At 32.2% G+C, this 109,881-nt stretch overlaps 2 protein-coding genes across 2 annotated transcripts; both read right to left on the bottom strand.

Moving 5' to 3' along the window:
* Window positions 1–6,077: 6,077 nt before the first annotated feature.
* On the bottom strand, window positions 6,078–43,883 carry LOC139488715 (antiviral innate immune response receptor RIG-I-like). The gene is made up of 13 exons (XM_071274535.1): window positions 42,998–43,883; window positions 42,588–42,623; window positions 41,097–41,372; window positions 37,277–37,435; window positions 36,423–36,511; window positions 32,546–32,809; window positions 31,919–32,081; window positions 27,636–27,731; window positions 25,603–25,793; window positions 24,627–24,771; window positions 19,245–19,469; window positions 7,948–8,115; window positions 6,078–6,789 (listed from the first exon to the last, which is right to left on the bottom strand). Exons 1-13 carry the CDS (start codon window positions 43,626–43,628, stop codon window positions 6,188–6,190), a joined length of 3,045 nt encoding a protein of 1,014 aa, XP_071130636.1. The 5' UTR covers window positions 43,629–43,883; the 3' UTR covers window positions 6,078–6,187.
* Window positions 43,884–62,994: 19,111 nt separating this feature from the next.
* LOC139488713 (uncharacterized) lies at window positions 62,995–107,515 on the bottom strand. Its single transcript, XM_071274533.1, has 9 exons — window positions 107,372–107,515; window positions 106,545–106,705; window positions 106,058–106,190; window positions 105,409–105,537; window positions 102,515–102,682; window positions 101,794–101,907; window positions 66,718–66,846; window positions 65,045–65,117; window positions 62,995–63,212 (listed from the first exon to the last, which is right to left on the bottom strand). Exons 4-9 carry the CDS (start codon window positions 105,533–105,535, stop codon window positions 63,050–63,052), a joined length of 774 nt encoding a protein of 257 aa, XP_071130634.1. The 5' UTR covers window positions 105,536–105,537; window positions 106,058–106,190; window positions 106,545–106,705; window positions 107,372–107,515; the 3' UTR covers window positions 62,995–63,049.
* Window positions 107,516–109,881: the final 2,366 nt, after the last annotated feature.

Below are 109,881 nucleotides of genomic sequence, written 5' to 3'. Positions count from 1 at the left end.
AAAACAAACACACATAATACTATTAGGTATACATTTATAAAAAAAAATCTATAGAGTTACATTCTTCCTCCTCTGACAGATTAAATACAATTTTTGATAGGATTTCTTTTTTAAATCTAGCGTAAAAATTTCCTTCTGTTGTTTATGGAACAGTATTGTTGTATTTGTGTTGGTGGTTTTGATATATAAAAATTTTAAAAGATGTTGTATGATTGCCAATAGGACAACTCTCCACAAGGGTTCAAATGATGTAAGCAAATATTGAACAGACCAATAAGCAACTGTTCGGCCTTCAACAATGAGAAAATCCCAAACCATATAGTTGGCTATAAAAGGCCTCAATATAATGGTAACAATGTACTGTAACCCTGTGCAATAACCATACAGTGCACGAATAAAGTTTAAATACAAGCTTTATATTACGTACATGTTGTATGCATATAAATATCATATACTTTTAATGACCTGCAAGGTATTCTTTTTATGTGTTATTTAATCATATTAATAATGCATACCTTTAAAAGTAAGCCATTTCAAATGTATGGAAACGTAAACAATATAAGTACTCATTTTCAGTACATGTACTTATCAGTCGTTCCACTATCTATATAACTCTGCTGAGCTCACTCGAAAAATACCTTAATATTGTGACTAGCAACTTGTATTTTACGATATCAGTTTCAGTATGTAGACAACCTGGTGAACCGTACATATACCACTATTACGTCTTTTAAAATCCGCTAAATTATCATTCTCAAACATGATTTTTGATTGTCCTTTCGGAATCGTTTGCTTCATTTTGTAAATCATAATACTAGTAATCAATGTGAACCAAGGCTCCGTGTTGAAGGCCGTACTTTGAGCTATAATTATTTTAATTACTTTAATACATTGTGACTTGGATTGAGAGTTGTCTTATTGGCACTCACACCACATCTTCTTATGTATTAATATCTTAGTCACTCGTTGGTTCTGTAAGACTTAAAGATAGAGAAACTATAGCCAATAATTGTTAAAAATATGTTTCACGTGAAATCGAATTCGATAGAAGTCATAAAATCTGAAGATATAGAGTGGTTGGGTTGTTTGTCCTTTTATTAGCCTCGGATGTGGTATTAATCTCTTTTTGTCGTTTTATGCATCTGTTCCCCTAAGATACCGGTGTGACTCAAGGGAGATAACTATCAAATATAGGCTGGACATTAGAAATTCGTTCAATATTACCGCTTAAATCAAATTGATGAACGCACCAACAGGACTACCTATGTATTCGCATCAAATACAGACAGGAAACCCTTTTTTTATTTTTTTTAAAACTTTCCACTAGAATGAACTTGATCAGGGCGTAACACTCTAGTTAAAAAAGGAATGGTTTAATTCAAAGTTTCAAATATTTCAACCATACTATTTTATTATTTGCGATAAAATAGATATATCACCAGTAAGGAATTTATAAATACCAAATTTGACATTTTTGAAGTTTCTAGCATTAATCAGAATGCCAGCACATACATGTACATAAAGACATTGTATGGAAACTGCATGCTATAATTATAATAGCGGTTGTGGTTTTAGATTTTTATAATGTTTTGTATTTTTCCCAAATATGCTTTCTGTAAATAAGTTGTCTTGTATTTTTTCCAAATATGCTTTCTGTAAATAAGTTGTCTTGTTCGCTTTTGGATGCATAACATTTTGAATGTGTTTTTTTTCCCGTTTGTTTTGCAATCTGCATGATGCATACATGTCAACATGTCCTTAATCAGTAAGTATCTTTTATTTCCGTTGTCCTTAATTTTACTATCATTTGCGCAAAAAAATTAACGGTGGCCTCTGCTTGTATCCATAAACAGAATCTAAAATTGAAAGATCAGAAACCTGGGTAGATTTAAAGCGAGACAGAATTGAAAATGAATGTTTAGAACATAATAAAACTTTAAATTGAGCTACAATGTATTAATGTGACCAACTTTGAATGACTTTATGAAGCAGCGATGTCATCTGAGATGGATTTTTAATTCGAGTAGATATCTTTGACCTTTTCACACCATAAAATGAAACACATTTGATTCAATATAAAGGTTTAAATCCTTTTAACATGTTTAATATACCATAGACGTTGATCCAACATCTTCATTTATTCACATTAATGAGATAAATTACCGATAAAAAGAATGATTATAATCTACAACTGAACATAAAGATGGCGAGATAGCATACCTTTTGTATTGTAGTGTTGACTATAGTAAATAATTATGTACTTAATGGACACTGTTATGGGTACATGACTTTGTGATATTTCATTCGAGAGATCGACCATTTAACATAAAAAAAGGGGAAGGGGTTAAGGTTTTTTACATAAACAAAATATTCTGATTCCAAAATTGATGAAAAAAATGTTCTGTTCAAGCGGAAAACAAAAAAAAATGTTCTGAATCAAGGTTTTCCTCCATACCTTAAAGTGTTGAATTTTGCACACAATTATTTGATTGATAGCCTTGAAAAACTAAATAAAATTTTTCACGATTTGCGCGAAAAAAATGATTCTGACTACGACAAAAAACAATAACCCACCTTGAATTTAAATGGTTGCTCCATACGCACAATTCTGATTGAATTGTTTGGTAATATCTCACATGTAATATTCACTTCAAATATGATTTACTTTTGTAATTCCTTCCACATTCATATTTGAATATGTAAAATTTGCCAATCTTAATAACAAAATTATGAAATGGCATGAAGCTATCAAATCATCCTCTCTTTTGCCACGGATAGTCTATTTGCAAATTAACGATTTGATTCTCTTATTGCAAGTTTTTAACACAAAATTGTTTCCCTTTGCCATTTGAAAACTGATTTGTATGGACATATTAAGCCAATTTTGTCCAGTAGGATATAACACCAGCAAATCTTAATAAGTTGATAGTGATATATACTAGAAGTCGAGCGAGGACGCTATAGAAACATTTCAATCGAACAACGAGTATGTAAAATGTGCAATTCTGGATCTATTGAAGATAAGCAACACTTCATATTATACTGTGATCGTTACTCTGTTTTTAGAAATAAACTATTTACTGCAATATCACCAGATCCTGCTTATCCTCTACGCATAAAAGAAAATATTTACCTATGCATATACGTATTATCTATTTTAATGCTTATATTCCGCCATTATTTGATTATTGTTGCAATATATGGGGAAGCTGTTGTGAAAGTGGAATAAATAAACTTAATAAGTTATTAAAGAAATCTGCTAGGGTTATAGTAGAAGCTGACATAATGACATCATCCAGTTTATTGTTTAATAGTTTACACTGGTTAAATATGGAAAAACGCATTCAATACCAAAAGGCAATACTTGTATTTAAATCATTAAATGGTATGGTTCCTAACTATTTACAAGAACATTTTCATTTTACTGATAATCAAAATTATAACTTACGTTCAGCTGATGAAAAACTATTAAATCTTCCAAAACCAAAAACAATTTTTTTAAAGAAAACATTTACATATTCAGGTTCTCAAATATGGAACAGTTTACCAAATGAAATAAAAATGAGTAATACACTTGTATCTTTTAAAACAAAATGTTACAAATTTTTCATCAATTGTGCAAATTAATATGCTTTTTCATTATTATTTAAATACAATTAATTGTATATTGTGTATAATATAACTTTATAATACTCTATGTACTTATAAATATGTTATTATTATTTTGAGGACTCTCAGGAAGATTAGTTTTAACTAATGGGATCATCCTCTTGAAATAAAGATTATTTATTAATTTATTCCTCCAAATGCTGCCTTAAATGAACTGTTATCTAACAACAACAAAAGTATAGCGAACTTTATCTTGGACTGTGATCGTATCAGAAGATAAATTATTTCACTATTTTACTTGAACTGTTGAATTTTCGAATAATTTAGACATTCGTCAAAAACTATGTGTTATCTATTTTTCAAAATGTGTTTTTTTTAATTTGTCAGTGCATCGTAGTCTGGCTGGCTGTAATGTAATATTGTATTGATTTGTATCTATTGTATATATACAGGTTGCAATATAATAAATCATTCATTCATTCATTCATTCATTCATTCATTCATTCATTCATTCATTCATATATAAGTGTATCATATTATACTGTGTATTATTGTAAAGCATAGAAAAAACAGCTTATGATAAACAAAAGTCAGCCTATCATTGACCCCGCCTGATAAATGAAAAGTGAAAAAATTAACGTGGATATAGGAACACGACTATTAAAAATGAAAGCATAAAAACTGCCCCGCAATGACCAAGAGTCTTTTAACAGCTAGGACTGACTCATATACATGTATTGCTCCTGTCGAGATTACACACTGTGTTTTATACTTGAATAAACATTTTATACATTCAAATGTCATTCCAGGAAATACAGATTGTAATAAAACATTTTATTTCAAACTTTGCAATTCGTCGCAATATATGAAGTGCTTTTTAATGTTAGTACAATGTGTAAACCAAGATAGAGAATTTGTTTGAGACAACCTTCTTGACTATATAAACTAAGAAAGACTTCTCAGATAATATGTACATGTATTATCTTTTTAATTTTAAACAGATGAATTGTCATAGTATGTTAACTAATAAAGTTAATATCTCATAATAAAAAAAAAAATCCGACAAATGAAAAATAATTCTTAAGAAAATTACATGGAAACTCGCGCAAACGGAATTCATGTACAATGTACCTGTCAATTTCTAATTCGCGCATATGTAGGTCACCCCAAAGGGCATGGAGTAACATGGTGAATCACCCCAATAGGGAGAGAAAAGGGGGGGGGTATTATTTTTTCTTTGTTGAATTGACATGTCTTTAATTGATCTTTATGGCTTGATATTAATAGGTCAAATGCCAAACGTCTTACAAGCCAAAATTCATATTTAAATGTACAACATTTGTACCATATAATATCATAAGAACGAACGACGAATGCAGCCTGGTCACATTCCACTATAATCAGATATTTTCTAAAGTCTTCTGAAACGCGGTGTATATGTATATGTACTAGTGTAATTTTGAAAAGATGAATTTACGGTTTTTTTGTAAAGGGAAATAACCGATACTGCCATTTATGCTATGTATATGTTGATCTTAGGAAAATTAATGTTCAAATAATTTGTTAAAATGAAGAGACAATGCCTATGTATACAACACATTTGATGTATTATCTGCATCTTTTTATCATGTGCTATTAAATATTCAAATTACTTTGATATAGATATAAGAAGACTGATGAGGCATGAGTGACGTGTAAACTGCCAATTCTCATCCCACAAAAAATTCAATGTGAATTATTATTTTGATAGAAATATTTTTGTATCTAAGAGTTGTTGCAACAAGATTATTAACATCAACTACAAATCTCAATAAATATTTATAAACTAATGGACTAAAGGTACCATTGTAGCAAAAGTACAAATGTACGCTTTATAAGTGCAAGACAATGAAAGTTGAAACTTCGAAAGAGAAATCGCAAAGAAGATTTCCCCATTAAATCTAAAACCGGTTTTAATCTCAGATGCTCCGAAAGAGTAAGCAGACCTTGCTTCACATGCGACCCCCGTCTTGTTACTCATATAAAACATGCATCTGAATCATGTCGAATGATTGTTCATAGTCATATTTATTAGTCACTCACACAATAGCAGCTTCGGAATTAACTCTTACATGTCTAATTCGAATACAATCAGTTATTTCAGTTTATAGAAATAATCTCATGCAACGAATGATATTCAATGTCAACGCAAAAGTGCTAATGGCATGTACTAGGCTGACGATAGGCACGTTCACCCCAAGTGGCAAGTCATTTTTAACCATATGCATGTTATGGATGTCCTTAAGTTTCTTAATTGCTTAGAAGAACTCTACTTTAAACAAATATTCTAGATTTTCATTCCACGTATATTTTCCATATTCGCGTTAACCGATGACAATCATGATATCAAGTAGGACAATTCACGTAAAAAAAACTTTACGACAGAATTTCCTACAATGTGAAAAATATAAGATTTAATAAGTTAGTGGTTAAACTTATTCTAAATATTTATTTCCTCGAATAAAACAAAATGCTCATGAGATTCAAATTGAATTCATGAGACACTAGTATGAATTTCTGTTTTGCTTTTGATTAAAAATTACGATTTATATAATTCGATGTCTTCATCAGTCATCTCATCGATTGTAAACGGTAAGTCATTCCATTTCCGACAATCTATGAATTTATCATTTCCAATGTCAAACACCTTAGTGCCTGCTTGTGACAAGGCAAGGATTTCGCATTCTTTATAAATAAAAATGGATCCCCAGTCATGCCCGCACTCAAGACCAAATGCCTTAAAACGCTTATGAAAACCGTCGAATATCATTTTCCTTTGCTTCTTTGGCAATTCTCTCTGATCAACTCTTTGAAGTATTCCTTTATCACATACGACAAAAAACTTCTCATTGATGTGTCGCATAAAAGTATTTTGCGTTATTAATACTCCGCAATATCTACAATGGACTCTAAATAAAGCTTGTCGCCGTTGTTTTTTCTTCATAATTTTAGAGTTTCTCTCCATCTCTTCCATTTGATAAACATCTTTTTCGGCATTAGCTATATCAATATCAAGTTCACAGACATCTTTAATTGCTTTCATCATTAAGTACTGTCTCTTGATATTTTTCTCTTCCGTTTCAAATTCTCCAAACGTGCCAACATGGACTTCTTTTCCTTGTTGACTTCGACGAACTCTCCCTTTAACATTAAAAGTTTTCATTGTATTATGTTTATTTGTTCAAATAACTAAAAGATTATATATATGCTAATTTAAGGTAGCTGGGGCTAGCAAAATTTGGACGATTGATTTTTCTTAAACCCCTGTTAAATACTTCAAAGTCTAATGTATTTTCTTTCAAATTTCAATGAAATAAATTTGGATTCCGGACCATATTATTTACATTAAAATGACCCAAATATTTTTCATTGTTTAAATATGGGTTTATGCATAGGAGAGTCTTTACTTTTCTTTAATGAGGAAACATGAAAGATAATTGGCTTAAATTCGATGAGAAAATCGCTTTTCATTTAAACTTCAAAACTATGAAATAAAATAGGGACTAACGGACATTTGTTTTCTTAAAAAAATAGAAAGAAAAAAAGTATGTCATATCAGTTTAAATAATATTGTCTTTGATTTTAAAAGAACATTATTTTGAAAGGCTTTCTGCAACATGCTGAGAAGGAAAACGCAAAAAAAAGGACATACAAAAATGTAACATCTACCTTAAAAAGTTGTAATTACAAAAACAAATGTAGTACATCTTTACAAAATGATATGATGCTCTTACATCAACACATCTTATAAAGATTTTGAATATTAATAAGGCTTGTTATGATTGAATAATAAGTAATACCAATTTCTGTCGATGATTATTTGCTTTTGTCAACAGTTCCGTTATAACATAAATTGGAGTTATGCCATTATTTTTTTTTATATATAACTTCATAACATTTTTATACACTATTGTGCTTTATTGAATAGTTTACAAAACAACACGAATGCTTTGAATAGTTAACGAAGGTACTAGGATTATAATTTAGTACGCCAGACGCGCGTTTCGTCTACACAAGTCTCATCAATGACGCTCAGATCAAAATAGTTATAAAGCCAAGAACTCCGATGAAATATTGTCTCATAGGTCATCATATCGCAAGTCCTTATTTCACATAACAACATTGCAGACAATCACATTCAGTGTTTTCTCCATAGTATCCTATAGTCTGTATTAATTTGTGTCTGCCATCCATGCCGGCCTTGATATTTTTTTTATGTTTATTTTGTTTTTTCACTCGACAAAATTGCACCGTCAGTTTTTTTTTTTACCTCGTTCTGACTATAATATTCATATTCACCTCGCATTTGAAGGCTACTTATTTCATTAGCTCTAAATCTGTAACGTATCATCAAGTTACACAGTGGAATATCTAATCCCTCAGAAGCAACAGATGTTGCAACAACACATAGGTGGTCACCATTTCTGAAATTATCTAGCACAGCAATCTGCTCAGCAGCTGGAAGGCCTTAAAAAAGAGAGAACTATTTTATGTTATAGCTGTTATGAAAAAGGATTATATAAACATATAAAGAAGTACTAATGATATAATTGCGAAAAGTGGAGATATGATTTGAAATTATGTAAAGGTTAAAAGAAAATGTGTAGAATAATCTAAATAAAACTAAATAAAGGATGTCAGGTTCAAAACTTAATACACCTATGTCGGAAAAGAGGAACAAATAGTAGAAGTAACTTTTAAGTATAATTGTTTTTTTTTTATATTTTAGGGGTACTAATTTACAAATATAAAATAACAGCATTTAAATGAACCTGCGGATGGTCATAACTTATCTGTCCAGAGAAAACAATTCCAACACTATTTCTTTGATTCTTTTAGCTGTTTTCCAAAATATTCTTTAAAGAATGTTGTGTTAAAATCGTAAACAGTATTATTTTATAATCTGATTTACAAGCAACACAAATCTTTTTTGATAAATGATTGACGCTTATTTTTGTCCTCCAGATCGGTGACAAAAATGGGTTTTATGATAATGCATCAAATTTGTCATGGTTGTAGTTGTGCGCGTTTCATACAATTTTAGCTGTGAATTCAACATCTTTATAAGGGCTTTTTCCAAGATGGTCACCATATTATATCGAAATCAACATATATCACTAATATACGGTCAAATCAAATTTCGCATGGTATTATGATCCAACTTTCGAGCAACGTAAACCACTTGTTATTTGCATGTGGCTGTTTTTTGCCGTCTCGAAATTTTTTTTATCAACAAATATCAGACATTACTTTAAATTTGGCATGGTAGTAGTGTTGGTGTTTCAAACACTTCTTGCTATCACATGACTAGTCAATATAGCAGTTGTTTCCAGGATAGTCGCGCGGTCGCCTTAATATATCAAATTTAACAAATATCCCTCACATGGATATAGGAAGATGTGGTGTGAGTGCCAATGAGACAACTCTCCATACAAATAACAATTTAAAAAGTAAACCATTATAGGTTAAAGTACGGCCTTCAACACGGAGCCTTGGCTCACACCGAACAAGCTATAAAGGGCCCCAAAATTACTAGTGTAAAACCATTCAAACGGGAAAACCAACGGTCTAATCTATATAAACAAAACGAGAAACGAGAAACACGTATATATTACATAAACAAACGACAACTACTGTACATCAGATTCCTGACTTAGGACAGGTGCAAACATTTGCAGCGGGATTAAACGTTTTAATGGATCCAAACCTTCTCCCTTTTTCTGAAACAATAGCATAACATCACAACAAAGAAAAACATACGATAAAATATCAATTGGCAGACTTAACTCAATCAAAAAACGTATGATTAAACAATGAACGAATAAATTTGATCTGCGATATCTGAATACAAATGCACAGTTAATTAAATATTAGAGACAAACATTCATGACCAAAAAGCTAACAAACAAATTCAAACACAGGACATGACTGAGAAATATTTAACCAATCAATGTTTACTTTAGAAAAAAACCGGTTTTTTTATAATCTTGAAGTTTATACAAATGTTGTAAGAATTTAATAAGTGAAAAATTGAAGATATTACAAATAATCAAAGCTGGTGTACTGACAAGATCCATATAAATAAAAAATAACAAAAAAGCATTATAAACAGTATCAACAGGTCGAATTAACAAGAAAATACGATTTGAGAGTACTCGCAGTTACTGACAGCTAGTTAAAAGCCAAAACCAATTAATAATAAAAAATCATGCATCAGAGACTAAAATCGACTAAAACACATCACAGGGATTTAGTATTTTAACGTCATTAATAGTCAAAGAAGACATGACTTGTGCAATGCCAAAAATAAATGTATCGACAGGTAGTAGTATAGTGAAGAGCGACTTATATAGAAATAAAAGTTAACGTGTCTGTGTCTCTATACATCTCGCCTCAAAAGATAATGAAATTTAGTTATGTTTTAATTTGCTAATGACAATATCAATATTAGTGCCAATGTGAACTATATTCAGAGATCTTAGAATGAAATTCAAAACAGTGTAGCTGTGGCCATTGATTGACACATTAAAATCATCCATTGACTGGGACAATTTAGGTGAACGTTTGTATGTAACGACCAATGCTCACTATGTACTTTTTAAAGACACTTAAACTATGGGGTCACCAAAGGTTCTCAAAACCTAAATAAAGTAATTCGAAAAATTAATCAGAAATAACACGATATTTTGATTTATATCAATTATATAAATCAAAACACAAAGGTTATTCCTGATTAATTCTTCGAATTATTTTATAATTAAAGGCGTTAAGAAACCTTTGGTGACCCCACAGTTTTTAAAATGTCTCGTGAACAGTGGTCGTTACAGACAAACTGTAAATTGTCCCAGTCAATGGATGATTTTAATGTGTCAATCAATGAACACAGCTACACTGTTTTGAATTTCATTCTATTACAATATTGGTACGATAACCCTTACTTATAAGTTTGTTTAAAGGTTCGATGAGTTTACAAGGATCACATAGTGATTTCCTCGCTTTAAGTACAATATTACCATAGAATTTAGGATGTGAAATACCATTTTTTAATAAGCTTTCTACAGGTATAGCCAAATTTACTAATCAAATCTTTGTATCTATGAAAGAATTTAGTAAAAGTTTTAAGTAATTTATGGTATCGAAATCCCTGACACAACAATTTACCAGTGATGCATTGATTACGTTCGTTAAAATCTATGACATCAGAACACACACGGGCAAACCGAACGAGTTGCGATATATAAACACCGTATGATGGAGCCAAAGGCACATCGCCGTCTAAAAAAGGAAAATTAACAATAGGAAATCACGGTGGGTATGGTTGTCCTGCGAGAGAACGTACTGTGCTGGTGATTTGGTCCTGACGGGTGCTGGTGATCAATGAAAAAATGTAAACAAAGACGAAAATAATGATTTTTGACGTTTTCACTCATACAAAATGGAAGAAAACGGTTGAGATTTTTCAATTTTGTTTCTTATGGGTTCATATGTAAACCATTAAAAAGTTGACCCTCTAAACTTTTTCAGTAAGCGTAACACAGAAATGCTCATTTTCAGAAAATCTCGAACTGAAAAAATAAAACAAAAATGCTCATAGAGTCCGCTTTCTATACCGTAATCCACGCGACAAAACTATTTTGTGAAAAAACATTGCAATTTATTAACATTTAGCATTTTCTCAATTTATTCATGTCCTGATACTGTGCTGGTGGGTCCTGTCATTGTGCTGGTGGGTCCTGATACGGTGCTGGTGATTTTGGATAAGAAGTTGGTCATATTTGAAACAAATGTTACAAAATCAATAAAATTGGGCAGATAATTGTTGTCAATAGGATCTATGACTCCTATTTTAGCTCTTGTGCATCCATTTGGCTGTTTAATATGTGTTTTGAAATGATCGTAACTTGTATTAAATAATTACATAAAAGGGCAACATCTTTCGTCCAATATCAGATAACAATATATAGTATCTAAAATAAGAATAGTTTTATTAAGATATTTTAAATGCCCCTTACATTGATGCTTCAACAATGATCAAAGCCAATACCGCATAGACATGTTTGTTAGCGCTCCGCATACCCCTCCCCACTTCCACCCAACCAACCCTCCTCATTTCCTCCTTCATTGTTACAGTGGTGTACCAACACAACAATTTATTACATAAAATAATAACACAAAGACACACATTATTGAATAACGAATGCTTGCAGGTACTGAAAGCTAGTTCAAAGCCGCATTTTCAACTAATAGATAAACCGTGTTCTCATATACAAAAATCCCAATCGTGTAGATTAAAAAAGTCTCAAAACTTAAGTTCACATTTTAATGTTTGATGAAGCAGAACTTTAAAAGTGTGCAGTGAATCTTGTTCTCACAACAGTTATTGTCATAATTATGTTTACATAAGACTCATAAAGGAATTAAGAAGGTACCAAGCAATATTTTACAGTTCAATTTAATGATCATGAATGGAAGGAAATGGTACGTAAGTTTACATAGGACAAAAAGAAATTGATAGTATTTTTTGGCGAAAGACTTAAACGCTTCCTTGCATTATATAGTACAGCTCTTCTATAAAAGCATGCAAAAAAAAAACTTTGATTGACTTGCTTGCTATGTTTGCTTGGATGTTTTCAAACAATAGGTAGGCGGAGTTTCAATACATACTGGGATTTGATTGGACAAATACAAACTGACAGGAATTGAAGTTAATGTTTATTTTCCAAATAAATTGTAGTATATAGTAAACAGACTACTTACCTGTCGTTTACAAACATCCAAACAATCATAGCAAGCAATTTAATCAATCATGGTTTGCTTTGCATATATTTATAGAAGAGCTGTAAATTCTAAAAAAAAAAGAAATTTTGTTGTCGTAGATGGTTAAATCCTCAACAAAATCACAATATCTTTGTTGGAACGAATAAAGGTTTTAAACCAAATTTTCGTGGACTTTTAAGCTTCCACCCTGACGAGACATGTTAGCTGTTCGTATGCTGTTGCACCTGACGCACGGAAACTTTCACATTTCCATCTTCTTTTCTGAAATATTTTACCCAGCTCATACTTGACAGGACTGTTATCCTAGTAAAAGCTGTAACCAATGAATTGAACACAAGTTAAAAATTCCATAATACTATATAATTCATTTTATGTGTCAATTTGTTCGAAAAAAGTCGAAAAGAAGAGAGTTTTTTTAATGCCATGATTATCTGCCGCTTTCTAGATCTATGCTTAGCATTTATTTCAGATGACATGGACTCCTCACCCTGGTGACCCTGCTGCCTTTCATAACTTTGTCCGTATACATATATTAATAGATAAACAAAAGGCTGTAACTGGTATTTGATTCGTTGTAACGAGAATATTTGTGGTGAATGGAAACTGTGAGGGTCAAAATCTTAAATTGCTTATAAATGTTGCTGGACCCAGTTTCGTTATCTGATCTGAATTTTCTGAAATGTGCAAGGTGATAGACATTTTGATTTTTTTTACTCGGTAAGTTTTGCCCTAATTGCTTGAACATTTGCAATATTAAAGCCGATTTCAATGAGTGTGTAGACAAAGGGAATATCTTTGGTTATCTTGCTTGCTGAACAGAAAAGTCATTGTTAGGTTATGTAAACTACCCTACTTTAAGAGTAGACTAGTCCGACAAATGACACATCTTTCTGTCTGTAGGACCAGGCTAATTCGAAAGGAGGGTATAGACCTTACCTAACAATGACTTCACGGTTTAGCTAACAAGCAAGCTAACCAAAGATATAACATTTGCCTACATACTCAATGGAATCGGCTGTAACTAAAAACTCGAATTCATTTTAACAGACAGTGGTCTGGTTTGTTGATGAATATTGTTTTTCCTAGATTCACTCTTGAAAAAATCATTTGGTAACATTTGGTCATTGTATTACGGACACCAAGACAATAAATGAACCTCACACGATCCCTCGACACAGTTGAGCTTATATATGATCTTATAGCGATTCGGGTTGAAAATCAGTTGAAATTAAGCCAGTTATTTGTGTGTGTAGATTTGTATTGTTTTAAACTGTTATGACTTTTTAAAGTTAAATCTAGGTGTTTAATCTAAGAATTTCTTTTTTAAACTTATTTACTTGTTTTATACTCAATTGGTAGTATGAAGTTACGAGATATTTTAATTTTTGAAATTGAAGGCACAATTAACAAAGCAAACGTTATAATATAGTTTCAAATACTTTTAAATAGATTTTTAAGGATAATGTACCCTTGTGATGATCCCATGCTAAACATAACAAAAATTTCTGTACAAAGGTCTGTGAATTTTCTACAAAAATAGTGATTTTATTTTCACCAAATTCTTTTTTTCTACTAAATACAATAATGAACTATAAATAATAATGCTTTGCAAGAAGTTTCCCCTTGATACATGTATATGTACAAAATTATATCTCTATTATTCATTGTCTGTGCTGTTTTGATACTATTGCAGTTTGCACATTTTCGTAATTGACAGGCCACAGGAGGGGGTGATAAACCATACACGAAAATATAAAATATTGATCTAAGTACTTAATTTGAATCTCTGAACCCCCACCCCGGCTTGTTTTTTAGGAGGGTGTCTAAAAATGGTCGATTACAGACAGCCGAGTACGCATTTTACTTTCCAGGCGTGTTTACGTTGATTGTTAAAGTCCTGAAAACGGATAGATAGAAACAAAAATGTTTGATTTATCTGGCTTTAGATTCAGTTTTTTTAATTATAAATTAAGTCTACATTTTAATATAATAATACTAAGAATTCACAATATAAAAAAATGCAGAAAAAAAATGGAGATGTGAAATATCTTAATAAGGAGTCATTACTACAGAGATGGTGTGTTTGAAACACAAAACTTAAAAGCTTAGTGATATTACCAATATTAAAATAAAAATGTATTTTAGTTTGGTAGTTTTTCCATTTACTCATTTTCAATCATAATTAAGGCACATTTGATTTTTTATTCATAAAAATATTTAAAAATAGAAAAGTAGGACACATTGTTCACTTCCTCCCCTGTAATTCTTTATCAAAAATATTTATTTATTTTGGAATTTTGAAATGAAAAAGCTAAGAAATCTTAGTTTTGTTAATGTTCTCTAGGTTATCTCGTCTTCATTCTCTGACATATTCTCTGACATATTCTAGTCTGCCCTTTCATACAATAGTGATTTTTTTTTAGTGTTCTATCGAACTTTCGAAAAAAAATACCTGATAACCGTTCAGACAAAAAAAATATGTTGAAAAAATCTTACAGATACAGCAAGTGATTCTTAATAGATGTAAGATACATTTTTCTTTTAAAATACAACTTTAAAATCTTACGGGAAACTATTCCAAGCTTAACACTTTCACTGTAACCTCGCTCTAACTTATCCCCCTTCCCCCCAAAAAAAACCAAACAAACAAACCCGCAATACTATTGTCATTCTTATAGTCAGCACTCAATTTTTCACAAACAAATGTGTTTTAAGCTGCTAAAGACATATGATTCAAACGCTCACAAAGTCCTTTCTTCTATATTTTTGCTCTCCATTTTTATACAAAACCTTTTACATTTTTATTTTATGGGTTATTGTTGAAGGTCGTACAATGACGTATGGTTGTTAACACATACTTTCTTTGGTTTCTTATGGAAATTTGTCCATTGACAACAAACATACAACATCATCTACTTTATATAAGTATTGTATAAATTACAACGTATTTTGGCGATCTTGCAAAATGATCGTAATCCCGAAAATCGTAAACATATTTTCTTATCTTAAAAGGGGGCAAGAAGGGTTCCATTAACAGGCCAATAAATAAAATCACAGTTAATTATAAAAAGAATAAAAAATAGGTTTTTTTTTTCTCTCATAATAACAGTAAACAGATTCATAACAATGTCAATTTCAAGAAAGCAGACAACAGTTAATTACTAGTAGTCAATAACAGTACAGCATCAATGATCTTGACTGAATATTTACCACTTTTAACTAAAATATAAAGGCACAGAACCAGGACATAGGAGCACAGAACCAGGACCGTTTTTCTTATCACCAGCACATCGTCAGGACAATTCCGTTCAACGAACTTGCACGACTTTTGCATTTTATATTGTTGTAATATACTTTGCATGGTACTTATGACGCATCAGAGAAAAATTAAGCAACAAAACAGTCGTTTTATTGCCGTTCTGATACAATGTAAACAAACCCACCAGCACAGAATCAGGACCCACCAGCACAGAATCAGGACCCACCAGCACCCGTCAGGACCAAATCACCAGCACAGTACGTTCTCTCGCAGGACAACCATACCCACCGTGGGAAATGAAAAATCGTCTCTTTTGTCGTAAATTTTAGTGTGAAGTTTCCCCGTTTGAAATTGAAATGTCTAAATCTAGAAAAGGACAACTGCTGCTGTTTATGTTAGATTTAGTTAAAGTAAGTTCGTTTGGGTAAATTTCTGAAGTATATTTAGAAAACTCTGGATTATTCAACGAAAAAATATCATCCAGATAACGGTAGGTATTTTTGAATGTATCAACCAAATGTAACAATGATGGGTCTTTACTGAGTTTGGTCATAAACTGAGATTCATAGCAATATAGAAATAAATCTGCTATTAAAAGGGCACAGTTGGTGCCCATAGGAATACCTACCACCTGACGATACACTTTATCGCCGAAACGTACATAAATGTTATCAAGCAGAAAGTTTAAAGCTTCAATCATATCCTCACATTTCCAGTAAGTGTATCTAGCATACTTTCCTTTTTCGTTACAGAAAAAGGCCTTAAACTAGTTACAGCAAATAAAATTACAATGAGATTTTTCGAAAGACCATTTTATCAAATACAAAAACTTTTTCTTTATAAGATTGTGTGGAAGTGTAGTGTACAGAGTAGAAAAATCATAACTGTCAACAGAATTGTAAGGACCATTGAAAGCATGTATTTTATCTAAAACCTCTAAAGAATTTTTAACACTCCAAAAATAATTAATACCATTATTTTCATAAGCTTTATTACAAAAGTTAATAACCAGTTCTTTGATAGTAGTAAGGGAGGTGGTTAGAAGCACTGATAGATTAGTAGTAGAACACTTACTGGAAGCGGAGATGAAACGGAATTTAAATGGTTTTTTGTGTAATTTCGGTAACCAGTACATGGTAGGGACTTTCAAATGTTCGGAAGATGCTTTAAGCTGGGCAGTGGCAGTGGTATGCTTGTTAACGATTTGACTCTCTGTGGTGCGCACTGACCTGAATGTTGAGGAATTGATAATTTCGTTTTGAAGAACTTTCGTGTAGTATATGCGTCACACCACCACTACATTATTTGCTGCCTTGTCTGCCGGTACGAACACAAACCGCTCTGCGAGTATGGGTCTATTTCCCTAGTATGCCTCAAATTTAAGAACACAAAACTTGTGCACCAAGATCTCCGTGTGGAGATATATTGGGCAAAATTCAATTTTTAACAAGTGACTGAGCTAAATCATTTAGCTGATTCGGATAGCAGAGAACCAAATAATAAATGTGTAAAAACTGTGTTATTAAATTTATGCAAATAAAAGGTTTTCATTGAACTAAATGTTTGAAAAAAGGGATTTTTTGTCGATGAGCCGAATCATCAAAGGTTTTCGGGATGTGCTAATTTACGGGAAAATGAAACTGAAATCCTACCCAAATGTGTCGATATCTCAGCTTCAAAACGTGCCACCATATTATCCAAGTTAATGATATGAGCAGAGGAATTAAGAAAAATGATAAGCTACTATTACCGCCCACTGAATTGCGTATCTGTGCCAAATTATAAAGCTTTGTTTTCAGAAGTTGTCAGACTGATTATGGATGATTGCATTGTACATCAGAAGAAGAAAAAAAAGTGAACATGAAAATAAGTTGTCTTCTTAAAATGACTAGTAGTCACAGCTTGTTCGATTATAGATTAATATTATTTATAAAGATCAGCAACAATATTCATTTTTACAATGTATTACTTGCACCGGGATGAAGCAAATGATTGTCTCTCATATCTTTTTGAATGAAAGCACGAATCATTGCTGAACCAAATTCGTCTTCGCATTCCTCAAGAGCCAAGATCTTAATGTATGACATTAATCTACATGTGCAAGTGCATATGTACATACTGTTGATACGTTGTAATTCCTGGAATTTCGTACGTTGTTATAGAGAAGAACCATGTACAATGTACTATGTAAAAGTTAAGTGAAGTAAAGTTTATCTATAGAATTATATACAGAATCTTGCAAAACCATATAATCATATGTCCAAACAAATGTAAGTTTACCCCGATCCATAAAAATTGACCACAAAAAAAAAAAAAAATAACAAAAAGGCAGTTACTGGATGTCTAAACTGGTCATATATTAAGAGTTGGCAAACCCGTTGCAGAAAGTCTGCGCTAACATATATAGGATACCAGTATTAGTGGCTTTCATGGTGATTACGGAAATGCATCATCCGTATGTAATGTTTTTGACTGGAAAATTGATGTGTGTCCTATCACTCTTCAGTGATCTTGAACTGCTCTATTTTGATTTAATATCTGCCCACGTTATGAATTAGTGAACTAGTTATCGCTGCAATTTGGGGATAATTAATTTTGAAATTGCGTACTCCTAAGACGACCGATACTGTTATAACGTTACAATCTTGCATTATTGTTTTTGAAAATACTCCTTTTATAATCCATCAATACTAGCTGAAAAATACTCATTATTAAGTTATTATTAAGTATATCATGCTCATTAATTTGGTGTTAATCTGGTTATGAAAGGAAATCTTTATTACCTTGTAATCTTATACCAACCATAATACTGACAAATTTTATGAATTATTTAATTCTGACTCTTACAATGTTGTTATTAAAATTGCAAAATTTTGTAAAATTGTACTACCTGTTGTTAATTAAACTAATATTTTCAACCATTAATATGTCCATTTGAAGTTTACTGTCTTTCTTTAAATGCATTACTTTTTCAAATGTATATATGTTAATGAATGTTTATAATGTTCACTGCATTACTTTGATACTTTGTTATTTTGTTATATTATGAATACTTATGTAGTATTTGTTATTGTTCACATTCCCCTGTTAGGGTCTTTGAGAAATAAAAAACTTGAAAACTTAAAACTTGGTTTAAAAAAAAGATAATCCAACGGTACTTTTGCAGTGTACATTTTTAAAATTGCATTTGTCTACTTTGATAGCTTTCTTCACCAAACGTTTTTTTGGGGTGATTTTGGTTTAAATTATATTGTTATATTTTTGTCTACTCTATTGTATTTTTGACTGCAGTGAACCCTTGTACTGTTATTGCAAGCACATTTAAAAGCAGAACAAACAACACTCCCTACACCCATAATCGTGCTTGTATATATCATCAATATACTTACTGAACATAGTTATGCTTTAAAAATAACTATGCACATGCAAGCGGAAAACCCTCTATGTTAGGAATTTGAAAACCAAATGACGCCATAGCAGGTCAATACATGTATATTGCTTTAATAGAGCTAACCATTTTGTTCATTTATTGATTATAGAAACATAAAGTATATGTTACCGTCTTCATCTATACATTTGTGTGATCCAGTCAGGTAAGTACTTCTGAGATAATCCGGTAATTCATCTACGAGTGCCCTTGCTGTTGCTCTAGTTTTAACAAATATTAAGAATCTGGAGTCCTCTTTGCATTTTTGATATTCACTATCTAGTAATTCAATTACTGCTTTAACATCAGGATTTTTTTCAAGTTTTCTTCCAATCTCCCGTATATCAACAAACACCTCTGTCATTTAATAGAAACAAAGTATATTAAAATTAAGTAAACTGTCGACATAAAGGGACAACCCGTGGTAAAATCACGATATATTCAAGCCCCCATGAATTATTTTGATTCTAATAGGACAAATACGGTAATTCTTTTGGATCGAAGCACTCTAGGTAGAGGCAAATATTTGCCGTTCAAATAGATAAACGCACTATTTAATTGGCGTAAAAGAACGGAGCAAACTGAATTAGTGACATGCTTAAACTGTTTACAATAACGTATTTAGATAGTTTTGAATGAATTTAATTGATAAATTATTTAAACAGTGGAGATCACTTCTAACCTCTCATTAAATCTATCAGAATCTGTCAGGAGAACTGTTCTAGGACAGTACGTAGAACTGTCAGCCTGACACCTTTTAGTCAGTTCTAACCTATAACTGATTTGGTCAGTTCTACATAGAACTGATTTGGACAGTTCTACCTAGAACTGATCCTGACAGCTCTACCCTAGAACAGTTTTAGACAGTTCTAGCTAGAACTGACCAAATCTTTGGTCAGTTCTACTTCTAGAACAGTTCTACGGTTAGAATTGATTTCAAATTATACGGCTAGAATTGATTTATAAATTCTACGGCTAGAATTGATTTATAAGTTTCAAGAACTCTTTGTCTAAATATGAAGGCTTCAGCAAAATAGCGATTAATATTATATGAGAGTTTTGCTATTTTGCCGGTTTTATTTCAGATTTATAATTGGCAAGCTAGAGAACATCTTTAACCCCGCCATATTCTGCATGTATGTGCCTGTTCCAAGTCGGGACAGTGTTACATAAATTATTTGTTTTTCTTTCATTTTTTGTACATAAATTAGGCCGTTAGTAGTAAATTCAAATTAAAAAAATCACACCTGCTCTTTCTCAAAAAGATTTTTTACAGTGTAGTGTACTACCAGTGAGACAAATAATATCAGAATTATAGAAACTTCTACCAGCTCTAACTCAAAATATTGACAATTCTGTGTTAAGGGGGTGTAAAAGTCAGTTTGAAAGCTTAAGACGTGATAAAATTTGACCTTTTTGAACTGGACAAAATCACTACTTAACATAAAGATTCAGCACCCAAATTTTTTTAACATGTAATTACACCCCCTACTTAATATTTCATGCATTTAATATCAAGAAATAAATTGGGAAAGTGTATCAAATAAAATATGCAAGTTATACACTGTTTACACTAGGGACTATATTCGTAGACAACGAAAACCAAAGGATGTTAACTGTTTAGTCATGATAATACAAATGATAGAAATATTGGAACACAATGCTACCTTATTTCGTTTGCATCAATCATTTTTGTCAATTTAGAGTGCCAGGATGTACTTTTTTTATTCAAAATATTGCATCATAAACAAATATTAGTAGTTTTCATTCATCAGACTGACTGGTATAACAAAATTATTTGTCCGCATCAACCAAAACTGACCATATTTGCACTTTATTATGTACATGATCAGTCAGGGGCATTACTTAAACAAGTAACAATTAAAATTACCTATTCAAGTAATGTTGAAAACGAGGCTATTTTAAATATTACTTATATAAGTAACTTTTCTGAATAATATTTTTATAGGTGTCCAATAATACAGATTTTACTAGGTTTAACAATTTTTCACAGTCATCTGGTTATTTTTCCCCTGACATATTAAATCTAATCCTTCTGAAACACTAATTAACTTTCTGACGCACTTATCTTTCATACCGACGCTTCTTGGTCAAAGATTGGTATCTTGGGACAATTAAATTATCATTTTCCTCCAAAATCTTGAAGGTAGACTGATATGAATAGATAGATACTTGTGAATTTATTAAGACTTGAAGTTGTTTATAATTTGTAACCCAAACCAAGTACACATGTTCCTTAAATAAGTTTTAATACTAATTTTATTAAAAATGTATCAAATAACTTATTCGAGTAATATTTTTGTCAAAATTTTTAAAGTAACCCTTCATCTCTATAATCCTTTCAAATATAATAAATTCTTAACTTTATGATATGAAATTATGTAAAAATTAATCAAAACTACATTTAGTCTATGTTTTATTGAAATTTAAAATAACTCTATTAAGTAATTTTTTTATTTTCAAAAACAAAAATTACTTATATAGGTAACTTAAAAAAATTACTTGTTTAAGTAATGCCCCTGACTGATGATGTAAATCTTAATAGCCGCAAAGTAAATGACTTATATTTTTATATCAGGATGGATTGTTTAATATAAATGAAAGCAATATTGGAAAACAAAATTATGCTCGCATCAGTTTATAGTGCCAGCAGGTCCTCTTTTTAATTAAAATTTTGAATCGTAAACTAATCTCAGTAATTTTGATATCTCAGACTGACTCATATAACAAAATTATTTGTCCACATCAACCAAAACTGACCATATTTGACAGCATCAACCAAAACTGACCATATGTGACAGCATCAACCAAAACTGACCATATTTACACTTTATTATGTAAATCTTAATATATATATAGCCGCATAGTAAATTACTTATAGTTACATATCACGATGGATTGAATTGTATAATTCAAATGACAGCAATATTGGAACACATTGGTTACAAAAAAATTTCCACATCAATTTAGAGTACCAGTAAGTCCTCTTTTTATTCAAAATATTGAATTGTAAACAAATTTCAGTAGTTTCGATATATCAGACTGAGTCGTTTTAACAAAATTATTTGACCACATCAACCAAAACTGAACTTATTTACACTTTATCATGTAAACATATATGGCCTCATTGTAAACCAATATTTCTATGTCAGGACTGATCGTATGATAAAAATTACATCAACTTTGGAACCCAATACACCTTATCGCTAATCCTGGCTAACAGTGGTTGAATTATGGAAATCTTAATATATATATAGCCGCAATTATGTAAATCTTAATATATATATATAGCGTCATTTGAATTATACAATTCAATCCGGCCTCTTGAACTTTTGAAGCATACAACAATCACTTTTTCATTGTGGTGTCAGATATTTTGTATTATGACGTCAAAAATTTTACGGGAACCTGTGTGATATCTAGTAATGGCAGAAAAATAGCGATAAGGTGTATTTATACCATATCTAAAAATTTAGCGCGCTGTTATTTCCTCTCTGTATCCATAATAATGAACCGTCACTAATGTGAATTTTTAAGTCAGTAGTTTGTGATGTTTTTGTTTTTTTTAAATAAAACTATTTAACGGCATCATCCAACACTCACATGACTGATTCATATACTTTTAAAATAAAAAGTACATGTATGAGAAGTTCTCTTCTTGGAAAAGTATACTGTTCATATAATTTGAAGAAGGCAAAGAAAAATGCATGATTTTGTTAATATCCGAACGTCCAGGGGCAAATGTTGCATTCATGTTCAGATCGAGTATATTTTTCTGAGTTCCAGACTTCCAGATATCATTAATAATCGTTATATATTAGTCTGGCTAAATTGACAAGATGGTGCAAATGTATATAGTTTTTTTTACGTTATACAACACGTTTTTCATTAATATCCCATAATTCATTTACTGTACAATTTTTATTTGAACATTTGTCAAAACAGAATCTTAAATGAATGTAAATCCAAGGCAAACAAGGTAAATTACGATAAAATTCCATGAATTAAATGCAGTTATGTTTAGGAAGAGACTGTTAAAAAAGGGGAACGATGAAACGTAAAGAATGATGTTTCCGTATGCAATCTTATAAACATATTTCTCCGATGAGTTGGATAACCTTCTATCCACTTCGATATTTGTACATGTAACGTTTGATCAGTAAAAAATATAGAACATTTGCTATTACGTAGCAAAGTAATTGGAAGTGATTTTTTTCTTCTAAATTCTAAAGTGCCCTTACTGCAGTGACGTCATTTAGAACTGTTCTACAGTCCTGACTGGTTTAGTCAGTTCTGCTGACAGTTCTACGGTTAGAACTGATTTTGACAGTTCTACCTAGCACAGTTTTAGACAGTTCTACTCTAGAACTGATCCTGCCAGTTCTACCTAGAACTGATTCTGACAGTTCTACTTAGAACAGTTCAAGGATAGAACTGTTCTAGGAGAGGTTAGAACAGTTCTATGACAGATTATTCTGACAGTTCTAATGAGAGGTTAGAAGTGATCTCCACTGTATGTCTTATACGACTGTATAAAATAATATAGCTTATAACTCATTTTAGCATCGTTTGTTTACGTTTCCTTGTGATGATTTTTCGGTTTCACAAGCGTGCATTTTCCAATTAAATGTGTACATTCGTACGTCATCGCTTATGACGTCGGGTACCTCATTCATAAAAAAAAACATACGACGTGGGAGTACGATCGGAACAGCCTTAGGCAATATATTCATATTTTACCACGGGTGTGTACTCAAATCACTTAAAGGTCGTCATGCTAGAATGATACATAAACCATGGTGTACGTTTTTTTACTTTGTCGTTATTTTTCTCTAAGGATCGTTGTCTCAATAGCGGTCATACTCAATATCCAAACATATTTCTAAAATAACAAATTTTTTATGTATAATCAATGTATGCCCATGTCACTTATAAAAGTATTCTATAGCTAAAACAACTTAACTCTCAATTTTGTTTAAAACATATATTTAAAAGCTACAGTTTTAATATTAATAACAAAATCAAATCAAATACATTTTTTTCTACTATATTCGTTTTGTAATGCTTCAGTTGATGACTACAAGCAATAAACAGATGCTCATCAGAAATTTTGAAAGTCAGAAAACTGTAGTTTAGTTATTGTTAATGGTTGATGTCTGTAATAATTGGTTTAAAATTAGTAATTGTTTTGTTATAGATTAGACCGTTAGTTTTTTCAATTGAATTTTTAAATACCTTTTATGTCGGGGCCCTTTTATAGTCAGTATTCGGTATGGGTTTTTCCTCATTGTTGAAAGCTGTATGGTTTCCTTTAATTGCGTACATCAACTTGATTTAAACTTTTAGTTGGGCAAACATACCACATCTCAATTTTTTAATTTTCATTTATCTTTCAATTCAAATGTTATCTAAGATTTGTTTTTGAATCTAATGTTTGAATAGCAGTCGTTCTTCAGACTAGAGACAATTTTTACATTTCACGCCGTGTATTACCTTTTAATTTATTGACAATATCTGTCTCTTCGTCGGTTTTTGCATTTTGACTTGCAGCGGATTCATCTGCGTATCCCTGTGTAATAACATTACAAACTTGATCAACCTCCAGCAATGAATTTACTTCTAAACATTCAGCGTAAAGCTGGAAAAGATAACAAAGGTATCAAATGAATTGTAATAATCAAACACCCAAATTCCAGAATAAAATAGAAAATGTTTTAGCAAAATACAACGTAAGACAATCAATTGTAAAAAGGGCATTTCACGAATAAAATAAACAAAGTCCAACAGGAACCTTAAAAGACATTTGCATTTTAACTCGGTTTATATAAATGTATATATTTCGTATCTTTCATTTGTCTATCGAGAACACATCTTTTAGTTGATAAACCATTGGCATACGAACAGTTACATGTATTTTTCATTCACAATGAGACATGATTTTCAGATTAAATCAGATATCAGACTGTCACCAGGAGTTACAACGCAGGTTACATGTAAAAACATAAAAATATCTACTATAAACTTGAACAAAAGCAACACCCAGCAAATAGCAACAACATGAAGGGTACGTGTTTGTGTCTGAGGAAATAAAATATGTTGTCTTGGTAAATGGTGATGCTGAGATAGGGCATGTAGTTCTCTTAAAATCAATGGAACAATTATTTTTTTTTATTTTGTTGACGAGTAAATTTCAGTGATTTTTAAAAATTAGGGATAATGCAATTTTTATCATACAGCTGTACACCGAACAATTACACAAAAATATAAAAAACATTTTTTCAAAATTTTTACATATTGTGTTAATAAAACTCGCAAAGTTCAAATGTGTATGACAGTATCTCCTTCATAAACATTATCGAACTGCTATGAACAGTTATTACCCGACAATGATAGTAACCAGTTTTCGTTTATTATTAAGTCTTAATTATTTACATAAAATAATAACATGTCACTTAATGCTAGTCTGTACCTCTAAGTGTCTGAAACATGCATGCAGTAGCCGTGGTATTTTCGGGTCTTTGTGTAATACATGCTCAACTTTATCTTTAGTCTCTGCAATCCATTGTATATAACGGATTTCGGACCTTTGTTTTGGTGGTTTATTTAATGCATCATACAAGTCTTTACAATCATTCATATGCTGGATAAAAAAGCTTGAGACTAAAAATAAAAAAGAAAAACATTCTGTATTTAAACTAAACCAGTATTTCATAGAAGATTTTGTAAACACAATAATTGAATTTAGAGTTACATTAATACGTACGGGATAGGGATCTGATCAGAATTGTATTTAGGTACGAATACAAAATCAAAAAGGATGGTCTACATTTCAGTTTCATTTAAAATAGTGTCTAGAAAATTTTTACAAATGTTGAACATGTTGAATACAAAATTATGCCAAACCAAAATTTTGAAATTATAAGTATTTCCTTTTACTAAACACAAAACAAACGGTTTGTTTCGAAGTATTCACTTTCAAACAAGACGTAACGAAGATTGATTATATAACACCATGACGTGACAAATTAACAGACTCACCAGGCGCGTAGCTATGTTTACGCCAAAACACCCGGGTGCATGTACAATTAAATTTTGGTAAAACAATTATTTAAATCTCAATAAGTTAAAAAGATCTTGTTTGAAGTACATCATTCTTGTTAATCTTTTTAAATACATTGTAATTGCGACTAAAAATGACGAAATTTACTTTTGATCAAATGGTACCGTACTATATTTTTGTTCATTCTATGTCAGTCAAAGTCTGAATATATTGGGTCCAGGGAATTCTTTTTACTTTCCTTCTGTGTAAAACAATTTATAATCAGCTAAGATTTGATATATGCTTTGGATTTTAGCCGAGACTGCGACATTTATGACGAAAAAAGAAAGAAAAAGCGAACTTACATTTCTCTGGGCAGCGTCAACTTTTTGTTCAATATATGGTCAAGTATTTTTTGAATATCAATAATTTTGTCAAACCTTCGTGACATTTTACGAAATTGGACAGAAGCTGTTAATTCTCAGGAATATCCAGAGCCGAATGGGAACTTTATATTTTTAAATTTTCCCGTATTTTACTGGTAAAACTTTCTTTTTCGCAGCTAACAAGTAGATACAATCTGTGGTGATAGTTTGTTACACTTCAAACATTGTCAAACATTCATCGAACTTTATGAAACTTTGACAGAAGGTTTTTGTGATTAATGTCTGATGCAACATTTTGCAACAGTATATTGTTTTTTTTTCATTTTTCAAATGATATTCGGACTGATCTTTCAGAAACTAACAGACGGTCTGAGATAATTATTTTCACATGAAAAGTTTGAAAGCATTCAGATATTGTCATGAAACTCGGAAGTTAATATATTCCAGATCAAGTATAAAAAATATCTAAAGAAAATGCTTTATTATTTTGAATACTGTAATGGACTGATCAATTGATTCCATTTTCGCAGGGAAGCGGTAATCACAGCCTAGAACCATGGTTCAACAGAACCCTTTACGAAATTTAATAATGCACCAAAACATCTATGCAAATTAATCATTTCATATCCATTAACGACATTTGTAAGACAATGGTTTTAGTTGTGTATTTGCTTTACACCATGGTTCCTTTTCAACATATTTTAAAGTAACTGGTTGGGATATTTTCTCTAACACCAATGACAATTACATTCAAAATCAATACAATGAATTATACATTACCCATAAAAAAAAAGTGTCAACATGTATTGATTAGATTTTAATAACAAATTGGCCTTCTCCTCCTCGAACCTACTACTTACAGGTGTCATAACCTAGATCCGATTGTTACCCTCAAACCCCTCGTCGATGTTGGGGGCGTACACTTGAAAATAGCCTAGCTACGCCACTGCTCACAATGCAGCTAAAAATATCGGGATTTTTGCGGTCAAACCATTCTTACTTGTACTGATATCGATAACAAATATCGTATATGAAATTGCAAAATAGCTCATTATATATAAAAAAAAAGATATATACCTTTTCGACAATTGAACATGCTTTCCACATAGTCCATTGCAAGTATGATAATATTTTTCAACAGATCGTCTTGGCGTGGATTGGACCTTATAAATACTAAAAGAATTAAGTTAAAATAAGTACAAGATTTCATCAAATGTGTCATTTTGTATTCCAAATAAATAAATTATGAAAATGTAAAGCCCCAGTCCCACTAGACCACGATCGCACCAAGCTCACCGCGATCTAAAATTAATTCAGATCGTTGTGAGGTCGAAGTATGAGCGGCATGAAAATGTAAATTTTCGTTGCTTTCGGTGTTGACATGAATATCAATAATGTGGTCATTTTTATAAATTTCCTGCTTCCCAAACTTTAAATTTTTGAAAAAAAACTAAGGATTTTCTTATTCCAGGCATAGATTACCTTAGCCGTATATGGCACAACTTTTTGGAATTTTGGATCCTCAATGCTCTTCAACTTTGTACTTGTTTGGCTTTATAAATATTATGATATGAGCGTCACTGATGAGTCTTATGTAGACGAAACGCGCGTCTGGCGTACAAAATTATAATCCTGGTACCTTTGATAACTACTTTCACGATGCTTCTACGTCCTCACTAGACTTCTACAACGATCCCACTACGATTATACCACGTTCTCACTGAGCTTATTCTGCGAACTTACTACGCTTATCAAGATCTTTCTACGCTCATCACGTTCTCACTACGACCATACCACGAGTTATACGATTGCAACACGATCTTACCACGCTTCTACAACGATTATAGCACGTTCTTACCACGATTATACTACGTTCACTAGAACACGTTGGTGTGGGGGTTGTTGTAGAGGCAGAGGGAGCTCTGATAGTAACGAATCTTGATTAAGTAGACATTTCGGACCGACCAATCCAACCTAATTTACAACCTATTATCTATCAGGAGCCTGTAATTCTGTGGTTGCCGTTTTTTTTTATGTGTTACATATTTGTTTTTCGTTCATTTTTTTTTATAAATAGCCGTTAGTTTTCTCGTTTGAATTGTTTTACATTGTCTTAACTGGCCTTTCATAGCTGACTATGCGATATGGGCTTTGCTCATTGTTGAAGGCCATACGTTGACCTATAGTTCTTAATGTCTCTTGTGGACAGTTGTCTAATTGGCAATCATACCACATCTTCTTTTTTATAGACTATTACTGGTCCATAAAGCTGAAATGACGATATTTTAGTGAACTGTAGCAGAAATGACACAGATCTGTCAATAGATATAGGAAGATGTGTAATGTCCAATGAGACAACTCTCCATTCAAGTAATAACTTTTAAAAGTAAACCATTATAGGCCAAGGTACGGCCTTCATCACGAAGTATTGATTCACACCGAACAGCCAGGTAAAAGGGCCCCCAAAATTACTAGTGTAAAACCATTCAAACGGGAAAAAACCAACGGTCTAATATATATGAAAACGAGAAGCATGGTTGAGTCCTTAGAGAAAATGGACAGGAGGTCCCAATTACATAAAGACAAACAAAACCTGGAGAGATTTAATTGAAAATGACAATAAGAATATTGGTCGTAGTATGAACGTTCGTAGTCAGGTCGTAAGACGAGTGTGATGAGGACGACAAGGGCACGTAGAATCGTACTATGGTCGTGAACAGCGTGGTATAGTCGTAGTGGAAGCGTAGTTGGGTCGCGATAAGAACGTGATAGTCGTAGTGAGGTCGTAATAACGTCGCTATGAGATCGTAGCGCAGTTTCTCCGAATAGAATCACGCTTTCTCTACGCTCTCGATGGTACAGCGACCTTTGTGATCTTTCTTTGATCTTATTGCGCTCTCACAACGCTTCTTCTACGACCTGATTTCGCCACGACCGCACCACGATTGTTTTGAACATGTTCAAAGTTGCCCATGTTCATCACGATCTTGAAGACCTCACCACGACCGTGATACGACTTAACTGAGATCTACACGATCATACTACGATCATCAAAATTTGCAGTTTTTCAGATCGTAGTGCGATCGTGGCCTAGTGGGAATGCGGTATAAGATCAATTCTCGGAGAAGACAATCCTCAGTATTTCCAATATTTTGAACAAACGTAACTATACGTTCACTTTTGTCAAAAAACTTTTTTTTTTTAAATCGGGCCTTTAGTTTTTCACATGAATTGATTCAGATTTTTCATGTCGAGGCCTTGTATAGCCGGCTTTACGGATTTGATTATTTTGTTGAAGGCCACATGGTTGCTCATAATTGATAACATCCGCTTTACTTGAGCTTTGGTAAATAGTTTTCTCATTGGCAATCAAACCACATCTCCTTATGTTTATATACAAATTAGTATGCTACAAATATGATTGTCGAGAATCACACCAAAGTGTACGCAGTTTTTCTTTACATATTTAACACTAATAATCCGGTAGCACGCATTATAAAACAATATGATTGTTTAACACATTAAATACGTTGATATTCAAGGAAAAAAGAGTAAAGAAAGATACCAGAGAGACAGTCAAACACATAAATCGAAAATAAACTGACAACGCCATGGCTAAAATGAAAGAAGACACACATACAAACAATAGAACAAATGACACAACATAGAAAACTAGCGAATAAGCAACATGAACCCGGCCAAAAACTAGGGGTGATCTCTGGTGCTCCGGAAGGGTAAGCAGATTCTGCTCATCATGTGGCACCCGTCGTGTTGCTTATGTTATAACAATTCCGGTGAATAGTCAAATTCGGAATCAGGAATATCACAGTTCTCCATTCGTCCATGACAGTTGTCGTCCATCCGTTTGATGTGTTTTGTCATTTGATTTTGACATGTGTTTAGGGACTTTCCGATTGAATTTTCCTCGGAGTTCAGTATTTTTTTTCATTTTACTTTTTTCGGTCGGTAACATTCATGAAAGGGAAAGGGATTGTAGTTACTACGTAAGGAACATATTTGATATTTCATCTTTTAATATTTGTCGTTAAAACTGCTTAATTCGGTCAAATATTCAATATGTTATTTTAATAAATTACATATAAAATATGCTACAGATATTTTCTATTTTGACTGAAATAAGGAGGTTTTCGAAGGTTTGTTTTCACACGGGTAACAAGCAAATATAAAAAAGTTATAATAATACCAAAACTACCGAACTCCAAGGAATACTCAAAAAGTGTTAATCCACAAATAAAGGCAACAGAAGTATAGCGATGTTCGAAAGTCAGAAATCGATTGAGAGAAAACAATCCGGGTTACAAACTAAAACTGAGGGAAACACATCAAATATAAGAGGAAATCAAGGAAACAGCAGAAATACTAAAGTACAACAAAAAAACAAACGAAAATTCAACACAAACAGAAACGAAATATAAGATAATAATTGCTATTTTCCTTGGTCCAGAATATTTGAATAAACAAATTGTGGGTTGAACCTGGTTTTATGAACTGATAAAAAATCAAAATCAAATCATTAAACGGAACAAGTGGGAAAAAACAGTGTTTTTGACTTGGTTCAGGCATTCCTTAACACAAATTGTGGATCAAACCTGGTTTAATAGCAAGAGAAAAATCTCACACTTGATTGTATGATAGAAGTTGAGTTCCGTTTTTTACAGATTTGATAGACATGATAATAGGTCAATTTGGCAGTAATTTGGAACAAGCAGAATACATGGTGCAAATATAAAGTACAGACATACAACACAATATGCTAAAATTTCAAACACTCAAACAAATACATCTAAAAGAGACGCCATCAAATTTGACAATGACGTCAGCAAAACTTATTTTATGTCAAACGTGATGTTAAGTACATAGTACATAGTTTTTATTAAAAAGATCATAATGCTGATGTTAGACGAACTCATTAACTATTTTCTATTTTTACAGTATGTCCGATTTATCCATTTCAATTATAGTTCACACTGAATAGGCTTTCCAACATTGTTCAAATGGGCCTCGGTTGCGGAGTGGTGTAAGTAGTTTCTACTGTAATTACTAGCCAGGCAACACTGAGGTTGTTAGTTCTAACCCCGGTGGTGCAGTTGCAATTTAAATTGCCTAGGATTGTCAGTTTTTCTATCGAAAGTCGATGGTTTTGTCCGGGCAGTCCGGCTTCCTCGACCAATAAAAACTTGCCGCCACGTAATAACCTAAATGCGGTGCTTAGCAGGGGCGTTAAAACACTATAAAAAAATAAAAAAAATAAAACATCGTTCAATCAACATGCTATAAGTTCTAGCTGTAAAAATGCCAGGGTTGATCGCATACTATATATAAAGCTATGAATGTCTTACCTTTTTCAGGAATAGCGGTGTACTGTAGAAGTTCTTCTTCATTACGTTTTACAATAGACAGTTTTGAAACGGCTAAATTTGTCATCACAGTACGTAAATGATGTTTTGCAGAGTTTAAATCTTTTGCCTTCTTTGTGCCTGGTGATGCTGTCAAACCCAAAATCTTAAAAAAGAAATCAACTATACATAAATTATAGGTAGACTGGGTCTGAAATAAGAATAATTTAACTAGTCATTAATGTGTGTGATTATAACTTCAAATCCATCATTTTAAGCCATCATTTGTACTTTTTAGCAAGAACGAAACTTAACATTATTTAAAACGCAGAAGAAAACTCCCAAAAGCATAGAGTTTGAATAACTCAAATTTAAATGGAAAGTTGATTCAGTAGTCCGTTTGAAAATAAGGGATTACACATATGTAAATGCTACCATTGCATACCCTCAGATAACGTGGATTTTTTTCTTCAAAACATAAGATATTTGTTAATTTTAAACAGTAATAAACCAATCATTAAAAGCAATTGGTATCAATGAAGGTAACATTCTTAAACACGTTAAGTGGTTAATGGTAAGAACATTTTATCAGTTTTATTTTTCAAATGTTGTATTCTGATTCTAAATTACCTGAGGCAAAGATGACAGCTTTTTTCCGTATTTAGCCTTTCTATAATATGCCATCAATTCGTTATAATTACTGTTATCAATAGTGTGATGACATTCATCGAGTATGATCAATGTGAACTCAGATATTGAAATGGGTGTTTTTGCTTTTTCTGTGAGATGATTGCTCAATGATTGAGGGGTCAAAAACATCAGGCTTGAATTTTTGATCTTATGGATGAAGTATTCGTTGTCGTCTTCTTCTGCTTTCCATATATTGATCTTTCTCTAAAAAACAAGAGAAACCACCTATAAATTTGTAAAAAAAAATTCTTTGGTCATTCTGCAAGTTTGGAATAATAGGGTATTGAAAATGAATTCAATGCCTACATATTATTTTTATTTTCATTATTTAAAAAAAATATGGCACATTGTTTATGTGTTACTATATATATGTGTGTTACGTTTCGGTGTAGTGTCTCTGTTGTATCGTAGTTCTCTTATATTTGATACGTTATCCTCAGTTTTAGTTTGTAACCCGGATTTGTTTTTTTTCTCTCTATCGATTTATGAATTTTGAACAGCGGTATTCTACTGTTGCATTTATTTATGGTTGTAAATTAAGTACATGTGTAACCAGTACATAGACAACCAGTTCGAAAAACGCACTGTTTATGATTTCATTCTTAAGTTATTTCTTGACCTTTATATTTTGAAAATATGCTCAAGATGACATGGATTTATTAGTGTATATAGATTTGTTAGTAAATAAAGAAACTGTAATATAAATTTATTATTATTTTTTTTAATTTTAACATGGAAATGAAATAGTGATATTGTGCATGCGCAATGATGTCAATTATTACAAGTACAGTGCAGTTGAGCGTCACAAATAGCAAAATAGTTCAATACAACTAATTTACGGATGCATGCATTGAATGTATATTTCAAAGTCAATTAATAGAGCGCTTGCTGAAAGAAAGTAATCGCTGTAAACAATGGCGGTACAGGCCAAAAGTCAAATTACAAAAATTCTGAACTCCGACGAAAATTCAAAACGGAAAGTCCTTAATCTAATTGCAAAATCAAATAATAAAACACATCAAACTAATGGACAACATTTGTCACATTCCTGACTTGATAAAGGCATTTTTAGATGTAGAAAATGGTGGGTTTAGCTGATTTTATAGCGCTACACCTCTCGCTTGTATGACTGTCGCATCAAATTTCATTATATTTACAACAATGCATTGACGCAAATGAGGAAATATATGAAAATATTGATTTTTACGATATTGTTTGTCAGGATTAATCACATCTAAAACAATACTCATATATAGGTAAGACATATAGTTATCATACCTTGGGAAAACCTTTATTCTACTCCTAATGTATCACATGAGCTAAATTACTTATGCACTAACAAATAAATAGAATGACTTATTAAATTTTATTATACTTCACGTAAAAACTCCATCTTTTAATTTGCTGATACGAGGGTGAAAATTTACTCTTATGGCTGAGAGGTTGACCATTTCTTTTTAATGTTACCCTCTCGTCTAGACCAATCAAATCGATAGTTTAAAGGACAATGAATTGAAAGTACATCAAGTAGTTAAATACAGTGCTTAAGTTCTACGTTTTGGCTGAGCTAGATTTTATTATCTGACTGTGAAAATTAAAAAAATAAAACATCTTGCTTAACTTTTGTCTAATACCCTAAACGTTGTTATGTACGTGACGTCATAGAAAATACTAATCTGTAAAGGACTATATGATAGGACATTAAGTATAATAAATTAGATAACACATAGCTGAGAGGGTGATAGAGCAATTGGTACCCCACCAAAATGTTTTCTCGGGGTAACAATCTGCTCTATCACTCTCTCAGCTATGTGTTATTTATATAATGGCCATGTACAGCTGACTACTTGATAAGTTTGATTTTGCGCATTGGATGTCCATTGGTGTTTGTACATCTATTCATTTAAGGGTCGATTGTCTGATTGTTTGCATAATTTGCTTGACTTCAGAATTTTCGTTTATTCATGTTTTCGCTTATGCCCGCGTCACACTGTCCCGATTTTTATGCCGATGTCAACACGATTATTGAAATTTTCAAAATCGGGACTGATCGTATCCAGAACGGGCTATTCGTAGTGCCATCTTTAACCATCGTAGAACCATCGGCCACTTTTCTAGCCTTCGGGGATAACTTCGCGAAGGGTTCTAAATTTTTTAACATGTTAAAAAATCCCCGAAGGTGCGTCCGATGTTGAGGGTTCGTATTGAGTTCATATCACCATCCTCACCATCGTAATGTCACCGGGAATGCATCTTTGAACATCGTATTGCATTCGTGTTTCCATCGTTACCATCGGGCAGTTTTGACATTACGATGTCTACACGAATGAATCACGAAGCTACCCGAAGGTCTTACGATGGCAACACGACTTCGTGAAGACCTCGTAATCCCGTCGTGTTGCCATCGAATAAAAGTACGAAGGCGACAAGATGGAACTACGACGGCAGTAAATCCAGCTAAATGTAAGTTAATTTTCGCGCAAAAATACATTTAAAGTGCCATGCGCGATATGCACTGGTCAGTCTAATACGACAGTTGAGAAAGACGTTCACAAAACATGGAGCTCATATCATATGATTCTATGAGAACAAGATAGGCGAGAGCGTTGTTTCTATTAATTCAAATGGAACAAGAATAGCAGCTATTACAGGCTCAGGATTTACTTTTACAAGTAAAATGTTATTTTTTGTCAATTTTTCATACCAAGTAACATAATGAAAATCATAAACGCGCCTCGTAAACCAACACTGCAGGTACACGTATATAGGGAAACCAACTTTTTCTTCATTATTCTGATTTTTTATGTATCGTCTGAGTTGTTGTCATACGAATGTTTACTCCATAACCATTTTGTTTTCTATATGTCATATTTTGCCGCATTTGTTGCTTTCCCCACATCCTTCCTTTTGTTTATATTATTATGATATTCTCCTGGAAAGAGCTCTTTTTGAATAAAAGGGATCAAGGAACCCATTACCTTACCTTTAAGATAGATCAGTAAAAATGGGTATAATTATGGGTGATTATTCAGACTAGTGCACACGTTTTACAGTTCAAACAAGGCAAAGCCGAGCGTGGCATCCCCTCGTATGTAACATATTGGGGACAAATATGGACACTATATTTGTATATGACACATGCAGAAAATGGTAAATTGAATATGCATATTTGATACAAAAACTATTTTTTTAGGCGAGGGGATAATAAACTAAGTTTTATAAGAATTAGACAAAAAGATCCGTCTTATGTTTAAACCAGGAATTAGATGTACAATATAATATATATTCAATATTGATCAAACAATTTAAAACGCGTGATGCCTTCGGCATATAATTTAAATGCATCGTAAGCTGTACACGTTTTTTAGACATCGTATCTTCATCGCGCCATCATCGTAATCCATCGTAGCCTTCGTCATCCATCGTGTAGCCTTCGTGATCCATCGTGTAGGCTTCGGCTGAGATATGAAGCTTAAATACCCGTGTTCGGTTAACCTTCGTATGTCCATCTTTTGCTATCGTATATAATTTCGGCACCATCGTATAGACTTCGTTATTCATCGTACTTGCTTCGGTCACTTTTTGGTATGTTAACGAGATCGGGACCAACTTCGTACGAACTTACAATTTTCGCATTCGGGTGTCCATCGTATATAAAAATCGGGACAGTGTGACGCGGGCATTAAAGGTATTATACGTGAATACAAATAGTTATAATATAATAGTTTTTGCTAAATCTAGCATGTTTAGTATTGGAAAAAAGAACTGCTAAAGTGAAAAAAATAAGACTTAAATATGTAACATAAAATATATATACCTGATAGAACAGAGTTGAAAATACATCACATGCTCTTTCGTATTGTTGTCCCAAGAGAATATTGGTTCTGTTAATGAACGCAACCTTACCTTTAAAAGTACGTTTAACTTTATATTGAGATTTATTTGGAATAAAATGAAAACATAGTAACATTAGTGAAAATATATATGCATATTAACTGTTTTATCCAGAATTCTGATTCCTCAAATATATGAGAAATATCTACAATGCAGTTCTATTTCTACTTTCGAACTTGTATCAACTTTATCAATTCATTTTGTTTTTCAAAATTGTTTTGAAAGTTTAAGTGTGTTTTAAATATAAGAAATAAAGTAATTAACCCAATTTAAAAGAATCGACTAAAGATAGAAATCTGATCACTTTAATTTGAGTTCTGAGCACCAAACACGTAGCCAATGATTTTTTCTGTGTATGAAAAGTGGTTGTAAGTATTGCAAGGTTTGCAAAGAAAATTTTCGGGATCATTTTTTTCACTTCTTCATTTTAGTATTTTTATTTGTAACTAATAAAAAAAAATTGAAAAATGAAACGGGTAATGCGTCCAAGGGACAACAACCCGACCAAAGAGCAGAAAACAGCACTGGGCCACCAATTATTCTTTAGCATTGCGCGAAAATCCTGCACCCAGATTCGGGCTTAAGCTAGCCCCTTGAAAATGAACACTAGTTCATTGAAAACAATAACTGTTATTTCTATTTAAAACTTGAAAATAATTAATAAAAAATATTTGATTGTTTTTGAACATTCATGGATTCATTAGTCATTTTTTATATCGGTACATTTCGTTTTAATTTTTCCTGAGAGTTCTGTATTTTTGGGATTTTACTTCTTACCTTCAGGATGTTTTATAAGATGATCTTCTATTATGTGGAATGCTATATAAGTCTTTCCTGAATTCGTACCAGCGCATATGATAGTATTTTCACCAGTTAAAGCTATCTCGGCAAGTTCTTCTTGGTACTGCCGGAGATTTATTAATGTAGGTGTTCTTTCTGTGAATAAAAGCATAAATTGAAAAAAAGGTAAAGTTAACAAAAAGTACTGCATCTTTACATAAATAAAAATAGTGCATTTGAATAAAATTTTTCAGAATTCAGAGGAAAATATAACAGAAACATTATTAACTATATTAAAGAATAGACGACATATCGAAAATCGATGTTAAAAAATAAACATATTTATTTTGTTTTCTTAGGGGGAGGAGGGGTAGTTTAGAAACGGAAAAAAAACATTATCCTTCATCGCTTTTTCTATATATTTACAAAATAAATCATGACGTAATTACTAGGTTTGTTTGTATTGTAAATGAACTATAAAATCTGTAATCTTAATAGTGGTTTGAATGGTATTTCAGTGGATAGAAAAGTAAATGAATTTGGGAGAACATTCTCATAACATACTATTAGTAAGCTCATTGAAGATGCTTGGAACGTTGGTCTACAAAAATTCATCAGTGATGTTCAAATAAAAAAAATAAATAAAAAAGACGACTAAAATAAAATTCGAAGTTGAAGAACCTTGAGGAATCGACAGTTCCATCTTTTTTTTTCAAATATGTATGACTATATGACTTACCATTCATGTTGACACCAAAGTGGTGAATACTGGGCTCTCGAGGGAAATATCAACCAGCAGTTGCATCGAACATATTGTTAAGAATAAACTCTTTGCAGATATCATGAGTGAGGTTTTGTACGTCATACTCGCTTTCTGTATGCAAAGACTCATGAATTCAGGCGTATCGCGAGAATCATGAGAATAGAAAAGTAGAATTCCCCCCCAAAAAGAACACAGTTAAAGAGACTACAAGAAATTTCGAAATAGTTTACCTAGCTAAGGTTATATAAATTCCTTGGATAGGAAATTCGTTATGTTCTAAAAATCAAAAGTTTAAGGTTTGGCATGCCACAAAACCAGGTTCAACCAACCATTTTTTTTTGTAAATGTTCCGGACCAAGTCAGGAAAATGGCCATTGTTAAAATATAGTTCATTTCTGTGTGTGTTACATTTTAATGTTGTGTTTATGTTGTGTCGTAGTTCTCCTCTTATATTTGATATTCAGGCGTATCGCGAGAATCATGAGAATAGAAAAGTAGAATTCCCCCCCCCCCCCAAAAAAAAAAGAACACAGTTAAAGAGACTACATGAGTGAGGTTTTGTACGTCATACTCGCTTTCTGTATGCAAAGACTCATGAATTCAGGCGTATCGTGAGAATCATGAGAATAGAAAAGTAGAATTCCCCCAAAAAAAGAACACAGTTAAAGAGACTACATGAGTGAGGTTTTGTACGTCATACTCGCTTTCTGTATGCAAAGACTCATGAATTCAGGCGTATCGTGAGAATCATGAGAATAGAAAAGTAGAATTCCCCCAAAAAAAGAACACAGTTAAAGAGACTACAAGAAATTTCAAAATAGTTTACCTAGCTAAGGTTATATAAATTCCTTGGATAGGAAATTCGTTATGTTCTAAAAATCAAAAGTTTAAGGTTTGGCATGCCACAAAACCAGGTTCAACCAACCATTTTTTTTTTTGTAAATGTTCCGGACCAAGTCAGGAAAATGGCCATTGTTAAAATATAGTTCATTTCTGTGTGTGTTACATTTTAATGTTGTGTTTATGTTGTGTCGTAGTTCTCCTCTTATATTTGATATTCAGGCGTATCGCGAGAATCATGAGAATAGAAAAGTAGAATTCCCCCCCCCCCCCCAAAAAAAAAGAACACAGTTAAAGAGACTACATGAGTGAGGTTTTGTACGTCATACTCGCTTTCTGTATGCAAAGACTCATGAATTCAGGCGTATCGCGAGAATCATGAGAATAGAAAAGTAGAATTCCCCCCAAAAAAGAACACAGTTAAAGAGACTACAAGAAATTTCAAAATAGTTTACCTAGCTAAGGTTATATAAATTCCTTGGATAGGAAATTCGTTATGTTCTAAAAATCAAAAGTTTAAGGTTTGGCATGCCACAAAACCAGGTTCAACCAACCATTTTTTTTATAAATGTTCCGGACCAAGTCAGGAAAATGGCCATTGTTAAAATATAGTTCATTTCTGTGTGTGTTACATTTTAATGTTGTGTTTATGTTGTGTCGTAGTTCTCCTCTTATATTTGATATGTTTCCATCAGTTTAAGTTTGTAACCCGGATTTGTTTTTTCTCAAACGATTTATAAATTTCGAACAGCGGTATACTGCTGTTGCCTTCATTTGTCAACATTTATTTTAAATTGATGACCATATCATTCTAAGTCGTAGTTATTAGAAGATGTGGCATGAGTGCCAATGAGACAACTCTCCAAATACACAATTTGTAAATGTATACCATTATAGGTCAATGTACGATATTTAACATAGAGCCTTAACTCACGTAGAAGAGCAAGCTATAAACCGTCCAAAATATGACTAGTGTAAAACCATTAAAACAGAAAAATAATTCACTAATCATTGATTTCAGGATTTGCATATTGTACGCCAGACGCGCATATCTTCTAACAATCAAAGTCGTAATTAATAGATACTTATTTTTAGTTTTTGTACTTCAGATATGTGTTTTGATTACAAAAGAATCACTTGTGTAACCTGAATTAGAAAAAAAAAACCAACTAAAAAAGCCCTTTCAAGAAATATTTATTATTTGTCTTATGTTGTTTAATGTTATACCACTGTCCCGGTAAGGAGAGAAGATTTCACAATATGTACAATAACATTATCTTAACCCGCAATAGTGTGTGTGTGCCTGATCAGAGCCAGGACCTTGTACATGTAGTTCAGAGATAATCATTTGTGACTATCTATCATATTTTGTTTTTCGTTATTTACTTTTTACATAAATTTAGGCCGTTAGTTTGCTCGTTTTAATTGACTCACTACTTTTAGCTTTTTTAGTTTTTTTACTGACAATTCGGTAAAAGGTTTGCTTATTTCTGTAGGCCATATGATATCTTATAAGTGTATACTTCTATATCATTTCAGTGAAAGTTGTCTCCTTGGCAATCATGCTACATCTTTTTATTCTTACCGTCATGGTGTCCTTGATAATTTTTTGAACGCCAGAAGCACGTGTCGTCTTATAAATAAACTAATCGTAAATAGCAGGATAAAGAATTCGTACAACAGACTCACGTTTGTCTCTAAAAATTAAATTGTTGTCCAAGCTTAGATAGTCCTATTTCCTACTCAAATTATACCAATAGTCATTTCTATAGCTATAACTGTTATAACATAGATTTTATTGTAATTATATAAACTTTGTAAAGTATAACTTGAAGGTATTTAGCTAGTAAAAAAAATGAAAACAAATATATGTTAAAAAAATTGTTAAATAATATGTGATAAAGAACTTATAGCATCGATTTATTTTAGACAGTAACTACACCCGAGATAAACAAAATTACACAAAATTTGAATATTTTACTGCACTGATAAGCGATTTCTTCCATATGATTTTTGATAGATCATTCTAATTTCATGACGTTTCAATTATCAGTCCAAAATATAATCAACAAAAATGCAAAATAAAGAGTATGAAAATGAGAATGACTTATTAAATTTTATCATACTTCACGTAAAAATTCCATATTTTAATTTGCTGATACGAGGGTGTAAATTTACTCTCATGGCTGAGAGAGTGACCATTTTTTAAAATACCTGTTATATCAAGGAAACATTCACACCGTTGATCTCCAACCTGCAAAGTATATGTACCCCTCTCAGCCTGTTTTATCTTTGGAAAAATGAGTTTGTAAGCCTGAACATTGACATCCTTCTCCAGAAAACATAAATGTGCTCGAGTAACTTCTTTGTCAAATAAAATTTCTTTTCCGTCCTTAGACCATTTTGCTTGATGCTCAGGTCCGGTAAGTAAGCACTGTAAAGTCACGCTGACACCCTCGACACACTTTAAATCTTGAAGAGTTTCAATAACTGAAAAAATTCAAAATAAATAGATACTAGGTATTCAAAATAATTGTGCTAATAATCATGGAACCGTTATTTAAAGTGGTGCAATGCATTGATTGAAACCGTTCATATATTCAATTTAAGAATGTCAATCTTGACTTGTCAAAACGTATTGTAACTTTAAAGTTGTAACTTTAGACAGTTCCAAAAAATATGCAAATCTTCTGTTATTCCGATATTTGTATCAACGATGTACTATTTTAAAGGACATATTCTGAATATTACTTTGAATAATAGCGAGTAAAAGTTTGAAGCAGTTACATATTTTACGCACACTAAGTGTTCTCAATTCTGAATTGTAATTCAAAATTTTCAAGGGCTTTCATGTGTATATGGAGACTATAAGATACAATATGAATTATTGGTGTATATTTAATTTGGATTAAACGCTGTTTGCCAGTAGAACTGTTATAACACTTCACGTGTATATCTCCTAAATGGTATGATATTCCGCGGTGTGAAAAGTTTACGGCATCATGAGCGATTATGGCCTTTCACACATCAGCATTGTTAAGTTTTGCCGCTTGAAGCCAGAGTTATTTTTTATTCATCACTACTTGAATGATCATTGCGTAGTTTTAAGATTAGCATATATATAACGACGTGTGGCTTTTGTAAAGATTGAACTACTTACTTAACCCAAATACTTACGTGCTGATTTAGATTGTGATTATTAACATGTTATTCAATCACATAGTTTCATTTTCTATGTTTTAAAGCGTCTGTTCTCCTGCTTCTTTCATTCGACTAACACAAATTTGATGTGTAACAAATAGTACTTTACTAATAACAAACAGTTATAACAATTACACTTTTTACCTATTTTACTGCAACAGATGTTTTTTTCTTTAAAAATGCCTCTTCAATGATTCCTTAAGTAAAAAATATTTTAAGCCAAAAATTTATAAAAATGTTGAAGAAATGATTCGACACAAAAACGAAAAATGGAAAAAAGTAACTTCAAGAACAAATCGCATTGTAGCATATCATTTTATAAAATCATTCTATAGTTTGGGTGGTTTATTTAATATAGATTATTGACCTTTCAATTGCTGCCAGATTGTGGGCAAACATAAAAACTGGTCGCCATATTTGTCCTGTAACTTACTTTGACAGTCCTTATTTAGAACAATTTTGTAACCTACCTAATATCAGACAATATATGTATCTAATACCTACTTTCGACGTCTCCACTTGATCCTGTTATTCTTATAGCTGTAAAATATCAAATCAAAATAATGATTATTATAATATTGCATTCAAAATGAATTTAGACTGCTAATTATGTGTCTGTAATTTAATCAAATAGTTACACATACCAGCGAGTATGACAAATGGCACTAATTGTAAGTGCATACTAATAAGAAGTATTTTTTGCAAATTTAAATAGTCACTTTGAATCTATTGTTTTGTTACTGCATATGTGTGTTATTTCTAGTGTTAATATGTTGGAATGATGAGCATGTTTTGATTGATCGGTATGTAGTATTATCAAGAAATGGAAATACGTTTTCCGTGCTCTAGAGTAGAGTCATCTGATTAATGTTATAAGGATAAGCATATCAAAACCATAATATACATATGCATACCGCTAAGTTTGAGTTCCAGATCTGATATTTTTGACTCATTTTCTTTGTCTTTTTCTTGATAATCCGTAAGGTCATCTAAATACCTTAGTTCAGTAGCTTCGTCCATACTGCATGTTTTTAAGTGATCCACTTCCAAAACAAACTCATTATTATGTTTTCGACAAAACTTTTCCAATCTATCTGCAATGGTTCTGAATTCATAGAAATATTTGTTTAATTCCTGATCGTTAACTCTGGTATTTCCTCTGTGTATAATTTTATTTCTTATTCTACGACATCTTTCCATATCATCTCCAATTTCGATTTCATTAACCAATGGATCGATTGAATGTTCCCATCCCCTGGTTGGTCGAGCAGATGGCTCATGCAGATTTCGCAAAATAGAATATATTAGAGGAATATCAAAGTCAAAGTATTTTTTTTGTACAGCATGTTTAAGTCTTTCCCAATCTCCGGGTTTGAGTCGACGACTTAAAGATCTGTTTCGACTGCAATTGATATAAATCTGATTGGGATTTTCAAATTGCAGGAGAACCTCTTGTAGAAAGCTTGGTAATAAGTGCTGTGTAGCATGACCAAGGCGAGCATAATGTGTCTTATGTGATACGTACGTACCACCACCAGCAGACATTGTCTCAGTGAAAAGTCACCACACGTTCTGGGAATTATCAATATTTGATTTGATTATCAGTCTGGTAGTTTCAGTACATAACCTTTAAGAATATAACGATACTTATGTGTCAAATTTCGTTCAACATGTTCAAATCATTCTTCTCCTAGATAACAAATGTAATCTATTGCCTGCATTGTGAAGGTGATTCGCTTGTAAAATCATCTTTTAGTGATCATTACAGAATCACCTAGTGATGGTAAATAGAAAAGAAAAATGACTAGATTAAATATCACAATTATGAAAAGAAGTTATACTCGGGATGAAATTATGCATTCTTGAAAGATCAAAACTTAATAACTTTGTAACGAGGAAAATGCAAAAACAGAAAATTATTGGTGTAAAAGCTTTCTAATGAGCAGCAACCCTCTATCAAGGAAATCATGAAAGGAAATACAAACCGGGGTGTATTGTAACAATTGGGAGATAAATACTCCATATACAGGCGCTGATGGAATGATGCTACATAAAATGAAAAGGTCACCATTGGGAAGCTGAAATCATGATCTCTTTTGTCGTAATGGTTTGTTTTCCACCGACCCTGATTGTCAATTTCTTGATGTAAGTCAAGACATGAGGCAGACTTAACTGTATCGGTCGTATCTTTTTCTATTCAAAAAGGGAAGTTCCAAATCAAATGCCAAAATCAAAAGCTCAAACACATAAAACGAATTGAAAATAACTGACTTATTTTTGACTTGGTACAGGCAATTCCTTTGGTAAAAAAGTGAGGATTGAACCTGGTTTTATGGCTAGCATTACCTCTCACGTGTATCACAGTCGCATTGAATTCATTATATGGACAACGGTTTACACTTCGTTAGAAAATGTCGACGGAACTACGTTTGTAACATTCACTATGATATATTTAGAAACAATTTATGGAGTCCTAGTCTTCCAAGAAAATTGAGATAGAAAAACCAAATAGTACCTTTTATTTCTACTATAACATGTGTACAGTACAACTGTAAACACATTAAAACTTGCAAAACTATTGTGCGCTCTAAATATGCATAAAGTATTTGCAACTAGACAATACGTAATCAACATTCTAAAGTTTATTTATACACTACAAAATCAATTTGCATTTAAAACCGGCGTTGATCACATAACAGTAATATTCATAAAAACAAGAGGCTCTCAAGAGCCTGAATCGCTCACCTTAATTCTTTTGGTTAAATCTCTCATCAATGATTATTTTGGCTTTTCAATTTATTTAAATGTTTTTTGGATCGTCCTATTTTCTTCAAAAGCCAAAACAAAAAATCATTTTCTCCTATGTTCTATTTTAGCCATAGGAGCTATGTTTCTTGACATACAAGGAAATAAAATATAAAATTTATACTAGATACTCTGAAACTCATTTAGCCTAAGTTTGGCTGAAATTGATACAGCAGTTTCAAAGGAGAAGATTTTTTAAAGTAAGTCAACATGATGAACAAATTGTGAAAAAAGTCTTTAAAGGGCAATAACTCCTTAAGTGGTCAATTGACAATTTTGGTCATTTGACTTAATTGAAGATCTTACTTTGCTGAACATTATTGCTGTTTACAGTTTATTTCTATCTATAATTATATTCAAGATAATAAACAAAAACAGCAAAATTTCCTTAAAATTATCAATTCAGGGGCAGCAACCCAACAACAGGTTGTCTGATTCATCTGAAAATTTCAGGGCAGATAGATCTTGACCTGATAATATTACCCGACGTCAGATTTGCTCTAAATGCTTTGGTTTTTGAGTTATAAGCCAAAAACTGCATTGACCCTTATGTTCTATTTTTAGCAATGGCGACCATGTTTGTTGATAGATCATAACTTCGGATACAATTTACAAACAAGATACCCTAAGGAATATTCAGTTAAAGTTTGGAAGTATTTGGCCCAGTAGTTTCAGAGGAGAAGATTTTTGTAAAAGATTACCAAGATTTACGAAAAATGGTTAAAAATTGACTATAAAGGGCAATAACTCCTAAAGGGGTCAACTGACCATTTCCGTCATGTTGACTTATTTGTAAATCTTACTTTGCTGAACATTATTGCTGTTTACAGTTTATCTCTATCTATAATAATATTCAAGATAATAACCAAAAACAGCAAAATTTCTTTAAAATTACCAATTCAGGGGCAGTAACCCAACAACAGGTTGTCTGATTCATCTGAAAATTTCAGGGCAGATAGATCTTGACCTGATAAACAATATTATCCCATGTCAGATTTGCTCTGAATGCTTTGGTTTTTGAGTTATAAGCCAAAAACTGCATTTGACCCCTATGTTCTATTTTTAGCAATGGCGACCATGTTTGTTGATAGATCACAACTTCGGATACAATTTACAAACTAGATACCCTAAGGAACATTCAGTTAAAGTTTGGAAGTATTTGGCCCAGTAGTTTCAGAGGAGAAGATTTTTGTAAAAGATTACTAAGATTTACGAAAAATGGTTAAAAATTGACTATAAAGGGCAATAACTCCTAAAGGGGTCAACTGACCATTTCCGTCATGTTGACTTATTTGTAAATCTTACTTTGCTGAACATTATTCCTGTTTGCAGTTTATCTCTATCTATAATAATATTCAAGATAATAACCAAAAACAGCAAAATTTCCTTAAAATTACCAATTCAGGGGCAGCAACCCAACAACGGGTTGTCTGATTCATCTGAAAATTTAAGGGCAGATAGATCTTGACCTGATAAACAATATTACCCCATGTCAGATTTGCTCTAAATGCTTTGGTTTTTGAGTTATAAGCCAAAAACTGCATTTGACCCCTATGTTCTATTTTTAGCAATGGCGACCATGTTTGTTGATAGATCAAAACTTCGGATACAATTTATAAATTAGATACCCTAAGGAACATTCAGTTAAAGTTTGAAAGTATTTGGCCCAGTAGTTTCAGAGGAGAAGATTCTTGAAATAGTTTACGACGACGACAGACGACGACAGACGACGGACGACGACGGACGCCAAGTGATGGCATAAGCTCACTTGTCCCTTTGGGACAGGTGAGCTAAAAAAAGAATCTATAAAACTTATGCATGAAATATTTGGCACTGGACTTTATGTTTCTTATCGTGTGTCTTTAGTAATGGTGGAAACCTAAAATTTATTAAAAACCCGGATAACAAGTTTATAATTTGATGGGCTTTTGAAATACACACAAACTATTGACAAAAGTTAAAAAAAAAATACTGTTAAAACCCCGGCATGCAATATTCGGATAAATATAAAAGGCATCATCGGAGTTTATAAGTACAAAATAATTAACAAAGTTAACGATTAATTCAACTTCAGAACTATGTGTATGTTCGCTCTAAACGAATATGAAACACTTGCAACTTAAGAAATAATTCATGGAAGCCATAGATTTGTTGGAAATTTACACATGGCCTGGGCCGTGATATTCGAATTTCGTTAGCGAGGGATAAAATTAACGAATATCACGGCCCAGGCCATGTGTAAATTTACAACAAATCTATGGCTTCCATGAATTATTTCGATTCTAATAGGACAAATACGATCATTAAAAAACTGAAGCGATGATGGGTATACCGTGTGTGTGGCTGTTCTATTTTACCCACTGTTCGATAAATGTAAAACAAATCTAATAACCCTGCATGAATGATTTCTTAACTAACCGCTAGAAAAAAAAATGTGATTACTTTTGATACTTCTCTCTAAACCAAACATTTGCAATTTTAAATTTACATTTTTTATCGTAAGCTACCGTCAAATTCACTGTTGACATGTTGTAACCAAGGAGCCGCCATGTTGACTTGCTGAAATCAGTAAATGTGCGAATAATGCAATAGAACAGAAAACAAGCAACACCTACCTCAATAATTTATTTATGCAATTGTATCCGAGTTTAGAAGGTAAACGCAATAGAAAAAGATTCAGCTTTGACGTTTTCATTCGTATGACGTCATGTTTTGAAATGACGTTAATGCGCCAAAATCATTACTGGAATTTCGCGGAATTTTAATTTATTTTGTTTTTGTCCATTTTTCTGTTCTCTAATGTGTAAATTCTTTTTGTTATGCGTCAGAATCAGAATAAATGTTCTGTAGGGTTTTATTCAATTGTAATTGTTAACACAGCGAAATCCACAACCGTTTACACATAGGTTACGATACATGTGGATTTACGTGGGAGGCATATTTAAACAGCCATTTGTGTACATCTTGGAGTCTGCGCTAAGTATAGATATATCGAGAATTTTATCACGGTGTTGTTTACAAAGCGAAAGAAGCACGTCATATTAGAATGGACAATAAACAACTGCAGTCAAAGTTACTTAATAATAACAGATTAATTTTGCAATTATTATAATAATTAAAAACCTACATCGAACTAACTTAATCTGGTAAATGACATCTTCATCACGTGTGTCTCCCATCATAGAATTGCCGTAAACGTTATCAGCGATTTTATTTAAGAGATACATGTAAAAGCGCTAAAAGACGTGTAACGTTTTGGCGTTAAATATTGGACACGTTTTGGCGAATAACAATTATCGGACACGTTTGGGGGTTATGAAATCGGAGACGTTTGGGAAATATTGTACATTTCGGACACGTTTATGGAGAAAAGACACGTTTGGGAGAATCTGACACGTTGGGGGTGAAGGACACGTTTGGGAGTGTTACATATGTACCAAATCAAAGTGTAAAATACCTATAATGGCAGGTTTATGTACCTATAATCAAAGTGTAAAATACCTATAATGGCAAATTTATGTACCTAATCAAAGTGTAAAATACCTATAATGGCAAATTATGTACCTAATCAAAGTATAAAATACCTATAATGGCAAGTTTATGTACATAATCAAAGTGTAAAATACCTATAATGGCAAGTTTATGTACCTAATCAAAGTGAAACTCTAGTTTTCAACCTATGAAACAATTGAACTATAACCACCTTTTTTACATTTTTAGACTTCAAATGTCTCAAGAACTCTTTATTTGGTTCATTTATTTATTTCATTATTACTATTTTTTATTATTTTCCCAGAAAGATTGCTTATTATTATTTATTACTTTCTGATTTTTTGTTTTCATTCATTAAATTTTAGTGACGTAACGAACCTCGCATTAGCATTAAAAATATTTTTCCCTTCTCAACCAATTAGAGAGCTCGATTGAATTCCCGGGGAAAATTTAGCTCGTGCAGATATTGTCTGCTAGAAATCATTCTCAGTCCAGACTCAGTTTCGTTACAGTATTATACCTCTGTTCGAAAACTCTGTAGGAAAATATTCCGGGTTACGAACTGAGGGAAACGCATCAAATATAAGAGGAAAACTACGACACAACAGAAACACGATATTAAAATGTAACACACAGAGAAACGAACTATAATATATACAAAATATGAAATATATTATTAATAAATTCATTTGCAAAACGATGCTAACACAATTGATTGTTGTTTTTTTCACCTCAGTATTTTCCTATCTTATATGTTAGGTTTATCTTTAATTAACGAGTTCTGTATCATAGGGCCAATAAATTGGCCTAAGCAATATCTGAAAAATGCCAGAAGGCCAATATTTTGGCCCTTAATTGGTAAAAATATTTATCATATTTTTAGAACAAAGACGGCTTTTTGTCTTTTAAAAATGTTGAAAATAAGTGGTTTGATAACTACGACAGTTAAATTTAAAAAATTCAACGGTTTTATTATGTATATTGTAAACAATAGTTTGACGTTGACGTTTATTACGTCACTTTCGCAACAACAACCGGTACCCGCGTTGGAGCATCAAAACGTTAGGATACTATAGTCATATATATGAAAATTTAAATTTAAAAGACAAAAAGATTTTTTCGTATAGACTTGCATACACAGATTTTACTGTAAACCATGTTAGAAAATCCTTCATACTATCAAAATCTTCATACGTGTTCTGCTATCAAATAATTATCTATATGTTATAAAATCACGAAAACAAAAGTAGTGATTGTAGGGCTAAAATTGTAAAAAAAAAAACTCCGAGAGTAACGAACTGTAGTCACAGCACATTGCAAGTACAAGGACAAACGAATGTAAACAAACGTACACTGCAATCAAAATAATAATAACAGATTTTTTATGGAACAAAATAAAGACATCTGATCATTCAACAATATGTTAAAAGGAAAAGCGTTTGATTTAACACAAGAAAACGCATGAAAAATATAAAAAAACAAACTATAATGCTCTATCAATTCTTTTATTTTTCATATGCTACGCGTGCTATGTTTGATTGTTTATCAATGCCACAATCCGTTTAACTCCGGCAAAACACTCGAAAATTAATACGCCGTTGAATTCATCAACCATTGAATGAAATATTATTTGTCGATAATACGTTATAGATTCGTATTAAATTTTAACAACGTGCAAACATGTATTATTTCCGTATAAACATGTATGCATACATAAGTTCAATATTCTTTATGACCCTGTAGGGCAATAAACTCGTTCCATGCAAAATTCAATTTCAAGACTAAACATACACTGATGCGATTTATAGAACAAATGGTGTTTATTTTTACAATTGAAATGTTTATTGATAGTTGAAAAAATATCTGAACGGCATTTACAAGTTTTTCTATTAACATTTTCTTTGCATTTGAAAAATTGTCATTTTTCAAAATAGTATAGTGAGGAAAACTACGGGAATTTGCACGAATATGAAAGTCGTCTTAGAATATATGACGTCAACGGGAGCGTTGCGAAATATGGCAAATATGGTGAATATGGCAAATCCTTGGTTCCGTATTTTTCCGCCGGAAGAAATTGCTGAAGACCCCGAATTTATTGTAGGTGAAAGTGGTGTAAAGAATATGCCAAACAGAGGAGCTCCTGCAATAGCATATTTTATGCTCATGTTTACAACCAATCTTATGAAGAAGATAGTCCTTGAAACAAACAGGTAAAAAAGCTCGCTATTCAGTTTTCTGGCATTTCTGTCTTCATAAAAACCTGATACAATATTATTGATAGAGTATATATCTATTTTGTCATACTTTCACATGGAGGTAATTGAGTTGGTTCATAGCTTTGCTTTTCCTACAAAATGTATATGTATCAGTATAATTTACCAGTCAAAATTTTCGACTGCATGCGAATTTTCTAAACTCTTATCTAATGATTATTTTTGACCTCCCCCGAATCCATCCCCATTTAAAAAAAAAAGAAATATAAGCACAATTTCCCAATGTTTAAAATAATTACAAAAGAAGTGAAAAGTCAAGTAGAATTATCAAAGTGAATAGATCTACAACCAAAGGCATTATTGAAAATTGTTTCAATATGATAAGTTGAAGTAGTTTTTTTTGGGGGGTGTGCGTATCATGAATATAAACTGTATAATGATCGTGTGTTACTACTTTTTCCCGGTTTGTGAACGCAATGTAGGATTGTAGATGTCCAATTCTTATTTTGCCTTCGAAAATAAGGTACTACTTAAAAGACCTATAAACATTTAAATTAAAAAAATAATTTTGAATTAACGAAAATCATTTACTTCAATGCAAAAACGTATTCATGTTTCATTTCATTAATTAGATAAGTGAGAAACCCCTTTTTGTTTTAAAAACATTAAATATGTAATATTTATAGGCTTTATAAATACCCACGATCCACGCCCCAAGTAGAACAAAAACACCCCAAAAGAATCTTCATAGATCCTCGTTTTTAATGAATTTACAGTTAAAACTATTTTACATCATTTAGCGTTTACATTTTCTAATGTGATGACATTTATATTTCAGATATGCCTGATCATTTATCAAAACCAACATGCAAAGGATCAACAGATGTAGACATTCACGTGTTCACCAATGGATTAAGACTGGGCTGCTCACAATTAATGAATTCAAAGGGTTTCTTGCCGCTATTTACAATATGGGACTGAATAAGAGACCAACACTACAGTGCTACTGGAAGAAAGGGAAACAAGAATACAAGTGGTTTAGAAAGATGTTTCCAAGAAACAGGTTTCAACTAATTCTAAAATTTTTACATGTTGTTGATAATCGTAAAGTTTCAGGCAGAAATGATCCAACACATGACCCATCGGCCAAGTTTAAGCCGATTCTTGATTCATTGAACATGCGATCCAAATACCTGTATACACCTGAAAGAAACCTATCGATTGCAGTGAGTTCTTGAAATTGAGTAAATATCACGTAAACGATTTATTTCATTCCTTATCATTACTGATTAATGTGGTAAAAACGTTTGTAAAGCTACATGTATAGGCATTGCCTTTTGTCCAATCCTTTAGTTGAAATGTACATTTGATATTTGAATAATCAATATTTTCAATTGAATTGAATTTGTAACATAGTTTTTTGGATTGTGCGATAAGAGAGATCAGATGTAGACACGATATATTCCAACATCCTGCTTAACCGACACAGTTTCATGGTCCCAAATAAATAAAGGCAACAGTAGTATACCGCTGTTCAAAATATGCCTATCCTTACAGAAAAAAACCTGAGTATTCCGACACCCTGCTTTATCCGTTTTTGTTCTGGTCCTCCAGCTGTGTCGGATAACACAGACTACCCTTTAATACTTTCTTTTTAATGGATGCCGGTACACACCAAGGTCTTAAGCATATATGTTAGTTTTTGACAAGAGCGTGCGGCAACCGTATAACTACATGTATATGATAATTGCAAATATAATTATTCGTGTAATGTTCTTTCAAAAAGATAAGCCAGGGTAAATAAACTTAAAAATATTCTATCCTTTTTATACAATTCGTTGTTCATTGGAGAAGCAATTTTTACTTGTAAGCAGAGAATTCATCTTAATATAAGGAATAAATGCAACATTTTAAACGATTTACATTCAATTTCTGTTATCTTAATTAATTATCCAAATACCCTTTAAAACGTTAGTTTAACTGTATTTGTTCATTGTATATGTTTAACGAAAAGATGATGCCAATCTTCACTTATTCTATTTGTCATATATATATGACACATATATAACAGCAATCGAACATGACACTTATATATATTCTTTATTACAAAAGCAATACAGCTTATAGGTATCAAGCACAATTAATATTACATTAAACATAGTAAGCAACGTATAATTTTGTATGTTTGTACATATGAACTATGTAATTATTGTGTGTATCTCTATACCATTGTAATTTGGTTTGTTGAGAAATAAAGATATAGACAAATATTACAATTAGGTTATTCATTAATATGCAATTAATACAATTTAAAAAAATGCAGGCATGATATTAATTAGCATAATTTAACAATCTTAATTAAAGTATGATATATGTCACTGTTTAAAACTTACAAATCGATAGAAAAAAAACACTGACAAATCCGGGTTACGAACTAAAACTAAGGGAAACGCATTAAATATAAGATGAGAACAACGACACAACAGAAACACAACATTAAAATGTAACATACACAGGAACGAACTAAGCATTAGACAAAATCCGACGAGAATAACAAATATAACATCAAAACTAAATACATGAATTTGGGATAGAAAAGTACCGTGACACGTCTTATAGCAATGTCAATTCACACTCAAATATAAGAGGAAACAAACGACACAACAGAAACACAACTTTAAAATGTATTACACACAGAAACGAATTATAATGTAACAATGGCCATTTTCCTGACTTGGTACAGGACATTATTTCGAGAAAAAAATGGTGGGTTGATATGCACAATCAACGATTACGATTTTTTCCGGCAACACATTAATACTTCTCAAAATTATTAAGTTCTTTTATATTACGAACATATAACAATTGTATAAGTTTAAATACTGATGGATTTCTCCAACTAAAAGGTTTTATCGATACCCCCTGCCAAGCTAAAGTTTGGAATGCATTAATCATAGATAAAGCTCCATAAGGGGGTACTGGAGCCATGTTTCGTAAATCTGTCACGATTCTGTATTGAATGAATATTGACTTACCCATATCAATTTTTGGACCGTACACGTATCCCCTGACACTATTCCTTATGTATACAAAATTACAGAATTTTGAATCCATTTGGACACCGCCTTCTCCTTTTGATGGGTATTTCATACCTTTTTGAAAATGGAATTGTGCATACATGTAGGAATCGGAGAGGCGATGGGGACGCTGAAGAGCGATTGTCTACGCCGAAATGCGATGATTCTTTAGCTGATGTGCGATATAATATTTATGGATTTTTTCGTGTTATAAATTAAGTAATACATTGTAGCACGGTAATTTATCATACTTTTTATAATTTATTTCGAGAAAAAAAACCATAGTAAAATCCCTATTTTTGCCAAGTATTAGAAAATTATAATTGAGAACATATATACAGATGCTTCTCCTTAAGTATTATTTAAATAGAATTTTAACAAATTTATTACAGCTATGTCTAAGAGAACTTTGAAAATCAGTTTGGGATAAAGAAAACATTTAGGTGGGACACAAAAATAGTAGATGAAGGGCTGGAAAAAAGGAAGCGCAGTTAAGACTCAAAACATCTAAAACTTACATCAATAATATTTAAAAAGGAATCATGATTGTATTTTCATAATTTTAAAAAAAAAATCTCGACTTCCATTATTCTTCAATATAAGAAAAAAAAACTTGCGAAAATTAAGAGATTAACCACAGCACAAAACCAGCGACTTCATTACGTATTTTAAAACACCATTTGAATTGGCAGATGAATCAACCCTTTGACACTGAAAGGAGTACGACTCTTGGCCTATTTTTGGCCCTGGGGCACAAAGCTCTTTAAAATTAATAATAATTTTTCTCAAATGTCCATTTATTGTTTATACTTAATAATAATATATACATCTTGTAAATAAATTTTGAAAGCTATAAAATGAAATTATAGGCATTTGTAGATTTCGTGTTTTCTTCCGAATTATTTTCCAATTATAGGATGGTATTACGAAAATTTAGGAGGATGTGAATGATTACATGACTTTTCCCTTATTAAATGAAAGGTGTTGTATATAGCTGATCAATACGTTGAGTCAGCAAATTTTATTAAATGGACTCAAATGTCAGCGTGCATTTGGGTTCATTCTTTTTTTTTTTCTTTTTTTTTTAATATATCCCTCCCCCCCCCCCCCTTTTTTTCTCAGCAGATTAAAATGTCACATTAAGTTGTTTTGTTTTTGTGTAAACAATAATTTGTATTACATAACTAGAAATGAAGTTTATATCCAATATATATTTACTTGAAAAAGCCTGTTGATAGTCGTATTTTTAAACAAATTTCTGGAAAATTGATCAATCGAAAGTGAAACTAGAAAATCTAGAATGTAATTTACAATAAAAATCTGCTGATTTGATGTTTTAAAAACACGATTTTCATACGCCGATTTATATTGAAAAAAATAACATGTTTAAAGAAGCAATAATTATTATTATAGACAATTATATTACTAATTATATTATAATGTACATTCAAGCAGACTTTTAGAGGCGTGGCTTCACGATGGACTGTCTACATTTATAATTTATAATCGTAAAAGAATCGTAAAAAATCATCTTACCATTTGGTATCTCAAATCAAGTCCATCCGTCCTGATTCGAGTGCGTACGTGTTAGATTTATTCATTTGGTTGGTAACTAGCTAGACATGCACATTTATATTATGTGTCTAAATTTAGCTCTGCTTACGTAATATCCAACTTTGTAAACGGAAACTTAAAAATCAATATATATAACGTCGATATAGATCATATTGATATAAATTATAATATAAGGTTGATGATTTGGTTGCGAAATTGCATGAATGAATGATTTAAATTTTGAATGAATGAATGCAGTGGCGGATCCAGAGGGGGGGTTCCGGGGGTCCGCACCCCCCCTTTATTTTGGCCGATCAATGCATTTGAATCGGGACATATGTTTGCACCCCCCCTGCACCCCCCCTTTGCCCTGGGCTAGCACCCCCCCTTTCGAAAATACCTGCATCCGCCACTGGAATGAATGAATGAATGAATGATTTATTCTCATAAACTAGTACATATAGCTACGGAGAAAATAACAGTTCATATATAATACATATTGTGTTTCGCATGTGTGAAAATAAATAACATTATAATATTATTACAGTTTTTCTAACGAGGAGGACAGACTTTCAATGATGTGTATCTTATAAATCTACACAATCTTTCTAGTTCTACAACATTTTCAGATGAGAATACATAATAATTTAATGAGGGTCTAGAGGGTGAGGGCCCTCATGGGGTTTTTGATTATGTGATTACTTGGCCGTTTTTTTAATGATTATTTGATTATTAAGCCAAATATTTCATGATTATTTGATTACCAAGGACTGTATTTTTAGTTTATGATTATTTGATTACTAAAGATAAGCAAATATTTAATGATTATGTGATTATATTGGCAAAAAAATGGTGATTATGTGATTACTAGGACCCCCCCCCCCCCCATGAGGGGCCTCGAGGGTGAGGGGGGGTCCTCATTACTGTTTTCTGTACGTTTTATTTTTTTCTATTCAGTTACTTCATGCACCTTTTTTTTAAATTCAAAATCATTTGTTTTCCAATCAAATGGGGTGGGGTGCACAATTATAGTGTTCACAGTTTTACTACTCCCTAAATAACTGCCAGAAGCAATGGAAATTTTATATATATATATTAAATAAAAATAAAAGTGTCCGACTCAGCTGTACAGAAATGAAAAAAACAAAACATGAACAATTAAGAGAAACAATTGCATACAAAGGACAAATGAAAGCGTATAACTATAGAGAGCTCACTTACGAGACTGTTAATTATGCATTATACTATACGACCTCTACGAATACGAGAAACTAATTTGTACCAGCGTTTTAATGTTGTTACTATACTAGATATAAAAATATTAATTTTCGCGAACTTTTTGGTAAACTTTGGCTTATTAATGTTAAGGTTCTCGAGATGTGCTTCTCTAGACATGTTTGACGGTCAGTTTAATCCCAGTTATCTCAATATTATCCCCAATGACAGAAATATCAACCCGACCTATTCGTGTCAAAAGTGAAAATCTCGGCTTAAAAACATGAAATCGTGAGGTCCTGAATTTAAAAAATATCAAATCCTGACATCCTGAAATTCGAAAAAAAGTTATCCCTGACCCCGAAAGTGTCAATCCTGAAATCCCGAACTTAAAAACACCCGATCCCAAAGTCCCGAAAAAGGTCCTGCCCCCTCTCATTTAACTTGCGTCTAAAAAGATGACTCAACTTTAAAATTTCCCTCTAATTTGCTCCCCTTGAACTCTATTTAGCCCCTTCCCCATCATTTTCCTCTACATTTGTTTGATAGTCATATATACTCTAGTCCATTTATAGTAACAGCTGTTTTGTGATTTTGATTCGGTTTCCATGTATTTGTGTCTTATATGAAGGAGGTTTTAGGTCATGTTTTCCTAAACGTCTTATTGTCTGCCATGACTGGACATCACCCAGGTTCCTGTAAAATTTTGACTTCACAATACAAACTGATGCCACAATGGAAATGGGATTGTTGTATGACATCAATTATAGTTAAAGAGGGACAGATTATCTGGTCAGCCGACAATAGTAAGTGATATAAGGTGACTTGAATCTAATGGTCATTTGCTTAAATCAGTTCCAATAATGCATTGGACATACACAAAATGTAAGGTTTTTCTGTTGGTCAAGTGACAATTTTTATACGACAGCAAAACACTTTTTTGCGTCGTATAATGGTATGATGTTGTCGTCGTCTCTTCGTCCGAAGACGCATTTAGTTTCCAGACAATGACTTTAGTTTTAGTGAATGGATTTTTATAAATTCAAAACCACTAAAGGAAGGTTGGGATTGATTTTGGGGGCTGGGTCGTAATAGTTTAGGAATAACGGGTCAAAAAGGGCCTGAATAAGCATTTTTCTTAGTTTTCGCACAATTTCTTAAGTATAAGTGAATAGAAATCAATGAAATTTAAACACCACAATAGGAAGGTTAGGATTGATTTTGGAGTTTTGGTCCGAACAGTTAAGGAATTAAGGGCCCTAAAACTAATAGGGCCCAAATAAGCATTTTTCTTGGTTTTCGCACAATAACTTTACTATATAAGTGAATAGAAATCAATGACATTTAAACAAGGTTAATAACCTCAATAGGAAGGTTGAGATTGATTTTGGGAGTGGTCCCAACAGTTTAGGAAATAAGAGGCCAAAAGGGTTCAAAATTAAACTGTTTTTGATTTTATCAAAAACTGAATTATTGGAGTTCCTTGAAATGCTGAATCTATCCGTGTATTTAGAATCTTGATATATTTTTTTTTTAAATTGGTCTATGTCATTAAAGGGTTAAAAACTGAAGTTTATTAGATTTCTTCAAAATTTGAATTCTTGGGGTTCCCCAACTGTTCTGGGTTCGACCTCTGCGGTCGTATAAAGCTGCACCCTGCGCAGCATCTGTTTTATGTACATTGTACAACAATCAAACATCAACCCACACCAAACTGAATATAATTGTATACAGTCTCCAACAGAAGACAAAAAAAGAAAGATATAGCGAATTTGGGAGAACTTATATATTTACATGTACATGCATTTGAAATATTTAAGATATATTGTTTCAATTTTTTTAGTTTTAGGTTCCACCTAGCTACCATTTTAGAAAACTGGGATTTTAATGCTAGTCTATTAGAGGGATATTTGATTTTCATTGGTTGTACATGTAGATATGGTATCTTATTTTATCATGAAGTCAGTTGGGGAACGAAGTTGTCAGTAAAGACCGAATGTCAGTTTTAGTCTTAATATGTATTCTAAAATTTTAGTCTTGCATGTATATATTTATGTGTACATATATCACTGATTCAGTGGCAATGGTAAATAGACACTGACAAGTCTTAGATAACATTTTATAGTTTTGAATGTGTGTTCATCAGTTGACTAAAATTAGGTGGAGGTTTGTTCTTATTTCCAACAGAGGGGCACTCAACCTATATCAATATGTGCATGAAAAAAATTGATAGTTGCTTGATACTGAATTATTATACCACAATAAAGGTTTAACCTGTGCATATATACTTAAAATACGATAAAAAAATCATGTCTTTCAGGACTTCTGATCCAACCATGTAGTATGGCATGTTATTGAGATATGGTTTTGGTCGATGGATGTTCATGAAGGACCTGTAGTTCAAAGTATATCACTGGATTTAGCTCTTTGTCTAAGTGTATTATTAAAGTATTTTGCTTTGAGCTCAGTTCATGGTTATGCAATTCATTCTTTGTGAAATAAAGATTTGACAGACAACTCTCATGTACAAGGATTTGTCAAAGAAGCATCACCTCTATGTACAATGTAAGTAATAGGGACTTAAAAGCATTATGTTTCGATTTGAACCAAACATTATATGTCCATTGACCAAATTTTTAAAAAGACCAAATTTACCCGACAATGCTTCTCCCACTACTAGCAATATGATGCGAGGTTGTTTTAATACATCTGTACTGCCTACTGATGACTCGGTTCTGAGTGTAAATGGTCCTTCAATTATGTTTAAAAAAAATTATAAGGCCTATTTGGCCTTATCGATTTCTAAAACTATATTTCATTGTACATGTTCAACATTTTTCATTCATTTGTTTATTTCTTAATTTGTGTAAATTAACATTGTTGCAGTAAATGTTAATTACTACACTTTCATACCACAACAAATACTGTATTGGTACATGTATCACTTATATTTGTATCCATATAACAAACAAAAAATGAAAAGAGAATAATTTTGCATAACCTTTTTAATACTAATACTTTTTAGATATTTAGACATATTAAGACTAATTAAGTATCTGTTGATAATATCCACTTGACATGCTTGAAATTCTATCAGATTTCTCTTGGAGCAGTTATGAGTCTTTGAAGCATGCTCACAAAGGTTCTTTTGGTGAAATCATTGTCATATTGGTCAAAAATTTTCTTTGCTTCGACCAGATTTGGAGGAGATATTATCAAAGAATTGATAAAAATCAGCACAAAGGGTTACTTCCTAGGTCATCTAGCCCCAAGCATCATGTCAGGCATTGTCATTACTAAAAACCAATAAATGTATTCTAATCTGAGGAACATTTTAACAAATATTTTTACTAATGATACTGATGATCCAGCACAAAATAATATAAATAGAACCATACAAATAGTAAGCAAATACATATACAAAAATGTGGTATGATTGCCAATGAGACAATTCTCCACAAGAGACCAAAATGACACAGAAATTAACAACTGCAGGTCACCATATGGCCATCAACAATGAGCAAAGCCAATACCCTATTATTAGCTATAAAAGGCCCCGAAATGACAATGGAAAACAATTCAAACGAGAAAACTAACGGCCTTATTTATGTACAAAAAATAAACGAAAATCGAATCTGTAACACACAAACAAACGACAACCACTGCATTACAGGCTTCTTATATCATGTTATCAAATCTATATATCATCTCCCATTTAGAAAAAAAAACACATGAAAAAATGAACCTATTATGTGTTGCTCTCCTAGCTTCAAAATGTATATAAAATCAAAGATGTGGAACATATTCTATCATAATCATTTGGTAACTAATGTAATTACTGTCTTTTCCATGCCCGTCTTGAACATAAAAACTAAATATTAAATAAACAATACTACTAATGCTCTGGTTGGTTGTCATCGTGCAACACAGTTAATAACACCATATAGGAAAACATAAAACTCCCTTTTGTCATAAGATACTGTCAAACATCCAAACATACTATCCACACTCATCTGTGTCCACACTTGTTGCATATAACAACATAATATACCCCCGAACTATCGAGATATCATCCGTCATCAATCATCAGGCTTACAGTCATAATTAATAAATTGTCCTGTTCTAAAAAATTATAGATCTTATAAAGCCAACATATTAAAGAACATGGTCATTCTTTGTCTTTTAATGCCACAGTTTATTGAAAATTTTGCAGTTTTATTGTTGACTTTTTATTTATTGAAATTGAAGAATGAGGAATCGGCCGAGTAAAAGAGTAAAAGAGACAATTGTCTCTACAATTCCCTCCAACTTAAAGTGTTTCCTACCAGTCAGGCAAATTACAGTCGTTGTCCATTCGTTTGATGTGTTTGAGCATTTGATTTTGCCATTTGATTTTATTATACTTCATGTCAAAATGCCAGATTTTGATTGGCTAATACGAGGGTGTCAATTTACTGTGTTACCCTTCATGGAGACGCTTGATCAAGTGTGCGCTTTATTAAACACGACTCTATCCTATGACAAATACTCTATCACCCTTCACAGAGACGCTTGATCAAGTTTGCGCTTTATTAAATACGACTCTATCCTATGGCAAATACTCTATTACCCTTCACGGAGACCTTTGATCAAGTGTGCGCTTTATTAAATACGGATGGTTATGTACAAGATGTCATGGTTTATTACTTTGAATTTTAAATTTAATCGACAGTAATAACAGAACATTCAGTATAATAAATTAAATAACACATATCTGAGAGGGGGATAGAGCAGATTGTTACCCCTCGAAAAGACATTGTCAACCTCGGCTTCGCCTCAGTTGACAATGTTTTCTCGGGGTAACAATCTGCTCTATCACCCTCTCAGCTATGTGTTATTTATATAATGGACCTTCCGTTTTAAATTTTCCTTTGAGTTCAGTATTTTTGTGATTTTTTTTTACAAAGCAGAATGTATGCATACATGTATGCAAAGGTAAACAAAGCTACATACAATAATACCAGTACCGAAAACAATATATTGCTCGTTAATATGATGACGTACATAAAGAAAGACAGGAGGGACCTGTTTCATATTTGTTATATTACTAGTATAGGAAATGGTGGATTAACCCTGGTTTTATAGCTCGCATCTAAAGCCCTCACTTGAATAACAGTCGTATAATATCCCATTATATTGACAACAATGTGTGAACAGCAGTCTACATGCTGTTCAAATCTTTATCACAATAAAAAAAAATGTGTCAACAAAGAAAAACAAAATAGCATGTAGACAAAGCACATATTAATTGATAAAAAATGAAAAGACAAGAATACACAAAATGACGACAGTACAACAGATCAAAGGCTGGATACATAAGTATCGTGCCACGCCTAAAGAATATTACAAAAAATGGAATACTAAACATTAAACTTGACAGTAAACAATTAACAAAGACAGGCAAAGGAACACAATAACATGTAGTTAAGTCGATAAAAAAAAATGGCACTACCTAGAACAGATATGTAAATCGATATATTTGAATTATCACATTCGTAAGAACGTATGTAGTCAGATATCACGAATTCTAATCATCCGATATCGCAAAAAGTATGCACTTACAAAATATATATTCCCGATTCCCAAATATACTGTAAGAGGTTCTTAAATAGGAATTTATTTCAGTAAACTTCAATGCAATCTTCTCAAAAAGTTAAAACATATGATTTAAGGAATGAATAAAATTGACAAATAGGATACCTTGTTGAATGCATAACTATAGCAACACAAACATTGGATTTTTTTAACTATGCTGTTGAAGTACAATTGGAAAGACACATAAGTTAACCCTAAAAAAACATCCTGTCAAAATTTGAAGATTCTGAAACTCTATATTTTGATAAATTGTATACTTTTGATATATATTTTAGAATCCCCTACATACATGCGTATATAGATTTTTGTTTTACGAACTGTAAGAGGAATTAACTGAACGAGCCATGCATTCCGTATGTACACTGTCACTTAAATGACCATGTTTAGCCTTCTAATATTTCTGTAGAATTCTAAGAAAACAAAATCCTGCTTATATGCTTTGATTTTAGGTATGAACAAATATTTGCTCAGCATATTATAGACGTCCAAGCTTGAAAACTGTAGCAAGCTTGAAAACACAGTGTACCTCTCTTGTCTTATATTATAGAGAAACGCATTGTTCAACAACCTGTAAATTTTAAGTAAAGTAGGTCAAAATCTTTATAAAATCAAACATTTTGTATCTAACTTACATACTACCTGAACAAAAGTGCTACCTTTTCAACTTAAGGAGAAGTTTAGCTGAATAATTAGGTAACCCAAATGCTTAATAATGCAAAAATAAATGGCTTGAGTCAAAAACCTGTCATCTTTATGAGTAACTAAATTCTAATTTGCATGCACACACTCTGGGTTATCCTTTTCATGATTCTAACGTCATATTCTATATCTAACTTAACAATTATAAGTAAATTTGTCAAACAAGATTTACTTTTGTATTTATATGTGTGACGGAAGAAAAGAAACACAGACGGACGGACAGACAGAGAGGGTTCTTCTTTTAATAAGTTTATGCATAAATTTGGTTAACAACTATTTACATGTAACTCAAATCATTTATGACACTATAATGAACTCCAAAGGTTTCACTGCCGTCAAGGTCATCAACAGTTGAATCTGGTTGCTCTGTTGTTCTTTGATTCGGTGCAAGTTCCGTAGCATGGTCGTAGCATCTAACTCGGGATTTTAGATATGCCTTCCTAAAGAATTGAAATAACTGTAAATATATTAATTAGGAGGTACCGTTGCTCCACCATTGGCTATTTGCACAACTGTTAATTAATCAGTATTTTCGACCTTTACGAAGTTATTGAGTTCCCCCTGTTTCGTCGATTTTGTATTGATGAACAAAAACCAGTGTTCTGTGTTGAAGACTGGTCTAGTGATTGTCATTTTTTTGTCTGCATTTGTTTAACGATTTAACGAACTGTATATATTGATGTAGGCTTTTATATACACATGTACTACGTGGTTTTTTAATACTTCTTTAGCGTATTAAACAGGTATGATGTACATAACCATGACCATTTTAAATGTTTTTCAAAGAAATACATATTGACATCCAAGCAATACCATGTATGATTTTCATTTTGTTTGATAATAATTAGATATATGTATAAATGGTTTATCAGTAGAAGCGGACGGACGACACAAAGATCAGAAAACTAGAGCACTAATAGTAAAAGGACTCAAATACTGATCTAAATTGTAAGATTACTTTCAGATTCTTATTAAAAGCTAGTGTCAACCAATATTATTAATTCGTATATTTTAACAAATTTGATTCGTTTAGGGATAGTCACATGTTAAACTATATTTTCGAAGGTAGAGAGAAAACGGCGGATAGCAAAAAGCATATTGACCGGCAAAAAGCATATTGCACGGTTATTTTTAGAATATCTAAAAACCGATATACTTTGTGACGTCATGTAATGAATTTCAGGATATTGTTTAACGTTTTGAAACAAATGATATCTGTGATCGATTATTTGACGAAAAAAAATCTTCAAATACATAAGATGTCAACAAAAAAGTAAATGAAATAACAACTAATATGTTGTTATTGTCATGGAGACAATGTAATATCTATAAAGTTCCAACAAACCTAAATGACGATTTTGATACAAACATGGTCGGAAATTAATAATATAACAAATATAGCCTTTGTATGAGGTCAATACAGGATATATCGACCCAAAGAAGTATATCGACCTCGGACTTCGTCCTCAGTCAATATACTTCTTTCAGGTCAATATATCCTTGTATCGACCTCATACAAAGGCTATATTTGTATAATAACAACTTATTAAGACCCATTGGTGGCCTTCAGTTGTTGTCTGGTCTATGGTCGGGTTGTTGTCGCTTTGATACATTCTCCATTTCCTTTCTCAATTTTATTATTGATAAATCATGTTCCAACAAACTAAAAGTGTATGGCATATAAATCTATAAGTAGCTCAGTTAAAACATTTCTTGGAGAAATATATGCACGTGCGGTTTGCGTATGATATTCGAAGAATGTTATTACTTCTATAATGCGTTTTCATATCTACTTTTGACAAAATCCCCGTATGTGAAACCAAACGATGTAAAACACAAATCAAAACATAATTGATGGAGTGTCAGATGCACCTAATCTACATTGTATTGTCATAAAAAATTTGGAGACAACCCATCAAAGAACTATTTTCCAAGTGCCAAATAGTGTTACGTCCCCGTTAAAAAATGATGACTGTTCATTGAGTTATTATATACATATATTTTTGTATATATTTTGACCTCAAATACAATTCAACAAACATAACAAAACTAAACTAAACTAAAATAAACGTTCGATAACTCGATGTCGCTGATTATGTGAAAAAGCTCCTTCTGCATTATATTTATTAATGTTTGTAACTATCATATTCTATGTGTTGTTTTTTATACGATTAGTATAATCAATCAAACGAGTAAATTGACTTGCAGTATTGTATTAGCTATGTACATTATGTAGCAAATATATATTTTTGCGCAAGAAATTTAAACTTACCATAAAACTGCAATCAAAACGAGCAGAAGTCCCCCAAGAAGTAAGATATTTATTATATGAATTTCAGTTAAATCTGAAAAGGAATAATTGCTCGATTAGGTTCATGGCGTAATAATAGGCCCCGATATGACAATGTAAAACAATTCAAACGAGAAAACTAACGGGCTTATTTATATAAAAAAAAATGAACGAAAAACAACTATACATGTAGGTCACCGTACGGCTATACCGCATAGTCAGCTATAAAAGACCCCGATATGACACTGTAAAACAATAGACCACTTTCGAGTTCATCCGTCACCGGAAAAAAACTCGTCATTTATACGCGCTTTTATGATGGCATTTACCAGATAGAGGGGGTCGCCTGTATCCCTGCACTATTTACGTTCATCAAGCGTCTTAGTGATCGTCATTGTGCAGGATAAACTAGAAATAATGGTTGTTCTGTAGGTACTTAATGACAATTCCCTAATGACAGCAATGCTGATTGTCAATTTTCAGAATTCAATTTGCCGAATAATTCGTACAATATAGAATTATAGTTTTCCAACCACTCGCTCAACATCGGAATGGAAGTGACGACGCCCCTAAACGCACAAATGACGTTCACTAAAACCAGAGTTTTTGACGGAAATGCATCGCACTCGAAAGTTGTCTATTATTTTGGTTATGTTTGTTTATTTATATGTATTTTTGAAGAACACTGCAAACGACATTCGTTTCCTGGAATTTTACCACGACAGGCAACATTCAAATGGGTTTTGAATTTTCTTAAATTACAGGTCCATGAGGCTTATTGTATCATTCAAACAAAATTCCAACTTCTAAAATGGCTATCTATAATACAAGTTATGTTTTTTTTTTTCCTCAGCTTCCTCAGCCTAATTTTCAACCTGAAGTTTACTTTTACAGAGTTCAGGTATGTCTTGAACTATACAAATAGTCATGTATCATATTTGTACATGCTAATTTTCAATCAATGTTTAAAGTTTTGTCCCAAAAAAGTGATTGTTTGAAAAACAAAATAACCCCTGTATGTCTCAATGTTTTAATGCAAACTCATGGACAAGTAATTTTGAACCTTGAGTATAACTTCGTAGAGCCAGGTATATCCTAAATTGTACATGTCTCACCTTTCTACATGCCAATTTCTAACCAATGTTAAAGTCTTTAAACAAAAAGCGACCTTTCTAAAGAAAACTGCTGCTAAAAATAACCCCGGGGTTTCTGAAAATCTTAAATAATTACAATAAAAGATGTGATATGATTGCCAATGCGACAACTCTACACAAGAGAACAAATAATTATAGGTCATCGTTCGGCATTTGACAATGAGCAATTTGAGGACCCGAAATAGCACATATATTCTCAGTTTTTAATGCAAATTCATGAAAAGATAAATTTTAGCTCAAAATGGTGTAAGTATATTTCTCGTTCATCAAAATTTTCATTTCTGCAATTTGTTGATTTGTTTCACATGTTCAAGTAAATAATGATATCAATGTAAAATTAAAAATATGCAATTTGTCTTCTAAATGAGATAACAGGTAAGCAACATTTGGTTCATGAATATTCAGCATGTTCAGCTACAGGAATCAAATTATGATAAGAAATAAGCAGTTATGTCAGAATGCGTTCAGCATAGCAAATTTAGAAAAATCAAGTAATCTTACTTTGATGTTCAACAGCGCTATCTGTCTGTGTATAACTGATAGTCGATGATGATGTATTGTCAAAATCATTCTCATAGACTGTTACTGCATATGTATTTTCTTTTGTAGTGGATATTGCTTTAAATATATCTATATAATATTAAAAAACATCTATATCGATACAGTTAGATAATATAAATTATTATTAAAAGTCACGAAAATAATACAATTATCAAATTAATAGAAGAGTGGGGACAAACAGTCACAACAATACCTGTTTTTATTTCTTAAAAATTATGTTCCCATTAAAAAAAAACGCTGAAAAGAAGGTAACAAATTTCATCTTGCTAAGATTTTCATGGGAATTGTATGTGCGTTTGATTATCTCGGTAAAATATTGATAGGATTTGAACACAATCTCAGGTTATGATATTAGAATGAACAATATCATTGCAAATGTGAAATTTTTAGTTACCAGTGATGTAATACTAGTTCCTGCAGGATTAAAAAAACAACATTTGCAATATTTCAAGATTATAAAGCTGACAATAATATTCAATTTACGTTTAGACCAACCAATGTAAATTTAATTATTATTGGTGGTTCGATTCGTCGTTCATCTTAAGACCACGTTTCTCGAATAAAATACTCAACAATCGGGTTTATTTTTAATTTCACATGTAAATTCTGCTTGTACATATACATCAGAAAATAAAGTGAAAATAATTGGTAATAGTTTTGAATTTAGAGATACAAACTGTTGAAATAAACTACATTATAAGCCAACAACGTATACAGTATAATAGGGTTAATTAGGCAAATAGGTAGGAAGTTGTAAATTATAAAGATTTTCTAATCTATAAGTCCAAAGAAACTTAAACAAAAATGTCATATATACGATTCAACAATGAATACACAGTGATTTGTACAAAAGAAAAGAAAGTCCTTAGTAATATTAGTATTAGTTTTCAAGTCATTTTCTGTGAAAGTTTAATATTTAGCAACAAAACTATATATATGAAGCGACGTTATTGATGTATCCAATGAAGTCGCAACAACTTATAACTAAGCATGGAACAGTAACTGTAAAACACTGCTACGCCAAACCGTATAAAAAGCGTGAGTGTGTATAAAAAAATATTATTGCAATTTCATAGCGTATATTCCTTTGATAAGGAAACACACTGAATAATATCCAAGCATTTTCGATACTACTTCCCAAACATTGACGATATGCAAAATAAAAAGTACTGCAAACGAAACATTTGCGAAAGAAAGTTACTGTCAGCTTTAAGTAGTCAATTGCATGCATCCTTGATTTTGCTTCGATCGTTTATAAATTAAACAAGTGTCCGCACTTGTTTTGTAATACTCGTGATGTCTTGTTTTTTTAAAGAATCAAATATTAATAGTTAATGATCGTATTTGGCTTCATACCCACACATATGACAGAATAAGTAACACACATATTTAAATCAGTTATAATGTGGATCACATACAGAACTTTTCTATTCATTATAGATAGCATCATCGCCTACATCTTTACATCCTCGCCATTTTATTGGTATACTTTCATGGTAGTGTATGCAATGTAGTCTACATCCATGTGTTTAAACTGATTCTCACACATGCAAGTGTGTATAGTTGTATTTTTCATAGTTAACGTAAAGGCAACAGTAGTATTTTGCTGTTCAAAACTTCAACAGTCATAAATCAGGGGAAACACATCAACCATAAGATGAAAAAAACGAAACAACAGACCAGTGAAGTGCAACAAAAACCAAACAACAATGCAACAAACATAAAAACGAAAAGAGCCAGCGTTCTAGACATTTTGTGAAATAGAATCAGTACGTTTAGTCGCTTGCATGGATGTAAACTTGTAAAAATGTTTTGGAAGCAGACTTGATTGCACGTGATATATCGAATATATAGCCTCGGAAATTCGGAGGATAACAAGATGCAGAACGATGCTCTTGCTTTCATAAATAAAAAAATACGTACATTCATAAATAATAACAAATTTTCATGCAGAAATAAGATAATTAAGACAAATGTATATGTCTTCCTTATGGTATAACTGATAAAAAATTAAGGTTCATTTTCCTCCATCAGTAACTTTTTTCATTCAAATTGTAAAATCTTGACAATGGTACCAGGCTTATAGTTTAACACGCAAAACTCGGGTTTCGTCTATATATGACTCATCAGTGACGCTCAGATCAAAAGAGTGTCAAAGTCAAACAAGAGCAGAGTTGAAGAGCATTGATTACCCAATAGTACAATATGTTGTGCCAAATACGGCTCGGGTTATCTATGCTTGGGATGAGAAAATCCTTCGTATTTAGAATAATTCATACTTTTGCAAGTAGTTGATTTATAAGAATTACAATACAATTCATATTCATGTCAACACCGAAATGTTGACTACATAAGTATAAAACAAATGTTTCGTACAATTTTTTTAATTTATAACGAAAGACATTGTCATGATAATTGCAATTGATTAGGGGATTAATTATGATACCTTGCATTTTTTTTTTGGCTGACATAATTTATGAAAATTAGCCAAGTTAACTTCTTCACCATGGAATACGCTTTAGAATTTGCAATAATTAACAAAATGACAGATACATACTCACTGTAATAGTCGATATCAAATGGTGCAAGTTATGTAGACGTCAATGAGGACATCAATAACCTCGATAAATACTTTTCATCTGTTTTAAACATTGCTCTGAACTATTTTTTGCATCTTATTTTTTTCTTTTTCTTTGGACAAAAAAACAATGATCTTGATATAGTGAAAATACCTGTTGCTTGATTACAATTTTTCCAATTTTCGCATATCATAGTACTGTTAATTCAAACGTATTTGAAACCAAGAACAGTAAACCTAATTGTATTTAACCTCAGATGTACATGTATTTTTACTTTGCCCTAAACTAAGATTTTGATAAATCAATATCTAGTAAAATTTAACTAAACGGTATAACTTATATATTACCATCTGTATTTTCCGTTGCGCAGAGTGCGGCATAAGACTCAGAACAATATACCATCTTAATCAGGACTGTTTCTTTATGGCGAATAGCTACCAAACATCTTCTACTACCGTCATCTAGCATTATAGATTTAAAATATAGCGATTAACATAATTACATGGGTCAGCAGCTGGTTTCCTATGAATGAAGGATATGTGACGATTATTTCGGGGATACAGCAAACCGACGACACAACAATTTATCAATGACTTTAATTCCGGGTGGATTTCACAATTTTCAACGATTCCAAAAAGTATATTTGAACAGGATTACAATATAGACCAATATGTGACCTGTTTATACTTATATTTTATATAATTAAAAGTCAGTACCATTGGCAGTACACATACTTAATGTTTATACAAAGAAATTCAAATTGAGAAGGAAATAACATGTTGATGTATTGATCGTTTCAATGAAAATGTTGTAAGATATGCTACCACTACATAATTAATCCAGAGGCATTAAGCATTTAAGGCTCAACCACATTTTCTACATCAAGGGAAAAAAACAAAAAAGATAACCAAATAATACTCAAAGAGTCTCTATTGAAACAAAACTATATAAGGCTGTGCGAAATCATTGAACACTAATACTAGTATATGATAAAGTAGATTATAAGTTATCTACGTTCATATCCGTAGATATGAATATTTTAACACCCTAAAGTACCCCAGTACACCATGAGGCGTAGCCGAAGGGTGTACAGGGTACTGAAGGGTGTTAAAATATGGGTTTTGTAACGACGTGCGTTAACCAATCAAAATCCTAGATATATACTAAGCCGAGGATAAATAGTAATAGCATGCCGATCAAAATAAGATTTAATTCTGGCTGCCTGATTATAAAAGTAAATTACAGTAAATGACTTCATCCGACTTCAGTATTAATTGCATATTTCTAAAATATTGGAGCCATATTCCTTTTGGAAGGCTACTAGTTAGGTTTTGGCTGAATTGAATCAAAGTAGTAGCATGTGTAAAACATTCATGTGTAGAGTCATACCAAGTGCTGTTTGTTCCGTTATCTACAATATCAAAAAACATATTTCAGACAAAGAAAGTAAGTACAAGGATTTTTTGTTGAAGGTGTGTGTTACAAATCCCTATTTAACAAAATTGGACAACATACGGATTGAATTAGACGCAAGCCAGACATCAAAAAGACAACATCAAAATCAAAAGATCAAAAAAAATGTTCAACATAAAATCTTAAATCATAGACAGGTCTCATTTCTATATGTGCAACTGTAATTCGATACCATCTGTAACAGTGCTCATTGAACAAAAAAAATCTAATCAACGATTGCCGATGATCTCAGGTTATGATTTGACGAGTTTCCAGTTTTACATTTTATCAGCTACTGATGAATCAAAATGGGGTAGCAGGTGTTAATAAAATTGTGACGGAGGTACTCGAAGGGATTTTCGATTATAAAAAATGGAAATTGATTTGATATTCATTAAAGAAACAGATTTTGTAAATAGTTACTTGTGGATTATCGAGTTTATCCAATCTCATAAGTTGAATTATCAACTAAAAGACCTCGCCAAGGTTGGGGCTCAAAAATTCGACGATTCAACTACATGTACAAAGGTATCTCTATTGGATAAATTCCGATAATTCACTAATACCAATGTGAGAACTTATATGTAACAAAGATTTTCAAAGATCTGCCTTTACCACTAAATAAATAAATAACAAGAATCTCAAAAAGACATTAAAATATGGAAAAAAGAAAAATAACAATATCATACGGAAATAGCAAAATCAAAAGCTAAAACACAGCAAACTAATGGATAACGTCTGTCATATTCCTGACTTGGTAGTCATTTTCTTTTGTAAAAAATAGTGGATTAAATCGTGGTTTTATAGCTAGCTAAATCTCTCGCTTGTAAAACGACACTGAAAAGGATTAACTTATCTGATTCATCGTTGCATAAAACACAACGTGCAGTGTGAAATTGATATTGATACAGCATATAGTTCTACCTATATAAGCCACTATTGTAATTTAAATGAGAAATCTTCGAGCGGAGTTAGTCGGTGAGGAACAGACAAAAGATACAATTTATCAACACAAACTAGATTTATTTCAAGAAATGGATCATGACGATCTTAAATGGTGTCTGAGAAGCTGAAACTTCTTTGATTAGTGAATGGTATAACTGAATGCTGCTGATATAGTTGCGGTAAAGTTCAAACTGTATTTTGATATTAATGGAAAATTGCAAACTGTATTTTGATATTAATGGAAAATTGCAAACTATATTTTTAAATTAATGGAAAATTGCAAACTGTATTTTGATATCAATTAATGGAAAATTGCAAACTGCATATTTCTTTTATGAGTCATTCTCAGAATTGGTCAAAATGCAAAGATGACAAATAAAAAAAAACTGAATGCAAGGATAATGATTTTTTATTGATGAATGTAAATCTGTAACATTTGAACAGTACAAAAACACTAAAATGACATCTTAATCTCACATAATTATTCATGGAATCTCAAATATACCTTCGGCAATCATGAAAAATTTCCTTCCTGTAACACATTTTAAAATTCCAAAAAAAAATGAATTTTAATATTTTTAATTGGTTTTTTTTTAACCAGCCAAATAGTATCATTCAGAAAGTTAAGTTGTAAGCAAATGAAAAATTGTAAAGAGCAATGCAACAAATAATGTTTGTGTTACTCATTCGTGAGTTTCTTTCTGTCATAACTCATATACTTTTTTGGTATTCTTAACTTTTGGTTTTCGAGAAGCTACAGAACACGATCTATTCCAAACATACTGTAAAATGCAAGAAATCACTCAAGATGCTTTGAAAATGATAGTTATAAATTGCAAATTTAAAGAGATATATTTTATCTTTTGTAATGCTGAGATTTATGTTACTCCAATCACTGCAGTAATATATCTTAATCAACCTGATTCTTAAAATACTCACAACTTGAAGTATTACACACAAACTTCATCCTCTCATTGCAGCTGCGAATAGGTTGTTCACTGGTAGAATAGCACTGATGACCACTTGGAACACTTGTTCTTGATTCAAATGTATTAGGTTTTGCCATACCTAAGAAAAATATAAAAATAAGTGATAAAATTTATTTTCAATGACAAAACTGATTGGGATGATTTGATTTTTTGTCTTTTAAATCCACGTTTAAGCACCACATTCAGGCTATTTCGTGGCCGCCAGTTTTTGTTGATGGAGGAAGCCAGAGGGCCCGGAGAAAACCACCGACCTTCGATAGGAAAACTTACAATCATAGTAAATTAAGATTGGAGTCGAGTGCACCCTCACGAGCGGGATTCCACCCCCCCCCCCAACCTCAGTGTTGACTAGCTAGTGATTACAGTAGTAACTACTTAGACCACTTGGCCACCAAGGCCCATGGTTGGGGATAGAGATTTGAGGAATAGACTTTATTTTTTTCAAAATACTACTGATTTTCTGCAGCGGGAAAATATAACCGAGTCTATATTGGCAAAACCATTCGAATCTTCCGGACCTCAATGCTCTACGACATTATTTTGTCCTGAAACTTTGTTAAATCAAACTTCACTGATGAGTTGTTTGAAGACGAAATACGCGTCTGGCGTACAAAATAATAAGCATCGTATCTGTGGGGTGTGTATTATCAAATAAATAACAGAAATTATACTAAAAATAAAGACAACAGTAGTATACCGCTGTTTATAAGTAATAAATCGATTGAGAGAAAACAGATTAGGGTTACAAGCGAAAACCGAGGGAAACAAACAACAGCCGAGTGGTCTAAGTAGTTCCTACTTAACAGTCAACACTGAGGTTGTGAGTTCGAACCCCGCTCATGCGGGTGCACTCGACTCCAATCTTAATTGAATAAGATTGTCACTTTTCCTATCGAAGGTCGGTGGATTTCTCCGGGCCTTCTGGCTTGCTCCACCTATAAAAACTGGTCACCACGAAATAGCCTAAAAGCAGTGCTCAAAAGTGTCGTTAAAACACAAAAATCAATCAATCTGTAACTATGTACTTAATGTGGATGATTGTATTTTTGATGGTATTAATTACCAATCTTCGACTTTTTTTTTTATTTTTGGATCAAGTTGATTTATAACTGTAACTTGTTTTCGGCATACTTTCCGTCGACATTTAAAAATAAGAACAGCATCGTCAATATTTATGAATATTCACAGGCGTTAGTGTTTCGCATTTATAATTTCTTTTTTTTTCATAATATTATAATTATTATAATCTATAAAGGGTGATATACCGTAAAATAACACTAAAGTGAACGATAGGGCCTCATTAAAACGCCGAAATGTTTAGTCATCATATACATCTTTAAACACTACTGTAAACTGCTAAGTCAATTTAAACAACTAAGTGTCTCAATTAATACTGCAGTCCCACTAGGCCACGATTGAACTACGATCTGTGATCTTTTGACGATCGAAGTGCGATCGTGTAGATCGCAGTAAGGTGGTAACACGGGCATGACTGTATGTTTCCGAGAAATCTACGTATTAATCAGAAATAGAAGGAATGGAACAGTATTGATATGGAATACGATGTTGACGTTATTGCTGAGAAATTTGTGATGAGAACGTGGTATAATCGTAGAGGGATCGTTGTAGAAGCATAATGAGGACGTAGTATCATCGTTAAAACAACGAAAATTAACATTTGCATGACGATCATACCGCGACCTCACCACGATCTAAATTAATTTTAGATCTCGGTGAGAGTGGTGCGATCGTGGGCTAGGTGGACTGGGGCTTAACTTCCATGTGGAATGAATTGATAAGCTATATATTTTTTTGGTTATCACAGTAATGGTCTAATCTAAAAAGTCCTTTTATTACTATTTTCAGTTTTGGAATGATGTAAATAAAACGTTTTGTTTTCTATAAACAATTTTTTTTTTATGCATTATGTTTCTTTTTAAATATGAACATATTGTAAAATTCTTAAATACAGGAGATTTACAATAACGTTAAAGAACACATTTAACGATCAAGTGATAACATAGCTAATAATGCTTTCTTAATATTTCATAATAGCTTAAACCATATAATAAACAAAACCCATTATATGGTGTATTGAAGATTGTGACAGCACGCGTTTCGGTATTGCTATCATTACACACTTCCATTAATCATATACTCACAACATAGATGAAATATTGGTATTTATGTCGATTTGTACAAGCAAGGATACATTCAAAAATATTTTTTACGTTGTATGGATAATTGCTCTCTGGAAACCATCTTTGCAAACTTTTTTGAATGTCTGATATCATTTTTGAGTTTAAACTTTTAGGCACACAACCTACAAAATAAATCTAAGAACTAAGGTATTGATATAAATGTATGTTGTTTTTACCTAAGGTTTATATTTCTCTTTTTCCTTTTTAATCTTTGAATTTCTCTTGCTCTGCGTGTTCGTTTTCAAGACAATTTATTCAGAATATAAAAACTATTGAGTATTAATATGTGACCAACTTTCAGACTGAGAAGACTGCCCTTTTCTCGATCTTGATATCTATATCACTAATGGAAAGCTGAATACTAAAATTTATGATAAAAGGGATGATTTTTCATTTCCTATCGTTAATTATCCGTTTTTAGATGGTGACGTTCCCTTGTCACCATCTTACGGTGTTTATATATCGCAACTTGTACGATTCGCTCGTGTATGTAACAATGTTTTTGATATTAACGAAAGAAATTTATGTATTACTGAAAAATTATTACACCAGGGTTTTCGATATTACAAACTAGTCAAAACATTTACTAAATTTTATCATCGGTATAAAGACATCATTCGTAAATATAGCTCAACATGCAGACTTCTAATACGTTCAGGTATTTCACATCCAATTTTTTATGGAAATATTCTTTATAAAGCAGAAAGGTGTCAGTATTCACCTTAGAAACTTACAAAACCTTTGAATAGACTTATAAAGAAGGGATATAATTACGATAATGTTGTCAAGTCATTAAAGATTGCATATTTTGGCGTTAATATTGAGTCACTGATAAGGTCTTTGCATCGGAACTAAACACATTTATTCTAAAAACAGTTGTTGGCATGACACGGGTTATGTTCTTCTCATATATGTTATGATGGTATGATACTAAACCCCTAACGGGAAGGATTGTGCCTGATGTTCATATGATGAAATCATAATCTTTCAGTCAGTTTAATTGAAGTCTGGAGCTGGCATGTCAGTTAACTGCTAGTAGTCTGTTGTTATTTATGTGTTATTGTCATTTTGTTTATTTTCCTTGGTTACATCTTCTGACATCAGACTCGGACTTCTCTTGAACTGAATTTTAATGTGCGTATTGTCATGCGTTTACTTTTCTACATTGGTTAAAGGTATAGGGGAGGGTTGAGATCTCACAAACATGTTTAACCCCGCCGCATTTTTGAGCCTGTCCCAAGTCAGGAGCCTCTGGCCTTTGTTAGTCTTGTATTATTTTAATTTTAGTTTCTTGTGTACAATTTGGAAATTAGTATGGCGTTCATTATCACTGGACTAGTATATATTTGTTTAGGGGCCAGCTGAAGGACGCCTCCGGGTGCGGGAAATTCTCGCTACATTGAAGACCTGTTGGTGACCCTCTGCTGTTGTTTTTTATTTGGTCGGGTTGTTGTCTCTTTGACACATTCCCCATTTCCATTCTCAATCTTATTGCTTACTGCTCGGGAATGAAAAACTTATCGGTTCGGTTACGCGTGGACTAACAGTACTGAAAGGTTATTCTACATCTTGCTAGTGCTTCACGGTATTCATACATCTTAAAATCTAGCGTATAAATTGTATAATTCTAATCTAAAAAAAAAATCAAAGTTAACTTTACCGAAGTCAAATTTGCTACACGCAAAGTAGAATAATTTCATTTTTAAATGTGTAAGTAATCTAGCAGGAACTTAAACAAACTCTTTTTTCAACAACAATGTACTAGCTGTTGTGTATCTAATATGACAATGCCGGAATCGCCTACTACAAATAATCACAGACATAGGAGGTACAAATTTCATAAATATAAAGGAAGAGAATATGATAAATACAAATTATACATGCATACATACAACAACGAATTAAGTAAACATTACAAACTGAACAGTAAAAACTTGTATTTCATAATCACAACCCACAAATTGAATGATATTCAAGACATTGTACCATACCTAAAAAATATCCCCAGTCTGACAGTAATACAGTTGTTTGTATCCAGGCTGCATGTCCTTTTGGTAGTGAAGTTTTCTTGTTATTTACATCGTGTAATGTTAAAAGTTGACATTTTTTGTTGGCGTCATGCCAGTTGTATATTGTGTGATCTTGAAAAGGAATAGACATAGCAATATTAGAATTTATTCAACATTGTCGTTATTTCAAAAGATTTAATTCTTTAGAATAAAGTAAGATCATGGTTCAATCCTTTTAATAATAGGATTTAAAAAAATTGTAAGTTTAAAACATAAATACATACTTTATATATTAATCTTATCGGAATAAATATCGAACTTCCTACTTTAGTTAAATAAAAATAAATAAATTGTATTGCTCTACAGTAATTTACAATATAACATTATGTCGATACATTCATTTTGGAATTTTCTCAGATTGTTTGTTTATGACGTCGAAATCTATCGGATGTGTACTGATTGATATTTTGGTTATGGCAAAATGGTTTTTTTTATTAGTTGCTTGTGGCCTTGAACTCGCTGTCGGATACTGCCAGTTCGGTATGTTGTGTCTTTAGTCTATTTGTTTGTAAGGATTTGTGTGAGTTGTTATGTGAGATTTCTTTGTACCGATCTTATAAATCCAGCCTTTTCAACTTTATTTGACATTTAGTCATGACCCTGTAATTCAGTGGTTGTCCTTTGTTGCTGTATATCATATTTCAATTTTGTTCATTATTTTATAGATTGTTCAGACCAGAGGTTCTTTCATTCGAATTGTTTCATATTTGTCAAGATGGGTAATCTCATCGCGTGTTATGGAATTTTTTTCGTTGTTGAATGTCGTGCATTGACCACCAGTTTTACTCTTGCGTCATTTGGTCTCTTGTGGAAAGTTATCTAAAAATCACTCATAAAAAGTCTGATTATTTTTAATAGAAGCATTTTTAAAAATCTGTCCAGATTGTACTTTTGTTTATTTATGTATTAAGATAAATTTCATCTGAATGAAAATATAGCCATCTAGTAAAAGTTATAGCTAAATATCAAATTTCTAGCAAATCAAGAAAAGATGCAATAGTTTAGGAACAATTCATACGTATATTCTATCATGATAGATTGTAACAAATCCCGGTTACATCGATCATCGTATTTAACTTAAGATTGGCATATTCAAGATGTAAAAACCAACATGTTGGCATGCTTTGACTAGTGAAGATTTGATAACTTAACTTTTCACTTCTTGCACATCTAACTTTCGAGATTACTATTGTACTCAACGGAGTAAGGGGGTTGACTATGTTTTTCGTATGATTTATAAGAAAATGGGCACCCCCAGATTTTGGCGGGGTTTGTGTTGCTTAGTCTTCGGTTTTCTATGTTGTGTCTTATAAACTATTATTTGTCTGTTTGTCCTAGTCTTTGTTAGCCTTGGCGTTGTCAGTTTATTTTCTATCTATGAGTTTAATTGTCCGTCTGGTATCTTTCGTCCCTCTGTTATATCACACTTGTATGATCATAATTATTAAGATTTATACAAAATCACAAATTGTAGAATATATCTATACTTAGGATTGTCATATGGAAAAAATCAGAAAAAAACAAGAGATATATAAAAAAAGTAAAATCACAAAAATACTGAACTCAGAGGAAAATCAATTCGGAAAGTCCATAATCACATGGCAAATTCAAATAACAAAACGCATCAAAAACGAATGGACAAGAACTGTCATATTCCTGACTTGGTACAGGCATTTTCAAATGTAGAAAATGGTGGATTGAACCTGGTTTTATAGCGCTAAACCTCTCACTTATATGACAGTCGTATCACATTCCATTATATTGTCACCGATGCGTGAACAAAACGAACAGACACAATAGTTAAAAATGTCAAAAATAGGGGTACAGCAGTCAACATTGTGATATCATCTTAATCACTGTAAAAACAACAAATGTAACGAAGAAGCACAAAAAGGCATACATCAAATTAACATCCTCATTTTGATTATATTATACGATTTTATTTGTCTATTTGAACAAAATTCGAACAACGAAAGTACCAAACTCCAAGGAAAATTCAAAACGGAAATTCCCTTATAAAATAGCAAAATCAAAAGGTCAAACACATCAAACGAATGGAAAACAAACATAGCCGAAGGATACCAACGATACATTTATTCTCACCAGTCAAAATTAGCTTGGCAATGACATAGCTAAAAAGGAAACAGACAAACAGACAAAAGCACTGCATAAAAATATACTGCATCGAAATCTAAAGACTGTGCTATTTGAACTAAATCAAAATCGAGGGGTTATCTCAGGTTTTACGGAAATAATAAGATCATTTGTAGATTTTGATCCACATACATGACGTATGGCACCTTCTGTTTTTCTAATATTCGTACAAAACCCGGTGACAAGTTTTATTCGGAAGGTCACAATCGGGGAAAGGGGGCGGTATTTTAGTTAGAATTATTGGAAAATTCTTGTAAGACGAAGATTCTGTTAAGGTTGACCAACTCCTGATGACGTCCTTTTTTCTTGGTTTCATATTTCCTTCTAAGCAGCAAACTTCTATCGGTAAAAGCATGGTAAGAAATACAAGCACTGATATATCGTATCAATTTGGAGATATGTATTCCGTATTCAGGCGCTATCGAATATTACTACATATAAATGGACGGTTCACAATTGGGAACTGAGATCATCTCTGTTGTCGTAAGGGTTTGTTCAAACGACCATCAATGTCAAAGTCTAGATGTAACTCAAGACCTGAGGAAGACTGGTCTGTATTTATTTTATTTCCGGTAGCAAATACATGCGTTCAATATGTAGTCATGTTCCTGCCTTTGTAAAGGCATTCAGGGAAGTAATTACAATTCAGTCTTCATTGTTTGTATTTAATGTTAATATCCGATAAGTGTGATATCCTGGAGTCAGCTTTATTAAAAATGACAGGATGTACTTGTCTGTGGTATTTCCTGTATGATATTAAAACAATATAAATCCTGGTCAAAGGTAACTATAATTAATTTAACTGATCTCTAGACTTTAACCTTCACCGACACGCTGATCTGAATTTTAACGCGCTAGTTTAAAAAGTAACCATTACATGGTAACTGTCAACAGGAAAATATGTAATCTTACATGACCACATTCATATGACTCCGGAGCGACTGCTTTTACAATGATTCTTTATTGCTGCATAACCTAGGGGGGACAGAAAATACCAGTTATGAAATCTGTGGTGTAACCCAGCCTGAGTTCTTGAGTTGAGCTCTACTACGTACGATGCCACAGTAAGGTTTAATCGTAACATAAAATAAGAAGATGTGGTATGAGTTCTAATGAGATAACTCTCTATCCAAGTCACAATTTATTCAAGTGAATATTATATGTCAAGGTACACATAATAACACATTCGATTAATAAACTGAACAATAAGTTGATAAACTGAGACATTAGTACTATGAAAAAAAATCGCTATGGCCATTGAAAAAATGTGAACTTACTGTTAACGTTAAAATGATAATTTTAACAATTATCTGATGACATGTTTTTACATTTGGACGCTGCCAATAAGCAACTGACTTTAATGGAAATAAACCCATCATATATACCAGGATTAAATTTTGTATTCACGCCAGTAACATTTTTCGTCTACAAAAGACTCATTAGTGATAGTCGAATCCTAAAAGGTTAAAAAGGGCCAAATAAAGTTCGAAGTTGAAGAGCATTAAAAGTTTTGCCAAATACAGCTAAGGTATTCTATTTCTGAGGTACAAAGGCCTTAGTATTTTAAAAATTCAAAGGTTTTGGTAACAGTTAATTCATAATTATGATCATATCAATGATAATTCATGTCAGGACATAAGTGCTGACTACTGAGCTGGTGATACCCTCTGCGAATTAAAACTCCACCAGGAGTGGCATCGACTTATTGGTTGTAAATACACTCATCATAGATACAAGGATGGAAATATTGAATTTGTGCCAGACGCGCGTTTCGTCTACGAAAAACTTATCAGTGACGCTCGAATAAGAAAAGTAAAAAAAGTAAAAAAAGCACGACGTAACAGAGTCTTGAGGACCAAATGTTCCTTAAAGTGTTGTGAGTGGATGTTGAAGCAAGATAAAAATCATTCACAACAGAACTAAAATAGTTTTATTCAATAGTTGCTACTTTACATTTAACACTCCTCGCATTGGTTATGTTGTTTATTCTTTAGTTGTCTATGTTGTGTCATGTTTACTATTGTTTTTCTGTTTGTCTTTTTCATTTTTAGCCATGGCGTTGTCAGTTTGTTTTAGATTTATGAGTTTGACTATCCCTTTGGTATCTTTCGTCCCTCTTTTATGTATGACATATTCCATATCATAAAAAACGTAAACAAAAACAAACTATCAATCATTGTTATGTTAAAGTGCAGCTTTTATTAATCCTACAAAACATCTCAAATAAATCATCTCCATATTCGTGAGATATGTGATTTCACTGTAGTTAATATTAATTTCAAATATGTGTTTCACAACAACTGCATGTATTTATACTAAGATTGGATCAGGGTTTTTTACAACATTTGATATGATATGTTATGCAAACGATTATTCATAAACAGTTTTTATATCTTTACTCATTTTGTCGACTTAATGTGTTCGAAACTCTGGTTAAAAAAAACATATTCAAACACTTTAATAAACTATCAATTTTTTCAATATATACATCTGTACATTTATTAAACAGGAAATATTTACCTTTTCCATACACATTGTTCTGTATAATTTCGTAACAAAGTACAAGCAAAACTAATCCAAAGCAGTCTATACTTTTCATTTCGTCGAGTGAATGTATTTTCTAATTGTATTTTAAATAATAAGGAAATAAATAACATTACACAAATAATTATCAATCTAATAAAATATATTCAATTTCAGTGCAATACAATGGATTATGATTATAATCATCACGAAAACTATAATATTTTAAGATTTTATGAGATTTTCTTATCCCAGGCATAGATTACCTTAATATGCAGTTTCACAATAACTTTGAAGCCCGTCTTTGATTGCTCATAACATAGATGTTAATAATTTAGAAAGAGGTTTCGTGGAGCACTTGGAAGACCCAGCAGTATACCGTTGTTTGTAAGGACGCTTATGTAGTTTAGGTATTCAATACAGTGATGAAAGAGCCAGTTCTTTATCCTTGGTCGAAATCCAAAGGAACATAGAACAGACCTATGATTATCCAGGATATCCTCTTTGGTAAGTGCGTGAGGGTAGATGTTGAGTTTCCAAGTGTAATTCAATACCTAATTCGTTTATCAAGCAGTTAATGTAATGAGTTTTACACACAATCACGATGTTGTTTAGAGTTTTTCCTACGGGGACAACAACATATTTTTCATGGAGGTAGGATAAGTATTTTGCAACCTTTGTGTCTTAAAAGATTGACGTAAAATGGGCATTGATAGACCCATTCAGTTTTTTAATTCTGATTTGTATCAACGATCTCAACGCCTTAATCCATTCGGAAAAATGTCTACGTCTTCCTTCTCGCGCTTAGTCCATTGCCTGTCATAATCCTCGACTGAATCCATCACCGGTAATAACGTGGCCAGCCGGAATATATGTGAATTGGGAACTAGCACAAGTGCAATCGGGATGTTTGGACTTGAAGATGTCAATATTGAGATCCTGCAAAACGTGTTTGTAATTGAAAATTTTAGTTGCAATAGGTTTGGTATAAGTATAAGAAATGATTGGTACAGATTGATCTTTGAAATAAGGAGGTATTTTCGATTGAACTAATTTATGATGAAGGATATTGCCTAAGTTGACGCCATCGAGACCTTTGTTTGCAAAGGAAAGATTAAGAAAACATCTCTTCTCTTTATCATCTTTTCCAGTGCGGACTGGTTTGAAAAGTCTGTGACTTGCAATATCCGAAATTATAGCTGTAAGTTTGTTTTGATTTGAATGAGGGTTTGTAACAGGGGTTTCCAAACATAAAGTAAGCAGAGAATGAAGTTTTAAAGGGGTTTATGAATAAAGTTTCGTGCGAATGTGATGAATACCTAACGGCTTTTGTATAAATGGCAGCAAGTCACTAATAGAGACATCATGCAGAGTAGGTGACATATAATGAGGAGTAGAGTAGAAAATATTTATCACGTTTACCGAGATACACGAAGGACTAGATAGAATACCTATATCATCCATTTTGTCATTTCAACCAACAGGTGTCGCAGTTCCCAATTGTCTAATCCATTAGTCCTCTTTTTGTCTACAGAGAGGCGTTGCAAGATTAGGATTGTTAGTGCTATGGTATATGTTTTCGATAATGCGAACTTTCATAGAAACGATGGAATGATCGGACTGATTAAATGCTGGTAAAGAATGTCGTTTGCATTCAGGTTAATGTCTGATCTATGACCGCATATACGTTTCCTTTCGTTTCCCCGACGTATACCAATCCGCAAAGGTTGCACTCATGACAAGTTGGATGACCGTTACTGAATATTTGTTTCAAAAATTATATATATATACGGCGACGGAAGAACAAAAAAAAATTGCGAAAGCAAATTTACAGATCTAACATTGGTGGGTTGATGTTTAGACGAGTTGTATATACATAATGTACACAGCCATGTATCACCATCATTGCTGGTGATCCGATGGATAAATCTGTTGTAGAGTTGTCACTGACTCAGACGTACTTATAAATAAAATTATTTTCTGTGACTGTATCTTGCATTCATTTGTAGGATCCTTTACTATACATAATTGAGCTGATCTGTAACAATAACATCTTCATGCCTTATATATCATGTACTGTAGTACGACGCTAGATTAAAACTGACGAGGAAAGGTAACACACGGCCACCGAAAGCTTTATTATTGTGAAGCCCAGATGGTCGTGTGGTCTAGCGGGACGGCTACAGTGCAGGCGATTTGGTGTCACGATATCTCAGTAGCATGGGTTCGAATCCTGGCGAGGGAAGAAGAAAAAAAAATTACAAAAGCAAGTTTTACAGATTTAATATTGTTGGGGTGATGTTTAGACGAGTTGTATATACATAATGTACACAGCCATGTATCACCATCATTGCTGGTGATCCGATGGATAAATCTGTTGTAGAGATGTCACTGACTCAGACGTACTTATAAAAATAATTATTTTCTGTGACTGTATCTTGCATTAATTTGTGTGATCCTTTACTATAGATAATTGCTGATCTGTAATAATAACATTTCCAGGCCTTATATTTCATGTACTGTAATACGACGCTAGATTAAAACTGACGAGGAAAAGTAACACACGGCCACCGAAAGCTTTATTATTGTGAAGCCCAGGTGGTCGTGCGGTGTAGCAGGACGGCTACAGTGCAGGTAATTTGGTGTCACGATATTTCAGTAGCATGGGTTCGAACCCGACGAGGGAAGAACAAAAAATATTTACGAAAGCAAATTTTACAGATCTAACATTGAAGGGTTGATGTTTAGGCGAGTTGTATATACATAATGTACACAGTCATGTATCACCATCATTGCTGGTGATCCGATGGATAAATCTGTTGTAGAGTTGTCACTGACTCAGACGTACTTATAAAATTAATATAATTATTTTCTGTGACTGTATCTTGCATTAATTTGTAGAATCCTTTACTATAGATAATTGAGCTGATATGTAACAATAACATCTCCATGCCTTATATATCATGAACTGTAGTACGACGCTAGATTAAAAATGACGAGGAAAGGTAACACATGGCAACCGAACGCTTTATGATTGTGAAGCCCAGGTGGTCGTGTGGTTTAGCGGGACGGCTACAGTGCAGGCGATTTGGTGTCACGATATCTCAGTAGCATGGGTTCGAATCCCGGCGAGGGAAGAACAACAAAAATTTGCAGATCTAACATTGTTGGGTTGATGTTTAGACGAGTAATATATATATATAACAGGTATGTTTCATTTATTGTACATGTAACTACGTATACATTTTCAACCTTCCCCCGAATTTGATCTACCAAAAATAGGCATGTCACCGGGGTAATACTGACATAAGCAACACGACAGCCTAACACAAATGGAGCAGAATGTGCCTTCTCTACCGCATCACAGTAGATCAATTTTAGCTCTTGTTGGGGTTCGTGTTGCTTGTTGTGTAGTTTTCTCTATTGTGTTTTGTGAATTGTTTAAAAAAAAGAATTTATGGTAGGATTGCAAATACGACAACCGTCAACAAGAGACATAATAACACAGAAATTAAGAGCTATAGTATGTTTTTAACCATTGCGTTGTAAGTCTATTTTTGAACAATAAGTATGAATGTCCGTTTGGTTTTAGACTTACTTCAGTAAATAATCAGACTTACTTTATCATATACATTTAATCTTATACATTTAGATGTAAAAGCTTTTATTTACCTGTACAAATGTTCATGGTTTATTGATATATCTTACTCGTTTACACTATAACTATTAGATATTTGTGATAATCATACATTGTCATATGTAATGTATAAAACGGAAAATAAAGAAAAAAAAATAAAAACAAATGTTACATCTGGCCGTTCATAACTTTCATCAGATAAAATGTACTTTCAAACAGGAACCGTAAGTTGATTACAGGAATGTGGACCAATGGAAATTTATCTGTCACGCGTTAACATTCGTGGATCTTCCTGTTTGAAAACAGGATATATTATTAATTCGATTCAAGTGACCAGTCAAGGAAACTTTTATCAATATGTTTATTGATAATGTTGAGCAGCTGTTGCTTGTTTAAAATAAGCTTTGTTTTAATAGATATGATATGCAGAAAACAATAACGATTTCCATAAAATGAAGTAAAAACGTATGGACTGCATATGGGAGAACTGTGAAAATTCGAACGCATCGCTAGATCGACAAGTGTGCCACTGTATGCCTCTTTAGAAGACACTGTTATGGGAAATCCTTTACGGTGGAACATTACTTAGATACAGTTCATCAATAACGAGGAGTCTAACTTGATCTATAATATGTTTAAAGCCTTAAACATGAAAAGACAAGAAAATTTTCGACCATCCTTCTAATTTTACTTTCTTTTATATATGTAAAGATGCCATGATTTGTATAAAGCATCTTAAATTAAAAGAAAATAATTAAGGGAAAAAAAGTAGAGAAGAGTTCATTGAAAATCTATAACAAAAACTATCAGGAACAAAGGTTTGATGACAATCAATGCAACCCACAGTCCAAAGCGATTCTACACAGAAAATAGGACCACTAGCAACTTTAACTAGATCGACTGCGCTTATAAAGACCGGGGACAAACTATTGTGTCAAAAACATTACGCAATTCCTACTTTTTGAGTGTAGACTCTGTAAAAATATAAATTTGTTCTTTTACCTTTCGAGGGATATCAATTGATAATAATTTATTAACTTTCAATGATATGTTCTGTTTAAAATGGTATTTACTATTTTTCAAAATATTTCAAGATAAAGGAACAGTAAAAGAGTTGTTGTCACAACAACACGGAAATGTCGATTTGACACATTCGTAGGTTCATTCTTAACAAAAACTATCACTTCGGGAAATTATATCATGAAACGCATATATTACACTGGAACAAGTTTTGAAACAGTATTTTCATTAAAATAAAGATATACATCAATATCTTATATTTGCTATAACTAATAATGCATTTATCTAGTAGATCAACTTGGTAAATCATGATAAAAATGATCCTAAAAAAAGCGATTGTCCTGCATGAAATTGCAAAAATCAAGATTCAGGGTTCAAGATTCAAAGTTTTATTATCCTCAGGCAGTGACAGTGAACAAGAAGTCATCAATAAACGAAATATCTATACAGTTATTATAATAGTTATAATATAATTATGAAAAAAATATAAGTACGACAACAGGAGTAAACACATACTCATATATGGTCAATATACATACAAACATACATACATAAATACACCAAATATTTATACAGTAATTTTTTATATACATGATATAATTATGAAAAACATTAGGAGCTAACACACTTTGTCAATCACGTGATTAGCGTGGCATTTTCATTTGTATACAATAGTCAGTTTACAGAATATCTATCATTTGAATAATACAACGTCATGCATTTATGAGTATTAAATAAGTACATAAGTGTGTATAGATAAGAAAATTATTATAAATACTTAATAATGATTTTGATATTTACGATATCATTTGACATTGCAATTTGACAACATTCCAACCATACTGATCACAGATGGATTTGTATTGTAAAAAGTTTGGACAAATCAAAGTACTACAGTCATATCGCCTATATAGTCTAAAATTGAGAATGAAAATGGGGAATGTGCCAAAGAGACAATAACCCGACCATAGAAAAAACAACAACAGAAGGTCACCAACAGGTCTTCAATGTAGCGAGAAATTCCCGCGCCCGGAGGCGTCCTTCAGCTGGAACCTAAACAAATATATACTAGTTCAGTGATAATGAACGCCATACTAATTTCCAAATTGTACACAAGAAACTAAAATTAAAATAATACAAGACTAACAAAGGCCGGAGGCTCCTGACTTGGGACAGGCGCAAAAATGCGGCGGGGTTAAACATGTTTGTGAGATCTCAGCCCTCCCCCTATACCTCTAGCCAATCTACCCTAGTTTACTTTTGATACACATACTAGAATTGAATAATTTCATCAAGTTCAAATCCCCCATTTCCTTGTCAATGCATTGCATATCAGCTTACACGTAACTATCATTAGCTTAAGCAATAACTCGAAACGCTGTAGAAAATAAAATGCTTGCAATTGTACATTTCGGTTTCCCATAATTTTGTTCATTGGTTTTTCATGGACAGAGTTTGACAGCTGTTATAACCTTATCTTATTTAATGCATTACCGAGGGGGAAAAATAGTGGGAGATATTATGGACGTAATTGTGCAAATCGTGATACAAGCATGAAATTTGGTACAAAGGTTAACTAAATGATACTTATAAAAAATCCGCTGCTAGCCAGTAAAAAAAATCAATTTTTCAAGATGGCCACCACACATTTTGGAGATGGCGTCATTACATATTAGCCATTATTTGTTAATCCTTTGAAGGGTGTGTTATATGTAAAATCCAATGTTAGATTTGATAAAAAGCAAATAACAGTTTATAAATTACGAGTAGACAATACATTAATGAAACTTTAGGTGACTTCCGGTTTAAAAATGCCAGCAAAAAAGTCAAAAATTTCGATTTTTATACTTTCAAGCAATTTCAAAAGGGATGTAAACCCTTGAAAGATGTGTTATAGGTATAATCCAATGTACGTTATGATAAAACGTTAAAAACAGCTCCTTAGTACGACAAAACAACACATAAAGGAAGAAAAATAGTGATTTCCGGTTCCAAATTGGAGGCAAATAGAAAATGTTTTAATAAATTTCATCAACTTAACAAGTAATAACACTCTTTGTTAAGTTAAAATGCCTAGTTATCCCAGCTGGATATTTGCCTCCGCATTTCAAAAGTTCCTGGCACGAGGATGCAACGGCAGTCAAAGAAGTCCATTTCGGTTTCCAACAGTCATTGATTCTTTCTTTCATCCAACCCCAGTGTTCATGACTTGGTACATTTACTTCTCTTTTGATGTGCTCTGGAAAAGAACCTCTTGTAGGCGAAATTGATTCACAATGCCGCTACTTCCTGGCAAACAATTCACATCGTGCTTCACTTCATACTTAAGCCAAATAAAATCCTTTACATCAGGAAAACCTTCCATTGTTAGCCAAGGTGACCTCTTCCCTTTCCCACAACAATTCGACAAAGTGTGATATCCACTGAATGCATGGACAAAAGGAAGGGCAGCTACACAAGGACCAAACGCATTTGATATGTCACGTACAGGAAGCCATCAAAAGTCTTTATTCCTTCCATAACCTATCCACAATGTAATCTAACTAGTTTTGCGATTGCTGCAATACTTGATACTATTACATCTTTGTCGGTACTACACTTCTCATAATTATGCCGAATATGGACAAACATTCGTGTATCTGCTTCTTCATGATTCCAAGGGGTAGATAGGAAGTATTCTTATTGAAATTGCAAAGAATATTTTCACCATGAGTAACATACACATTTTTATTAGTCTCTTAAGAAAAATTTCGTTTTGTTGTCATCTTCACAGAAAAAACTACTCCAAACCCTTGGTGTTCTACCAGAACAAACACCTCTCCATCTGGCACAAAAAAACCTTGCCTTTGTCTTGTCACAGCGTTGAAATTATTCATTTAGTAAACCTCAAATACAATGTCTACTCTTGAATACTTATCGAAGCAAGATTATCTGTAAGGCAGTATGACATTATTTGCATAATCATCAACTATGTTTGCCCAACTTTATGACCTGGAATGAACCATTGCTACCCCACCGACGATAAATGCGTCCGAATTTGGATCAGCAAATCGCAGAATGTTTCAAGTAATCCATTTGCAGCGACTTAATACCACTATTTCAAGAAACATCCTGCGATAAAGACGGAGGAGCAATTTGGTTTTTATGAATAAAGAAATATTCCAAGTAAAAGTGTCTACTGTGACAAGAAATGAAAACTCTAGAAAAGTTTCCCAATCACTTTTAAGGTTCTCTAGCTATGTTTTTGACAAAGAAGTTGCCAGTGTCATTCTGCGGCCAAAATAGGAAGTTGTTATTTTTTATTTGGTTATAAAAAGCAGGTTCTCCTTCGTTTTGCATTTGCTTCAAAAGATCTCCGTATTGTTTGGATCAATATCTTGGAGTTTATTTACATATCTTACCTGTTCAACAATTTCCTAAATGGAGTATTTTTTTTTACAAATCTGACAACTCTTCTAGAAATGAATTTCTAAACTTGTTCATCACTTTACAAAGCCTTCAAAGCTGTTTAAAGACGTCTTTTTGTGTTTTTTGTAGAGTCTTCATTAGGTCGTTCATCTGTTATAGAATGACCCAAACCACAAGATCTTTCAAATTCATCCTCTTGTATACTGACTCCATCCATCCATTTGTCTAAATGGGATCTTCGGTTAATCCTAAAGCACCAATATCGCCCTTCACATTTGCATTATTCTGTTTTTCTGCCTGATCAATTGTGTTATCAGAAAGAAATTTGCTGGTTTTACGTACAGTGCAAGTATCATTTTCAAATTCCATTGCCACCTTTGGGTGATGTTCGGGAAGGGCAGTCATATCTTGGAGATGGGTCGGTAACGATCGAGCATAATTTACTTGATCAAGACCTAAATCAATACCCTATCATGCTTTATATGGACTGTTTGTAAAGTAGGACATCTCACTCATGAAATGAGCATAATGTTAAAATCAGAGGAAGTTCTTATTTTATAATTGAACGCCAGAAATGAAACTGTGGTCGAAATGACTCTATTTCTTTACACCAGTCTTTAAAATCATTAAACGTCACAGAGCCATGACATAATTATATATTCTGAGTTTTGCTTTCATAATCCGAAATTAACAGTTCAAGCAAAAGAAATGCAGTTATCTGATGCGCCTGTCTAGTCCTAGGTACATTTGAACATACATAAAAAGAATATGCCGTTCTTGGTGTTGCAATATTGGCTTTAGTAAGACAACATGTCCATTCCCTATCACGCAATATATCACCCACAGTTTTATAACAAGTCATTTCAATGTGCAATCCACCAAACATGACGATAAACTTCAATTTTCCGTACAAATCAGGCCATTCCCAGTGAATTTGCTTAAATTTTTTTTCAAAAAGTGGCTGATCTGCAGTTACAATTGATGTTTCTGCGAAATTTAACACATTTCCGCCTTATCCATCGAATATCTGAGAATTGCCTGGTAGTGCATACAAATCGCTCTTGATGTCTATAAATAGTTTGCACATGCGCAAAAGTGTTAAACACATGTGTAGCATAACCTTGAAAAATGTTATTAAACCAATTCATAATATCATTAGAAATCCAAAAACACTAAATTTATAGTAAATAGTTCAAATGATTTTGAAAGAATGTTTGTAACATTTTCGCGCTTGCGCAAATACTGGAAATGTCAAATATTAATTTTCAAAAAATATATGATGTAAGGAAGGTAGCCGCCAAACCTGATGATAGTTTTTTACCGAAAGAAGGTCAAAGAAAAGTTTTCCAGAAAAATTAATATTTTCAAACTGAAGAAAACAGCCATTTTAGAAAATGGCCGTGGCCATCTTGAAAAAATTTTTTTTTTAATGGCCAGCAGTTATTTCTTAAAAATTATGTAATAATGATGCTTTGTGGTAATATTCATGCTTGTATCACCATTTGCACAATTCCCTCGATTTTGCTTGCTAATTTCTTCCACTAATAAGCCGGAATTCGAACTCATCTAAAAATGGCAAATCATTGTCAATATCAATCTAACGTATTTAATTATAAATCTGATATATTCGACACAAATTATGTATATATGTCGTGTACATGCTATTATTTTGAACAGGTTATTACTTGTACAAACATTTTATACAAGTAGTTACTTGTATGAAGCCATAAAACAAGTTATTACTTGTACAAATACAATTGTACAAGTAATTACTAGGTAAGTACAATTTTTTACTGAGAAAAAGATAATAACTTGTACAAATCATTATAGTTGATGTTCTCAACGAATCGTTTTACTTTATACAAATAGTTTATGACTAGTTTATAAAGGTATAAGCTTTCAGCATGTGTGTACTTTTTGAATAACAAATATATAAGCAAAACTTAAAAAACAAGTAAAAACTTCAGTGTAAAGATGGAAAACAGTGTAGAAAAAAATATCAAAAAATCATTAACTCTGATGATTCGCTTTCCCACGCATAAGATAGTACAGAGAGAATATTAGTAATGTAAAGGAAGCCAAATTAAGTTTCGAAAAGACAGCACTTCAAAAATATTTCTTACTACATAATGGTGCTTTGAATGTAGCAGTAATTGAAAAACACATTTGCAAAAGAGACAAAATTATTTATATTGTGCAATTGATGAACTTTACCCTTTGATAAGAACAGCACATGCCAAAAGATGATTAAAAGATTTAGAAATTTGAGTCAATGGTACAGCGCAAAAAGTAGACAGAGGTCTATAGGAAAGGCAAATGTAAATGAAGATTGAACTTATAGTGTAATTCCAGATTCATGTGTCCTTGTCTTGTGCAAACAAAAAGGTTATTTGATCTATTAGGCTTTACCTGTAATTCCAATATGTTATATTATATATGCAAATTTTTTTAATTCATTTTTTTAAAATAAATGGTAGAAGGGTTTTATCTTTTTTTTGCTTTTAACGACTTTGTCACTTTGCACCAGTAGTCCGTAGTTAAGCGGCAACAAGCTGTTGAGCTAAATTTGCCCAAGGTGTCATGCTAGGTTATGTTGTTACTTTGCATTCGTTGTATGTCTGAAAACTTCTAACATTTCAAAAATATGGCGGTGTTAAACATGTTAGCGAGATCCCAACCCTCCCCTTACCTTGGACAATGGGTGTATAATTATAAAATAAGAACGAACTATAAAAATCAGTTGGAAAAGGCTTAACTCATCAGATGGATACAAACAGAAATACTACACAAAGTGGACGGGGCCAGGTATATCCCATGCAACAACAAAAAACATTAAGTTCAGAATACACACTTGAAAAAAAAATAGATTTCAAAAATACATACGCTCTATTACAAGACAAAATAAACAAAGACATAAATAAATACAAGAAAATAGTAAAACAAAGTAATTCCTCAAATTGACAATAAATTCCATACTTACAAAGAAAGGAGTTTTTGAATAAAACATTTTGTTTAAAGCACAAGAAGAAACACACACAACTCAAATATATGGTGTTGTACAAGTTATTATCTTTTTCTCAACAAAAATTGTACAAGTAATTACTAGTACAATTATATTTGTACAGGTAATAACTTGTATGATGGCATCATACAAGTAATAACTCATACACAGTTTTTTTACCAGTAATAACCTGTACAAAATAATAAAATGTACACGACATATATATATATAGAGTACAAATTTCCTCATTTTTTATTTGATGTGCAAAATGAAAACTATTTTTTATGTAAAGTCTTATTTTAGCCTGATTTAAATACATCTAAATATTAGGACTAATTTCAACCCTTCGTGAACTTACTAATCAAAGCTTGCGTACGCCGTCAGGTCTCGGCGGAAAAGATGCATGCAGCTAATTGATGGTTAAGTGACAGGTTGCTGGAAAATATGCCGTTACGGTTTTTCATAATGCATAACATGCCGAACATGTCTAATGCATAATATTTTGTATACTTTTCTTCTCCTTAAAAAGAATGAAACCCTGCCATTGGGAGGACAATAAATCAATATACGGATACGGATATTTTTCAATGTATACATACTGTTATTTAACGTGCCTTCTTTGAATGCTTAAAGTACACATCCGTGATAAAGTCTGAATATATTAATGTGTCAGCTGGTACGCTAAGTCATGATTGCTTGGGCTGTACAATTCACACTCACACGTCGTATGCTTTAATGAATGAGGTAACCTACGTCAGACGGTGTACAGGACGTAAATGAACGACAAATTAAAAATATAATTAATCTAAACACAAATACAAATATTAGTGTTAAGTAAGTTACCTTTTTCACCATGTGATAAATACTAGATGAAATCTCGAATTGGAAAAAATATATAAACCAAATTGAATACAAAAGACAGTATACATGAAACCGTTATTGATAAACAACAGAATATCAAGTCACTTATCACAAATAAGAGAACAGATTTTTCACTAGTGAGGAGAAATATTTTTCTCACACCGGTCAGGAAATGTGACAAAAGCACAAACATTAGAAAAATGTTTATCCATGCTATTTACTGAATTTAAATAAGTCAAGAGAGAAGCTCCTTAATCAATGAATTACATATTTTTTCTGCGTTTGTTGTTTTGTATATGAATCAGGCCGTTGTTTTTCTTTTTTAAATAGTTTAACCGTTTGTTTTGTTGGCACTTGAAAAGCGGCCTATAAGTGATCCCATCTACGTCATATGGTCACTAGTGGATATTTGCTACATTTTTAATTAAACCTCTTCTACTTATTTTATGTTGCTTATCATAAATTTACACTTGAAATAAATACTTATGCTTATTTCTAAACTTTCTCAAAATATCTTTCATCAATTTTGCTTATACTGAATGTTATTAAAGGCAATGCTAAGTTCTACGTTTTGGCTAAGATTCTATTATTTGACTGTAAAAATACAAAAAATTGAACCCGTCTGTTATTTTTTCTAATACCCGTACGTTATGTACGTGACGTCATCGAAAGTACTTAAAAATGAAATGCATCTGTAATCGAAAATAATGATAGGACATTCAGTATAATAAATTAAATAGCACATAGCTTAGAGGGAGATATAGCAGATTGGTATCCTTCGAAAAAGGTTAACAATGTTTTCTCGGGTACCAATTTGCTCTATCACCCTCTCAGCTATGTGTTATTTATTTAATATTGTCTGATAATCTGTTACAAAAAACAGACATTTAGTAATACCTTCAACTAAAATTTGCTGAAACAAAATAAAGTTAATAAAACACACCTTAATAGGGCTTTTTATTGAGTGACTAGTTCTACTTCTTTGCAACATATATGAAACATCATTTTTAAAATATGTATGCTTCTGCAGAGCTTTTCTGGATTTATCTTTACCAGGGACGCCCCAAACCAGGTATTTTTTGCCAAATATGTATATAAAAAAACGGTTGAAGAGTTATGTGACCAAAATGGGCCTTAATCTTTGATATGGTCATAATTATGAATTATCTGTTTACAAAACTTAACATTTTTGAAAAACTTAGGTTTAGATTACCTTTTTAAGAATTTTTGGTCCTTAATGATCTTCATTTTTGTACCTTTTTTGGCCATTTGAACGTTTTTCGACTCAAGCGTCTCTGATGAGTTTGTTGTTGATGGAATGCGCGTCTGGCGTAAATACATAATTTCAATCCTGATATCTATGATGATGTTAATCATTTCTATTAGGTAATTTATTTGTTATTTAGTTACTTGCAGATTCTTTTCAATTCTTTGAATTTTTACAGTTAGCTGAAACTGTGACAGCTGATATGGCAACACTATACCACAAGTAGTCGGAAATATATAAGAACATGTACTGTTTACTTAGTACTACTGTAATCACTGCCTAGTTAACACTAAGGTTTTCAGTTCGAACCCCATTTGTGCGGGTGCACTCGACTCCAATCTGAATTGATTAGGATTGTCAGTTTTCCAATCCAAGGTTGGTGGTTTTTTCCGGGCACTCTGGCTTCTTCCAGCATTAAATACAGGCGCAACTAAATAGCACAGAAGCGTGCTTAAAAGTGGCGTTTAAAACATCATTTTCATATGCATTGCCAACACCCAGATTTTCTAAAACTTAAATCAACGGACTTGAACTTGCAGTTAATTAACCACGAGGGGTGGTTTTAGATACAACTAATAACAGCGGATTTTATCCTTTCAGGTAATAGAACAACACAGGTGGTTTAAGGTAAAAATTAATATCAACTGACTTCACACTGGCAGGCAATTGAACAATTGAACTTTCAAGCTTGTACAATAAACTTTCAAGCTTGCAATTTTAGTAAAGTGGACAAACAATATACATGTACCCCAAATCCCAACTTTTAATAAAATCCGGGATGTGGTTGATTGCTTTAATATGTAATCGATTAAATAACACCTAAATTAATATATTATTGGTTTTATCAGATGACTTATTATTACATTTTATACTATGGGTATTCTCTTAAATAAGCTAATCTGAATAAAAAATTGTTATTTTGTTATTTTGAATATAAATATGTTAGTTATAAGAACAAGGATCAGTTTAATATTTATATTGTTTTATGACATAATTTTATTCAACAGATAATCTTTTAATTTATATGTCTCTGTGACTTTTTCTGTACAAGGAATGCCATGAATTCTTTCAACAATTTAGCACAAAATATATTTTCAATTAAGAAGATGATATTTTAAAAATGTGCTTATTTAATGATCAAGTGACCTTTTAGCGATGTTATCCTTACTCCAAATTTTATAAATATTAAAAAAAAAAACAATTTGCGAGCTTGGGTAATTAAGATGAATGGTTTTGATTGGAATAATCAATAATTGTAAATAAAATCGAGAATGGAAATGGGGAATGTGTCAGAGACAACAACCCGACCAAATAAAAAACAACAGCAGAGGGTCACCAACAGGTCTTCAATGTAGCGAGAAATTCCCGCACCAGGAGGCGTCCTTCAGCTGGCCCCTAAACAAATATATACTAGTCCAGTGATAATGAACGCCATACTAATTTCCAACTTGTACACAAGAAACTAAAATTAAAATAATACAAGACTAACAAAGGCCAGAGGCTCCTGACTTGGGACAGGCGCAAAAATGCGGCGGGGTTAAACATGTTTGTGAGATCTCAACCCTCCCCCTATACCTCTAACCAATGTAGTAAAGTACACGCATAACAATACGCACATTAAAATTCAGTTAAAGAGAAATCCGAGTCTGATGTCAGAAGATGTAACCAAAGAAAATAAACAAAATGACAATAATACATAAATAACAACAGACTACTAGCAGTTAACTGACATGCCAGCTCCAGACTTCAATTAAACTGACTGAAAGATTATGATTTCATCATATGAACATCAGGCACAATCCTTCCCGTTAGGGGTTTAGTATCATACCATCATAACATATATGAGAAGAACATAACCCGTGTCATGCCAACAACTGTTTTTAGAATGCATTTTATATTTCATCATTAACACGATGGTCAAACTCATACTGCTTAACAAACATATTAAGAAAACACACCAAGAAAGTTATGAAATGTTGATATAAAATTTGCTATAAATTTCTTTTGGTTCAAACATACAATTATCAATTTTAAGTCGAAATGAACATGAAAGTCATCATAAAGAGCAAAATTGACTCCTAACCTTAACAATCCAAGAATTTTGAACCGAAAGGGAGCAACTAACTATTATTAAGGCAGTGATCTTTAATCACAAGGAATCAATCTCACTATAAAGTTTAAGGAAATGTTCATACATGTAGTAAAATGTAAAAATCCATACATTTACACTATACATACCATTCAGTATGAGTATACTTAAATTATTAAACAGTATCAATCAAAGTGAACATTAGTTTGAGTTCGGATTTTAATTCGTGTAAATAAAAACAAACATTTATTTTATGAATAACATTTGTAATCTACAAGTAAATATTTAAATCCTGTTTTTTTTTTTTTTTTTTTTTTTTGTGTGTGCATTATAATCCATAACATTATGATTACTTGTAATTAGCCAGAGAAATTGCATGATTACTGATTTCATGAGAATTCATTGCAAAATGAAGTCGATAATCGTATTGCAATTACTGATTGCGAATATCCCATGCCGGACTATAATGAACTCGAAATGTGTCCTTGCCATACCGGAAATCCGGTTGCGTAGCATGTTCATAGCATCTAGTTCTGACTTTTGTAAATATTTTCCTATAATGCAATTGAAATACCTGTTATAATAAATCATAATTGAAGTCTTATGGATCCGAAATTGGTCGTTTAACCAACTATAGAGGAATCAGCACTGTACACCTTAACGAAGTTATTGCGTTGACCCCGATGCTAGATTATTTTCATATTGATAAATAATCTAGTGGTCTGTATTGTGTTTAATAGACCAGACCTGTGATATCTCGTCGTTTTCTTTACTCGTCATGGTTTTTTTCTGTATTTATTGATTTATATTTTTAGATTGCCGTCTCCTTGAAATTTTGTTGTCCACTTTTGTGTAAATATATTTACGCAGTGTTGATATTTATTTAGGTCAGATAGCTAGCGCTATAATATAAATATGTACTACATGTTTTTTTACAGGTTTTGTGAGCATAACATGTTTAAACCAATCTGTACTTGATAATGAACCTATCAACAACCACTTGGTGATGCCACTGCTGATAAAGTCATCAGCCAAGTAGTCAGCATATCAATTCATAATTTGTTTAGCATTTTTAACTTTTTTAAGTCGATCGTCACTGATGAGTCTTTTGTCGACGAAATGCACGTCAGGCGCATACAATTTCAGTTCTTGTAATTAAGGCAATACCACTTTGATTTGAAATATTCTTATTTGCATAGATATAAATTATAAATGGTTTATATTCATTCATATAAACGGAAGACAAAAAACAATAGTTTCCCTTTCTTTTTTGGTTTAGGCATTGATAACTAAACGACAGACAGCTAGGTTACTACCTTGGACAGAATATAGGGAGTTAGGTCAAATCTACTGTCAAATCGAACGGAAGAGTAAACTAACATCATATCAATTAAAACTGTACAAATAAGTTTAAAATGGCTTTACTCATAAGTTTGGTACGAGTCACACATAGACAAAGGACATAAAGGACTATTATAAGAGTACTCGCATTTATATTGTTAATAAAGCTAGTTAACATTTCCTTCAAAACTTCGGTTGAATTCACAATACCCTTTGACATTCCTTGCAATATATGCTGTAAATAAATTGTTCCTGTGAACAACATCATAGGTTGCAACTAATATATTAATCATATTATCTCAGAATAAAAGTGTTCAACAAAATATTTTACTCCTACATTCAGTTTAATTTTAAAATGACTGTGGGAACATGATTCGTCAATTGTATTGATTTAAGTTCATGACAAATGATTTCTACAATGTGTTCTTATTTTTGGTGATTAGTCCGTTGTTCGTGTTTGGGAAGGATAGACAAACATAGTTAACCCCGTCACAATCTTAAATGCCTGACCCAGATCGGAAGCTTGTATTACAGATGTCGTCGATGGTTCATGGTCAATAACTTTGTGCCTGCACTGTTGATCTAGTGATATAAATTTATAAGTCGCTGTAATTCATTCGTTTGATGAGTTTGAGCTTTTGATTTTGCCATTCGACTGCGGACTTTCGGTTTTGAGTTAGGCATTTTTGTTATTTTTTCTATGATAATACTATAATATTCTATATGTTTCTTTTTTTATACTATTGATATTATCAAATACAAGAGGAACCTGATTGCAATATTGTAGCAGATTTAATGCCGAGAAACTTTTGCGTTGGAAATTTATAATTACCATAAAACTGCAATCAAAACGAGCAGAAGTCCTCCCAGGAGGTAGAAAATTATATGAGGAATTTCAGTTAAATCTGAAAAAAAATAATTGTACTTGTAGGTTGACGGTATGATATTTACCAATTTTGCTTCGTTAGATATAAGGACGATGATATGTTTTTTAGAACACATTACAAAAAGCTATATAACGACAGATCACATGTAATCGTGTTATTAAACTTTACTTTATCATAACTTCGTTGTTTTTGTTTTGTATATACTGTGTAATATTTTGTGTTTCTTATTTATCCATATGGACGAATTTGGCAAAATAAATATTGAATTAGAATTTTATGCAAATGTGCAATCAATTCTATGTAGTTTTCGTCAAACTGAGATAACAGTTAAGTATCATGTGGCTTGCATGTTCAGCTACTGTAATCTGATTCTTATTAGAAATAAGGAGCTATATCAAAATGCGTTCAGTACAGCCAATTTCGCGAAAAATCCAAAATAAAATTATTTCACTAAAGATCTTACTTTTATGTTCAACAGCGCTATTTGTCTGTGTATAACTGATCATCGATGATAATGCCTTGTCAAAATCAATCTCATCAACTGTGACTGGATGTGTATTTTCATTTAGAGTGGATATTGCTTTAAATATATGAATATAAAATAAAAATATATACTAACAAACATCAATACAACCAAGTAAAAACTGTACACATAGGAAATGACATTCAAACCTATATAAGATAGCATGTCCACTGGTGTCTATGTCGATACAGTCAGACATATAAATAAGTTATTAAAAGAATTGTTTTTTGTTTCTTAAATGATATTTTTCCAAAGAAAAGAAGGGTAATAAATGTCATGTTGCTAAGACATTAATGGGAACTGTAGGTTGGATTTATTATCTCGGTAAAATACAGATATTAATTGAACACAATCTCAGGTAATACAAGAATGAACAATATCATTGCAAATGTGGACTTTTTAGTTCATAAGACTCATCAGTGACGCTCAGATCTAAATAGTTATAAAGCCAAACAAGTACAAAGTTGAAGAGCATTGAAGAACCAAAATTCCAATTATGAATCAGACAATCACATACAGATTACGTTCAAATTCACCAATGCAAATTTAAATCTTATTGGCTGTTCGGTTCGTCGTTTGTCTTAACGCTAAGTGTCTGGACTAAACTAATCAACAATTAATTTTTTTATTTATTTAAAACAAAGGTTCTTCAACGGTTTCGGTACTTATACATCTTCGGATTTCAAATGTTTGACTTTGAGCGTTTTTGATGAAGGTAAATCCAGAAAAGCGCTTCGGACTCAAATTATCAAACGTGTTGTTTTCATTTTTTTAACTGGGTCGATACCTCTGCTGGTGGCCTATCAGTCCTTGGGGGTATCATCAGCTCAGTAGTCAGTATTTCGGTACTGACATGATTTAACAAACTTTACTAAAATTGTCCGTTTATAAATTGAGAAATTATTAAGAAACTAAGGTTGCAACTCCCTCAGGCAAAGTTGGCTTTAGATAAATTTGGCTATTTATTTTAGGTATTTTTGACATATAGCTCTTCAACGGTTTCGGTACGTATACATAATAAAATCAACGGCACTAATTTTGTTGCACCAGATGCGCATTTCGACAAAACATGTCTCTTCAGTGATGCTCGTGGCCAAAATATTTAAATCCAAAGCTTGTATAAAAGATGAAGAGCTATAATCCAAAAGGTCCAAAAAATATAGTCAAATTCGTGAAAGGAATCAGAGCTTTGCATGAGGGAGATACATTCCTTAATTTATAATAATTTCTAATATTTTGTAACAGCAAATTTTAATAACACAAAAAATCCGTATTTTCATGCCAGTACCGAAGTACTGGCTACTGGGCAGGTGATACCCTCGGGGACTAATAGTCCACCAGCAGAGGCATCGACCCAGTGGTAGTAATAAAATCAACGGCACTAATTTTGTTGCACCAGATGCGCATTTCGACAAAACATGTCTCTTCAGTGATGCTCGTGGCCAAAATATTTAAATCCAAAGCTTGTATAAAAGATGAAGAGCTATAATCCAAAAGGTCCAAAAAATATAGTCAAATTCGTGAAAGGAATCAGAGCTTTGCATGAGGGAGATACATTCCTTAATTTATAATAATTTCTAATATTTTGTAACAGCAAATTTTAATAACACAAAATATCCGTATTTTCATGCCAGTACCGAAGTACTGGCTACTGGGCTGGTGAAACCCTCGGGGACTAATAGTCCACCAGCAGAGGCATCGACCCAGTGGTAGTAATAAAATCAACGGCACTAATTTTGTTGCACGAGATGCGCATTTCGACAAAATATGTCTCTTCAGTGATGCTCGTGGCCAAAATATTTAAATCCAAAGCTTGTATAAAAGATGAAGAGCTATACATCTTCGGATTTCAAATGTTTGGCTGTGAGCGATCCTGATGAAGGTAAATCCAGAAAAGTGGTTCGGACGCTGGAAATTATTAAACGTGTTGTTTTCAATTTTTTCGGATTATTTTTTTTTATATTTTATTTTTACATGCAGAGAACAACAGACACTTTGCGCTTAACTGGCTAAGATTTGAGAAATCAATATCTAGAAAAATCGTTCTGATATGAGTAATTTATATTTTACCATCTGTATTGTCCATTGTGCAGAGTGATTCATAATACTCAGAACAATAAACTATCTTAATCAGGACTATTTCTCCATGGCTAATTGCTATCAAACATCTTCTACTACCGTAATCTAGCAGGATAGATTAAGAGATAACGATTTACTTAATTGCATGAGTCAGTATCTTATTTCATATGAATAAATAATATATGACGACACAACAATTTATTGACGACTTTATTTCCGATTGGATTTCACATAGAATAGCTTTGGCATATTTTATATAATCGAAAGTCAGTACCATTGGCAATGCAAATACGTTCACTTAATGTTTACGCAAAGCAATTCAAATTGAGAAGGACAGTACATGTTTACGTATTGATATTTTCAATCAAAATGTTATAAAATATTCAGTAGGCATTAGCCATGTTAGGCTAAACGACATTTTTCTACATCAAGGGAATAATAAATAAAAAAAGACTATGCGCTAAAATTTAATCAAAAACCTAGCTTACGAATCAGATCCACGTATGTGTAGTGGTAGAATATATTTGATGAAGTCAGAACAATCGGCTCATAACAGGTGTTCCTTTTGTTTTCAAATAATACTCAAATGATCTCTATTTTATAAGGCTATGCGAAATCAATGAAAAGTAATACAAGTATATAATAATGTATGAGCATGCAGATCAAAATAAATTTAATCCGGGCAGTCTGATTATAATTTAAAGTAAATTACAGTAACTGACTTCATCCGACTTCTGTATTAACTGTATATTCCTAAAATATTTAAGCCATATTTCTTTGGTAAAGCTACCAGTTATATTTGGACTGAACTGAATCAAGGTAGTGGCATGTGCAAAACATTCGTGTGTAGATTCATACCAACTGCTATTTGTTCCGTTATCTACAATATCAAAATACATATTTGAAACACAGGAATTGGTACAACATTTACAAGGATCGTATAATAAACCTGTGTGTAACATATCCCTATAGAACCAGATTTGACCACCAGCAGATTGAATTAGACGCACTGCACGATAGACATCAATTAGACAGCATTACAATCAAAAGAACTAAGAAGTGCGCGACATAAAATCTTTAACCAAAGACATGTCTCTTCACTATATGGGCAATAGTACATGGACACCATCTAGAACATCATTGAATAAATAAATGTTACTGAAATTATCAAAGATCTGCTCTAAAAATGTCAACAAGACAATACATTATGAAAACGACAAACACTGAATAGGTTAAATACTGAACTTATCTGGTTCGACGTTTTATAATACACTGTGTGTAGCTTGAAATTGTTGACAATACAGTATATATTTTAACAGTCACATATTAACCACTTATGTAATAAAAAATCATCAAGGGGAGTACTTATGAGTTAGTGAAGAACACACAAATAAAACAGTTTATCAACACAAAATACATTTATGTCAAGGAATGGGTCATGACGATATTAAATGGTGTCTTAGAGATTTTAAACTTCTTATTATGGTATGATTGAAGGCTACTTGTATAATTAGAGTAAAATTCAAACTCTGTCTTAACATTAAAAAAAAAACAACAGCTAACTGCATATTTAATGAATGGCTGTTATTTATTTTGAATTTATTGAACCATAAAATTAATTTTTGACTTTTCACATTGAATGATCCGTGAAGCGGATTATGTTAAATGTGAAGAGTCAAAAACTAATTTTAGGGTTCAATAAATTCAAAATAAATTATTGCCATTCATTATAAATAAATTTCTATCAAAAATAAGGCTCAAAGATATATATTAATACGAATAACAACGTACACAGATGGTTACGTATGAATACATAACGTTAGAGTGGGCGTGTCTCCATAAAAATTGATAACATTGAAAATAAAGCTAATTCTTTTAACCAATCAGAAGACAGTAAATACACCAAATTTATTTATTTTTACATAATAACGTTGTGTTACTCATTTGTGAGATTCTTTCTGCTATAACTCATATACTATTTTGGAATGCTAAACTTTTAAGTTTTCGAGTCTACCTCATTAATGTTATTCCAGCACCACGGATCGTGTGTACTGATATCAATTGCTTTTATTTATTTATTTTCCACCTTTTTAATGTTCTATATCTTTTAATGGTTTTTGGGGTTTTCTTTTGTTTTTGTTTTTTTTATGTTTCAATTTACTTTGTTCATATACTTTACTGAGAGGTAAGTACTAAATGTTCTTTAGTATCTTTATTTTATGTTTTTCCTGTGCGTATATTTACAGCAGGTACAGAACAAGGTCCATTCGATATCTAGTGTTAAATGCAAGAAATCTCTCAAGATGCCCTGAAAATGATAGTTATAAATTGCTTTCTTCAAATACCGTTATAATTCCTAAGAGATATTTCAAAATGTAAACAAGAATCTTTGAAATTTGGTATGAATGCAAATGTAACTAGCTATACACTGAAAAAATGATGAAGATTTATCTAAATATACTGACTGACATCAAATCATGTTTGATCCTCATACAAATACTATTCATGCTTATCAAACTTCTTTCTGTTTCGAAAAACTAACTTTTACTTACCTATCGATATTAAAAATACTGAATTATTGAGATCGCACGAATTTCAGAAAGCGAAATTTCGGACCAATAAAAGATTTTTTCTTCTTTTTTTCTTTGTGAAACAGTTCTTTCAATCCTTGGCCACACTTAAATCAGTTTAAAAAATGTTGCATCTCCATATTTCAAACACTGAGGAATAAAAAAACTGAATCAACCCATCAATATACTGCAAACAGGAAAACGTGAACGTGCTGCAACCAGACAATTAGACGTGAAAACTCGTCTTACTGTCCTTTCGACAATGATAACGGTAGATGGGATTTGTTGAAGAACATCAATGACCAGATCAACATGTAGTGACAATGCAACGTCAATAGAATTTTATTACGCAACGTCATTTGCGCGACAGACCTACAGCTGCAACGTCACCTGCTTATCAAATTGCTGAATGCCATTTTGAACAGATTTATGACATAAATGTTTCCCATTAGTTGAACTGCCAAAGAATCGACTGCAGAAAAACATTGAAAACCTTAAACTTTCATCCGCATAATTGCCAAAACCCATTGTAATGGGTGGAACAACGTCAAAATCAGAAGGTGCAAAACAGAACCCAAAACGTGCCGAACAGAATTGGTTGACCTTTCTGATAATTCTTTTTGGCGTTTGTTACAGGCAGTTATTGCTTTTGACGGTGATACGTTCATTGGTAAGGGGGAAAATCAGGGTTTCTGTGTATACCACAATATTTGAACAAAGAAAATGACGTAATCAATTCAACTTTCGAACTTACATTTTTGTTTTAAGCATTGAAGTAATGAAAGAACTTTCTGTTCATAAGTTTGTTTAACAAAACTTGCATATTTGAAAATGGGAATAAAAAAGAATAATCCAGTGTTGCGTTTCTAAAGTAGGTCAGTATACCTAATATCATTCATCACTTTATAATTATCTCGATACACGTCACAATATACAGATTTAAAGAGATAAAAAACATTTATCTTTTGTTATGATGAGATTTATTTTAATCACTGCAGTAATACATCTAGATCAACCTGATTCTAAAAATACTCACGACTTGCAGTATTACACACAAACTTCATCCTATCTTTGCAGCTGCGAATCGGTTGTTCACTTGTAGAATAGCACTGATGACCAGTTGAAACAGTTGTTCTTGAGTCAAATGTATTAGGGTTTGTCATACCTAATTAAAATATCAGAATAAGTGATACTTGAATTAGATATGACAAGTGATAAAGAAAAAGTCTATGAAACAAACGGTTAGAATGAGATTTGAGGAATAGACTTGGATTTTTTTCAAAATTCTTGATTTTCTTCACCAGGAAACTGTGGCTGTATTTGGAAAAACCGTTCGGAAAAGTGGAAATTAATGCTATTCGACCTAGTTTTGCCTATTAACTTTGTTTAATCGAACGTCACTGATAAGTCTTTTGTACAAGAAACATGCCTATAATAACTATCAATGATAATAACTATGTATCATTGGTAATCATCACCACGTTTTATTCACGTGCGAATTGTCTTTAATACTTTTGTTTTAGAGTAAAGCACTATCGTAATGTATAGAAAGTGGAAATATTGCAGATACGCTACCAGTATTAAAATAAAACTATAGGATAATAAAATAAGAGATGTATCAAATATCATCTAGGTACCCTGACAATTGTGAAAAGAATTCAAAGAAATAATACAATGCAACCTACTATCGTACAATCTAAACAGGGGCAGACCACTTCCAGATGTGCAAAATATATCTGTTCCCTCACAAGCTCCAATACAAGTTGTTGTAGGCTGCCATGATACATAAGATTGGTTTAAACACTGACAGATGTTTCTCTGAAATGATCTATTTTTAAAAACATCTTTGTATCTACATTATATTCCAAGGGGAACGAATTAATAAACAATGCTGTATCTGTCAATATAGTAATGATCTTTTCTCAAATGTCCTTGTTTGTATTGTTTTCAGTTTTTGGATTAATGTAAAATCAATAAAAATCTTTTCTTTCAATCTCAAAATAATTTGTCTTTTGAAGAATATTAATCCATAATACAGGGAGGATTATAATTATATTGAAGAAGACACATAATTGATATTTTTAAATAAAAGACTATAGATTTTATTCTAATTATGACAACATGCATTTCAATATAAGGTTTGTTACACACTATTTTAAATTATATACTCACAACATAAATAAAATATTGGTATATAGGTCGATTTGTACAAGCAATGAGACATTCAAAAATATGTTTTACATTGTATGGATACTTGCTCCCTGGAAACCATCTTTGCAAACTTTTTTGAATGTCTGATATATTTTTGGAGTTAACACTTTTTGGCACACAACCTACAAAATTAATTTAACAACTTAGTTACTGATATAAATCTATGCTGTTATACCTTAGATCTATATTTCAACATTTGTTTTTATTTATCTTGGAATGTATCTGGCTCTAGTCTTTTGCTACGAAGATTATTTTTAAAGAAGATTTAAAAAAGGACTTAAATCAGGAATGCAACGATGACATTACTAGAAACTTTGAGTGGGACTGCTCGGAAACCAAGACGATATATAAGTTTAAATAACTCGTGGACATTCAGTATATATTTAGCAAGCGGGTCAAGATATTCATGGCTCTTAAAATCCAGTGTAAATCTTAATGGATTATAAGTAAGCCAAATTTGGTACAGCAATTTGCGCAAAAATAGTTAATTTCATTCTTACCAGTTCTAGTACAATGTAGTAATCTAGCAGAAACTTAAACATACTTAGTCGTTATAAAACAAATGAATTAGAGGTTTTATATACTATATGGCAATGCCGGTACCGCGTGTTACAAACATTCACAAAGATATATGGTACACATTTAAAAAAAAAGTTAGATGATATAACAAATACAAACAAAATATATACAACAACTAATTAAGAAAACATTGAGAACTGTAAAGTAAACGAAATGTATTTCATAATCACTACCCACAAATTGTATGCCATTCAAACACTGTATCATACCTAAAAAATATCCCCAGTCTGACAGTAGTACAGTTGTTTGTATCCAAGCAGCATGTCCTTTTTGTAGTAAAGTTTTCTTGTTATTTACTTCGTGTAATGTTGAAAGTTGGCATTTTTGGTTTGCGTCATGCCAGTTGGATACTATGTGATCTTGAAAAGGAATATACATAACAAATTATTCAGCATTGTCATTATTTCATCATTGTCGTTATTTCAACAACAAAAGTTCTTTAGATTTAAGTTAGTCAGAAAGAACTGAATGTATTTATTATGTGAACAAGTCTAAATCATACAGTGATCATGGTTCCATCTTTTAATAATAGGATGTTAAAATATTGTCAGTTTAAAACATAAATAAACTCATCATAGATTCCAGGACTAAATTTTATATATACGCCAGACGCGCGTTACACAAGACTCATAAATACATTCTTTGTATATCAATCTTATCGGTATAAACAACGATCATGTTAATATCAATAAATTTTTAAAAAAATACATTTTGTTGCTTTACAGTTATTTACATTTACGGTATTACATTATGTCGATACTTTAATTTTTCCATGGCAAAAAATCGGGTTTTTTTCTCAGATTGTTTATTTATGACGTCGAAATCTATCGGATGAATGAAGATATATGAATTAAAAAAAATCATGTACGGTAAACAAAAAATATCAATCAGTACTACGTTTTTTTTTATTGATTTAAGTCATTCCAATTGATATTTTATAGTGTGCCATTTTATGTTGTGATGTTATACTACTGTTTCAGAAAAGGGGGAAGGTTTGGTACATTAATCCCGCTGCAATTGTTTGCACCTGTCCTAAGTCAGGAATCTGAGGTTCAGTGGTTGTCGTCTGTTTATGTGGTTTATATGTGTTTCTCGTTTTTCGTTTTTTATATAATTAAGACGGTTGGTTTTCCCCTTTGAATGGTTTTGTACTAGTAATTTTTTGGGGTCCTTTATAGTTTTCTGTGCGGTGTGAGCTTAGGCTCCGTTTTGAAGACCGTAACTTGCCTTATAATGGTTTATTTTTATATATTGTTACTTAGATGGAGAGTTGTCTCATTGGCACTCATACCACATCTTCCTATATCTATTTGATGTATTATTACATAGAAAAGTTCAGAAAACAACAGAAGATATATAAAATGTAAACAAAGATTGTACCAAGGAAAATTCAAAACGGAAAGTCCCTTATTAAATGGCAAAATCAAAAGCTTAACCACATGCATGAAACGAATGGAAAATAAACAGAGAGGATACCAAAGGGGCATTCGTCCTCATCAGTCAAAAATAAATTGTCTATCCCTTGGCTAAAAATGAAACGGACAGATGTACAAACAACATCACACAAAACGCATAGAAATCTAAAGACTGATCAACTAAGTATAGGAACCCAATCAAGAACTTGGGGTAATCTCAGGTTTTCCGGAAAAGTAAGTACATCTTGGTCCACATGCTTTACATGTGGCACCCGCCGTATCTATTTTTTTATTGCTAAACCCGATGACAAGTTTTATTCGCTAGATCAAAATACAGAAATAAGGGGGCGGTATTGCAGTTACGATAATTTGAACATATCTATGAAACAGATATTCTATAAAGGTCAACCGACTCCTGATAACGTCCTTTAAATGTACGCATGAATAATTTCAATATCAACACTTGTTTAAATATTTCCTACTGATCAGCAACCCTTTATTAACAAAATCATGATAAGAAATACAAACACTGATATATCGTATCCATTTGGAGATATGTAAATAGTTATCAAAAGTACCAGGATTATAATTTTATACGCCAGACGCGCGTTTCGTCTACATAAGACTCATCAGTGACGCTCAAATCAAAATAGTTAAAAAGCGAACAAATACAAAGTTGAAGAGCATTGAGGACCCGAAATTCCAAAAGATTGTGCCAAATACGGCTAAGGTAATCTACTCCTGGGGTAAGAAAATCCTTAGTTTTTCGAAAAATTCAAAGTTTTGTAAACAGAAAATTTATAAAAATGACCATATAATTGACATTCATGTCAACACCGAAGTGCTGACTACTGGGCTGGTGATACCCTCGGGGACGAAACGTCCACCAGCAGTGGCATCGACCCAGTGGTGTAAATAGTTATCAAAAGTACCAGGATTATAATTTTATACGCCAGACGCGCGTTTCGTCTACATAAGACTCATCAGTGACGCTCAAATCAAAATAGTTAAAAAGCGAAACAAATACAAAGTTGAAGAGCATTGAGGACCCGAAATTCCAAAAGATTGTGCCAAATACGGCTAAGGTAATCTACTCCTGGGGTAAGAAAATCCTTAGTTTTTCGAAAAATTCAAAGTTTTGTAAACAGAAAATTTATAAAAATGACCATATAATTGACATTCATGTCAACACCGAAGTGCTGACTACTGGGCTGGTGATACCCTCGGGGACGAAACGTCCACCAGCAGTGGCATCGACCCAGTGGTGTAAATAGTTATCAAAAGTACCAGGATTATAATTTTAT

The sequence above is a fragment of the Mytilus edulis genome, chromosome 9 (genome assembly GCF_963676685.1).
Source record: "Mytilus edulis chromosome 9, xbMytEdul2.2, whole genome shotgun sequence".
NCBI lineage: Eukaryota > Metazoa > Mollusca > Bivalvia > Mytilida > Mytilidae > Mytilus > Mytilus edulis.
The sequence above is the reverse complement of the archived record's forward strand: the minus strand, read 5'-3'. Positions and strand labels throughout refer to the sequence as shown.

Bases quoted from the DNA above. Each gene is read 5' to 3' on its own strand.
- LOC139488713 (XM_071274533.1), bottom strand. From the start codon at position 105,535: ATGACAAACCCTAATACATTTGACTCAAGAACAACTGTTTCAACTGGT. The intron at 102,683-105,408 runs GTGAGTATTTTT...TTGATATTGTAG, and splicing joins TGTGTGTAATACTGCAAGTC to ATAACGGAACAAATAGCAGT. The intron at 65,118-66,717 runs GTAAGATTACTT...ATTCCTTTTCAG, and splicing joins TAGCGCTGTTGAACATCAAA to ATTTAACTGAAATTCATATA.
- LOC139488715 (XM_071274535.1), bottom strand. From the start codon at position 43,628: ATGTCTGCTGGTGGTGGTACGTACGTATCACATAAGACACATTATGCT. The intron at 37,436-41,096 runs GTATTTTAAAAA...TTTTATTCACAG, and splicing joins ATGTTTCCTTGATATAACAG to AAAGAACACCTACATTAATA. The intron at 8,116-19,244 runs GTAACATATACT...CTCTTTTTTAAG, and splicing joins CAAATGTATAGATGAAGACG to GCCTTCCAGCTGCTGAGCAG.